Raw genomic sequence first — 119,673 nt, forward strand, 5'->3', positions numbered from 1 at the left:
TAAAAGGGCTTTAGAGAGAGAGAGAGAGAGAGAGAGAGAGAGGAGAAGGGGGAAGAGTGTTCCCAAGAAGATGACGAGCGTTTTGCGTTGATGATGTTTTCAAAGATTTTGAAATTCTAAGGGTGGGCCAACAAGAGGCCCTTCTAGTTTCACACGCTTGGGGTGTTCTCTTTGTCTTCCCCTCAACAGTCAATGATGTGTGTGTGTGTGTGTGTGTGTCTCTCTCTCTCTCTCTATATATATATAATTTATACTTCCTTGTTTGATATTTTTCACAATAAAACCAGCTGCCATGATTTAGGGTATGATATAAATCCAAAATATATTCTGGAAGAAATTATTGAATAGCCAAATGGATCATATCAATATATAATATCGTCTTTGGTATGTCTGACCCTTTTAATTTATTTGGCAAATCAACAAGTTCAATTTGGTATGCCTAACCCCTTTAATTTATATGCCAAATCAACAAGTTCAATTTCATGAATATATTTGTTTACATGTACGAGCTAGTTTATTCTAATTATTGAATGCACAACGTACGATGTCTAATATAAAATTTTTCATAGTCAAGATTTAAATCACTATATGATATTAAGCTTTCGCCAAAAATTTTAATCACCGGAAAAGACAAGAAAACATATGCATCATCAACTGCTACTAAAACTATTGATATAATTAATAAAATCGTTGACATTACTGATATAATTAATAAAATCGTTGACATTGAACAATTAGTAAAATCTTTTACCAGTGACTTTTGAAACCGCTATAGCAAATCCTATATAGCAACGGTTATAAAGACCATGGGTAAAATGGTTTCACAATTGCTGGTATATGACAAATTCTAACATTGATTGTAACGACCTATTTAACTTATCACATAATAAACGTAAACAATAATAACATCAACCCGAACCCGTGGGTAGTGGGGATAGCCTAACATAAACAGCGAAAACCTAAGTAGCAGTAAAAATAATTTACATCCACTAAGCCATTAATTATATAATACCAGAGCCTACTACGTTCCCAAAATACAGTATTTGAATACAATCTCCAAAACATCAAAATAGATTTAGAATCTTACAACAAAATCTCCTGATCCTAGATCAAAGCTTACCCTTCTAGTGGGGAAGCTAAACTCACTCAACGGCGGCCACGATCCGCCGGTCTCTTAGGGTCTCCTGAAAAATTAATTAAGTTCGGGGGTGATACACTTCTCAGTAAGGGAAAATAAACTAAACGCAGTTGTGTGACAACATGAATATATAATATAGTTATACATATACAATACATTTCATACATGTATAAACATTCGTCATAACATACTGAATCATCATATACTAATATATTTTTCTAGTAACTCATATCATTCATAAATTGTCTGTTATATCTGATAATACTGAAAACATACCCAGGATAAATAGTTAGTTGATGTCATGTATTACCCCCCATGACGGGTTGTGCAGCCCAAAGGCGGGACCCGACAATGGTTGGCCGACCACTGCGGAGTAAAAAATGTCTGTAAGTATAATGGGCCCGCCACACCCTGGTCTGGACTGCCAAGTGGACATCCACACTTTACTGAAAGCCACATCGACTATCCATCTCCCACCTCCTCGTGGGGTGGTTAGCACCAATCTGATCATAGATATCTGATCTATAAGCTACGATACCGTGCTCCTGAACTGAACTAAACTGAACTGAACTAAACTAACATTCGGGTTTTGATAACATATAATACATGATATTATAGCATTATTCATCATTTCATAAATACAACCTCGTGCCAAAATTATTCCATATATACGGCCTTGTGCCGAACATTTCATAAATACGGCATTGAGCCGAAATCATTTCATATATACATCATTCTGAAAATAAATCAATTATCATGTATTTTGAATATCATTTGTACTGTAACGTTTTATATTCCTGAAAACATGCTTCATTCGTAACAAAGTCATATCGTAATACATTTCACGTAAACTAATATTCATGCCACACATTTGTTGTATAAAGTCATGCATTGTATTCTAAAAATCATAATTTCTGGCATCTCATACATATATATACATTTCAATATAATAGTAGTATTTTCCCGAACGTGCATTTCTTTTATAATATTCAGATATAATACATGCTTTCTTGAAAATAAGCTTACTCATATATAATAATAATTTGCATGGAAAATAACTGTTTTAGTTTATTCCCTTACTTGGTAACTGAGAAAAGCCCTTATAAATTCTGAACTCACACCCGTAGGATTTCCTAATCAATACCCTAAAAATGAAAACTCCTAGTACTAAACTTTAGTATTGTCATGTGTATATCATTTTCTATAACTACCGTAAGACCAAATTTGGCTAAAAAAGCCTTACCTCTACTCAGGGATGATTTTCAACGGAGTTCCACTGACGATCTGCTTCGGTAGATATGCAGAGAACTTCTCCGGGAGCGTCGTGGTGGCTTCAGATCGTCGATTCTGCAAAAATTTGACCCGAAATCAAAGGGAGAAGAGGAGGGAGTCGAAGGGAGAGAGAGAGAGAGAGAGAGAGAGAGAGAGAGAGAGAGAGAGAGAGAGAGTGAGAGATTTCTTAATTTTGAAGTTTAAATCTGGGTTTTTGATATTTATAGGACTGGATTCATCGACAAGACACGTCACCTCATTGATGAGTCCTATAGAAATTTCGTCGACGAACCTGCACCTTCGTCCACGAATTTCAGACTTCCCCAAAACCCTCTCTGGGTATCTTCTTGTCGACGAATCTTATCTTCATCGACAAGGTCCTCTTATACCCTCGTCGACGAATCCCCTGTCTTCGTCGACGAGGCCCTCATAATTTCCCTCGATTATTCCTTCCAAGGTACAATGTCGTCCACTTCCTTCTTCTGTTACTGTTTCTATTTCTCTTCCTCTTTATTATTTAAATCTCATTATTATTCAGGTTGTCACGTTGATATAGTCGTAAGAAGATCGTTGCTCAGAGTAAAGAAATGACTTGTATATATCTATAAAACCGCTTGTACATGGTATTAAAATTGTCGGTATATATTATTAAAATCGATGGTATATGTCATCAAAATTGCTGGTATATGACATTAAAACCAATGATATAAATCATTAAAGCGCTTGCATAAATTATCAAAACGACTAATATAGATCATTTAACTTGGAATTGACTATTGTTGCAAACTTGTAAATTAAAATGACGAGTGCTATTTTTTGTTCCATTTGAATAGTACAATTAAAAATTAATTGTACCTGACACTTTTTGTACCATTCATTCACTAAAAGATTTTCAATTTCGGTGAATATATAATATAGTTAAAAAGTGTACTGGAAAATGCAAATGTAGCCTCAACATCCATATAATCAAAATCTCAAAACATGAAATGAACATTTTTAAACATAAACCTGCTGGGCTTTTGTGGAGTCTAGTTGCGTTAAATTTGGATGACGACCCGACTTTTGTTTAATGAGAAATTTCTATCCTAAGGCTTAGTCCATGGAGTGAAGGATTGGGTCGTAAGGCGTTAAATTTGTGGAGCCTAGTTGCGTTAAATTTTTTGGGCCCGTTTTGTAGCCCATTCGAAACCCTATGTACAGCATATAAAATGATTGTTTTTGGGTGATTAGGGTAAGCGGTCACACTTCGCGAGAGAGTGAGAGAGAGAGAGCATTGTACCACCGCACTCTCTGTATTTTTCTTCCTGATAATAGTGAAATCCCTGCAACTCCGTGGATGTAGGCAAAATTGTCGAACCACGTAAATATTGTTTTGTGCATGTGATTGATTTTTCTTTGGCGTGTATTCTTTCTCTATTTTGTTTCTCACAAGTTTTGGAAATTTGTTGTTAATTCCCAACAAAATCATCGAGCAGAAGTCAAATGTACCAAAAAATAAAATAAAATTGTGTGACGTGTTCTTCAAAATTTAAACATTTCTAATTAAAGAGTAAGAAAAACTGATTGAATGAATTCCAAGTAGCTCCATAAAGCCATCACCCATTGTCTTGTGCAAAAAATGCTTCAAAATGCTTCTCCAAAACTAATCAAGTGCTTCAGAATGCTTCTCCAACTCTTCTTCTCCAAAACTAATCAAGTCCTTCAAAATGCTTTTCCAACTCTCTTATCCAACTCTCCTCTTTACAAAACAAAAAACAAAACATGAGGGGTGATAATTATTATAATAGAATATTCATAGATTTGCTTAAAAAAAAAAAAACCTCAGAAAATATCAATCTCCCGAGCAATTTAAAGGTGCATCCTTTTCCATGATCACAACTTATATAAAGGAAAATAAGAGAAGACATTTGACTAGCATATAAACTAAATGAAGGAACCTTTAAAGGGTTTTTTCAATCTACGAGAGGCTTGCGGCAAGGGGATCCACTCTCTCCTTATTTATTCATCGTAATGGAGGAGGTTTTGACAAGGTTGCGTAGGAAAAACTATGAGACTGGTCGGATTGGTCAATTTAATCATCCGATTGGGGCCCTATTGGTTTTCCATTTGTTATATGTGGATAATATTCTTATTTTTTCGAATGGTGGGAAGAGGTCTATTAGAAATTTAATTTACGCTCTTGAAATATATGAGAAGTGGTCAGGTTAAAAAATTAGTAAGACAAAGTCAACGTTATTTCTTTCGAAATACATCACTCCTGCTCAGAAGTGTGGTTTATTGAGAATCATGAGTTTCATGGAAGGTAAATTCCCAGTTACATATTTGGGTACGGCTTTGGTGTCTGAAAAATTGTCTTCGGGGACAATGGAACCTCTTGTGGAGAAGATTAGAAAGAAAATTGTAAGGTGGAAATCTAAATTGCTCTCGCAAGGTGAAAGATTGATTTTATTAAGACATGTGTTGTCTAGCATGTCTATTCATTTGATGTTTGTTATTAAGGTTTCGCAGGTCACATATGATAAACATTAACTCTCTTCTTTCTAATTTTTTATGGGGAGAGGTGAAAGGTAAAAGGAAGATTTATTGGCGCTCTTGGGGAAAAATTTGTAAACCTATCTCAGAAGGGGGTCTGGGCCTGAGAGATCTTAAGGAAGTTAAAAAATATCTTCTCATGAAATTTTCTTTTAGATTGCTTACCTCTAACAATCTATAGGCAGGTTTTTTCAAGGCTAAATATTGTAGAAATGATCATTTATTAATAAGGAAGGGGAAACCAAATGACTCTCAATTTTGGAAATCAATTATGGCCACCATTCCAGAAGTTATGGATAATGTTAAAATTTTGGTGAGAGGTGGGAACTCTTTTTTTTGGTTCGACAAGTGGCTGTCATCAGACTCGTATATGTGAGCACTGAGGATATTTTGAACAAGAAACTGTGTATTAAGGATTGTTGGCTAAATAATAATTGGAACTCTGATTTAGTACTGGAATTGGTTGGTGCCGATAAAATAAGGGAAATTTTGCACCAGGTGCCGATGGGTAAAAGTGGGCAGGATATTTTTGTTTGGAAGCTTGCCCTTGACGATATTTTTTCTACAAAAACGGCTTAGGAGGCAGTGAGGAGCAGAAGTGACAATTTTTTGTGGAATGACTGGTTTTGGCATTCTTTATTGCCCAGAAGAATCTCAATGTGTTTATGGAGAGCCTGGTTTAGATGCTTAACTGTAGATGATAGAATTCAGGCCAAAGGAATATCGATGACTTCGGCTTATGATTGCTGCGTTCAGAGAAGTTAGGAAAATATTGATCATATTCTTTATATAGGTGAGGTGGCTTCAGAGGTTTGGCGTTGGGCTAGTGTGGCGTTGGAGATTCCTTTCCAAAGATTCCTTCCTTGGAAAAACAAAAAGGCAAATTGGTTCTACTATGCTCAAAAATCGTCTATTAAAGGTATTTTAATAGGGCTGATTTTGTGTTTGATTACGTGGTGTCTTTGGAATCGAAGATGTAAAGCGAGAATGGAAAGAGTTTATCAAAGTGCAGATCAAATGTGGAGAAGTGTTCGATTTTGGGTTAATTTTATTATTGAGAGCGCCAATTCTTTTCAAAAATTGAAGAAGGCAAACATTAAAATTTTGAATGAGTTTCAAATTAAGCATAAGGGAGTTTGCGACATACCTGAAAAATTATTTCGTGGGTTAAACCTCTAGTAGGGTGGATAAAACTTAATTGTGAGGAGAGTTTTAAGGACAATCCGAGTATTTTAAGAGGTGGAGGAATTATTCGGGATTGTCATGGCATGGTAAAAGAAGTTTTTTTAAGTTATTTTGGCAATGGTACGAATAATAGTGCTGAATTAAAATCAATCAGGGAAGGAATTCGTTTGTGCAAACGTTTGCATTATTTTAATGTGATTATTGAAAGTGACTCGCGAATTATACGTAGTAGATTGGCTTTGGAAAGGTAGGTGTACTTTGTGGTATCTTTGGGAATTTTGGGAGGAGCTCATGGTGGAGTTAGAAGGAGTGAACGTCATGGTGATGCATCAATATAGGAAACGTAATAGCGCGACTGATTTTCTTGCAAGAGGGAGAAATGGGAAACAATGTAATTTACAAAAAACAACACCTTCTACCACGTTATCTGAAAGGTATTTTTCGGATGGATAGGTGGGGTATCGTTTCCATTCGTCGTTAGTTCAATTCTAGAGTTTCATTTGATGTATTTTGTTTTGAGTTTGGTTGTGTTTATGTTTTGATCTTCTTTGTTAGTTATGTTTAGTTTTGTTGTCTTAATTTGGTTGGTTGCTGATGTTGGTTTTTTTGTGGGAAGGTTTTTCTGTACTCTCCCTTTTATTTTATCTTGTAACCACGGTATTCTTCCGCTAAAAGTGAAGTTATATTAATAAATAAATGGAGGTGCCGCCCTCTTTTAGCTTAAAAAAAAAAAGTACTTATTTTGTGTCATTTGTGGATGATTTTTCTTGTTTAACCTAGATCTACCTATTAAAAGAGGGAATTTTTCTAGTCATTTCCCAGTATATCAAAGTCCCAAAGCAATTGAAGAGCCAGAGAATATATTTTTGAACATTTGATATTGCATTGTTAATGAGAGCAGTTTGCCACATGCACACGTTTTCATGAAACCTTTGATTTATCCTGACCTAATTAAACAATTTTAAATGATTTATTTCAATCATTTCATATTTTCCTTCATATCCTTAAAAATTCATCATTCTCCCTTGATGAGAAGCTCTCTCAAAAATAGATAAACACATTGATAAATTTCAAGACTCATTTTATCCTATGAATTGGGCATCTGATTTGAAATGAAGATAACTACTCTCATGGGCTAAAACTAACAAACTCAGGATGTACAAATGAATACATCAATAAATTTCAACTCATTTTACCCTAAGAATTGTGCCTTCCATTTTAAATGAAGATAACTACTCTCATGAGTTAAAACTGAAAAAACTTGGATGTACAGATGGTTGGCTTTCTAATAATTCCTTATTAGGTAATATTTTTTTAAATTAATGATTTAGAATCCCTATTTAGGCAAGCCCTTTGAACCCGTTTAGGCAACATCAAATCGGAGAGATGAAAACATTACCGACCACTCATTAATGGATACTTGCCAATTCACCAACTAAATCATGAGACACATTATAAAGAGTTAAAAATATTTTTATAATCTACTTATATGTCAATTTTATATTTTTTTTGGGTATAATATATAGTCTCAATTTTATATCTATTATACTAGGTAACTTGGTTCATTTTTTCTCATTACTAATTCAATTTTTTTTTTTTAAATTCTTAGTATTATATTATTGTTCTATTAAAAATATATAAATTTAAATATATAAAAGGTAAAAGGATGCATTTATTTCCTAAATAAGAAATTAAGATAAGGATTTATCATGGAAGGAATAATAATTAAGATTTGCTCATGTGATCTATTTAGAAATCGTTACCATTTAATTGGATTAGTCTATGAATGGCGTGATAGATTGATAATTTTTTCATAACTCGGACACCACTCCCAAAGACCTTGCCCAAAAACATCACTAATCAGTAATTGCGAGACCCAATAAAAATATATCTGTTGTTTGTTAAACTTATGTTTTGACTTTTGATTAGCAGATCACCATAGAGTAGGACATTTTGGTGTTAACACAAAATATTTGCTCAAATCAGATTTACGTAGTTCATCAAATTGCAGGGATAACTCCCACAAGTGCCACTTGTATACAATGCCTCTGAGCTTGAAGGCTCAGCTAGAGAATTTAAAGGTAACATCTTCAACAAGAATAAAAAGAAATCAGAACTAAAGAGTTGAAAAGAGTATAACTATAATGCTTACTGGCATATTTTCTGTATTCCCCAATACAGTCATTAAGGATGACCAAAACCCAAGAACACCTCTTGGTCGTTGAGTCGTTGACATTGCCATTGACACTTTGGGTAAAACTTTTAAGATGTTAGGTAGGTGGTATGAGTCGAGAAATATTTAGATCAAGAAAACCCCATGTCTACACCATGAGTCTGAAGTTTCAAGACAAAATTTCAAGATAAGTTATACACACCCAATTTGAATAATTGGATCAACTAAAACAAAAGTTGTTTGAGTGTCATAAAAACCTGTTGAGGTTGGCTTGCTGGATCATCTCATGAAGGCGCCAAATGATTGGTTCATTAATGTTTATCAAAAAAGTTGAATTTTCAGGTCCCTGGTTGCAGGAAATCAGTAAAATATTGTCAACATAAATAAGATATGAGAAAGAAGCATAGCCCTTTTGCAGAAGAATTGAAAGTTTTAACATTGTTCACATGGAAACCAATGTAGGGAAAGACACAAATCTAATGGCCCTTTTGATTGTAGGGTGTATGATCAATAAAAGACAGTCCGAGCTCAGCAAGCTCAACAATAACATGAAAATTCGAAAAAAGAGAGAAGGAATGCCAGAAACCAGTAAGGACTTGCCAATGAAAATGGACGGAAAATAACTTCATAACGTGAGCTTTTCGCCCCACTTCTAACTTCTACTCGTAAATACACTTGATCCTGATTCTTTCTTCAATGAAATGCACACCAGACCTTCTGTACCTACACTAAAGGGCGTAATCCATTTGTATCCATCCAACCGCAACTGAAATAAGAGGTAAACTCCACCAGTATGTCAAAAGAAAAAAAACATTTTTTTTTCCACGTTCAAATGGGGCTACACCAACTTAACTTAACAATAGGGGAATTGATTCGCATTACCTTCAACAGTTCAGCTTTGGTAGAAGACTGCCATCCAAAAGGTTTTGGAGGATCAGTGGGATGAACCTATTCCACTGAATGGGTATCACATTGCTGCAGGCATAGACTGCGACCAACTCAATTAATAAACTAAGTGTGTGGATGAAGATGAACAACCTGCAAACAAAACAACTTAGCACTGGTTAATTAATAATAGGATCCATATTTTCTGCAAATATAATAGCTTTTAATCTTCAAATTGTTATATTATGCATCCAAATGCAAATTGTACAATTTTAGCTATTTTACACTGCAAAACCTTGGATGCTGTGATCAGAATTCCTTTTCTTCCTGGTCAATTCATTTAATTATTATCATTTAAACTATGGCAGCTGCCCAACAAATTGGGTGGATTATCTTTCACATTCTATTGGTCTTGTACTACATTGAAAAAGCAGCAATTTGTAGCCAAGTTCTTCAAAAGTTTTGATTGATTCCTCTTGGTTTTTTTTTTCCCCCCACTGCTATTTGTTTAAATACGAAAGACATGGGTCAGTGCATCAACGATTGGAAGTAGGAACATCAGGTTGGAATATGGTATTGCCGATGTTAAAGAGTAAGGGATATATATATATATGTCTGTTTAAGAAAATAATAAAAATCTTTGAGAAACATATTGAGACATTCTTATTAGACTATGTGCTCCTAGTGATAATTAGCTATAGCAACCCAGCTACAGCAGGATAAATTGTAACCAAAATATATTCTCTTCTGTTAATTGTAACAATTTTATATTCTTTGATTCCTCATGTGATGTCTATATATGGACTAGGGGTAAGCAAATGGTTGGTTCGGTCAAATTCGGGTAATTAACCGAATTAACAAAAAATTTCGGTTAAATGATGCTATTAACCGAGTCGATCGAACTACTGAATCACACTGAACCGAATCTGACCGAATTACCTTTTCGGGTAATTCAGTTAATTGAATTTAACTAAAATTTTTTGGGATTAATTACTAAAAACAAAATATAATTATAAATTTTTTTTTTTACCAAATCCAAGTTAATTAAACACCTTATCTATTAATTTTATTAATAAAAATAATATTTTACTATTGAACTGTAAGAATAAAATTTACATTCTTATAGTGTTACGTTACCCCACCGTCAGCTTAATTAAGAAACTCTTAATTCTCAAGAAAAAAAAAAATCTATAATGAAATCATCAGAAGCCCAAATCTAGCCAGTTAGGTGTCTTATCTCTGCTTAGATAAAATCTAATCAATGTGAAAATAGAACCCTGCTTAGATAAAATCTAATCAATGTAAAAATAAAATCGTCTGCATACCAAACATGAAATTCTAATCAATCTAATCCCGAAATTCTTCCTAAAACAATCTAGAAAATCTTCCTAAAAAAATATATTCACAGACCAAACATGAAATTTAAAGGTCTGAAGTGTCTACTTGACTTTGAGATCAAGAGTTCAAAGTCCCTAATATTATATTACAGACCAATTTAAATAGTTTGTGCAAAATAAAAATAAAAAACAAACATGATATATAAATTGTTTCTAAAAAATTAAAACAAAGACTGGGCTTCAATGCTTCATACATCAACCGATAGCTACAATTTCATGGCTTCTTATATTAGAAACTCCCACTCTTCAGCTTCTTACATTACAAACTACCACTGGAATGACCACACAAAATGGATCTTTTCCGGTGCTTATTTCACCTGCAACAAACCAAAATAATGATAATTGATAGCATGTAATTTATATGACTTCCACCAAAACCCAACCCATTTATTTACAGTAAGCCCTTCCTACCATTGCACAACAAGCTGTAACATATAAATACATGAAAATGACAAACCAATAAAATTCTAAAGTTTTCAACAATTTGTCAAAACAATAAATTATATATTGTCGATAATGATAATTGATAGCATGTAATTTATATGACAAAACACTTAAGCATAATCTCAATATGAAACCAACCCTTTGTCTTTCTTTATTTGGCTTATTCACCAATTGTGGACTCCAATGCAACCTTTGACAACTCTAAAAAATTGTACATAAGCACTTGTAAGTTGTAATAATTAATCATTAAATGAACAAATAAAAATTTTTGACAATATATAAGTATAATATTACTTTTTTTCTAGATTTTCAAGGTCATCTATGTCTTCTTCACCCTTAATTGGAGTATAGGAACCCCGAATCCAATCTTGTGTACAGAGAAGAGCTTGAACAATTTTATGAATCAAAGAACTCCTAAAGGCATCGATAACACACCCCCCTGTGCTAAAAGCAAACTTTGAAGCAATTGTAGAGATGGGTACTGCTAAAACATCATGAGCCATATGTGAAAGGACGGGAAACTTTTGACTATTTAACCTCCACCACTCCAAAATATCAAAGCCCTCCACGTCCTTTTCACAATCCTCCCCCAAATACCTATCCAACTCTGATTTATTATCTCCACCTCTAATTTGAGTCTTGTACTTTTGATACAAAACTTTGAACTTTCGTTATGCTGCTTCACCTTGACCAGTGGAGCAAGTGGAGCTTGAAGTTTCACTTCTGTTTGATTCTTCATTTCTAGATTGTGACAACTTCTTATACTCAGCAAACAATTCAAATGTTGTATCCTAAACCTTTTCCCCCACCAATAAACCTTTGTCACCTTCATACATCGTAGAAAGAGCATATTGCACAAATCCCAACTTACATCTATGGTCAAGAACAGATGCAACAAAAATCAACATATTCATTTTGTCAATGTTTCCCCAATTCTTGTTGTATTTATCCTTCATTTTCATGCTTATTAAACTCAACTCCAGGTCATCACTATTTTCCCACTCTTTTAGAAGACAATCAATCCCACTAATTTCATCAAAAAATGTATTACTTGTACCATACAAAGAACTTGAAACTCGTATAGTGAGTTCATAGAAGTGTTCCAAAAACATCACAAATTTTCTGACTTTTTCCCAATCAAAACTACTTGCTATGCCATCCCTAGTCTCAAGTTCAAGTCTAAATGAAGGATCTTCATCCCTAAACCAATCAAAAGCGATTTCATATCTTTGAGCTGTGTCTAGCATTAAATAAGTAGAATTCTATCGAGTGCTAACATCTAGGCATAACATCTTTTTGCATTCTACTTGTTCTACTTCTACACAACGCTTGAAATTTTTCAACCTAGCGGGTGAATGCCTAACATATCTGGCTATGTATCTAACATGAGCAACTGAATCCTTATTTCTTTCAAACCATCTTGCACAACTAGGTTGATTATATGTGCAATCCATCTCATGTGCAAGAATTTGCCCCCTAGAATGTCTTTTCTCCAATTTGAAACCTTTCTTTTTATGTAGGCAATTGCAACATCATTTGAACTTACATTATCTACAGTCATTGTAAACACATTATCAACTCTCCAGTCAAGCAAACACCTCTCAATGACCATACCTATCTCTTCACCTTTATGACTATAAATTGGACGAAAGTTAAGGATCTTTTTGTTCAATTTCCAATCATTGTCTATAAAGTGTGCAGTCAAACACATATAATTGACCTTTTACAAAGAAGTCCATGTATTAGTTGTGAAACTGACCCTTTGAGAGGAGGTTTTCAAAAACTTTTTCAACTTTAACCTCTCTTCCATGTAAAGGTCATAACAATCCCTAGAAATTGTCTATCTTGATGGAATTCGAAAACGAGGGCAAGCAACTTTCATAAGATCTTTGAATCCCATATTCTCTTCAAATTTAAAAGGCAATTCATCAACAATAAGTATGTAAGATAATGCCTTTCGAATTGCCTCTTGGTCAAATTTCCAATTTGTAAGAGTTGCCTCTAAGCCCTTTACATTTTTTGAGATTGGTTGATAATTTAATTGTGTCTGTTTTGTTTCTTCAACATGTGGATTTTGTGGACATCTAACCATATGATATCTAAGTGTGCCCGTAATCAATATGACAATAATGACACTTACCCTTAATTTCACTAGACTCCATCACAAATTTAGTGAAGTGATCCCACACTTTAGATCTTGGTCTCATTCTCTTCCTTATTTTTTGATTAGATTGAGTAGGAGGATTAGTAGCACTCTCACTTGTCATGCTAGGATTTGAAGGCTGATGTTGGGAATTAGCTTGCGTCATTATTGCATCCTCCAAATTTGGCACCTCCACCTTTATAGGCAAGTCATTGCTCATTTTTCCTTTAATATTTGAAAAAAAAGGATAAAAGTTATTAAGATATTAATTTAACATTTTCATCAATGTTTTATCACCTTATCATGCACGATTCATAAAACATGATTTTTTTAAACAAGTAAACTATAACTTCTATAATGCTAGGTAGAGATGACTTTAATTAGCATCCCTACAAATATCATTTAAGTCAAGTCAATTAAGAGTATGAAAGGAGAGTGGGGGCATGGGTTTAATACTTAGTCACAATTTTGGTAAGCATAAATTTGAATGAACTAATTTCAAATTAGCCAAATTAATCAAAATTTTAAATAGTTTTTTGTTTAGTTTAGTCTTAGTTCTCCAATTCCTCCTTCATAATAAAAAGACATATATAATAAGAAAGCTAAACAAACCTAAAATGTTTTAAATGTAAAAAAAAATACATTTTTTTTTTCATAAATCTAGGTGAAAATATTTGAATGAAAGTGTGTTTGCAAAAGATTAGAGACAAATATGGGATGAGATTTATTTTTTGAAGTTACCTATAAAAGTTTAATTTTTTGATGTGCCAAAAAACTTCGCAGCTTATGATAAGCAAGCAAAACCCTATGGTCCCTGTGGCATTTCAAAAAACATCTAATTTTTTTCCCTATGCGCACAAAAAAAAAAAAAATCATGTTCGAACAAGCCTATATGTAAAACTCTTGGATTTACTAAACTAAACTATCTACATGCATCAATGCAAAGATTTCGGTGACAAGTTTCATACAAAACAGATTCCTTTCCCTGGAGGCCATACACTTTAACACAATGCAATGGGAGCCATATAGCCTTGATTGTGAACAAGGGAAAGCATACACTAATTAAAAAGAAAAAAAAAATAGGGAAACCCTATTTGAGCAAGGCACTTACTCGTGCCTTGTTTGTCCAAATTTACTCCAAATTTTTGCGAACACACATGAAGAAAGAAAGTTTTAACTACCACTCTTCGCTTGCTTTCCTTGACCGCCCATCTCCAACAGAAAAGACAATGGAGCTTGGTGGTGTATCCATTGATGGTTTCCCAGTCCCCAGTCTACTGTCTAGTGTCTATCCCCATTTTTTCCCAATATGTTTTGGGAAATTTGTGGTTCACCAAAAATAACCAACTATGGACAGAGAAGAGAGGAAGAGGGGAAGGTCATCGAAGGTACTTGAGTGGCTGAGTCACTGAGTGAAGACTAAAGAGTCATCGCCACGCCCACGCAAGGGAAGAGCCGAGGAGGGATTCGAAAAACCAGGAGAGGCTGGAGAGCTAAAGAGGGGATTCGCCGTTCGTGAAGTGAGAAGTAGAGAATGGAGAAGGAGATGGTCGGTGGTCTGATGGAGAGCTGCAGCATAGAGCGGTAGAGGAACAGTGAAGTCAAAGACTCGAAGTGTGAACTTCACACAAACAAAACCCTAGCCTTAAGCCCTAAAGCCCTCCACTGAGTCTGAGACCCCTCTGCCCTTTTGCCCTCCAAGCTCGAGCCCCATATCCGGATGTGAGGATATCCCTAACCCATCCCTAAGGCGAACAAATAACAATTATAACATAATAATTTATATTTAAAATTTAATTAATTAATAAATTGGTTAATCGGTTAACTGAATTATTTTTTGCTGTTAACTAAACTAAAACCAATTAACTGAATTTTTTGTAAATCCCAACCAAACGGAGATTTTTACCGAACCGAACCGATCAATTTCAGTTGGTTAAATCGGTTAATTCGGTTTTCCCTGAATTATGCTCACCCCTATATGGACACAGCTTTCATAAATAAAATGCAAAGAATATACATCAAGTTTTCATTTCTATTAACATGGTATCAGAGCTTCTGTGACTAGCTTGTCTTCAGATCATGGAGTTATCCTCTCCCTCCCTTCCCTCGGTGTCTTCCATTGCTTCTTCATTCTCTCACATTGTTACTACCAAATTCACCACAGAAAACTATCTCCTCTGGAAAGTTCAAATCACAGCTTACCTAAGGGGTCAAGACCTCTTCTCCTACGTTGATGGCTCATTCCCTTCCCACCTGAATTTCTCCCTGCAACTTTTCTCTTTTTCAAGTCCAGTTGACTTAGATCTCGACTAGCCGCGCTGTCAAAAGCAGAGCCATAGTATGTAGCAAGCACGATAGGGCACAGATCAGCCACCCAAACTCGATCCTGCTTTCTTAGCCTGGAGGCGTACTGATCAACTGGTCCTCAGTGTTCTGTTCTCCTCTCTCTTGAATCGATTCTAGGTCATGTGCTCTCATCTTCCACATCCCACGATCTATGGTGTTCCCTTTCCTCCATGTTCTCCTCTCACTCACAAGAAAAAGAGTTTTAGATTAGATTTCAACTCACCAACCTCTCCTGTGTTGAACAAACCATCTCTAAATATTTTGGGAAAGTTCAACTTCTAGCCAACTCTCTTGCTGCAACTGGAAATGCTCTCTTTGATAAAGATCTTGTTTCTTATCTCTTAAATGGCCTAGGACCCTCTTATGAACCCGTCATAAACTCCATTACAATCAGAGCTGATCCTTTGACCACCTATGCATTGTATCAACTTCTTCTCTTTCAAGAGAACTGACTCTCTCATATTTCCAAATTCACACCTCCTTCTCATGATCTCTCTACAAATTTCAGCTCTACTAATGGTCCACGAGGTCGTCCTTTTCACTGAGCTGAGAGATAGGGCCGTGGTCTGTTGAATTCTGCAGGTATGGAGCTGCAGACAGCCGCAACAACCAGCCACCATCTTTGACACTGGAGATGGATGGCCACCAGCTCTGCAGGCTTTGTTGAATTTGCTAGCCACCATATTTTATTTTTACTCCCTCTCATGTATATATATATATATATATATATATATATATATATATATATATGTGCTGTGAGTTGTGAGATGTGTGAATTTCGTGAGCTGCGTGAAGAGAGGTGTGCAGTGTACTGAGATTGCAGAGAGCAGAGAGCAGAGAGGTGTGAGAGAGAGAGAGAGAGTTGAGCAGTGGCTCCTCCGTGTGTTATTTCTCCCAGATTATAGAGCAGTGGTGTGCTCCCGTGGACGTAGGTCAGTTTGGACCAAACCACGTAAATCCGGTGTTCATTGTGTGTGTTTCTATTTTTCTTCGTGTGTGATTATTACTCCAGGTCGGTTAATTCCCCAACAAGTGGTATCAGAGCTTTGGTCGGAGTAAAAATTGCCAGATCAAGAAAAATTCTGGATTTTTGAGCCCCTGTCCAGTAGCTCAAAATTTAATTTTGAGGCTACCATCGAACTCCTCTCGCCGAGACGAAGCCAACGGCAGTAACCGGAGCTCAAAAAGAGCTCAGACGAAGCCGCACGGGCCACACGCACCGCCAACGTCCAAAGGACGTTCCCACGCGCCCCCACGCGCCAGTAGCACGCCGGGAGTGGTCCTCACGCGCCCCCACGCGCCGACGAACATCCGGCGACCAGCGGAAGGTTGAAGACGCTGACGTCAGCGTCCGCGTCAGCGCCAGTCAGCTGCCACCTCAGAGACACGTGGCGCCAAGTAAGCCGCCATGTCAGCCCCCGGGGGCCACGCCACGTCAGCAGTGGGCCCCAGTGCCACATCAACAGTGGACCCCACAGTGCCACGTCAGCAGTAGGCCCCACAGTACCACGTCAGCAGCGGACCCCACAGTGCCACGTCAGCAGTTGGGCCCACAGTGCCACGTCAGCAGTGGGTCCCACAGTGCCACGTCAGTAGGGTTGACCGAGTTGACCAGATTTGACCAAAAGTTTGACCGGGTATTTTGAAGCCATTTCGGGTCCGTTTTTCGAGCGGCTTAAGCCATTGCTCGGGTTTTCGACCGTTCCGGATCCAACCGTGCTGTCCGATTGAGCAAATTCCATCTCTAGATCAATGAATCGAGATGTCAAACCCGAAATGCTCTCACATCGAGATGTTTGACGGCACGAACTTCGGTTTCTGGAAAATACAGATCGAGGATTTCTTGTTTGGTAAGGAGTTACACTTACCACTGATGGAGAAGCCAGAATCCATGAAGGAGAGCAAGTGGGAGTTGCTTGACCGAAAAGCCCTCGGAGTTGTGAGGATGACGTTGGCAAAGTCTGTTACCTTCAACATCAAGCATTTGACAACCACCAAGTCTCTTATGGATGCGCTATCGAACATGTATGAGCAGCCATCAGCCGCGAACAAGGTACATCTCATGAAAAGACTGTTTACAATGAGCATGTCTGCAGATGAGAGTTTTAGCAGGCACTTGAATAATTTCAACGAGTTGTCGGATCAACTCACCTCGGTCGGGATTACCTTTTACAGTGAGATTCGTGCCCTATTAATTCTCAGCCAGCTGCCTGAAAGTTGGAAAGGTATTGTAACTGCGATCAGTAGCTCTGCAGGAAAATTGAAGCTGAAATACGACGAGGTTATCAGCATGATTTTGACAGAGGAGATCAGAATGCAGTCGAACAATGACTCCACTTCAAGCTTAGCTTTGAATGTGGAAAGCCGGGGAAAAGGAAGCAGGCATGGACGATCTAACAATCATGGCAGATCCAGGACTAGGAGGTCCAAATCCAGAGATCCCAGAGGTTCCCAAGGCACAAAGAATGTTGAGTGCTGGAACTGTGGAAAGACCGGACACTTCAGAAACCAGTGTAGAGGTTCGAGAAAGGAATCTGAGGCGAAGACAGAAGCAAATATTGCTTCCGAGAATGATGACATGTTGATTTGCTCTTTGGAGAGCAAACAGGAGTCTTGGGTCTTAGACTCTGGAGCCTCATATCATGCCACATGCTGCAGAGATTGCCTAGAGGAGTACACACCAGGTGATTTCGGTAAGGTGTACCTTGGCAACAATCAACCTTGCGACGTAATCGGCAAGGGAGTTGTGAAGATCAAAATGAACGGGTCAGTATGGAAGCTAAAGGATGTCAGACATATTCCAGACCTGAGGAAGAATTTGATCTCAGTTGGTCAGCTGGCAGATGAGGGATTCACAACGAAATTCATCGGCGATGAATGGAAAGTCTCAAAGGGTGTACTAACGATTGCACGAGGTAAGAAAAGAGGGACACTTTTTCTAACCTCCAATGCCTCCATGTCTATTTCAGTTGCTGCAGGAAATGACGACAGCAACATCTGGCACCAACGACTTGGTCACATGAACGAGAAGGAACTCAGGGTGAAGCACTCAAAGGGAAAATTGAGTGGTCTACAGTCAGTGCAGATTGACATGTGTGAGGATTACATAGTCAGGAAATAGAGGAGAGTCAGTTTCCAGATAAACACCCGTGCCCCAAAGAAGTGTGTCAGGACACAACAGCAGAATGCCGAGAATCCTCAGGCGGAGGAACTAGTGGAGCAGATCGTCGCACCACCATCTCCTACTCCAGTACCGGAGCTTAGGAGATCTACTCGGCCTTATGTACCAGACGAGAGGTATATAGATTGCTTACTTCCTACAGATGGAGGAGAGCCTGAATGTTGTCAGGCAGAAGATGCGAGCAAGTGGGAGCTTGCAATGAAGGACGAGATGAAGTCTCTCACCTCCAACAGAACGTGGAAGTTGCCCAAAGGCCTTCACAACAAGTGGGTGTATATAATTGAAGAGGAGCATGACGGCTCCAGAAAGTACAAGCCTCAGTTGGTAGTCAAAGGCTTTAAGCAGAAGAAAGGGATTGACTACACCGACATTTTTACACCACTTGTGAAGATGCCAGCCATCAGATTAGTCGGCAGAAATCTAGCAGACAGGAAGGTGGCAACGAGAGAGAAACTGAAGTTATGCTCAACTTCAGTTGGTCTTCATGATTGAAGACATACATGAGCACAACATTTGCATATACACTGGTTGAGATGCTGTCTCCACCTCCAAGTGGGAGATTGTTGAATTCTGCAGGTATGGAGCCGCAGACAGCCGCAACAACCAGCCACCATCTTTGACACTGGAGATGGATGGCCACCTGCTCTGCAGGCTTTATTGAATTTTCTAGCCACCATATTTGATTTTTACTCCCTCTCGTGTATATATATATATATGTGCTGTGAGTTGTGAGATGTGTGAATTTCGTGAGCTGCGTGAAGAGAGGTGTGCAGTGTACTGAGATTGCAGAGAGCAGAGAGCAGAGAGGTGTGAGAGAGAGAGAGAGAGAGAGTTGAGCAGTGGCTCCTCCGTGTGTTATTTCTCCTAGATTATAGTGCAGTGGTGTGCTCCCGTGGACGTAGGTCAGTTTGGACCGAACCACGTAAATCCGGTGTTCATTGTGTGTGTTTCTATTTTTCTTCGTGTGTGATTATTACTCCAGGTCGGTTAATTCCCCAACATGGTCATGGGAGAAGTTCCTACCACAATTGTGGTGACCGTAATGGTTCTTGCCACCTATCCTAGCAGAACACATCTCCACGGCCAACATGCCAAGTTTGCAACAAAATTGGGCATGTGGCTCTCCAATGCCAAAACAAGTTCAGTCACTCTTATAAATATGATTCACCTAGAAATTTCTCTGCTAATCTCACTACTCCTAGCTCATCTTCAGCTAATGTATGGTACCTTGACTCTGCTGCTACTCATCATATCACCAATGAACTGTCCAACTTGAATCTCTCATCAGAACAATACAATGGTGATGACACTATTAGTGTTGGTGATGGCTCTGGACTCCCCATCCAAAATTTTGGTGATTCTTCTTTTTGAACCTCTTCCTTTCTTCTTAAAAATCTCCTTCATGTTCTGTCAATTACCAAAAATATAATTTATTTTCTTCATTTTTGCATTGACAATCACTGTTTCTTTTGAGTTCCACTCATCCTATTTCTTTGTCAAGGATTCGCAGAGGAAGCAAACACTCCTCACCGAGCCAACTCGTGATGGGTTATATGTGTTTCCTACCACCACTTCATCTTCTCCTTCAACCCATGTTAGTCAGAAAACTTCTCTTCCACAGTAGCATCACAAATTAAGTTATCCTTCCCTTGCTCTCGTCCATCACGTTCTGCACAATAGTTGTTTGATGTATTGCTCCTCAGAAGCCTCCTTTAAATGCCCAGTTTACTCACTTGCGAAATCACATTAGCTTCCTTTTCCTTCAAGTCGGGTCATGTGTCACAGGCCCTTGGATTTAATATGTTCGAACCTTTGGGCCCCATCTTCATATGTATCTCGTTTAGGTTATAAATACTATGTTTCTTTTGTGGATCACTATACGACATTCACTTGGTTGTTCCCTATTAAACGAAAATCTGATGTTATTCACATATTTTCTAAATTTTTACCCTTTGTTAATAAAATGTTTAACATCAAATCAATAACCTTAAAAATTGATGGAGGTGGTGAATTTAAACCCATCACCTCCATGTGTTAATAACTTGGTATTCAACATCGTCTTTCATGTCCTAACACTCATCAACAAAATGGACTTGTTGAGAGAAAGCACCATCATATTGTTGAAATCGGGCTTGCCCTCTTAGCCCAAGCATCTCTTCCTTTCTCATATTGGGCCAATGCCTTTGAAACTACTGTTTATTTAATAAATTGTCTCCCCTCTCCAACATTAAATCATAAATCTCCTTATTCAATGATTTATAATCATGAACCCGATTACAAGTTTTTGAAGGTGTATGGCTGCCTTTGATGGCCCAACATTCGACAATACCTTTCAAACAAATTTAATTTTCCGTCCACTCCTCGCTTATTCCTTGGTTATAGTGCATCCCAAAATGGATACAAATGTTTAGATCTCTCAAACAATAGACTACACATTTCACGTGATGTCACTTTTGATGAAAACTCATTTCCTCTTGCATAATCTCTCCTCAACACACCTTCTCAATGTTGGCCCACAACCTCTTCTCAGTCCGCTCCTTTTACTCAAGCGTCATTACCTCCTGCAAGCCCAATTCATTAACAATCACATTCTCTTCTTAGCCCAAGCCCCAGTCCACTACTACATATATCTTCCCCTCCACCTTCTTCTACCTCCTGATCTCCCCAAACATCAAACACGTCGCCTCCTTTGAACTCCATCCCCTCAAATGCTCCTCCAATCCTTGTCCCTCCTTGGTGACCCATAATAACATATGCCCAAACCAATTCCTCCCGGCCTAGAGTGTTCTCTGATGGTACTGTGTCCTACCTGGCCCGCCAGTGCCTTGCCACCATTGTTTCTGTTCCTGATGAGCCTTCAAGCTACACAGTGGCCTTAAAATATCTAGATTGTTCTGTGGCAATGGCCCAGGAGTTCTTTGCTTTGACTCACAACCATTCTTGGACGCTTATGCCACTTGTTCTCTCTTCAAACATTCTTGGGTGTTGTTGGGTATATCGCACCAAGACTAGCACCGATGGTTCATTTCAGCAACGAAAGGCCCAATTAGTGGCCAAAGACTTTCATCAGCAACCTGGACTTGATTGTCACGAGACATTCAGTCTTGTGCTTATACCTTCGACAATTCATCTCATCTTATCCATTGTTGTGTCTCGGTGCTGAGCATTGCACCAACTATTGAGAATGCCTTTTTGTGTGGAGCTCTTACTGATGATGTCTTTATGCAATAGCCTCAGGGCTTTATGGAACCAGCTCATCCTATTTTGTGTGCAAGCTCAATAAGGCAATTTATGGGTTGAAGCAAGCTCCAAAAGCTTTGTTTGATCAACTTAGTTCCTAGCTACTTGAGTATGGATTTCTTGTCTCCAAAGCTGATCCTTCACTTTTTATTTTCAGTAATGGTGCTGTTAGAATTTTCTTGCTTGTCTATGTTGATGACAAGGTGATAACTATGTCTAACTCCTCTATTATTGATACTTTGATTGCTGCCATGAGTATTGTCTTCCCTATTCAGGATCATGGGAGATGATGTCTTTGTGCAGCAGCCTCAAGGCTTTGTGGACCTAACGCATCCTACATTAGTGTGCAAGCTCAATAAGGAAATTTAATTTATGGGTTGAAGCAAGCTCCAAGAGCTTGGTTTGATCAACTCAGTTCCTGGCTACTTGAGTATGGATTTCTTGTTTCCAAAGCTGATCCTTCACTTTTTATTTTCAATAATGGTGCTGTTAGAATTTTCTTGCTTGTTTATGTTGATGACATGGTGATACCTACGTCTAACTCCTATATTATTGATACTTTGATTGCTACCATGAGTATTGTCTTCCATGCTCAGGATGTTGGGAATTTGTCTTTCCTTTTGGGTCTTGAAATTGATTATACCACTGTTGGTTTGTTGATCCCCCAAAGAAAATACATAAAAAATTTACTCACTAGTAGCAACATGCTTCAATGCAAACCCATGTCCTCACCAATGGTTGCATCACTTAAGCTCTCTAAATTTGATTCACCTGATTTTGATGATCCGGTTCTCTACAGAAGCTTAGTTGGAGGTCTTCAATACCTCAATTTCACCTGCCCAGATATATCATTTGCCATGACTAAACTTTGTCAATTTATGCACTCACCCAAACTTACTCATTAGAGTGCACTGAAAAGGATCATGTGATACCTCAAGGATACAATCAACCATGGTTTATTCTTTACTTCTCAATCAAGTTTTTTTCTTCAAGCTTATTCTGATGCGGGTTGGGGTGGTTGTCCGAATGATCAATGATCAACCAGTGGTATTTGCATCTATCTTAGCAACCATCTCATATCATGGAGCTCTAAGAAACAAAAAGCAGTAGCTAGATCATCCACAGAAGTTGAATACAATCCTTGGCATCTTCGGCAGCTGAATTAATATGGCTTCAAACTCTTCTTAAGGAACTTGATCTTTTTTTACCTCAAGCACCAACACTTTGGTGTGACAACCTTGGTGCAACATACCTTTGTACTAATCCTATTTTTCATTCAAAAACCAAGCACATGGATATAGACTACCATTTTTTGAAGATCGTGTCGTTGCCAACACACTCAGAATTTCCTTTTATAGCTCCAAAGATCAACTTGTAGATGTTCTTACCAAACCGTTAGTTGTAGAAAATTTTAATCATTTTAAAGCAAGTCTCAAAGAGGTTGACACCCCTTGGACTCAATGGGTCGTATTAGACTATGTGCTCCTAGTGATAATTAGTTATACTAGCCCAACTACAGTAGAATAAATTGTAACCAATATATATTCTCTTCTGTTGATTGTAAAAATTTTATATTCTTTGATTCCTCATGTAATGTCTATTTATAGACACCACTTTCGTAAATTAAATGCAGAGAATATACATCAAGTTTTCATTTCTATAAACAATTCTCACAAGCATCCAACAATAAGAAACATTGAGACATTTTCAAAAACATCTAATAGTCATGTTAACACAATCATACAAATCAATAAGAAACAAAACCCCAAAATTTTATGGATTGATATTATAGAGACATTTTCACAAACATTTAATAGTAATATTTGATGCATTGATAAGTTTCCAAGATTAAGGATAGAAAATACCTAGAAATAGAAGAAGGGATGATCTTGTAACTCCATCAAATAAGAGAGAGAGAGAGAGAGAGAGAGTACAAAAAATCAACAGCGACAAGAATCGATGGCTTCAAAATGCATATAATTGGCGATGGTGACCAAAATTGAAGGCTTCGAAATGCATGAATCAGCAATGGCAACCTGCAGAATCAATGACCAAAAATCAGGAGAAGGCGACGCGATCATTGCTATTGGATATTTGGGCCAGACCAATATCAATCCTCTTGTGCACGATGAATCTTGGAAGGCTTTGAATGAAGCTGAAAGCTCATGAGAAAGGGATCCATTGAGAATGGCGGAAGGCTAGCCATGGTGCCACGGTGCGACTATTTTCACACCCTTGTGAAGGGTCGTTCGGCGCTAGCTAAAGCACTCTTGCTTAACTAGCTAGCCTATCGTTTACCAATATTCATCCATGAAACACTTTCATTAGCATTCATTCAAATGGCAGCAAAAATAGTAATTAATTCATGAAAGTAGTGGCAAGCGAGCAGTAAACATTGAAGCAAATTTAATTCATTGACAACACCTCCGTTGACATTGTGTGTTTAGTGAGGGAGGCAAGTAGGCTAAACACATTGGAAAAAGCTAGTGAGTTTTACAATGACTGATGAACACTCACCCTCTCCTAAAGAGGTTTTTATGTAATTATCATCCTGACACTAGGAAACATCAAAGTGACCGAGGAGTCATACTGCCTTATTTGGCATACAAATAAACTACTAACAGAAAATAACCCTACACTAGTATTTACATTATGGAAACCTATCCCAAGTACACGAGACAAGCGGTCACTGGCAAGCATAATGCCCTGAACAAGCTTAGCTCGTGACATTCTCCCTTATTTATGCGGTCGACATCCTTGTAGACTTTGGCGGTAGGTACACTTCAAGTTTTTCCACGAATGGTTGAATATCTTCCACAAAAATCCAGCTGATTTCTTTGTCATCAAGGCATTTCCACTTCACTAGGAACTTCTGCCACTTCTTCTTTAAGGATATGAACTCTCTGTCTTCAAGGATCTCTTTAAATTCACGTCTGTCAGGTTGCACTATCTTTAACTCTGCTTTATTGGACTGACTTCTACTCAGGTCATTAGTGTCGGCATTGAACGTCTTAAGGCAGCTGACATTAAACTGCGGTCTTCTCCCCTGATCTGCCCACTTCTTCATCTGCTTAGAAGCTTTCTTCGTATAGGCTTGGGCAAACTCTGCATTTTGTCTCCATTCTTTAGTCAAGATGTATGCCCTGGGACTCTTTCGTCTGTACGGCTTGCCCACTGTGTGAGGTAACAGTGGCTGCTAGCCTATAACAAACTCAAAAGGGCTCTTGTTGGTTGTTGAGCTCCTTTGGGCATTGCCATAGAACGAAGGCACATCAAGTAGTTGCATGCCATTCTTCTGGTTGTCGTTGAAAAAATTGCTCAAGTTCTCTTCTAGTAGCTCTCTGAATCTCTTCATCTGTCCATATGTCTGTCGGTGATAGCTCGAAGAGATGTCAATATGTGATCTAAATATCCTAAAAAAATTATGTCAAGAAGTTGTAAGTGAACATTAAGTCTCGATCATGAATAATAACTTGGGGAACACCCCAATATCTCACAATAGTCACAAGGAACAATTGTGTCGTCTCCTCTGCCAAATAGTACTTTGGTGCGGCCATGAAAGTACCATACTTCTTCCGCTCCCCCTTGTCTTGTTGGCAAGTGAGACAAGTTTTGGTATAATCAACCACACCTTCCTGCGTGTGCGGCCAATAATACCTCCCCAGTAGTACTATCATTGGAGTCATTCTCCGCAAATACCCCTCAACGAACTTCCAGCTATACCTAGTAAGGCTAAGAAAGGAATGCAACTCCTTCACTATCATGGGGATCTTCCGTTCTTGAATCATCCTTACCTTCTCCATAATCCTCCGGATATGACCTTGTTCAACCACATGACCAAGGAATTTGTTGCTCCACTGAGCAAAAGAGCACTTCTCTTTCTTCACATACAGACTATTTCTCTCAGCCTGTAGAACACCTTCCATAGATGCTCTTCATGTTTCCTCTAAAACAACACCAATGCTCCCAACAATGTTTTGGAAGGGTGAACACATCCTGCTTCCAATTTATCAAGTTGTTTCCCCAACTATACTATCTCTGGAGGACCCATACGACATGGCCCTTTAGCAGGTGGTTTCACTCCTAATAACAACTCGATTTCATGCTCCACAGTCCGTCGTGAAAGCAAATTGTGAGGCAACTTATCCGGCAACACCTCCTTGTACTCATCCAACACCGCTTGGATGGTCGTAGGCTCTAGCTCTCAGCCTACTTCTTTGTCTACCACCACCGTGGCTAGACGTGTCTACTCACCCTGACCCAATCCCTCATTAAGTTGCATGGCTGAAATGGACTTCCCGTCATCTCCTTTCATTGCAATGACTTGCATGCATGAGTGATCTCCCACCAGACATAGAGAACCATCTGAAGGCATCAACACTACCCTTGTCCCCCTTAGGAACTCCATTCCTAAAATGACTAGAAAGTTATCCAATGACCTTCTCATTGTCCAAGCTTTACTGCCACTTGCTTGGCTACTCCTAGAGTAGGCTAGGCTACAGAAATAACTACTTTCATGCATCCTATATCCTTCTCTAAGGATAAGTTGAGTCTCCATGCTTCTAGTTGAGAAACAAAGTTATGGGTAGCCTTGGTATCCACCATAGCACTGGTACTCTTCCCATTGATTCTCAAGTCCACAAACATTAGTCCTCTGGCTTGTGTAACATTTGGGGCTTTAGCCAACTTTTCCATTGCGCTCACCTGTCGCATTGCACCCATCCTTAGGGTCTCATCTTCTTCCCTATCGTCTTCCACTGCCTATTCTACAATGGAAGTCTGTAAAGCATTACGTGTTACTTTGTGAGGGCACTCAAAAACTCTATGAGGACCTCAACACAAGTAAAACTAGAGTTTACCCTTTCCCTTGGGTGTGTTGAACCCTCGAGATGACAAAACTTCCTTTGAGGCTGATGCTTTATAGTTGGCTCCTCCACTCTTGGGTTTGCCTTTCTTGAAAGACTTTTTATTGTTTCTCTTTTCGCCAGACCCTTTGGATGAAGCGATATTCTCCCCGGCATAGGCAGTCAAGCATTCTGTAGCAACTTGTGCAGTAGACAAGTCTTGAACTCTTTGTCTATGAAGTTAAGTTCTTGCTCATGGTTTCATCCTCTGTAGAAAATAAAACAATTTGTCCTTCTCTGAAATATCCCTGATATCCAACATCAAAGCAGAAAATTGTTTCATGTATTCCTTGATTGACCAAGTATGCTTAAGGTCTTTTAGCTTTTTCCTTGCATTATACTCAACATTCTCAGGAAAGAATTGGATCTTGAGCTCTCTCTTCAAGTCTGCCCAACCATCAATTACACAGCTTCCATTTTCAATGTCATTGTACTTAGCACGCCACCACAGTTTGGCTTCACCAACTAAGTATATGATTGCAGTATCCACTTTCACTTGTTCTGAGGCCATCCTCACAGTGCGAAAATAATGTTCCATATCAAACAAGAAGTTCTCTAACTCCTTGGCATCATTGGCACCCCTATACGTCCTGGGTTCCAGTACCTTGGTCTTGCTAACTCTCAGAGTGTTGGAGTTCCCTATAGTAAGAACCATTAGATTCACCTTTGCATCTAGATCAACCATCTGAGCCTGCAAAGTTTCCACAGTGTGGTGAAAGTCCTCTAACATTTCACTTGTCAAACTTGCTTGATGTTGGTGTGATGCCATCACTTCATCAACAAGTCCCCTCAGTTGGGCCATCTTGTTGGCCATATTGTTGGTTGTTTATTCAACCTGTGCTTCTAGTGCACTGATTCTTTCAGCATTGTTTGGTGCCATGGTCACTTACCAAAGCTTTCTAAATCTCACAATGATGGTAATTGAATTCTCATAGCAATTGAGCCTTGTCTCTGATACCAAGTGTCATGACTTTGGCTCTGATACAAAGTGTCACAGTCCGACTATTTTCACACCCTTGTGAAGGGCCATGCGGCGCTAGTTAAAGCACATTTGATTAACTAGCTAGCCTATCATTAACCAACATTCATCCACGAAACACTTTCATTAGCATTCATTCAAATAGCAGCAAAAACAGTAATCAATTCATGAAAGTCTTGGCAAGCGAGTAGTAAACATTGAAGCAAACGTAATTCATTAACAACACCTCCGTTGACATCGTATGCTTAGTGAGGGAGGCAAGTAGGCTAAACACATTGACAAAAGCTAGTAAGTTGTACAATGACTGATGAACACTTACCCTCCTCTAAAGAGGTTTTTATGTAATTATCATCCTGGTACTAGGAAACATCAAAGTGACTGAGGAGTCATATTGGCTTATTTGGCATACAAATAAACTATTAGTAGAAAATAACCCTACACTAGTATTTACATGATGGAAACCCATCCCAAGTGCACGAAGCAAGCAGTCACAAGCAATCATAATGCCCTGAACAAGTTTAGCTCGTGCCACGTGGCAAGTGCAGTTCAAGAGATCCCCGCGCGACTGTTCAACTATTTTTAAGAAAATAGGAGGGGCTAAATTTTTATGAATTTTGGTTTAATAGGAAGTAAAGAAAAACGACCTCATTTTAATGGTGCAAGATGATGTCATTTAATTGTCCAATTCGTGCTAAATAATCGGCCGAATGTTTTGGTGCCAAACTAAATATTTTATCAGGGGGTTCTCAAAATGGAAATTGAATCCATTGACAAAAATGAGGTTTTACTAGTGGATTAAACTGCAGGTATGAACCGCTTGTCAAATACCCTTTATGTCAGCTGTCATTCTAAACTGTTGGTAAAAAATCACTAGTATTGAACTTAATTTTTGTAGTGAATGGAGAGTCAAAAGATATCAGCTAATAGATTAATTGTTGGGATCCTAGATTTTTGCACTACTTTTACTAGGGTTGTTTGCTATATTATAGTGGTCTGGATTTTATTATGCCACTTTCTTTGATAATCGACGAATAGGCATGGACAAAGAAAAGAATGGATATATGAATGTTTCATAATAAATATCTTATTCAAGCTCTCACTCGAAAGAGCAATTACTGATCTTCCCATCCTTGGTCAATGCATTCATGTCTTGCAACAAATCTCTCATTCAAGAGAGGAGTTATATATATATATATATATATATATATATATATATATATATATATATATATATATATAAATAAAATAAATTGCGAAATTAAAGAGACAATCAAAATAACGAGAGACTATTGTTCTACTACCCATTTACACATAATGTATCCATTGCCACCCCACTTTGAAATTGAAGTTTGCCTTGGTCAAAGGATCACCCTCTTTACCAGCGAAAATTATAAGAAGATTCACCCCACGAATAGGGGTAGTGTAGATTTGCAAAAAGGAGGAAAATCAAAGAAGAAAAGGAAATCCAAAAAAGAAAGAAAGAAAGAAAAAATGATAACAAGAATAAAGAAGGGGGAAAACAAAAGCAAAGGAAAAAAGGGCATGAATGAGAAAATGAAAGGTGATCCATGGTTGTTATTACCTAAAGCTAGCACAATAAATTTTGAGCCAAGTCCTTTATGTATTTACTCCAACACCTAAGTCTTGTTACCATCAAAAGAAAAGCCCTCTCAAATTGAGACATCCATCTAATCCTCAACAAAGTGTCTTTACCATCTGCACTACATATGGACTTGATCCCACATGAGGTACGTAGGCAACTTGCTATTGAAAGTAAGTTCAATCCCAACTTCTCAAAATAGAGTTATGAATAGGTACTAGGGGCTTAGGGTTTAATAGTAGGTTTTGAGCCTATTTTCATCATTTCTATTACCCCTAACCCAATCTACATTTCATCATATATTATTAAGTCTTGATATCACGTTTTTAGCATTGTACTTAAGGAAATTTGCTTTTGATATCTCAAAATCAAGACCAACCAAGCATATTTTACAATTTCATCAGATTCTTCATCTTTAGAAGAATGTAACTTTTTATCTTAGCATACAACCCTTAGGGAGTTTGAGGTACCAATTTTTTGCATGTATCACAAAAATCTGCAACAATGGTACGTAGTTAAAGCCAACCTTTGGAAAAAATCGAAAATGACATCAAGTGGCAAACATAGGCATGGAGGACTAAGAAAAAAATTGAAGGAAAAAAACAATACAAAGTAGAAATGATGAACTTGAAAAGCAATCGTTCGAAGAATGGAAAAACCCCATTGCAGACTAGGGTAGTTTTTATTTGAAGGACAATTGATATAAAGTGAAGATCATATTGCAAAGGATTTCTACTAGAGAGAAACTATTGGAGGGGATGGATTTTTTCCACAGTATATATATTTTATAACCATGGTGACCCAAATTGTGAAATAGGCTAAATCATTTTCCTCTTTGTCTGCAATTCCTTTAGAATATCAATGGGCAAAGCTTGTGGATTCAACAATTGAAAGTTTATTTTTATTTTTATTTTTACAGACTGGGTAGTTTTTTTCCCACTAGGCCTTCCTCTCCAACTGAACATGCATGTAATCCCCCAAGGTTTTCTTTTTCTTGAGATATTCAAGTGTGTGTGCAAGGGAGCCCTGACTTCATTTTTTTAAAGAGAAAAAGGAAGATAGGGTGTTCCCCTAATTCCCCTTTGCCAAAACACCCTTCAGAAAACAAGAAAATCCTCTCTTTGTCCTACAATAGTGATTGGAGATAATCTTACTCTAATTTTAAGGACAAATCCCTAACTAAATTAGGGATAACCCCCTATCTGACAAGACAAAGGCAATTAACCTTAAATATTATGAAATTGGATCCCATAACTTAGTCCAAAATCAAATTGCAATGGCAAGAGTCTAAGGAAGGGTAGAGAAAGCTCAACTAATTGTTTACTAACCATTTACTGTCCATTATTAATGTATAATTAAATGATGAGTTTTCATAATTTAATCACATCAATGACAACTCAAATTCATTTCCATAGTAAAATACACTAGCTAAACATAGGCTTGGTCATGTTATTTTCATAATAAAACCAATTACCCCTCTCCATTTAAATATTGTGCCCTTATCTCACTTAAGTTTCATCCTAATACTTGACCCATGTTTAAGTAGTATGCCTTTACTTTTCCAATTGAGTGGGGTCAATTTGTTCTACATTGGATACTCCTTTCTATATCCCAAACCATATGACAATAGGTTAAAAAATGAGAAATCTAACTAGCCTCCTACACAGTACTTAAAGTTACTCGAGAAAACTAATCATGGTTACCCTTGGTCACACTTCTTTAGGCATCAAAAGAATGTAATTATTTAGAGTATATACTAGCTAGTTTTATTTTGCAAGTTAGGCCTTCAATTTAGACTTGCCATGTTGCCTAAGCTACCCCATGAATTCATATTTTGCAACATCACAATGATCACATAGATTCATGTAAATATGGTTATATCACTTTTATTTTTCTTCATTGGCTAAAATTATATGATTACACGCTTAAATTGCGTAATTAAGTGTTTTAATTCATACATTGAGGCGTATATTTTTAATTAAATATCTAATTACTCTAAATAATTTAACATTGTATCCTATTTATAATATTTTGGTTTTACTTAATAATTTATGAATTTGTTGTGTATTTTTATCACTAGGTAATTATTGGAAGCTAAAAGCGACACTATTTCGTACTCTGGGTGTAACTTTCTCATCCAAGCTCTGATCGAGACGATTCAAAATTTTGAAAAAATATGAGGAAGTGCTCTACGAATTTTGTGTTTCAAGTTTTGAGAGATACAGACTCTAGGATGGTCAAACTTGGGCATGTTCTCTAGGAGACAGAAAATTAAAAAGGAAGAAACAAATGAAGAAAAGAGAAAAAAGAAAAAGAAAAAAGAGTGATTTGACCTAGCCATGCAGCCGGATCCTCTCCAAAGGTGTGCTGAGTAGGGCTCTTGCCTCCTTCTCCCTTATATATTTCTTTTCTTTTCTCTCTTCATAGGAACCGCCCCCTCTCCATTCCTCCTTCTCTTACTCTCTCAACTCTCCTCTCTCCATCTCTTTTCATCTTTACTTTCTCTCCCTTTCCCCGTCTTCTCTCTAACTCTCGTATCTTCCTCTATTGCTCTCCTCTCTTCTCTCTCCCTTTCTCTTCCTTTCTTTCTCTCTCCCTTCCTGCTGCACCCAAGATCCTTTGTTGTTCCTGTGAACACCCAGTCGAAGCCCCTTGCTGCTGTGTATCTGTTGCCCAGCAGAGAGACCCCCCTTGCTGTAGTTGTTGCTATAGCTACTCTTCTTTGTCCTGCTACTGGGCTACAATCCCAAGGACCCGAGAAGGCTTGCTGTGCTTTCTGGCTACTACTCTTCAACTCAAAGCCACCACGGCTGTTGCAACTTGCAATGGCGAGCGAACTTCTTTCTCTCTTTCTCTTTCTTTCTTCTTTTCTTTAGTTTTTGTTCTTGCTGTTAAATAATTGAATAATTTTTATATTTTTTTTAGCAGAATTTAAATTAAAGTTTTAATTTTTAATTCTTGTTTGGTTATTATTATTTTAATCAAGTTATTTTCTTTCTTGTCTTATTTTACATTATCATTGGGATTAAAGTTGCTTGGGTTATTTTTTATTGATAGAGTTCGGTTTGATTTCTTGGAAAAAAAAAGAATAAAATACAGAAATAAAAAATATCTTCTTTAGGACTTAAATTAATTGTCTTCTTTAAAACTAAATTTTATTGGGTTCTATTTAGATTAAGCTCGTTTAATTAAAGTCTGAAATTTGTTATCGTATTTAGTTATTGTTTAGTAATTAAAGTCTTAATTTTGATTCAAGTTCTTGATTGCAAAAAATTGGTTTTTCTTGGTTGAGTTTGTGTTCGATTGAGTTTTTAATTACATGCTTAAGTTTGTGCTTAAGGTTATCATTTTTAAATTTTTAAGTTCAACGCGTATTTCAATTCTTGTCTGGCTATTAAACGTAGGATTTTTGTTTCTCATTGTTAAAATTAGTTCGTGTTAGGATTTAGAATTTAAATTGCATGTTATTTTAATTCGTTAAAGAAATCTCAACAAACCAGAAAACCCAAATCTCAACTGTGTTCAGTAACCTTTTTGTTTTTTATTTTCTGATTGGAATTAAGTAAAATTTGGAATTAAACTGCATTCCCTAAGGAGACGATCTGACCCTTGGGTTAAGTATTACACGACTGAACTCCTATACTTGGGATAGCTTTCGAGCTGCTCATTTTTCGAGTGAGTCAAGTTTTTAGCGTCGTTGCCAGGGAATGTCAATTTTAGTTTCAAATTAGTGTTTTTCCTGTTATTTTAATTTTTCTCATGAAAAAGGAAAAAAAAAAAAGGAAAAAAGAAATTTTTAGTTTTGAAGAAAATATGGTTGCACCTACACCACGCACGCTTATGAAATTTTTGCAACCTACATGCACCACTGCACCATCTTACACTACTTTATCTAATGACGCACTTAATTTCATGATGCAGTGCAGGAGGACATCATTGATACCTCAGTTTTACGACACGAAATCCGAGTGTCCTTATCGGCACTTGACAGAGTTTGAGTTGACTTGCAATATTTTTTTCCCTCGTGCTAGAACTGATGAATTTACTAGACTTCGTTTATTTCTTGCCTTTTTGAAGGATAGGGTGAAGATGTGGTCTAATTTTTTGAGACCTCACTCTATCTCTAATTGGGCCGATATAGAGCGTGAATTTCGTTATAAATTTTGCCCCTCACAGAGAACTCAATTTTTGCAAGAACAGATCATTCAGTTTATACAGAAGAGTGACAAGACTTTTCAGGCTTACTAGGAGAGGTTCAAGGATTTGCTAAGTACTTGTCCACATCATGGGTTTGAATCATGGAGGTTAGTCAATTATTTCTATACAACTCTTACTCCTAATTGCAAACAATTTTTCCAAATTATGTGTAATGGAGAACTCTTCAGCAAGGAACCGAATCAAGCACTATCATTCTTTGATTACTTAGGTGAAAGTGTCCGACAATGGAATACATGATATGATCAGGCACCCATGGCAGTACAACCTATCAGCACAATCGGTGGTGGAGGTAAATATAAGCCAACATATTATCTAGACGTTCCTCCGCCTTAGTATCAGCCACAATAAATCTATTAAAGCTATGTTGTTGACTCTATGAGCCCAATCCGATTTTAATAATGAAAAATCACTTGGTATTTGATCAGTGCATTGAGTTTGTGAACAATAACCATATTAAGCACGCACAGAAGAATAATGAGTCATGGAAGCCTTAAAGTAAAACATACATATCTTGGAAAGATCCATAGAACTCAAAGAGTACGAGAATCAAGATGCAAGTGGCAAAGTTCAAGATCATCATGGGAATGGGTACTTAGATCTCATGTATGTACATTTTAATATGATTTAATTTGAGGCTCAACATAACCTAGAATGACTTTAGGACTCATGCATTTCATGAACATCATTGGGGTACTTTCATGGACTTAGAAATACTTTTAAAACCCTAGAAAATGTTTTTATAAAAGACCCAAGAAAGAGATTAAAGAAGATTTTTAAATTAGAAAAGAAAAATTCATAAAAAGGGAACTTTGGTAGCCTGAACTCAACCTCAGTCGCCTAAAGAATTTCTTCAGGAGCCTGAAAATTAAGTTCAGTAGCCTGAAGAATTAATAGGAAACACATAAAGTTAGTCGAGGCACTTCGGTCGCCTGAATCTAGAACTTCAGGCGCCTGAACTCGCCACTTCAGGAGCCTGAACCTCACTTTAGGCACCTGACCCTGTATTCCAAGTTAATTTTTCAAAACTTTAAGAGACTTTGGTCACTTGGGCTTTGACCTCAGTAGCCTGAACTTGCGGGAAAACTTAAAAATATGATTTTTATTAAAATAACTCGCGAGATATTTCTTTGATCCAATGGTTATGATCAATTCTAAGGGTAAGACACTATATATACTGAATATCTAAACCCAAGTACGTTATAAAAATGAAAAGAGAAGAGAAGAGAACTTTGTTTTGAAAGAGAATTGAGAAATCTGAGCGTAAAGATATATGATTGCTTGCACTCTAGCTTCTATTCATCAAGCTTAGGCAAATCTACTCCGGAGATCAAAGGGGATTCATTCACACAACTTTATTTCTTCTTGGTTTTGAGTTTTGGTTGATTCATTTAGCTTTTCCAAGAGATTCTCATTCAATATCTGTTATTGAATATCTTTAGAGAAGTTTGACATTGAGTGTTTCATATTCGTATAAGGATTGTTTGTGACAAGTTGAATACTTGAGAAAGTTTTTATTTGGCCATTATTTAAAGAGTAATCATTTAAGTGTGTTCAAAGTTAAAGACGTGATATTTTGGTTAATTCTAAACTAGTTGATTAGATATCTTAAGAAGTGTATAACTATATCTATACCTATTGAAGGATATTTTCTGAAAATCAAATATTAAGTTTGTTAATCTTTGGTATTCTCATCATATAGATATATAGATATATACTTTAAGTCAAATATTACCAAGATCGCTTTGAGATTGAAATCTTGAGAAAAATATTGTTTTTGACAGAGTGTGTTTAAACTCTTTGCAATCTTCAAAGCTTTTTTTATAAGTTCACATTAGTTATTCGTGATTTTTTTCATAAAGTGAACTAGAACCCTAATATTCTCCAAAGCGTTTAAATCTATCATTTTTTGGAGATTTGATAAAAAGGAATTTGTGTGTTGAAGCATATCATACATAAACGATTATATCATTTCATACATTCTAAGCTTCAAGTTATATCATATGTTAATGTATTAGGAATTTGAATTGTACTCACGAGCTTTTGCTTGGAAGCATTTTTGAGTATTTTTACACATTCTATTGTATTCACAGTTCGATGTGTGAACCGAGGTTTGAAGAGAGAGTTGTATCTCTTGTAAGCAGTGGAGTAGGAGGGAGTTGTACCTCTTGTAAGAAGCGGATTGTAAGGGAAGTTCCATCCAAATTTAAGGAGCAGGGATTTTAGTGAAATCCTTGAGTAGTTGCTCAAGGTGAGGACGTAGGCTGAGTTGGCTGAACCTCGTAAAAACTGCATTTGTCTTCTCTCTTCCCTTTACTCTTTACTTTCAGCACTACGTTTAAATTGGTCGTATTGCATGTGTAGGTTGAATAACATTGCACAAAATTAATTGGGTAATAAGAACTCATTGGCAAATTGAATTTGTTTTTGTTATAAATCCCTGAGATTGTTTTGCTAAATATACAAGTAGGGATTAAGTGGTAAATAGATTCAAAGAATTTTAAAATACCCAATTCATCCCCCCTCTTGGGATTACACCTAATTCAACAATTGGTATGAGAGCGGGTTTACATAAACTTAATAGTTCTTTTGTAAAAGATCACATGACACACATCAGTGTAACTCCATTCGGTGAGGGACACTCATCTACTAAACCACCAATTTTTTGTGGTGTAAATTACACCTATTGGAAACGTAGGATGAGCATATATCTGCTAAACATAGATTGGAAGGTTTGGAAAATAGTGACTAAGGAAAATCACATTCCCATGAAAGTAATTGATAAGACTAATGTACCTAAAACTGAAGATGAATATACAGGGGAAGACTGGAAATCAGTACAAATCAATGCTACTACCATGAACTTGCTTTTTTGTGCATTAGACGTAGAAGAATTTAATAGGGTAATGGCATGTAACTTGGCTAAAGAAATTTTGGAAAAGTTAGAAGTTGCATATGAAGGCACTAAGGAAGTCAAGGATAGTATGATAGAAATGCTCACCAGTGAATATGAAGCATTTAAAATGACTACTGATGAATCCATACAATCCATGTACACTAGATTAACACACATCATTAATTCTTTAAATGCACTTGGAAAGACTTACCCTACTTATGAGTTGATCAAGAAAATACTCAAGGGATTACCTCCAGTGTGGGAAGCGAAAGCTACGGCAATAACAGAAGGGAGATGTTGGCCTTACAAGGCTAAAATCTTGTTATCTTGTTTTGATGCAAACAAACAAGTGAAATTTAATGTATTTTTGTGAGTAATGATATTTCAGGGCTCATATATGAGAAAGCAAGGTCAAAATGCTCACATGGATCAAATGAAGCTTAAAAGAGTCAAAGTATGGATTTAAAGATAATATATTAAACCTTGAAGAATATAAGGACATGAATGAGTTGTTGAAAGCCAATGAATATTAAAGTCAAAAGAGCGAAAGAAAGGTAAAGTGAGAAATCTCAAAGAATATGAAAGCTTAAAGAAAAGATGGACTCAATCCAAGGACAAAGCATGAAGACTCAAGAACCTATAATATTATTGTCTTAGAAGTCTCATGTAAGTGTTTTAATGTTTAAAATATCATTTGAAATATTTTGAAACTCTTAGGTTAACTTCTTGGACCTAGATGCCTTTTAAAATACCTGTAAAATATTTTTATAAGGTTAAAAATTATTTTAACAAGGTTAGAATCATTTTTGGAATGAAAAGCACCAAAAAGAGTTTTTCCAAATGCTGTCAGTTTTTATATAGTTACATTGAGGTAAATTTTTCTCTATCAAAATCTCCTTATTTTAAAATGTGTTCAACATAAAAGTTGTAGGATTTTCTCTTATATTTCTGTTGACACCAAGAAAACCTAATTTGAAGTTATACATAAAAAGTTATGAGCAAAAAACTGAGGCGGGGTCACTACTATCAAACATCTTAACACTGTTCACGGGAGGGACTTCAGCTGTCTGAACAGCACACAGAACCACCTCAGACATCTAAACTCGAAACTTCAAACGTTTGAAGATTTTATGAAAAAAAAAATGAAGAGGCAGTAGCTGTTCAGACGTCTAAACCTGGCACTTCAGACATCTGAACTTGACACCTCAGACTTATGAACCCTACTTTAGACATCTGACCCTGTGTCTAGTTCATTTTTTAAGGGGTTTCAGGAACATCAGATGATTGAACTCGAATCTTTAGAAATCTGAACACTGTTCAACGGGAAAAGTTTTTAAATTCTAATATTTTAAAATATAGCCGTTTGAGCTCCAAACTTTCTAAAAATTTGGGAAACTCTCTAAGGAAACTTTTTCAACATGGAATAAGTTTGAAAGCCTATAAATACATGGTTTTGCAAATCAAAATACATTCAAGAATTGAAAAATCTATTTGTGAAGCTGAAAGTACCCTTGTTCTTACAAGTTCTCTTGCTCACTCATTGCAAAACTCTTTTGCTAAGATATTTTGAAGTGCTAATCCATCCTCCTCTGAATTCCTACAACTTAATCCTCATCTAAGAAGGATATTGGTGAATTCTACACTTGAGTTTCATTCTATTTCATATTGATATTTTACATTCAAGTATATAGTGCTGAAATTGTACTAACTTGCTCTTTAAGAGAGTATATTTGTACGCAGATCTTATCTTGTGTTTCTTATAGTTCTTTAACGTTCCAAGGATTATTTGGATCGTTGGCTAAGTGAAGGGATATTGCTTAGAGAGGTGGGCTCTAGCCTAAAGGAGTGACCGAACGAGGGGATATCGTTTGGAGAAGGCGGGCTCTAGCCTTAACAAAGGAGTATTGTAAAGGTTTGTTCCACCCGTCAACGGAACAGGTTTAGTGAATCCTTTGGTGGTTTACCAAAGGCGAGTACGTAGGCTGTGTTGAAGCCGAACCTCGTAAAAATCTCCGTCTCACTCTCTCTTTCCCTATTCTTTATTTTCAGTGCATATTTAAATTGCATGGATGGTTTAAATTTGAAAATCATATAAACTACATATATTTGGAAATCAAACAAACTTAAGGTTTAATTTTGATTTGGGTTGCAGAAACTGAAAGGGAGTACGTTGGTTACACCATATCTTGCGGAAACCATACGGGAGTACGTTACTTGATTAACATCCCAAAGATAAATTTACCAAGAGTTTATTTGAGTTCTAAAAATTTGGAAAGAGTGATTGGATTCATTTATACAGGGCTTTACATCAGCAAACATAAATTCTCATTCACTACAAGGCTTGGTTCAAATTTGGCTAATATCAACATACAACCATTTTGAGTTTTTATATTACACAAGTGTTATGTATTGGCTTGTTTGTTTGTTTTCTAATTATAGTTGATTGGTTTGGTTGAATGATTGGATGTTTGTATGGTTAAGGATTAAATAAAGAAACTAAGTTCTTGAGTGCTTAATAAATTAAACAAATAAGTCACAAATCGGTTAAAAGAAATAAAATAAGTTTAAGAATTCTAAAAAGAAATTAAAAGAATTTAAAAGCCAATTCACCCCCCCCCCCTCTTGGGAAGCTATTCCTAATTTCAAGAGAAATCTCAAGGAGATTTCGGTGGACAAACTCATTGGATCGCTCATCACCTATGAGCTGGCAATAAACAGGAAGAAGAATGAGCAAAGCAAAGCAAAGAAAGTCATAGCATTCAAGGCAACATCTCACAGCTCTAGTGAGGAAAGTGACTCAGAATCAGATGACGAGATGGCCTTGCAAACAAAGAAGTTCGTAAAGTCCTTGAAAAAGAATAAGAAGTTCAATCGAAAATTTCAGAACTCAAAATCAGAAAGAGAAGAGTCAAGCATGAAGAAAAATAAGGAAGATCTTCCAACATGCTACAACTACCTAGAGGTTAGACACATCAACCTTGAGTGCCCCAAACTAGTGAAAGCCTCAAAGAAAAAGAAGAAGGCACTGAAATTCAGTTGGGATACTCACAGCACTAGAAATTCAGAATCTGAATCCAGCAACGACGAAATTGCCAATCTGTTTCTAACAGCACATGATGACCTTGAGGTACAATCATCATTTTCATCATCTTCGTATTATTCTAGTGAGTCTAAAAATGGAAATGAATTGATCTCATATAATGAACTGAAACAAGAATACCTATACTCTATTAAATTGCTTGAGAAGAAAACAAATAAAATTTCTGAGTTAAAAAGAAAAGTCAAAGAACTTTCAAATTTGGTTGAACGCCAAAATGAATCTCATGCATCTTTCATAAAAGATAAAGATTTGAAAATTGAGGAGTTAGAAAAGGATTTGAAAGATAAATGTGAAATTATTTGTAAACTTACTAAAAGACAAAAAAATTTTGAAAAGCTCCTAGGATCTCAAAGAAATTCCCTAGAAAAGGAAGGGCTTGGCTTTAATGGGAAGGACAATCTAAAGAATAGACATCTTTACATGGATTATTTTATAAGATAGTCAAAGTCATATGTTCCATCTAAGAATTATTATAGAAATACTATATGCTTTACATGTAAAAGGTTGGGTCACATACAATTCGACTGTCCTTTCAAAAATAAAGATGTCAAAATCAAGAAAGTATGAAGAGTCAAAGGAGAACATAGCACTAACCCCCCCTGGACCCAAGAAAATCTGGGTACCAAAGCTAGTTGTTTGAGTGTGTCTTGTAGATATGCTTAAGATCAGCATTCTCAAAAGATAGATGGTATATGGACAATGGATGCTCATGTCACATGACTGGGGATAAAGCAAAGTTCACATCCATCACACCCAAGGATTAAGGGTTTGTCACTTTTGGAGATAACGCTAAGGGAAGGATCACAGGTGTAGGTAAAGTTGGTAATAATTATTCATTAATTATTGATGATGTTTTACTAGTAGAAGGTTTAAAGCACAATTTACTAAGTATAAGCCAAATGTGTGATACAGGTTACAAAGTGTCTTTAGAACATGACAAGTGCATAGTTGAACACAAAACTGATAATAAGATACTATTCACCGCTAAACATCATGAGAATGTATATGCCACAAGTTTATATAACTTAACCTCACAGAGCGTGACATGCTTCTCTGCTATGAATGAAATTAGCTGGATTTTGCATAGGAGACTAGGACACACAAACATGGATTTAATCTCTAAACTAGTTAAGAAAGAATTAGTTAAGGGACTTCCCAAGACTAAATTTGTGAAAGATAAAATCTGGGATGCATGCCAACTAGGAAAACAAGCAAGAACAAGAAGAAAGAGATCTCCACTACTAGGCCACTCCAAATGCTACACTTAGACTTATTTGGAACAAACCCAATTCAGAGTTTAGGCGGTAAATCATACGCATTTGTCATAGTTGATGATTTTTCAAGATATACATGGGGTACTATTCTTAGGTCACAAAGATGAAGCATGTGAACATTTATAAACCTGTGCAAGAAAATCCAAAATAAAAAGGGATATACAATTACTAAAATTCGAAGTGATAGGGGTAGATAATTCAAAAATTAAGGCATGGAAGACTATTGTAATTCATTAGGAATTGCCCATAATTTTTCAGCTTGTAGAACACCACAACATAATAGTGTAGTTGAAAGGAAGAATAAATCTATACAAGAAATAGCCAGAACTATGCTTAACGAACATAAACTACCTAAGTATTTTTAGGTTGAGGCAGTGAATACCGCCTACTATGTGCTAAATAGAGTTCTGATTAGACCATCACTTTACAAGACTCCTTATGAATTATGGAATGACCATAGACCAAACATATCATATTTTCATGTCTTTGGCTCTAAGTGTTTTGTGCTTAGAGACAATGAACATTTAAGAAAATTCAATGTGAAATCTGATGAAGGTATCTTCCTAGGGTATGCCTTAGATAGTAAAGCCTATAGAGTATATAACAAACGAACATTGACGTTATAGAATCTATTCATGTAGTATTCGATGAGTCAAATCCCTTCTCCAAAAGAACTAATGAAGATGAACTTGAAATCAACAAAGAATTTGAAGAACTATCCATTGAGAATGATTTAGAAAAGAAAAATGAACTTAAAGAACCATCCACTGAAACTAATAAAACTGAAAATGAGATTAATGAACAACCTAGAGAATGAAAATAAATAAAGAATCATCCCATAGATCAAATAATAGGTGAACTATTACGTGGAGTAGCCACTCGATCCTCACTTAAGAATATGATGAGTCATTTTGCATTTCTATCATAAGAAGAACCTAAGAATGTGAGTGAAGCTATAGAGGATGAATCATGGGTGTTGTCCATGCAAGAAGAGTTAAATCAATTTGAGAGAAACAAAGTATGGACATTAGTTCCCAGACCTGAGGAGAAGTCAATCATTGGAACCAAATGGATATATAAGAATAAGAAAGATGAACATGAAGTAGTTGTGAGAAATAAGGTTAGATTAGTAGCTCTGGGATATAATCAAGAAGAAGGTATAGATTTTGAAGAAACATTTGCACCTGTAGCTAGAATGGAAGTCATTCGAATGCTTTTAGCATATGCAGCTTTTAAGGATTTCAAGTTATATCAAATGGATGTCAAGAACACATTTTTAAATGGCTACATAAATGAGGAAGTGTATGTAGAACAACCCCCAGGTTTTGAAAATCATAAGAATCCAGATCATGTTTATAAACTAACAAAAGCCTTGTACGGTTTAAAGCAAGCTCCTAGAGCTTGGTATGAAGCAGTTTTCTATTAGAAAATGGGTTCATAAAAGGAAAGATTGATACAACTTTGTTCATAAAGACTAAGAAAGAAGATATTCTCCTAGTTCAAGTATATGTAGATGACATTATATTTGGCGCTACCAATAAAGAATTGTGTAGTGAATTTGCCAATACCATGCAAAATGAATTTGTGATGAGCATGATGGGTGAACTAAATTTCTTCCTAGCACTTCAGATCAAACAAGCAAAACATGGAATATTCATAAATCAATCGAAGTATATTCGAGACCTACTCAAAAAGTTTAATATGGAAGATGGAAAAACACTAGGTACACCTATGAGCACTTCATTGAAATTAGACAAAGATGAACAAGGTATACCAGTAGATGTCTAACTTTATCGTGAAATGATTGGTAGCTTATTTGTGATGACCTGCTTAATTTCCACATTTTTTTAAATATAATAAATACAATATCACAAAGCTCAGCAGATCATAGCTCACCTAGACCCGTGGGTACTAGGGATATATCAGAACATATAGCAGAAGCCTAAGCAGCTGGAAACATACAATCATATACATCTCATCATATCATACATCACAATACCAGAGTTACTAGAATCACTGTATACATATATACACAATACTCAACCCAAAAAGATATCTTAGGGCCATTTTCACAAAATACAACCGACCCTTTCAAATACTTACCCTTTTGGAAGTGCAGATCTACCATACTAGATCAGCAGAGCTTTACCTGCTCTCCTATCAGGGGCTCCTGAAATATTTATGAAATTCAGAGTGGGACACCTCTCAGTAAGGGAAATAAACTAATATTAGTGTGTGGTAACATGAGTATCCCATGTTATACATATATCGTATAGAAACATATTTAACAATTGTTATGTCGTATCTAGGATATCATATATATCATCATAACATGGCAGAACATACTGTATTTTATAATCATATTTCATCTCATAGAATATAATACAAAAACATTCATGGTAGGTTAGTTAGCTGTTGTCATGTTACCCCCACATGACTGGGTTGTGTGGCCCAAATGCGAGACCTGACAATGGTTGGCCGACCACTGTCAAGTCAAAAGTATAGTTTGTAAGTCTGATGGGTCTGCCAGACCTGGTCTGTACACCTAGGGCGCTCACACACTTCTTAAAAAACACATCGACCATCCAATCTCATACCACTCCGTAAAGCGGCGTTAACACAAATATCATGATCGCGAAGACCATGAACACATAGCAACGGTATCGTGCAAGTGCTAGCCTAAACCAAGCCAACCCGGTTCTGATACCATATAACATATAATGAAACTGTGATACATGGATATTTCATATCATTAATTTTCAAATCAATCATATCATTTTGCATATATACTTATATCATGAAAATCATCGGCCCGTACGCTAGTATTACACATTTTACCACAGCTCGACCCGTATGCCGACAAATCATAATACAGCCCTTACGCTGGCAAATCACATCCATAGCATGACCCGTACGCCAAAAAAATATATCCATAGCTTAGCCTGTACGCTGGAAAATCACATCCATAGCACGGCCCGTACGCCGGCAAAATATATCCATAGCTCAACCCGTACACTGGAAAATCATACACATAGCATGGCCCGTACGCCAGCAAAACATATAAAAATCTCGACCCGTACGCCGGTTTTCCATTATAAAAATCTATATCATTCACACATTCCCAGAAACAGTATTTCAAAGCAATTTCTACTCATGCCATACTAAATAGGTTTTTCGTATATTTAATATACCACCATTTTCACAGTATTTTCCAAATATAAATCATATATAAATATATTTATTTCCCTGAAACCAAATGCTTTAACAATATACATACATTTTTATAAAAGAACTAGCTTAGTTTATCCCCTTACCTGATTCTTGAAAAGCTCCTAAGAAAATCTGTCCCGCACCCGCAGGGTTCCCCGTTCAACACCTTGGAAATGAAAACTCCCAATACTAAACTTTAGTATTTCTATGTGTATATCACTTTCTACAACTGTCAAATAACCAAATACTGAGTAGAAATCCTTACCTTGGATTTGGGATGGTTTCCAACTTAGCCCTACCGACGATCCACTCCGGCGGACTTGCAGAGAACTTTCCCAGGAGCGTCGTGGTGGCTTTAGATCCTCGAACCAGCGGAAATCCAGCCCAAAATCGAAGAGAGATAGGGGAAGGGCCGCAGGATGAGAGAGAGAGAGAGGGTTTCTGTGCTTAATTTCCATCAAAAATTCGAGTTCTTCACTATTTATAGGGCTGGATTCATCAACGAGCCACGTCATCTCGTCGACGATTCCTTTAATAATTTCATCGATGAAACCCACTCCTCGTCGATGAAATTCAGACTGCCCAAAACCTCTCTCGGTATTTCCTTGTCGACAAGACACGTCACCTCATCAATGAGTCCTGTAGAAAGTTCATCGACGAACTCCAACCCTTGTCAACGAGCTCCTGTTATACCCTCATCGACAAGTCCCCTGTATTCATTGATGAGGTCTTGAAAATTTCTCTCGGTTTATTCCTTCCAAAATGTAATGTCGTTGCGAAGTCGACTACCTCCTTCTGTTTCCGATTTCCATTTTCCCTTTCTTTTATTATTTAAATACCATTATTCTTCGGGTCGTTACATTCTCCCCTCCTTATAAAATTTCATCCTCGAAATTTACTATTCACGTAACTTGTCATCCCTTAACAAGAAAAGGGGTCTACTTATTTTATTACCTACCCTCACTTATGGCGGAGGAATACCGTGGTTACATTCCGAGTCCTGGGAGATTACATAAACAAAAGAGAAATTCACCCAAAACTAAAATGCTACACTAATTAAACCATTACATGTACCTGCAAAAGAAATACTACCTAACTACTTACACTTTACCTATTTAGACTCCTTGGAATAGATGCGGATACTTCTGCTTCATTTGTTCCTCGGATTCCCATGAAACCTCTTCAATTGCATGATTCCTCCACAAAACTTTTACCTGAGGAATCTTCTTATTACGTAACTCTTGTACTTTCCTATCCATAATCTGTATCAGTACCTCCTCATATACCAGTGAATCACTAAGCTCTAATTCGCTATAACTGATGATATGAGAAGGATCTGGGACGTATTTCCTCAACATAGCAATATGGAATACGTCGTGTATCCTCGATAACACAGGTGGTAAAGGTAGCCTGTAAGCTACCAGCCCTACTTTATCTAGAATCTCAAATGGACCAATAAACCTGGGACTAAGTTTACCCTTCTTTCCAAATCTCATAACCCATTTCGTCGGAGCTATCTTAAAAAACACATGACTACCCACATCAAATTCAAGATTCCTGCGGCGATTATCTGCATAACTTTTTTGTCAACTCTGAGTTGCACTGATTCTGTCCCTGATAAGCCGAACCTTATCACGCGCTTGCTGTATAAGTTCCGGTCCCGCTCACCCACTTCATCCCAAAATAAAGGAGAATAGCATCTCTTACCGTATAAAGCCTCAAACAGTGTCATGCTAATGCTGGTTTGATAACTATTATTATACGCAAATTCTACTAGTGGCATGAAATGAGTTCAACTACCCCCAATATCCGATATGCATGCACGGAGCATATCCTCTAATGTTTGTATCGTCCTCTCAGTCTGCCCATCTGATTGAGGATGAAATGTCGTGCTAAATGACAATTGAGACCCTAGTGCTTCCTGCAGACTTTTCCAAAAATGTGATGTAAAACGCGGGTCTCGATCTGACACAATCGATACTGGCATCCCATGAGAACGAACTATCTCCTGAATGTAGATCTCCGATAAACGATTGAGGGAGTAGCTGATCTTGATAGGTATAAAGTGGGCGGTCTTAGTCAAACGGTCAACAATCACCCAGATGGCATTCTGGACATGTAATGTCGTCGGTAGTCCTAACACGAAGTCCATAGATATATGATCCCACTTCCACTTTAGAATAAATAACGGCTGCAATTGCCCTACCGGCCTTTGGTGCTCAGCCTTTACCTACTGGCATGTCAAACACTGGGCTACATACTCAGCGATCTCTTTCTTCATACCACACCACCAGTACGACTCTTGCAGATCCTTGCACATCTTCGTACTGCCGGGATGAACTGTATACAAAGATCTATGAGCCTCCTCTAAAATAGTCTTCTTGATCTCAGTATCGGCAGGAACGCATAATCTGGAACAGAACCATAAAGCTCCGTCATATGTAATACTGAATTCCTCAACCTGACCATTCTGCACTCTATCCATCACCTCTGCTAATTCTGGGTCTTCCTTTTGAGTGGCTTTAATTCTTTCTTGCAGAGTAGGCTATACTACTAGGCTGAAAATACACATTGGAGGATCACTCTCTACCAACTCTATGCCGAGTCTCTCTAGATCCATCATGATCGAATACTGGATCTCCATAGCCACCACCAACACTAGTTCCCTGGATTTCCTACTCAACGCATCAGCTACCACGTGTGCTTTACCTAGGTGATAACTGATGGTACAATCAAAATCCATAATCAGCTCCAACCACCTTCTCTGTCTCATATTCAGTTCCTTCTGCATGAAGAAATACTTTAAGCTCTTGTGGTTGGAGAAAATCTCACACTACTCGTCGTACAGGTAATTCCTCCAAATTTTCAGTGCGTATACCACTACCTCCAATTCAAGATCATGTGTAGGGTAGTTCTTTTCATATTCTTTCAACTGTTTGGACGCATACACCACTACCCTGCCATGCTGCATCAATACACATCCAAGTCCCTTCAAGGACGCATCACTGTAAATGACATACGCCTCACCCCCTAATAGGATAACCAATACTGGTGTTGTGACTAATCTTTGCTTCAGTTCTTGAAAACTCTGCTCACAGTTGTCGTCCCACTCAAATCTGACATTCTTCCTCATTAGTCGTATCAAAGGTCCTGACAAAGCTGAGAATCCCTCAACAAAACGACGATAATACCTAACTAGCCCCAAGAAACTCCTGATCTCCCGGACATTCCTCGGTCTAGCCCAATTCACTACTTCCTCAATCTTGCTACGATCCATAGAAATACCATCTCCAGATGCAACATGCCCCAACAACACGACCTTCTCAAGCCAGAATTCACAATTACTAAACTTGGCGTACAACTTATTTTCCCGAAGTGTCTGCAAAACCTGCCTCAAGTGCGTCTAATGCTCCTTATAGCTCCTCGAATAGACCAATACATCATCAATAAACACAACAAAAAACTAGTCTAGGTATTGGTGGAAGACTCTGTTCATCAAGTCCATAAATACCGCAGAAGCATTTGTTAAATTGAACGACATAACAAGAAACTCGTAATGCCTGTACCTGGTCCTAAAGGTTGTCTTCGAGACGTCTTTTGCTTTCACTTTTACTTGATGGTAGCCGAATTTGAGGTCAATCTTTGAATACACCTGTGTACCCTGAAGCTAGTCAAACAAATCGTCAATACGGGGTAGAGGATATGATTATCACTTTATTAATCTCCCTATAGTCTATACACATCCTCATAGTACCATATTTCTTCTTCATAAATAAAACTAGAGCTCCCTACGGAGATACACTGGGTCGTATGAAGCCTTTATCAAGAAGATCTTGCAATTGATTCTTCAATTCTGCCAATTCTGCTGGCGCCATCCAATAAGTTACTTTAGAAATCGGCGTTGTACCGGAAGGTAGATCAATAGGGAAATCTACCTCACAATTGGGTGGCAAGCCTGGTAACTCATCTAAGAAAACATCTATAAACTCCTTTACTATAGGCATGCTAGCAAGTTTCAGTTCATTCTCTGACATCTCCTTCACCATAGCCACAAACCCCTGACAACCACTCAGCAATAGTCTCCTGGCCTGAATAGCTGAAACTAGCTAAGGCGGGGATTGCACTTGCGACCCTACAAACTTGAATTTTGCTTCCCCCGGATACCTGAATATCACTTCTCGTGCTCGAAAATCTATGCTGAAAAAATTAGCCACTAGCCAATCCATGCCAAATATAACATCAAACCCGTGCATGTCCAGCACTATCAAATCAGCAAACAAAGTCTTTCCTTGAATATCAACTAGACAACCTCGAAGCACCCTACTACACCTGACTGCTGACCTAGTCAGTGTAGATACCAACAATTTGACATCTAATGATTGTGTTTCAGTCCCACATAATTTAACACACCCCGAAGACAAGAACAAGTGCATAGCTCCTTAATCAAACAATGCAATAACTTTAAAATAAAGCATAATAACCATACCTGTCACCACGTCACATGTCGTCTCAACCTCATCTAGCATTGGAGTAAACACCCTGGTTGGAGCCGTATTCCTCTACTGGCCCCCACGTGGAGCCTGATAACCTCCCTGGTATGGTCTGGGAGTTGGAACTACATCTGGTGGGGTAGGACAGTCTCGCACCATATGCCCCGATCTACCGCAGTGATAGCACACCACACCACCAGCTTGACACTCTCCCCAGTGCTTTCTACCACAAGTCTAATAGACTAGAGTACCCTGCCCTGCCTGCACATCGCGTCCTCCCGTCTCCTACCTCCACCCTCTGCCACAGTTTCCTCTCCTCCACTGACCCGGTCTATGACCTTGCTGGTAGCTAGTAAATGCAAATCTCTTCCTCTATCCCTACTCCTCTACATCAAAACGCTCACCAATCTCTGCCAAGGTTACCCCGTCGACTAACTCAACAAAGTCTTGGATCCGCAGAACCACCACCTGCTTGAATATGCTCCACCTCAAGCTTTTCTGAAACTGCCTCGCTTTCTTCACTTCATTAGGAACAATATACGAGGCGAAGTGAGAGAGCTTGATGAAACGTGCCTCATACTACTGAACGGATAGCTATCCCCGCTTTAGAATCAGGAACTCTTCTACCTTAACTTCCCTGACGGTAGCTGGAAAATACCTATCGAAGAACAACTCCTTAAACCGGTCCCAAGTCATGGCTATCGGAGTCACCCTCTACTGCTCTAATAGTCTCACCGCAGTCCACCACCTCTCGGTCTCTCCCATCAATCTATAGGTGGCAAAGAGGACCCTTTGTTCCTCAGTACACTGCATCACAGTCAAGACTTTCTCGGTCTCCTGCATCCAGTTCTTAGCGGCTGTAGGATTAACTCCACCTGAGAACGCAAGAAGATTCATCTTGTAAACTTTTCTATAGTGCACCCATGGCCTGTAGATGGACCACTCTGCTCCCTCAAGCTCCTAGCAATCTTAGCTATAACCTGTTGAGCCACGCTACATAATACCACATCAGAGTTGGTCTCAGCTACACCTGATAGTCCTGCTCCATCACTACCACTCGCATGGGCACTACTTCCTCCTAGATCCATCTTGGAAACAACAAACACAACTTAGAAATTCTATCCTTATAATTTACCCACCTATTCTCACCACTTATCTCAATATTTCTAACTCATTTCTAATCCCCAGTCCTACATTCTAGGAACACAACCCGACAATAGCTTACTATGATTTTCTTAAAATTGTCACCCCAGGAAAAACATAGAAACTACCACGGAAGTTCTGCCTTTAGATTGTAGAACCAAACCTCTAATCATTTCCTAAACTCTGGTATTGTTTATGTTGCATTCTAAAGTCTACAGAACATAGTAACCTAGGCTCTGATACCAAATTGAGACGACCTGCTTAATTTCCAAATTTTTTTAAATATAATAAATAAAAATATCACAAAGCTTGGCAGATCATAGCCCACCTGGACCCGTGGGTACAGGGATATATCAGAACATATAGTAGAAGCCTAAGTAGCAGGAAACATACAATCATATACATCTCATCATACCATACATCACAATACCAGAGTTACTACAATCACTGTATACATATATACACAACACTCAACCCAAGAAGATATCTTAGGGCCATTTTCACAAAATACAACCGACCCTTTCAAAATACTTACCCTTCTGGAAGGGCAGATCTACCGTATTAGATCAGTAGGGCTTTACCCGCTCTCCTATCAGGGGCTCCCGAAATATTTATGAAATTCGGGGTGAGACACCTCTCAGTAAGGGAAATAAACAAATACTAGTGTGTGGCAACATCAGTATCCCGTGTTATAAATATATCGTATAGAAACATATTTAACAACTGTTATGTCGTATCTAGGAAATCATATTTATCATCATAACATGGCAGAACATACTGCATTTTCATAATCATATTTCATCTTATAGAATATAATACAAAAACATTCCTAGTAGGTTAGCTGGTTGTTGTCATGTATTTCCCCCACATAACTGGGTTGTGTGGCTCGAAGGCGGGACCTGACAATGGTTGGCCGACCATTGCCAAGTCAAAAGTACAGTCTGTAAATCTGATGGATCTGCCAGACCTGGTCCGTACACCAGGGGCACTCACACACTTCTTAAAAACTACATCGACCATCCAGTCTCACACCACTCCGTACAGAGGGGTTAACACAAATATCATGATTGCGAAAACCATGGACACATAGCAATGGTACCGTGCAAGTGCTAGCCTAAACCAAGCCAACCAGGTTCTGACACCATATAACATATAATGAAACTGTGATACATGGATATTTCATATCATTAATTTTCAAATCAATCATCTCATTTTGCATATATACGTATATCATGAAAATCATAGGCCTGTACGCCGGTATTACACATTTTACCATAGCTTGGCCCGTATGCCGGCAAATCATAGCACAACCCATATGCTGGCAAATCACATCCATAGCACGGCCCGTATGCCGGTAAAATATATCCATAGCTCAGCCCATCGCTGGCAAATCACATCCATAGCACGGCACGTACACCGATTTCTCATTATAAAAATTCGTATCATTCACACATTCTCAAAAACAGTATTTCAAAGCAATTTATACTCATGCCACACTAAATAGGTTTTTCGTATATTTAATATACCACCATTTTCACAGTATTTTCCAAATATAAATCATATATAAATAAATTTATTTTCCTAAAACCAAATGCTTTAATAATATACATACATTTTTATAAAAGAACTAACTTAGTTTATCCTCTTACCTGATTCTTGAAAAGCCCCAAAGAAAATCTGTCCCGCACCCACAGGGTTCCTTGTTCAACACCCTGGAAATGAAAACTCCTAATACTAAAATTTAGTATTTCTACGCATATATCACTTTCTACAACTGTCAAATAACTAAATACTGAGTAGAAAGCCTTACCCTGGATTTGGGATGGTTTCCAACTTAGCCCCACCGACGATTCGCTCCGGCAAACTTGCAGAAAGTTTTCCAAGGAGCGTCGTGGTGGCTTCAGATCCTCGAACCGGTGGAAATCCGGCCTGAAATCAAAGAGAGAAGGGGGAAGGGCCGTAGGATGAGAGAGAGATAGGGTTTTTGTGCTTAATTTCCATAAAAAATCTAAGTTCTTCCCTATTTATTGATTACGCGCCGAAACTGCGTAATTGGGCATCTTAACCCGGGCTTTACGGTTTATATTTCTAATTAAATGTCCAAATTTGTTCAATATTTTAATAAAGTGCCAAAATCATCATTCTTGAACTTTATTGCACTATTTATGAAGTTTTGGTATTTTTTTGTCGCAGGAAAATTCTCGGGAACCAAAACCGACACCTGTTCGTATTTCATACATAACTTTTCCGTCCAAGCTCTGATCAAGACGATTCAAATTTTTGGAGAAATAGGAAAGGATTATATACAACTTTCATGTTTTGATTTTTATGAGATATGGGCTCCAAAAGAGTCAGATTTGCGATGAACAGAGAATAAAAAAAAATGAAAAAAATATAGCAATTCGGGTCAACTCCAATTGGGTCAAGTTGCCGGGTCGGGTCTCCTATCCGGGTCTAGGGCTTTCCCCCCTATCCTATTTAACCCTTCTCTTCCTCTTCTTGCATAGGCAGCCCCTATGGCTCCCCATTCTCCTCTCTTCCCTCTTCTTCTTCTTCTTCTTCTTCTTCTTCTTCTTCTTCTTTAGTTTTGTTTTTTTTTCCTGCTTTGTTCCTTCTCTGTTTCCCTTTCCTTCTTCCCCTGTTCTTCCTTAGCTCTGCCTTTCCCTATTCTCTTCCTTGCCCTTTGTCCCAGTCCTCCCTCAGCACAGCACCCACGCACAGCATAGCTGCAACACCAGCAACACAGCAGACCCTCACGGCACAGCAGCAGCTTCCCGCAACTTGCAGCAACTTCTCCAGCACAACAGCAGCTTCACGGCACAGGAGCCCCTACACAGCTCTTCTCTCTCTCTCTCTCTCTCAACTTTTCTTTATGATTATTTTATTAGTATTAATTGTTTGAGCATTGAATTAAATTGGTTTGAATTTTATTTTACACTTTGATTGTTGTTTAGACTTTTTATTAAAGTACGAATTTTCATTGGGATATTTGTTTAGGTTTTTTATTCTTCTTACAGTATTTATTTATCTATTTACTTATTTTATTTTTATTTTAATTGAGTATGTGTTAGGATCGGTAGTGCTCGATTTAGTACCTTAATTTGGTGATGTCCATTCTAGTTCTTAAATAATAATAATAATAAAAAAAGAGAAAGGTGCTATGGTGATTCGTTAAATTTAGATCTTTGTTCGTGTTTTGTTCCTTCAATTCGAGTTCTTGGCTCGTATTAAAAGTTTAGTTTTTAGTTTGCATTTAAATTGTGAGTTTGGTTCGTAATTTTTAGTTCATGTTAAAGATTTGATTTTTATTCCGCGCGTGTGTGTGTTTGATTTAGTTTCCATTCTTGCATGTTATAATTCCTTATTCAAAGTTGTCAAGCGTGTTTCAGTGTTTCCTTAAGTAGACTAGGATTTCCGTTATTGTTAGTTAATTTAGTGCGTGCTAGTTTTAGGACTTTAATTTGCGTGTGTATTTAATTTGTTAAATTAGGTCTCCACAATTTTGAAAATCCCGAATCTGAACCGAGTTCAGTACCTTTTTAATTTTGATTGGAAGAACATAAATTTTGAGATTAAAACGCATTCCCTGAGGAGATGATCTAGCCCTTAGGCTTAATATTACATGACGTAACTCCTATACTTGGGATAGCTTCTGAGCTGCTCATTTTTCGAGTGAGTCATTTATAGGGCTGGATTCGTCGATGAGCCATGTCATCTCGTCGACGAGTCCTGTAGAAAGTTCATCGACGAACTCCAACCCTTGTCGACGAGCTCCTATTATACCCTCGTCGACGAGTCCCTTGTATTCGTCAACGAGGTCCTGAAAATTTCTCTTGGTTTATTCCTTCCAAAATGCAATGTCGTCGCGAAGTCGACTGCCTTCTTCTGTTTTTCGTTACCATTTTTCCTTTCTTTTATTATTTAAATACCATTATTTTTCAGGTCGTTACATTATTGTACCTGACTGCCAGTAAACCTGATATAATATTTAGCGTATGTTTGTGCGCAAGATTTCAGTTTGCACCGAAAGAGTCACATTTGTTAGCCATTAAACGAATAGTTTGATACCTAATAGGAACCGTGGAAGTTGGATTATGGTATCCTAAGTACACATCTTTTGAGATTATTAGCTATTCAGATGCTGATTTTGTGGGTAGCAAAGTGGATAGGAAGAGCACTAGTGGTACTTGTCATTTCTTAGGAAATTTCGTAGTCTCTTGGTTTTCTAAGAAACAAATTTAGTAACTTTTTCCACAGCTGAGGTTAAATACATAGCGGCAGGTAGTTGTTGTGCTTAAATGCTATACATGAAGCAACAACTGAAGGATTTTGGATAAAGTTATGAAACAATCCCTATAAGATGCGATAATATGAGTGCAATAAACATTTCAAAGAATCTCATATTACATTCACGAACTAAGCATATAGAAATACGACATCACATTCTTCGTGATCATGTGCAAAAAGGGGATGTGACACTTGAGTTTGTATGCACGGAAGAACAATAGGCAGATATATTCACGAAACCACTTGCGGATGATAGGTTTATCCAAATTAGGAGTGAATTAAGTTTGATGCATAGTCGAGAGGTTGCTTAGAATTATATTTGATGATATAATTTATGGGGAGCAACGTCACTTAAAGATGTAATCAATAGGATCAAACCAATCAATCAACATTTGTGCACATTCGACATAACATTAGTCCACATTTGGTATCACATCAATTAATATTAGGTATCCTCACATAATCACTGAAACTTATGCATTAGCAAGGGGGTTGGTTGATGTCAAAAGGAGGAGAAGTAATTTTTTTTTTTAAATCTAATGGTTGAACATGTTTATAGCTTTCAGATTTCAAAGGGGAGAAGAACATAAGGTTATGTCCATTCATGTCTTATTATTGTACACCTTTTTGTTAATGTCAAAAGGGGGGGAAGAATGAGCAAAAATAATAGAAATCTGGAGAAATCAGGAGAAAAAGCATAAATAAGAGAAATCGAGAAAAAGGCGCAAAAATTAAAAATTGTTGTTGGGGAGAAATATTAGGAGCAAAAACTGTTGGAAAAACTAATTGTGCAAAAGGGGGAGAAGTTTAATAACAAAAATTGTTGGAACATCATGAGCATATTCATTATGAGCACTTTGTGTATGAACATGAGGATATTTCATTGATTGAATATTTGATGCATTAATTGAGGGGGAGCCTTGTTAGGCGTAACCCATTATATATTTTTGCTTGTGCATTTGTCATCATAAAAAAATGGGAGATTGTTGACTCTATGAGTCCAATCCGGTTTTGATAATGACAAATCACTTAGTATTTGATCTATGCATTGAGTTTATGAACAGGAACCATACTAAGCATGCACGGAAGAATAATGAGTCATGGAAGCCTTAAAAAAAAGCATACATATCTTGGCAAAATCTATGAAACTCAAAGAGTACGAGAATTAAGATGCAAGCGGCAAAGTTCAAAATCATCTTGGGAATGGGTACTTAGATCTCATGTATGTACATTTTCATATGATTTAATTTGAGCCTCAACATAACATAGAATGACTTTAGGACTCATGCATTTCGTGAACATCATTAGGGTACTTTCATGGACTTAGAGATACTTTTAAAACCCTAGAAAATGTTTTTTTATAAAAGACCCAAGAAAGAGATCAAAGAAGATATTTAAATTAGAAAAGAAAAATTCAGAAAAAGGGAACTTCGGTAGCCTGAACTCAACTTCAGTCGCTTGAAGAATTTCTTCAGGAGCCTGAATATTAAGTTCGGTAACCTGAAGAATTAATAGGAAACACAGAAAGTTAGCCGAGGCACTTTGGTCGCCTGAACCTAAAACTTCAGGCACCTGAACTCGCCACTTCAGGAGCCTGAACCTCACTTTAGGCATCTGACCCTGTATTCCAAGTTAATTTTTCAAAGCTTTAAGGGACTTCGGTCGCCTGGGCTTCGATCTCGGTTGCCTGGGCTTCGATCTCAGTCACCTGAACTTACGGGTTAAAAAGATTATTTTTATTAAAATAACTCGTGAGATATTTCTTTGATCCAACGGTTGAGATCAATTCTAAGGGTAAGACACTATATATACTGAATATCTAAACCCTAGTACGTCATAAAAACGAAAAGAGAAGAGAAGAGAACTTTGTTTGAAAGAGAATTGAGAAATCTGAGCATAAAGATATACGATTGCTTGCAGTCTAGCTTCTATTCATCAAGCTTAGGAAAATCTACTCCGGAAATCAAAGGGGATTCATTCACACAACTTTATTTCTTCTTGGTTTTGAGGTTTGGTTGATTCATTTAGCTTTTCCAAGAGATTCTCATATCAATTTCTGTTATTGAATAACTTTAGAGAAGTTTGACATTAAGTGTTTCATATTCATATAAGGATTGTTTGTGACAAGTTGAATACTTGAGAAAGTTTTTATTTGACCATTGTTTAAAGAGTAATCATTCAAGTGTGTTCAAAGTTAAAGATGTGAAATTTTGGTTACTTCTAAACTAGTTGACTAGATATCCTAAGAAGTGCATAACTATATCTATACATATTGAAGGATATTTTCTGAAAATTAAATATTAAGTTTGTTGATCTTTGGTATTCTCATTATATAGATATATAGATATATACTTTAATTCAAATATTACCAAGATCGCTTTGAGATTGAAATCTTGAGAAAAATATTGTTTTTGACAAAGTGTATTTAAAATCTTTGCAATCTTCAAAGCTTTTTTTATAAGTTCACATTAGTTATTCATGATTTTTTTTGTAAAGTGAACTAGAACCCTAATATTCTCCAAAGCATTTAAATATATCATTTTTTGGGTGATTTGATAAAAAGGAATTTGTGTGTTGAAGCATATCATACATAAACGATTGTATCATTTCACACATTCTTAGCTTCAAGTTATATCATATGTTAATGTATTAGAAATTTGAATTGTACTCACGAGCTTTTGCTTGGAATCATTTTTGAGTGTTTTTACAAATTTTATTGTATTCACGGTTCGGTGTGTGAACCGGGGTTTGAGGAGAGAGTTGTATCTCTTGTAAGCAGCGGAGTAGGAGGGAGTTGTACCTCTTGTAAGTAGCGGATTGTAAGGGAAGCTCCGTCCCAATTTAAGGAGCAGGGATTTTAGTGAAATCCTTGAGTGGTTGCTCAAGGTGAAGACATAGGCCAAATTGGCTGAACCTCGTAAAAACTGCGTTTGTCTTCTCTATTCCCTTTACTCCTTACTTTCATAACTGCATTTAAATTGGTCGTATTGCATGTGTAGGTTGAATAACATTTCACACAATTAATTGGGTAATAAGAACTCATTGGTAAATTGAATTTGTTTTTGTTATAAATCCCTAAGATTGTTTTGCTACATATACAAGTAGGGATTAAGTGGTAAATAGATTCAAAGAATTATAAAATACCCAATTCACCCTCCCCCCTCTTGGGATTACACCTAATTCAACAATTGGTATCAGAGCAGGTTTACATAGACTTAATAGTTCTTTTGTAAAAGATCACATGGCACACATCAATGTAACTCCATTCGGTGAAGGACACTCATCCACTAGACCACCAATTTTCTGTGGTGTAAATTACACTTATTGGAAACGTAGGATGATCATATATCTACTGAACGTAGATTGGAAGGTTTGGAAAATAGTGACTAAAGGAAATCACATTCCCATCAAAGTAATTGATAAGACTAATGTACCTAAAACTAAAGATGAATATATAGAGGAAGACTGGAAATCAATACAAATCAATGCTACTACCATGAACTTGTTTTTCTGTGCATTAGACGTAAACGAATTTAATTGGGTATCGGCATGTAACTCGGCTAAAGTAATTTGGTAAAAGTTAGAAGTTACATATGAAGGCATTAAGGAAGTCAAGGATAGTAGGATAGACATGCTCACCAATGAATACGATACATTTAAAATGACTACTGATGAATCCATACAATCCATGTACACTAGATTCACACACATCATTAATTCTTTAAATGCACTTGGAAAGACTTACCCTACTTATGATTTTATCAAGAAAATACTCAGGGGATTACCTCTAGTGTGGGAAATGAAAGCTACGTCAATAGCAGAAGGGAGAAATCTCAAGGAGATGTCGGTGGATGAACTCATTGGATCGCTCATCACCTATGAGCTGGCAATAAACAAGACGAAGAATAAACAAAGCAAAGCAAAGAAAGTCATAGCACTCAAGGCAACATCTCATAGCTCTAGTGAGGAAAGTGACTCAAAATTAGATGACGAGATGGCCTTACTAACAAAGAAGTTCGTAAAATCCTTGAAAAAGAATAAGAAGTTCAATCGGAAATTTCGGAACTCAAAATCAAAAAGAGAAGAGTCAAGCATGAAGAAAAAGAAGGAAGATCTTCCAACATGCTACAACTACCGAGAGGTTGGACACATCAACCTTGAGTGCCCTAAACTAGTGAAAGCCTTAAAGAAAAAGAAGAAGGTGCTGAAATTCGGTTGGGATACTCACAGCACTAGCTGTTCAGAATTTGAATCCAGCGACGGCGAAATTTCCAATTTGTATCTAATGGCACATGATGACCTTGAGGTACAATCATCATTTTCATCATCTTCGTATTATTCTAGTGAGTCTGAAAATTAAAATGACTTGAGCTCATATAATGAACTGAAACAAGAATACCTATACTCTATTGAGAGAGCGCCCGTGGCGACTATGACACCTTGTGAGGTACTATTGAGTCATTTATCGTTCTTTTAAGTTTTGACGTTAGATCAGAGTTCATGAAACTCAACTTTCCCTTTTTTTTTTCTGGATATTCTTTGTACACTAGTCTTGGCTTTTGACTTGCTAGCCTAGAGGTGACATCTAGTGAGGAGATAGAAACCTAGGTCTTGTAGTCTACTCAAGATGTGAAGGTTGAGCCACCCCTAGAGATAGACTTAGTTTATGGACTATTGTTCGAGCTTAATCCCCATTGGGGGTAAGAAGACAATAAAAGAAGTGTAATGATTGTCCTAATTGACAATGAAAAGACAGAAATTGAAGAATGAGAAGAAGAAAAAATAAGGAAAATAGAAATGCACTAAAGATGAAAGGTTAATATTTGCTTCATGCCACATAAATACCACACAAAGATAGGGACACGACATATGTTCTCGACATATAAAGACTTTTCAACTGCTTAATGCTTCAGATGTATTCACACTAGGTTTGTGAATAAGTTGATCTAGGGTGGTCTTGATTGGATATGGTGAGTAGGTGAGAAGATGTTAGGGTGAAGGACCTGACACATCACAAATAGGCTAAATCCTTTTCAAACTAGTCCACTTTATACATTTAGTGTTTGTTCCTTGCAATATGTGGGATGTTTGATCGCGACACTCCTCACATATGACAAGCGAACCCATTTTTTTTTAGTATTTTTGAGGGTATACCAGTTAGGCTAAGTCAAAACAACCATTCTGTAGGTGTTCACTGGTATCCTGGGTGTAACGAGTCATACACATTACACATACCTTGAGATTTTGCTTGTTTATACTCGAATTTATATGACTATATTAAATCTGAATTGTATTGCTGGTTAACTTCATGTGAGTATACTGTTCTTAATGACTATATAATGATGAGAATCACATGAATGACTTACTTCGGAGTTGCGTGCATTGTATATGACGAGTTTGTGTGAAATTTGATTATATCCTTGTATGTGATATGGTGTGGTTGAGTCGCATGTGCATTCATTTCATATTTGTTGGAGTTAGTATTTGTGGGTACCGTCCTGGAATTCATTCACGTTATTTGCTAGAGACTAGCAAAATGTTAGTTGGGGATATGATTACGCACTTAAATTGCATAATTAGGTGTTTTAATTTATGCATTGAAGTATATTTTTAATTAAATATCTAATTACTCTCAATAATTTAACATTGTGTCCAATTTATAATATTTGGCTTTTGTTTTTGAATAATTTATGAATTTTTGGTATTTTTTTTATCGCAAGGCAATTATTGGAAGCTAAAAGCGATATTATTTTGTATTCTGAGCATAACTTTCTCATCTAAGTTCCGATCGAGACGATTCAAAATTTTGGGGCAAGCTAAGAAAGTTCTCTACGACTTTCATGTTTTGAGATTTGAGAGATACATGCTCTAGGATGGTCAAACTTGGGCATGTTCGCTAGGAGACATAAAATTAAAAAGGAAGAAACAAATAAAGAAAAAAAAAGGAGTGATTTGACCCGGCCATGCAGTCAGGTCCTCTCCAAAGGTGCGCTGTGTAGGGCTCTTGCCTCCATCTCCCTTATATATTTCTTTTCTTTTCTCTCTTCATAGGAACTGCCCCCTCTCCATTCCTCCATCTCTTACTCTCTCAACTCTCCTCTCTCCATCTTTTTCCATCTTTGTTTTCTCTCCCTTTCCCCATCTTCTCTCTAACTCTCTTCTCTTCCTGTGTTGCTCTCCTCTCTTCTCTCTCCCTTTCTCTTCCTTTCTTTCTCTCTCCCTTACTTCTCTTCCCCTATGGCCTGATGCACCCAAGATCCTTTGCTGCTACTATAAACACCCAGCCGAAGCCCCTTGCTGCTGTGTATCTGGTGCCCAGCCAAGAGACCTCCTCGTTGTAGCTGCTGCTGCAGCTACTCTTCTTCATCCTACTGCCGGGCTGCAATCCAAAGGACCCAAGAAGGCTTGCTATGCTTGCTGGCTACTGCTCTTCAACCTAAAGCCACCACAACTGCTGCTACTTGCTACGGCCAGCCAGCTTCTTTCTCTTTTTCTCTTTCTTTCTCTTTTTCTTTAGCTTTTGTTCTTGCTATTAAATAATTGGATATTTTTTATATTTTTTTTAGCAGAATTTAAATTAAAGTTTTAATTTTTAATTCTTGTTTGGTTATTATTAATTAAATCAAGTTATTTTCTTTCTTGTCTTATTTTACATTATCATTGGGATTAACATTGCTTGGGTTATTTTTTATTGATAGAGTTCGGTTTAGTTTCTTGAAAAAAAAAAGAATAAAATACAAAAAGAAAAAATATCTTCTTTAGGACTTAAATTAGTTGTCTTCTTTAAAACTAAATTTTATTGGGTTCTATTTAGATTAAGCTCGTTTAATTAAAGTCCGAAATTTGTTATCGTATTTAGTTATTGTTTAGTGGTTAAAGTCTTAATTTTGATTCAAGTTCTTGATTGCAGAAATTTGGTTTTTCTTGGTTGAGTTTGTGTTTGATTGAGTTTTTAATTGCATGCTTAAGTTTGTGCTTAAAGTTATCGTTTTTAATCTTTTTCCAAAGTTCAACACGTGTTTTAATTCTTGTCTGGCTATTAAACGTAGGATTTTTGTTTCTCATTGTTAATCTAATTTGTTAAAGAAATATCAACAAACCAGAAAACCAGAATCTGAACTGTGTTTAGAGACTTTTTAGTTTCTTATTTTCTGATTGGAATTACGTAAAATTTGGAATTAAACTGTATTCCCTAAGGAAACGATCTGACCTTTGGACTAAGTATTACATGACTAAACTCCTATATTTAGGATAACTTTTGAGCTGCTCATTTTCGAGTGAGTTATTATACATTAAATCTAGGCTACAAGATGGAAGGCAGCATGTCTTGCATTTTATATCTCTTCTCACTTCTCACATAGTATTCAAACCTGCAACCTTCAATATTAAAAATGTCAATCTTTAACCATTAGAATGTTCCTAATTACATAACAATCCTATTATTATTACTATTATCATCGTCGTCATCGTCGTCGTCATCATCATCATCATTATTATTGTCTCGAAAGGTCATACATAGTCATATTATTGTAACATCATATACACTAGTGAATATTCCTTAATATTAGCACTCTACCTAGAACCTTAGTAGGTCCATTCTAACATCTATGATTGAGTCTAAGGCGACCTACTTAATCAATTTTAAAGCTTTAATCATCCTTGGCTAAATCTGGTAGCTATTGGCAAGCAAAATGTTTGAAGCAACATGAAAGTAGCATTTGTTTCTTTATTTTTAAATGGTAAAGATAAATTTATCGAAGGAAACCTAGTCCCAACATGTAAGATGTTTGAGAAACTAGAAATGATTACAAAAACAAAGAGTTAGTCGAGCAACTTGGGTACAACATAGATATAGAAGAGTAGAAAAAGCTGAAGTTGAAAATAGCAACAAGAAATTACAAACCCAAAGTATTACAAAACTCTAAAAACTCTTGCTAGCCAATTAAATTAAGATCTAAGCAAAGACAACTCCATTGGAACAATAGCATTGCTGTTGCATATATTACTTCTATTGCAAGTACAGGTATCAACATGGTTGCAAGCTAGCCAACATAAAGGAATTAACCCTAGGTTGTGAGTGGGGAACTCGAGGGAACCCTCACCCTAGATCTTATTCATTACACCTGACATGGAGGCACACATGCACGTACACATTATTTATTGAGAAGTTTACATGCATGCGTGCGTGCGCTTACGTACAAGCTCTAGCTTCCAGGCTTGGCCTGCGTCATGGTCTCTCTTGCTGAGTTTTTTCCCGTTTTATAATTAAAAATAAATAAAATATAAAATAATACTCTGAACAAGAAATTTTTTCCCAAAATAATGCTCACGTAATCTCGCAGCTTCATGCTGTGAGATTTAAACTGGTGGCCACTCTGCCATCGACGCGTAGCAAAGAAAGAAACAGGGGTAACGTGACGTGTGGCGACGGGTGAAGAAATCTCGCAGGTCCAACCTGCGAGATTTCAGAAGCGATCGAACGGAGAGGCGACGCGTGGCTGCCAGGTTACGAGTGCTCGTGACATGTGGTGAAGCCAACGTACGGGGAGGCGACGCGTGGTTGGTAGATGACGAGAGATCGTGACACGTGTCTAATCTCACAGGTCCAACCTGCGAGATTTGTTTTGCGCGCTAAATTCCTCCCTGAGCCTTCTCAGAACACATTCAGGCAGAGGAGAAGAGAAGAAAAGTTGCAGACCTTCCTTCGAGCTTGCAGACGACCGTTGCATGCTGCAGGTGACCGTTGGAGGTGCGGGTGACCGTTCGGGCTCGGGCGAAGGCGAGGCGAGGCTATTTAAGAGCCGAAGATGGGGTATGTTATTTAATATTTAGAAAAATAACGTGAATATTTTATTTAGATTTACATGAGATAATTGTTTATGTTTTGTGTTGGTTTGATATCACACGCCGCGTGTATATAATTGATTATTTTTTTCTTTCTTTTGTATATATCATTTAATAATTCGTATCTCTAAAGAATTCAATACTGTCAAATCTAGAAAATGACACACGATGGCACGTATCGTCTAAATTTGCATGTCTAGTTAAGTTAATTCCTTAAATTCAATTGTCTTTTACTACAAAATTCGTATTGCTAAAATTTGTATGTCTGCATGCATTTACGTGCGTCGTCAGATGCAAACGTGTTTCAGCACTCTAAACATTTACACGTTAACTTCCCCTCACCGCCATATAATACATGCACCAAAAATCTTAGGGAGTATTTAATATATGTTCTCTCCATTAAACTCCTAGTCAATTTGTCTTAAAGTATATGAATTAATTACGTATATTAATTTTAATAAAAAAATATAATTAATTAAGTGATATATTAATTTTTAGAGTATGTATATCCTTAATTAAAGTTTATTTCATGATTTCTCTAAACTTATACTTTAATTAACTATCCAAATTTAAAGTTCAAACAGCATGTAGTTATAACATGTAAGAATCGTTAATTTTGCATTTCAATTTAAATTTGTATAATTACAAAAACTTTAGTATGGTTTTCTCTACATTCTCTAATTAAATATGAATGGGTGACTAAGACAAAAAAGCATTCTAACAATAATCCAATTTGACCCAAATCCTACTTTCAAACACCAAAATGATGGGTTAAAATATTTGGTTTAGTATGCGAATAGTCAAACTATAATAAGAAAGAGTAAAAACAAAAAAATTAAGACGTACGAAGAGGTATTGATGCTGCTATTATCTTTCAAAATGTTTAACTTTGTCTTGCAAAGTTTAAATTTAAATAATAAATTTAAAAATTTAAATTGTTAATTCCCTTTTTTAATTGTTAATTCCCTTCTTACAAATTAAAATTTAAATTTAAATAATAAATTTAACTTTGTCTTGCAAAATGTTTAATTGTTAATTTTAAATATTACATCCAATAAACATTTTGTAGCATTATAATTATTAGGCATTTTTATAACTTATTGAAAATTTATTGCTTCTAAATTTTTTTTTTTTGTCATACTTAAAGAATTAGTTGGTACAAAGCATCAAAGCATTCAATTCGAAATTTTTTTTCAGTCTCTAATGCACGAGTTTTAAAATATCATTTTATTAAAGACGAATTTTATTATTCCACATGCAGACCGTCAGGGTCTAACAAAATATTCATTTCGTCAATAAAATTTAATTATATGAAATTTTGTAGTCTTTTTTGTAAATTCTGGGGTTAGAATCATATTTTGAAATATTTTTTTCGATTTTATCCAAATTTTTATTACAAAATACTTATTCATAATCAATAATTCCTTTTATGTAAATACTTATTCAAAGAAAGTTTCCTGTTCAGAGTATTATTTTATATTTTATTTATTTCTAATTATAAAACGGGAAAAAACTCGAAGTCGAGGGCATTTACAAACAAGGCGGCACCATTGACTGCGCTGGCAGATTATATTGCTTATCGGCAAAACTAAGGAGTTTGTACTCTTTCAAGAGGGGAAGTTGAGTTTGTCTAGGCATAGTGCTCCGGCGGATTTCGAGGCAGCGGCGGTGTAGGGGAACCTGCTAGCTCAGCTTGTTGGGAGTATGGCTTCTCAAATTTACAGCATGGAATTGAAACCTAAAGAAGGAAAGCAAAAGAAAGAGAAAAAGCCAGAGAAGACTTAGCTGACTTACCTATTATTTTCTGTTATTTATTTTTACTTGAAGAAATTGATTCTTGTTCATTACACAGACACTTAAATTCCCCCAATTTCCTTTTTCTGATTTTCAGTTTTCTTTCTCCTCTGTTCATCGAGTTCTCAACACAGCTCATTGGGGAGTTGGCGACAGAGAGTGTGCTGTTGGTAGACTCAGACGGTGCTCCGTCAGATTTCGAGGCAGTGGCGGTGTACGGGAACCTGTGATCTTTTCCACGAACCGTTCATTGTTGTGGACGGTCTTCTGGTGATTGAGGAAACCTCGCTCTTTTTGGAAGACTTTGTTGCAATAGTTGCAAAATCCATAGTAGTCCTGGTAAGCTTTCATTTCTTCTTCATCTACTACTGCCTTACCCTTGTATCCTCCTTCTCACACTTCTTGTAAGTCTCCCCCTTAGTTGCCATTGCTTTGTAATTTTTTAGTTCTTCTTCCTATAGACTCTAGCTAGCTATGTATTTATAGAGTAGGGTTTAGGAGAAGCTTTGTGATCCAACAAATTTTAAGTTGAAATTTTCAAATCAAGGTGTTCAACATCTCCATATCAACTCACCAAATATGCTTCTGCTCGTCTGTTTTCCCTTTTTCTAAATTTGGAATTTAGAAAGGCAAAAGGGCCATGTTTGATGAGTGATGAAGAGGTTCTCTTTTGGTTTTTAATTAATATAAGCAGTAGGAGTATCTGTTTTTCCAGATAAGCATGTATTTTTTTAGATAATTGAAATTTCCTAATATCTACATAAAAATATTATATATATATATATATATATGTATATAAAATTGCGAGTGATGCAGTCAATCCTTGAAAGCAAGTTTTAAGTTAAGTTTTACTGGCGTTATTTGAGCAAATTATGTTTGATAGCCTTTAGGCTTCAGCATTGTTGGTGTTGAAACACCAGAACGTTTTGTGGTTGGGTTCATTGTGTTGGAGAGCTGGTAAGTTGTTGAATGTGACTGGCGTGTTGTGGTTCTTCTTTAAGGCCAACCCAGAAAAATGACTTAAAATGAGCCTCTATTTTTATAATTTACCATGCAACGAGGACAAGTTCATCCCACAGGTTCTCCGTACGATCGGTTCTTAAATCTCGCAGGTTGGACTTGCGAGATTTATCACGTGGCACGCTCTCTGTTCGATTGCTTCTTAAATCTCACAGGTCCAACCTACGAGATTCACCACGTGTCACAATCGCTCGTAACCTCGCAGCCACGAGTCGCCTCTCCGTTCGATCGCTTCTGAAATCTCGCAACTTGGACCTGCGAGATTTCTTCACTTGTCGCGTTACCCCTATTTCTTTCTTTGCCACGCGTTGATGGCAGAGTGGCCACCAGTTTAAATCTCGCAGTATGAAGCTGCGAGATTACGTGAGCATTATTTTAGGAAAAAATTTCCTGTTCAGAGTATTATTTTATATTTTATTTATTTTTAATTATAAAACGGAAAAAAACTCCTCTCTTGCCATCTGCGGTGGCTTTTTATGGCGGCAGCACCATACACAACCATATCTGCCTAAACCACAACAACCGTATGGGCACCTCCTTACAAACTGTTTGGCATAAGCCGTCTGGTTTCTTTCCTCTGTAAGATCAACCAAAGTAAAATTATGAATTTATAATCTTAATCCCAAAAATACTAATTTTTTTAGTCCTCTCTATTTGGTTAATAATTTTGTATTTTTTATTATTATATTTTGTAATTTTTGTAATGTTTCCTAAGTCCCAAGTGGGAAAATTTTTTTTGCCTATTTAATGATAAATTTATGAAGGAGTTGAATACATTTTTATGCCTTATTGTGAAGGAAACTTAAAAGAGAAAAAAAAAAAAATTTGGTCTACACATCAAGCATTAACAATTGTTTTTTCATATTACAAAAAAAAAAAAATTGTTTTAATTTTTAATATAGTAGCTGACATATATAGAAAATATAATGAAAATTAAATTTCTTTTTTATTCTTTTTTTCCCAACAAAATACGTGATAAAATAGAACATATGATCCTATAGAATTTATAAAATATTATAGAAAGAAAAGAGAAATATGAAGGAATCAATTTTTTTTTTTTTTTTCATTTTTAGTTGTCAAGCCAAATGAAAACAAAATGCATGTATAAACTAAAATTTTTTTCTACATATTAGCCTTTAATTTCCTTAATTTTTAATTAATCGTATATATTTGAACAATTTTTTATTCTTAATATATAGGATTTAAAGAATGAAGAGCATAATAAAAAAATAATTTCCTTATTTTCTTTTCTCTTCCTTTCACTCCCAAATAAATTCCTTTGTGGGAGCCTAATGCAGATCTAGGTAGGGCTTTCTTGATCACCATTAAAGAGTATAGAAGTAGAAGATGGGAGCTAATTTAATTAAGAATAAGGAAAATCGGATATGCACCATATTCCCTGTATTGGGGCAATTCTATAACATATGGCTTATCACAATATTATATGTTCTAAAGATATTCGATACATAAGAATGCTCAGGTTTTAGAATGCTTTTATAAAATAAAATTATGGGATTAATGAGACGATATGTAAAATCAATACCTATACTTTATATGATGAGATTTTGACACAATTATTACATTTAAAAAAATTCACATAATCACATAACTAATTATATTAATATGATATTTAAACATTTGCAAATCAACCTATATCTATGCAGTTTATTAATGGTTTGTTATATGAGATATGTTTAGCTGATTTTCTGTTGGTATTAGTTTATGCTTTATATTGTTTATCTATTATTTATTTTGTTTCGTGAGCTTTGTTTTTGTGGGTCCTTATTTTGTTTTGGTTTAGTTGGACTTGTAATCCGATTTTACGGTATTCCTTCGTCAAAAGTGGGGGTTATCAATAAATAAATGGAGGTGTCGCCCTTCTTTAAAAAAAATAATAATAATAAAAAATTGACAGTTTATGCACTGCATAGGTAATAGAGGAGCCGTGCTATTAGAACTTATCAGACCTGCCGTCTGCGGAGGATTTTTGCGGCGGCAGCACTGTATGCAGCCATTTTTTCCCCACCCACAGCAGCCATATCGGCATCTCCCGACGAACTGCTTGGAACCATCCACCTGGTTTCTTCCTTCTGTAACCAACAAATCGCATAAGGTAAAATTATGAACTTTTGATCTTAATTTCAAAATACTAATTTTGAAAGAAGACTACCTGCAGATTTTCACTAATTGTTTGTTTTAGTTTCAAATTTTTTTAACCTTTTTTTAAGAAATGAACCAATGAATGCTTATAAAATTATTTATATTGTGAGAAAATGTATTTGTGGGAGTGAATTTATGTAAATTTGGACGAGACTTAATTTTTTTTATTATATTTTATTTGAATCCACGCAGATTCCAATTATGGAAGATTCGAATTGCATGCTTCAATCCTACCATGGGGTGAAAATATTTCATGTTTGTTCGCAAACTTATATTGTAGAGCTAAACAAGCTAGATAGCTAGTACTGTTGAAGAATATTGAAGCACCTTCGTGAGCGTGGGCAAATTGATGAGACCCAGCGCAGCATCGGATGCAGCCAACTCTGCCCCTAAGACAGCAACGGTATCGGCATGTTCGTCCTCCCACAGCCTCCTTTGCATCATCATCTACTACCTGGTTTCCTCCTTCTGTAGCTGCATCCACTGCATACATAGTATAACCCCTTATTTATGCATGTACTTAATATGGCGCCCACCTAACCAATGACACATAAAATATGATTCACTACCATCATCCCCAATATATATATATTTCAATTTTTTCCCAATTTAGTGTTTATTTTTTCTATTTTCCATCGTTGGTGTTACTATTATTATTGTTATTATTTTTAGGAGCATGACATTTAAGAATTTTCTTCTCAAGTATATATGCAAGAAAATAATGGATCAAACAAATAATTGAAGGATGATCACGGCATACGCAGCGTTACTTTTATTTTTAGGTAAATGGAATTGCTTTTTTTGAACTTGAATTGGTGACTCTCCCCCTCAAGTCAAGGAAATTAATGATTAACTGAAAATAAAAATTAAAAGAACAGAACAAGACATGTGATAGCTAGAGAGTAAAGCAACCAAATCAACATATTTCGTGGGACCGAATTAATTTGTGTTCTAAATCACAGCATACATTAGCGAACGATACTAACATTTTTTCTCATCTGTAGGTGCCATTGCCGCCGCATCCCAGCAGGGGGTGAACAGGGAAGCAGCAAATAACAGAAGACCCAGCAAAATGAAAAGCCTGGAGTTGATCATTTTCCTCACCAAACCAGTAAAATATATAAAAATCTGTCAAAACAACGATAGGATGAGAAGGATGGAAAGCCTTATTTGTCCTGGTCGCTATTTATAGGCATGCAGGAATAAGCAGGAAGACTCAAACGCGTGTAGCGATGACAGTCAGTGATCGTTAATTAATTAACATGAGTTGGAGTCGGCATGCATCGAGTTCAGAGTGCTTGGCTGCTGGCATGGAATTCAAAGAGTAGTTATCCAGAGTTGGCATCATACTATTTTTTCTGGGCAGTGACGATTTGGGAGAGAAACTAGCGAGAGCGTAGGTGGCGGCATATGAGAAGGCCCATGTGGGACGCTTTGGTAGCAGTCGGAGTCATTTTTTCAATGTTCAGTATGCTTATCAATCCAGGTGTAACAAGGAGTGTAAATTAAGGTCCACTCAGCTGCCTGGACGCTAAGCTCCACGGAAATTGTTGTTGGGCCGATATATATCGTATGTTATAAAATTTGTAGAAAAATAAATAGAGATGAGATACAAAATTATGTGGTTTGCTATGCCTAATCTACGGTTGGATGAAATGAAAAACTTCATTATTTTGGGAGAAATTATAAGATGATTTGGAACTGGTTTTGTAGAAAATATCTTCGGTCTTATATAAGATATCTCTCTTCTCTTTATCTCTCATTTTCTTTTCATATGTCTACTCACTTCAAACATGCAAATGTGTATACAAGCATGCAATGTGTGTGTTCAAAATAAGAGGGGGAGGGTGCTGTTTTATAGGACAATAAGGATAGCAAAGCATTTATTGGGGTTAAAAAATAAGAAGGGGTAGAAGAGATGGAAGATAAGGGATAACATTCATATTTTTCATAACACTTTCCTTCGGATGTCACTCATATATTAACTCATTCTACTAAGATCTTTAAAATGTCTCAGTCCGATGAGATGAACCAATTTATTGAATGTTGTAGTAAACAAAGTTTTGGTGAACAAATCTGATAGATTATCACTTGATCGGATCTGCTGAACATTTATATCGTCATTCTTCTGAAGTTCATGTGTAAAGAAGAATTTTGGAAAGATATACTTTGTTCTGTCACCATTTATGTATCATTCTCTTAGTTCAACTATACATGCAATGTTGTCTTCATATAAAACTGTTGGAATATCCTTAATTGATTGAAGACCACAATTTGCTTGGATATGAGAAATCATTTATCTGAGTCACACAGATTCTCTACTTGCTTGATAGATAGCTAGTATTTCAGAATGATTGGAGGATATTATTGTTATCGTCTGCTTTAGTGATTTCCAAGATATAAAAGTTTTTCCGTAAAGAAATATATATCCAGTTTAAGATTTAACATTGTAAGGATCAGATAGATATTGAGCATCTACATATCCTAGTAATTGAGACTTGACTTCAAATGAGTAGAATAGACTTAAATCATATATACCTCTCAAATAGTGTAAAATGTGCTTAATTCCATTCCATTGTTAACGAGTAAGAGTAGAGCTATATTTTTCTAATAGATTTACAACAAATGAAATGTTGGGTCTTGTACAATTGGCCAGATACATTAGAGAGCCGATAACACTTAAATATGGTACTTCAGGACCAAGTAATTCCTCCCCTCATCATGAGGTCGAAATGGATCCTTTTTAACATCAAGTGATCGTACCATCATTGGAGATTCGAAAGAATGAACTTTGTCTATATAGAATTGCCTTAATATCTTTTCGGTATATTTAGATTGATAAAAAAGAATTCCACCATTTACATGTTCAATCTATAGGCCAAAACAATATTTTTTTCTTTCCTAAATCTTTCATCTCAAATTTCACCATTAAATATTTAGCAGCTTTAATGAGCTCTTCATGAGTCCTATCTAAATTTTAAATCATCAACATACATAATAATTATAGCAAATTCAGATTTTGATCTTTTAATAAAGATGCATGGACAAATTGGATCATTTAGGAATCTTTCTTTCACAAGGTACTCACTTAACCGATTGTACCACATGCGTCCAGATTGTTTTAATCCATATAAAGAATGTTGAAGTTTAATTGAATATGAATTTCTGGGTTTTGCTTTAAGAAATTTAAATCCTTTAGGGATTTTCATATAAATTTCATTGCTCAACGATCCATATAGGTTTGTTGTTACTACATCCATAAGATGCATGCTCAGTCATTCAACGACTGCTAGCCCAATTAAGAATTTGAAAGTGATTCCATCCATTACGGGAGAATATGTTTCCTTATAATCAATTCCGAGTTTTTAGGAGAAACCTTGTGCCACAAGCCTTCTTTTATATCGAGTAATTTCATTATTTTCATTTCTCTTGCGCACAAATACCCATTTTTATCCAACGGGTCAGACATTTTTTGGTGTCTGGACTATGGGTCCAAAAACTTCTCTTTTTGATAGAGAGTTTAATTTTGATGTTATAGCCACTTTCTATTTTGTCCAATCACTTCTATATCAACATTCATTAATAGATTTAGGTTCAGGATCCTCATTACTTCTGGTAATGTCAGTAGCTACTACATATACAAATGTGTTATTGACAACAACTTTATTTCTATCTAACATTTCTCGTGTGTAATGAATTGAGATCTCATTATTATTTCAGGTACCTGTCCCTTTTCAAGGGATGTCTCTTTATGAGTTTTCTCTTTAGGAGATTCCTTTTCAGGAGTTTCCATAATAGGGATTTCATTTTCATGAGAAACGAGTTTGTGAATGTCGAATGAATTATTTACCTCTATAACCTCTCCAAGAGTGTTTTCAGATTTCAATTTTCTCCTTTTGGGAGTTTGCTCCCCCTAATGTAGGGAATACTGCTTCACTAAAATGACAATCTTGAAACCGTGCTTTAAACAAATCACTTGTTAAAGGTTTAAGATATCTAATAATAGAAGGGGAATCAAAACCAACATAGATACCAAGCTTATATTAAGGACCTATTTTATTTCTTTGAGGAGGGGCAATAAGAACATATACTGCACAACCAAAAGTTCTTAAATAAGAAATATCAAGTCGTTGCCCAAAAACTAATTGCATGGGTGCAAGATTATTGTAAGCAGTTGACCTTATACGAACTAAATATGCAACATGAAGAATAGCATGTCCTTAAACAGATAAAGGCAATTTGGTTCTCATGATCATAGGTCTAGCAATGAGTTGAAGTCTCTTAATACACTACAAGAAAAAAGGTTATTATTGATAGTTAATTTTAAACCATCACTAATAATCAAAAAATCATCACTAATTGTATTAGTCACGATTTTGTCAGTATTAGTGAAGGTTCCAGCTTTGTCACCATATTTGCGAATACTAATACTTATGAGTGACGAAATATTCAAATCATCATTAATAGTGGAGTATTAGTGATGGACAATAACTGTCACTAATAGACTACGACTGTCACTATAAATCATACATATAGTCGAATCAAATTCGTCACTAAAGTGCAAGTATTAGTGACAGATTTAATAACTATCACTAATATGACACTATTAGTGACGCTCAATAAATCGTGACTAATGTTACACTTTTTTTTTTTTTTGGAATTGGTGTGATCTCAAGAGGGGGGTGAATTGGGTTTTAAAAACTTATCGACTAAATTAAACATTTACCCGAATTCACCACATATCATGTTCCATTCATGTACACGCATGTATGTAAAATAATTTTAATAGTGAAAGTAAACATACACATGCACAATATATCTTATTTAAATCAAATGCGTGTATGCAAATAATTATGACATTAAACAAACATTCATACACATGCTGAAATTTAAGTACAGAAATTTAAATAAGATAGAGAGAGAATGACACACAGATTTATTAACGAGGTTCGGCCAATACTGCCTACATCCCCGCCTTGGGGCATACCCCTCAAGGATTCCACTAACCCTACTCACTTAAACGAGCGGAGCAGAAGCCTTTTACATCCTTTCCTTACAAGGTGAGGAAAACCCCAGTTCAATTTTCTTGCTGAACCGAACCTATCTCACTTACAGGGCTAAGACTCCCCGGTTCGATTTTTGGGCTGAACCGAATTAGTCTCACTTACAGGGTTGAGACTCCACGGTTCAATTCTGGGGTGAACCCAACCATTTCAATAAAAACATTTTTGTACATACAATAATGCTTCTAAAATACAAGCAGAAATGTACACAATATAGCTCAAAATACATGCACTCTAATATGATATGAAATATGCTCAATAGAGTAAGGGTGCTTAAATATATTTAAACCCTAATAAGAAGTTTTCTCTACAAATACATTTCAATAATAATATAGGAGAACCTAGGGTTTTGCTCTTTCAATAATTTTTGCACAAATAATATATATATATAAGTGAGAAATATGTTCTCCAACAAAGATTTTTGCATATAAAAGTGTTTTGAGAATTTAGAATTTTAAGTTCAAGAAAATGTTTGTGCAATAAATAATTTCTCTTGAAAAATATTTATTATGAAAATAATCGGGAGAAACCCAAGCTATATTCTCAAAAATGATTTTAAAAAATAACTAGTGTGTGAGAGTATAACTTGTGAATACAAAAAAAATTGCCCAAAACAAATATACTCTCTCACAAAATGATTTTGAAATGAATGGATGGAAAGAGAGATAGAGAGTTTAAAACAAGATAAGTGCTCTTTTTCAAAAATTATTTTTCAAACATAGAGAGTGAAAGAGAGTATGAGAGATTATAAACATTTTACCCAAAGAATGATTTTTGCAATGAAAAATTGGTTTGGGAGAACTTTGATAAAAATTAGCCCAAAAGATTAGAGAGAAAATCTGGCTAATCAAAGTTTCTAATCAAAGCAAATGAGGGGGTATATATAGACTTTCTAAAAATTATGACAGTTAGAAACATACTAGTCATTTTAGAAAAGGTTTAAGTGAGGTTAATAAATTTTAACTGCGTTTTAACCTCGGTAAAATTTCCCAACCCGAAAGGGTCGATCAACTAAGAGAAATTTTAACTAAAAGGATGGTCCACCGGACTTGAAGGGTTCAAGGGTGATTTTCTAAATCCGCGCGGTTCAGTCGACTGGGTCAATTTGAACTATGAGGTTCGATCGACTGAGTGGTTGGCATTTCCCACGTAGGGGTCCAGTCGACCAGGGCGTTGCCCATATAATTTTTGTCGGTCGACCAAATGGTCAACTTGTTGACCCAGGGATGTTCGGTCGACCATGGCTAACCTATATACTTCTGGTCGGTCGATCGAGAGGTCAACCTGTTGACCCAGTGGGAGTTCGATCAACCAAAGATCTCAGTACAACTGAGTTCGGTTGGCTAAACATGCCAATTTGGGCATTTTCGATCCTTTTCTTTTTATAATGTTGTCCCTAATTATATGATGTTTATTTTCAAGACTATGAGGGACATTTTTATGCAATATTCAGGATCCTAAGGTCAATCTAAGGCTTTTGAGAAATAATCCTAAAAATCTGGCATCGATCGACCTTCGGTCGACTAAAGGGTGCCCTAAGGTCATTCAGTTCCCTATGGTCAAACTACCGCCTATTTGAGCATAAAAGAAATATCATGTAGATGCATGCATTATTACAGACCAAGATATAAAAATTAAATGCATATACAAGTAAAAACAAATGTCTTCTTTATCTTTTTTGCTCTTAAATATTTATGGAAAATGTCAAGAGAGTGTGAACTTTATGTTCTTACTGGCATTCATTTTTCGGTATCTTATGTTCGTGCTGAAATGAAAACTTGTTCATACACTAAATGCACTCATAAGATACTAGTGCTTTGTCACCGTCAAAACAGGAATCTGACTCAAAAATTCAACACTTTTAGTGACAATTACTAGAACCGTCACTAAAAGTTCATCCTCCTATTATTAGTAACGGTTTTGTAAACCGTCACTAATACTTTGAAATAAATATTTTTTTTTAATTTTCTATAAAACCCTGTAATTACATTTTAGCATACATAAAATTAAACCATAATTACTAAAACATTCATAAATTATTCAAAATTCAAATAAAAATTATTCAAAATTAAAATACATATATAAAAATACAAATTCAAATTAAAAGATAAAAAATAATTCTGTTTAGAAAGTCTAGAATACAAGAAAAGTCAAAATTAAAGTTGTAGTACATTGACTCGACTATAGTGTTTGTCATCATCATAGTAGTCTGACAGCCGCAAACCCTACAAAATCATAATTATACAAGAAATTAGTATACAATATTTGAACATATATGCATATACTATAATTAATTATGATTTGATAGCAAAATGATTGAACAATCAGACATACTGGAAAAAAATGATACAATTGTAAAATAACTAAGTTTGATCAGTCGAAAGTCAGCCCACTCAGTTCGTGTCATGACCCGATTTTTCCACCATATTTTTTTTCTTTAAATAAACAACAATAATTATCATCATTTGACCTATCAAAACCTTAACATGATATATCATCAAGACCCAACCCGAAGTGGGATACCGGGTGATGAGTCCATCAAATAAGATCATACTTAATAGCAAAAGTCTATATTTACATACCATCCCGAATACAAATAACCAGATTTCTATACATCCATACACATCCCAAAAATCTATAACATACTTCAAGGGATTACACAAACACATCCTCAGCACAAAATGCTTACCCTGTCTATCAGGGTACTAACTCCCCTTTATCTCAGAGCTCTCTCTCCTGGTCTGCTATGGTTCCCTGAAATATTAAAATATTTGGGTGAGACACCTCTCAGTAAGACAAAATAAATTATTCACAGTATGAGTTTAGTTACATCATATCACATTGTTGGAATTGGTGTACTCCTAAGAGGAGGGCGAATTGGATATTTAAATTTTTACTAGGTTTAACTAAACCAACAGTAGTAATACAAAACCTAGGGACTTCCTAAGCAAATACCAATTGCACAGATAAATATAATATGCGGGAATTAAATCATGCGTAACATTCACAATCTATTGAATATAGCATACATGCGCAAAAATATAAAATGCAGGAAATTAAAAGTAAACACATGATATGTTATCAGGATTCAGCCAATACTGCCTACATCCTCGCCTCAGCTCGCAAGCCTGAGGATTCCACTAATGCTCACTTACCAGGTGGAGTGACACCATTTACAACACTAGGTCAAATTATAAGCGCTGACCTCAACCATTACAACCTCTCCTTAAGGGGCAGAGAAGACCCACCTTAGACTACGCTTGAATTACAATCAATAAATTTTTTCGTACAAATAAAAGTGCTTCTAACACAAGCATATTTGTACAATAATATGATCCAAATATATACACTCACAGATCATATGAATTTAATACTCAAGTGAGATCTAGAAAAATTAATTCAAGACAATATATTCAACATATGAATATTCAAGGTTACCTCAAAACCCTAATAAAGTATTACAAAGATATTTTATCAAATATAATCACAACAGATACTTAGGGTTTAAACTTGCAAAAGATTTATCAAATAAAGTAAGCAAGTTTTTAAGTCTTGCAATTTAAATGCAAAGACTAGGAAATTAAAACAAGTTATTCCCAATCAAATATTTATATACGAAATATTATGGGAATAAACAATCAAGAAAAACTCTTAAAAATATTTTTCAAATATGTATGAATATGTGAGAGTATTTCCAAGGAAATGATTTGAAAGATGCACGCAATAACCACAATCAAATCCCTACAAACTTGCAATTGATTTGCAAGAGAGGAACAATATGAAACTCTCTACTTCAAAAATAATATTTGCAAGTAAGTGTAAGAGAGAGTATTTAAAAAAAATTTGCTTGGAATGTAAAGTGTATAGTAAAATAAGTATACAAATTTAAGAGGAATTTTTGCTAATCACTTTTGCTAATCGCCTCGTTAATCAAGGAAAATGAAGGGTATATATAAAGTACCTTCAAAAAAATAGTCATTGGGGACACATTAGGTATTTTTTTAACCCCAATTACCTTAATTAACCATGGTAAAAATAAGGCAACCTGAGAGTTTCGATCGCCCGATTCTTAGGGTCGGACACCCGAACTGACACACAGAGAAAAGTGAACTTTTTGACTTTGGCTACCTAAAGATGAGTCTGGGTGGCTGAGCCAAGGCGATTTCCCAAATGGTCAAGGTTCGGTCGCCTGGTGAGTAGTTCAGTTTGCCGAACCTCACAATTCGCTCACCTGGGGTGATTTTGAACTAAACTTTCGGGCGCCTGGGGAAGGTAAAAAATGACAACTCTAAGGTTCGATCAATTAAATTTTAGTTAGGTCGCTCAAGTCATAGTCAACTGTTTGTTCTAGTCTAGTTCAGTCGATTGAGACATTTTTAACGCTAAGATTCGGTCACCCGAAGCCCTTTCAAGCTTCAATTTTGGTCTTGACTTTGATAAGTAGTCACCCCTATTCATATACTTATAACTCTTGAGTTATAGGGGATTTGTCACGAGGTACTTGGGGACCAAGAGTCAGTCTACGGCCTAGAATTTTAAATTAAGCTCAAAAATCCGGTGTCGGTTGACCGAAGTCTTTGTAAGCTCTGATTTTGACCTTAAACTTATTCAATCAGGTGTGAATAAGTTATAGTATTTTGTGCTAAGGTTTTAGGATCCTAGTGGTCAGTCTATGGTTTTTTGTATCTTGAGCATTAAGTCCTGTCATGTATGCATATGCATTATTATAGACCATATTATATTACAAACCCAAATAAAATTGAATGCAATTACAACAAGAAAATGTGGTCTTCATTCCTTTTGCTTCTTTAAGAGCCATATGAGGCTTGATCTTTATGGACCGTATGACTTCCTTGTGTTCCTACCAAAAATGCATGCTAAGAATGAACTTGTTCAAGAAGCTCAGTGCACAGGTAAGATACTTTGTATTTGTCATAATCAAAACGAGATAGGACTCAAACAGTCAACACACATTCCATTTTAATAAATATAACAGTTGGGAGAAAATAAATAGATATGTACTCATAATCATATATGTATCTAAAACATATTTTTTAAAAGCTCTCTTATCATTTTCATAATCATATACGTACTTTCTTATTTCTCAAAATCATATTCACATTTTATTTCATAAAATTTTCTTTCTCATTTTCATTTTCACATTCTAGCCCATGGGTATCCTCTAGCATATTTCACAGCGTGTCTGTAACTCATGGCTGTTCATTATCGTGTTTGTAATGAGTAATCACAAACCAGCTCATGAGTTTTCGCCAGTATAGAATCCACTACGTGTCTCTAACCCATGGCTGCCCTGAGGATATTCCCATCTCATCGACATGCTTCCCCCCATAACTAGGTTATGTGGCCCAAAGGCTGGACCAAACCGTAGTTGGCCTACCTAGTTAGATCAAGGGGGGAACAAGTCTGTAGTACAAATAGCCTACCCAATCCTAGTCCAGACCCCAGGAGGGCATCACAACCCTTCATAGGCCCATTGGACTATCTCACCACACTCTCCATGAGACCATGTGGTTGCACTATCACCTCACTAGCAACGGTAACGTGCTCTTTATCAACAACAGTCCATCAGGGTACTCATTTCCACATTTCTCTGTTCATGTTTCAATAGTCTCAATTTAGTATTCACATTTTAGTATTCACAATTCAGTATTCCCATTTCAATATTCACAATTCAGTATTCACATTCATCTCATTACATCAATAGTATTCTCATCATTTTATGCACACATTCCATTCTCATAATAGTGTATATCTCATCTCACGTATTTTAACATTTCTTAATAAAACATATCAATATACCACATTACATTATCTCCCAGTAAATTACACACACACACACACACACACACACACACATATATATATATATATATATATATCACATTTCTTTATTTTTCTATATAACCATTCTGTATGCCACTTTTCATCATTTCCACATAAAAATATCATACCATCACAATTATGTATATAAAACATAATTAGATTTCCCATAACTTCATTTCTGTATAAAAAATTTCAGCATATATATGTATATATTTCATAATCTCATTTTTCTCAGTGCAAATCGTATATCCTAATTTCAACTACATTCCCAGTATAAACCTGTTATATCATATTTCTTATGCCACACAATTTTCATCTAATATTTATAACATAATAACCACTGACAAAATATCAAATTTCATTTTCACATACTTAAAATCAACAATTCATTTTCCAAAATAGTTGTTATAATTTATTCCTCTTACCTGACTTACCGAGAGGCCCGTTAAAACCCAAAATCCTGAAATTCACGTTTTTCCCCAAATCAATCAACTGATCTCCTAAAATATCTTCATTTAGTATTTCCTAAACTCCATATACTCCAAATTAACAATTAAACCCTAAAATACCTTACCATGATTTTGGGATGGTGCCCAAGAACCCCAAATCAACGATCCGCTCCAATTAAGTTGTGGAAAATCTCCCCATGAACCTCGTGGTAGCTTCTAATTGTCAAAATGGGTTCAGACGGAGTGAAAATTGGAGAGAGAGAGAGAGAGAGAGAGAGAGAGGAGAGAAAAATTACGCTGAAAGAAATGAACTGCTGTATATTTAGAGGCATGGGCTTGTCAACAATTATAAGTGATTCATCGATGAGCCAATGAAGAACGCTCATCAACGAGAGAACTAGTTCATCAACGAGTCTTAAATTCTCTAAAATTCCTGACTCTCGGTATTACCTCGTTGACGAGTGCAGGGCTCTCGTCGACGAGTCCCTATTGCTTGCCCCTTCTAAATTTTCTTCCTTCTTCTTCTTTTCTTTCCCTTTCTCTTTTCCTTTATTATTTTCATAAATTAAAATTTCCGAGTCTTTACAGTTCAGACCTCATATGACAAATTATAAGCTAATTTTACTAAATAGTTTGTTTGTATTATAACTTTTCTTTTAAGTGGGGAAAAAGCTCTTGAGGAGGACTTTTTGGGGGGCGTCAGATTCGGCACGTCCATTTCAATGTGATGGATGTGTCAAGACTGACCGAACTCAGTTTGGACCTTGAATGCCTGAATTGGACACATGAGTGGTTAAATTCAACTAAGTGTATTAAGTTCGCCTCTAAGCATATAATTTTCAATTGGCATGGAGTTTTTGGGGACTGTCAGATGCGGAACACCCAGTTTGATGTGACGGATGTGTCGGGACTAACCACCCTCAGTTTGGACCTCGTATGCCTAATTTGTATCAAGACTCTTCATAGGACACCTGTTGAGTAGATAGACTGCACATGACACTGCTTCTGCTCAAAAACTTTTTAGCATATTCTTATCCTTTAACATGTTCATGGCCATGTTAAAGATCGTGCAGTTCTTCCTCTCAGCTACACCGTTCAACAGGGGAGTGTAGGTCGGTGTGAACTGTTTTTGAATCCCTTGTTGCTTAAGGAATTTTAGGAAAGTTTCATCCTTGCACTCTCCTCCTTTGTCTGATTGAAGTGACTTTATGTGATAGCCACTTTGTTTCTTCACAAGAGCTTTAAACTCTTTGAACTTGTCAAACACCTCTGACTTCCTTTTTAAAGAGTAGACCCAAGTCTTCCTACTGTGATTGTCAATGAAGGTGAGGAAGCATTGGTTCTATCCATTTGAAAATGGCCTCAATGGACCACACACATCTGTGTGTACTAGCTAGAGCGGCATGGTAAATCTCCAATTGGCTTACTTTCCAAAGCTATTTCTGTGTTGCTTGCTCAGAACACAGCTTTCACATATCACATTTGGGTGGTGGATGTTGGGTAAGCCTTTCACCATCTTCTTGCTTCCTAACTATTTTAAACTTTCAAAATCCAGATGTCTGTACCTGAGATGCCATAACCAGTCTTTGTCTTTAATGAAAGCGCTTAAATACCTTGGCGTATCATGTTGAATAGCGAGTGGAAACATTTGATTCTTTGCCATTTGTACTCGAGTAATGAGCTTACCTCGAGCGTCTGTTATCACCATCTGTTTATCTCTAAAGCTAATTCGATAGCCTTTCTCCACATGTCTGAGACTTAATATATTAGTCTTCATGGCTAGCACACAGTACACGTTGGAGATAAAAGCCTGGTCTCCATCCTTCCTCTTGATTAGGACATTTCCCCTTCGTCGAACTGGGACATTAGAGAGATCACCAAATGATATCTTTTCCTGAACTTTCTCATCAAGTTCAGTAAGCAGGTTCTTTCTTCTAGTCAGGTGATTGTTGGCTCTAGAGTCAAGGTACCAAACATTTTGGTCCTGATGGGTTGAATTGTGTGCCATCAGCATCAACGATTCTACTTCGGCTTTCTCCTTTTCTGCAAAGTTTGCATTTTCATTTACTTCGTGATTTTGGGGATTACCTCTACACTCATTATTATAGTGTCCGTACTTGTGGTAGTTGTAGCACTAAACATTTCTCTTGTCTACATTCAGATGATTATTGTATCCCCCTCTTCTTCCTTGTCCTCTGTCTCGTGGGAAATAGTTCTGTTGATTGCGTCCTTCTCTAGTGGGACCTATTCTGCCTTTGATGCCTTCTCTAGATTCAAAATTTCTTTGATGAGATTCTTAGCCTCGTCCTCTTCCTTGCTGTGATGTCCCCCCTTTGTCGTATCTTTCTATAGTGAGGGACAACTTTGTTTGGCGGGTTTGCTCCATTGCTTTATCTTCACTCCTTCTGTTGACTTTCTACTCATGGGCTTGGAGTGAGCCCACAAGTTCTTCTACAGACATGGTTTCTAGATCTTTTGTTTCTTCCATGGTCACAACTATATAATCATATTTTGGATCCAAATATCGCAAAATTTTCTGACAAATTCTCTCACCGTTGAAAGTCTCTCCATTTCTTCTCAATTGATTTTAGTCAGTAATAGATTTAGTAGATTTCATTCTTAAAGATTCGAAATCACCTTGCAATGTTTGAAGACAAATCTTCTTCACTTTGTCTATACCTTTGTGTGTTCGATGGAGAGAGTCCCAAACTTCTTTAGACGTCTTGGAGAAGGTGATGATTTCGAATGTGGCCTCATCAAGGCCTTAGTAGATTATGGATTTCACCTTACAATCCTTCTTTCGATCAGCTCACAAGATCATTTTTGAGCATTAGACATAGATGCTTCAACTTATTTTGATTGGGCTTCTTTTTACCAATCTTCAACAATGTCCATGACGTATTGAGCACCTAGAAGGGCTCTCATTTGAATAAACCAGTTGTCATAATTCTCTCGTGTCAACTTTGGAATCATGGCTTGTGTAGTACCATTCACCATCACACTTAATATATAAAAAAAACAAAGTGATAGAGATTGATTTTGGCAAATATGATGCCACCAGTGTCTTTAGAAGGTTGAAAAGCCTTACAAATCGATTTTTGGTTGCAAAGAACTAGTCAAAATAACACTAAACCTATTTTTGATTCTGCGCGTGTCGTGTGCCGGCAACTGGACGCAGGTCGGTCAGTATGGTCAGGTCGTGCTCGCGGGGCTAGTTTGCGAATCGAGTTTCCATGTATCCAAGTGGGATCTCACCAACCGAGCGAAGAATATGTGTGCGTGCGCATGAGGGGGCATGGCGTTTGCGGTCAATACCCTCGCCGACGCGGGTGGAGGATGCTATTTCATCTGTTAGCGCGTGAGAGTGCGTGTGGGGACTCCCAGACTCCGTTTAAAGCATGATTTTCACCACTGAACTCATCTCAATGCGATTTCACAATAGTATGCTCAATTTTGGATTTAGAAACTTTAAATCTAGGAAAAAAATCAAATTTCCCCTCTGTTCGCTTCTTTTTGGCAAATTCCGACAAACTTGAAGCATTGATACCAGTGATGGATGGAGGGGACTCACTCAATCACTGGTCGTGATTGAAACTCAGTGAGGAATTGCACTCAATTGTTTTCAATATGAAAATATAGATAACTTTCAATAATGAAAAATTACAGACAACTTAAAATACAATTTCTCTCACTCACTGGTTATTCACCCTCTCTATACCACACATTACATTACACACACACACACACACACACACACATCTATTTATAGCAAAGAATGAATGGTAGGTTGATATTAATTTCAACAAAATTGGTTGGCAGGTGGAGTAGGTTTGCTGCAGTTCATAAAATTCAACAATATTGGGCTAGGTTGGTGGAGCAGTTGCCAACCAAGTTTTGCTGCCACCGTCCCACCGTCAGGTTTAATCGTCAACAGTTACTCCCCCGAAAATTCCTCTCCAACTCAGCCATTTAGTTGCTATATTTTATCTTCCAAAAACACCCTGCAACAATTAATCATAAGTGCTAATAAACTTAAGGGCAAAAATGGAATAATGGTTCTAATGGTGAGAGTCACATGTGTTTTTATTTCAACTAGTTATAATTTAAATGTTTCTAAGTGCAAAATATCAACTCTTATCAATCAAGCTCAATTACTAAAATTATATGCATAATTAGTCTCTTAATCCATTTTATAATAACCTATTAACACACTTAAATACTTAATTATGCAATTTTGACACTTAGTCACACCCCCCACAACTAGCGTTTTACTAGTCTCTAGCAAAAAGAATGACTAAGAGAGAAGAACTCTTGGCTTTCATCCTTCATAACTGAAGTCAAGGATCCATGCCATAAACTAGAGATTATCGTCAAAATATATGGGTATTGAAACTAAAACATGACATATTAAAACTCTTGTAAAAAATCATGGCATATTCAACACTCAAGTAGGAGAAATGTGTAGAAGATTGCAGCTCACTAAGTGTAGCAAGTGTGTGATGAGATTATCAAGGTTAACTATAACATTCCATTGGATCTTTCTCACACTATCACATTATAAAAGACCTTTTTTTTTCACTTTGGCACAAGTCTTATTCATTTTGTTGAAAGCCTCGGCGATAGGTAACCTTTTCCAAAGCACACAAAGATTTTTCTTGATCTTTCGCGTGTCCGCTTTCTCAATTGATTTTCAATTTTTTTTAAGTCATTAAGATATGATTCATTAGAGTTCTTGTTAGCTGCATTGGGCTTGACTTAGTGAAATAAAAAGGCAATCAAGGTATTTCTCTTGTGTATACTCAAGTATAGCAGTGAACAACTTAAATATGCATTTCCTTTTCCTAAGTGACTGAGTATGATATAAACTTCTAGTGGGAGATTGGGAAGTTCAGGACAAGCAGATGCCCCCTTCTTGTCTCATATGCTTTATGAGACACCCATGAGAGTGTCGAGTTAGGGGGATTGTTTGTTATCAGTGCCATCAATCTGGGCATATGGTGAGGGACTGTCGAGCACCACCAGCTGATGCGCCTGCTCCTAGACCGTACTGAGGAGGTCATCAGGCACCCCAAGGCAAGCAGCAGGCGAATATTGCCCCAGCTCAAGTCTACGCACTGACACCGGGGGATGCTGAGGTGGCAGGAGATGTTGTGATAGGTACAGTTTCAATTCTGTCATTTACAATTACTGCTTTGTTTGATTCAGGGGTGTCACATTCCTTTATTACCTGAGAGTTTGTTAAATTTTATGGGTTAGAAACACAGCAGTTAGGTGTTAGTTTTCCAGTGGCTACCTCGACAGGGACTGTGGGGTATATGTGATAAGGTACTTAGTAACTGTCCGGTATGTATTCAGAGGAGGATTTTATTAGCTGATTTGGTAATCTTGGATATGCATGGGTTTGAGGTGATATTGAAGATGGACTGACTAACTACTCACTATGCCAGTATAGATTGTTATCAGGGAGAGACAATGTTTAGACCTTCAGAGGAACGGGAGTATAGGTTTGTGGGGTCTTGTGTGCGTGCCCCACCACAATTGTTATCCACCATTCAGACGAGATGGTTGTTGTTAGAGGGTTGTCAGAGTTATGTGGCCTGTGTAAAGGAGATGAGGTCAGAGGATATCACAATAGTGAGGATTTTTCTGATGTTTTTCTCGAGGATTTGCCGAGACTACCTCCTGATCGCGAGGTAGAGTTTTCTATTGATCTAGTACCGGGGACAATGCCGATTTCGAAAGCATCGTATAGAATGTCACCAGAAGAATTAAAAGAATTAAAGGACCAATTGTAGGAATTGTTAGATTAAAGATTTATTCGGCCTAGCGTGTCGCCCTGGGGAGCACCGATATTGTTTGTGAAAAAGAAAGATGGGTGGTCGATGAGAATGTGCATCGACTACCAAGAAATTAACGCAGTTACTATCAAGAATAAATACCTGCTTCCCCACATTGATGATTTATTTGACCAACTACAGGGGACACAGGTTTTCTTAAAGATAGATCTATGGTATAGTTATCATCAAGTAAAGGTCAAAGCAGAGGATGCATCAAAGATTGCATTTAGGACTCCGTATTGGCCACTACGAATTCTTAGTTATGCCATTTGGACTGAAAAATGCTCCTATAGTGTTTATTGATTTAATGAACATGGATTTTCACCATTATCTGAACCAGTGTTTGGTAGTGTTTCTCGACGACATACTGGTGTATTCAAAGAGCTCAAAGGACCATGAGGAACATCTGAAGATAGTGCTGTAGGCGCTAAGAGAAAGGGGATTGTGTGCGAAACTTAAGAAGTGCGAGTTTTGGCTAGTGCAAGTTACCTTCCTTGGACATGCGATATCCAGGGGTGGTATTTTAGTGGATCCGAGCAAGATTAGGGTGGTAGTAGATTGGGTGCGACCAAAGAATGTGCAGGAAATCAGAAGTTTCCTAGGATTGGATGGATACTACCGCAGGTTTGTTGATGAATTTTCTAATTTTCAGGTTCGTTGAGTAGATTGACCAGGAAAGGGGTGAAATTTGAGTGGTCTGATGAATGTGAGCAGAGCTTCCAGGAGTTGAAGCAGCGGCTTATCACTGCACTGGTGTTGACGATTCCTTCAAGTGAAGAGGGTTTTGTGATTTACAGTGATGCATCGCATAAAGGGCTCGGTTGTGTTCTAATGCAATAGGGGGGGAACGATAGCGTATGCCTCTCGACAATTAAAAGAATATGATAAGAATTACCCTACCCATGATCTGGATTTAGCAATGGTGGTGTACGCGTTGAAAATTTGGAGACATTATCTCCATGGGGGTAGGTGTGAAATTTTCACTGATCATAAGAGTTTAAAATACTTTTCACACAGAAAGAATTGAATATGAGGTAGAGAAGTGATGCAGAGCAGGTAGAGCTTATAGGAAAAGTACAGGATGGTTTGATGGGCCCTTGAGGTTTCGTACCAGGTTGTGTGTACCTGCCGATCATGAGATTAAGAAAGTGATTCTAAAGGAAGCGCACTGATCCTTGTATACGGTACATCCTGGTAGCACTAAAATGTACAGGGATATTCGGGAATCCTTTTGGTGGAGCAGAATAAAAAGAGAGATTGCTGAATTTATAGCACAGTGTTTGGCATGCCAACAGGTGAAAGCTAAGCATCAAAGACCGACAGGGTCATTGCAGTCGTTGTATATTCCTGAGTGGAAATGGGAGCATATAACGATGAATTTTGTCACTAGGTTACTGCCGACACTACATGGACAGGACGCCATTTGGGTAGTTGTAGATCGACTGACGAAGACTACTCATTTTTTGCCTATCATAATTAACTACTCCCTAAAAGAATTCGCAGAGTTGTATATACAGAAGATAGATAGAATGCATGGACCGTGACCCACAATTTACATCTCATTTATGGGGGAGTTTGCAAGAGGTCATGGGTTCTCAGTTGTCGTTCAGCACAACATTTCACCCTCAGACAGACAGACAGATGGAGTGGATGATATAGATATTGGAGGATATGCTATGTGCACGTGTGCTGGACTTTGGAGGCAGTTGGTTACGATTTATACCACTATTTAAGTTTGTGTATAATAACAGCTATCAGACCAGCATTGGGATGGCACCATTTGAGGTATTGTATGGTAGGATATGACGATCCCCATTGTACTAGGATGAGATTGGGGAGAGACGGATATTGGGGCCAGAGCTGATACAGCAGACTCAAGATAAAGTCAGACTCATCAGGGACAGGACTAGAGCAGCACAGAGTCGGCAAAAGAGTTATGCAGATACTCGCTGATGAGTGTTAAAGTTTGATGTTGGGGATCACGAATTTTTGAGGGTGTCACTATTGAAAGGAGTTATGAGGTTTGGGAGGAAGGGTAAGCTAAGCCCTTAGGTATATTAGACCATTCGAGATTCTTGAAAGAGTGGGTCTAGTTACTTAAAGATTGGTTTTACCACCAGTTTTGTCTAAAATTTATGAAGTATTTCACTTCTCTATGTTAAGAAAATACGTCCCAAACCCTTCCTATGTGATTAGATATGAGGCACAAGAGCTTAGTGATACCTTGTCTTATGAAGAAGCGTCAGTGCAAATTTTGGATTGGAAGGAACAGGAACTGCGTACGAAAAACATACCATTGGTAAAAGTTCTGTGGCCCAACCATATAGTGAAGAAAGTTTCTTCGGAATTAGAAGAACGGGTGCGCCAAAGATTCCCACAACTATTCAATGGAAACCAGGATTAAGTTATGTAGTTGAATTTGTATAGTATAGGTAGTATTTTGGTTTTAATGGTTTTGGGGAGAATTTGCTTTCAATGGTTGTAATTTCCCAGAACCCTTATCTAACCACGGTATTCCTCCTCTATAAGTGAGGGTGATTAATAAAAAATAGTAGTGTTTTTCTTTGGAAGTGGAAATGTGAGAAATGGAAAAATTCAAGCATGAAAATTTATAATGAGGGGAGAATGTAGAGACTTGGAAAATTTATTCATGGATAATAAAGGAGAGGGAAGGGGGAAGGAAATTTTAAAAAGGAGAAAACAGGGCTTCGTCGACGAACTTGGGGTCTTTGTCGACAAATGTTCAGATTTTGGCGACAAGGTCCACGTGTCTCGTCGACGAGAGATTACCAAGTGTTTTGGGAGTTTTAGGGAAATTTTAGGTTCGTTGACAAAATAGTCTCCTCGTTGACGAAGTGTCTTCATGGGTTCGTCGACAAATAACTTGAACTCGTCAACGAACGCCAACCTATATATTTACAAATCCTCATTTTTAGCGGCATTTTCTCTCTCCTTTCACTCTCTCTCTCTCTAGAAACTTGAAATTCTCACCTTCTTTCTTTGTTTTCGGTTTCGTTACATCCCAGTTTGATGATTAGGAACCACCACCAGGTTTTTGGGAAGATTCTCTACAACATAGGCGGAGTAGATTTTCATATTGGAGTTTTGGGGCATCATTCCAAAACCAAGGTAAGTAGGATACTTTAAGGGTTTTAAAGTTAACTTGGAGTATACATAGTTTAGAAATACTTGAATGATAAATGTTCTGGGACTTGGGTTGTTTAATCTGGTAAAAATGTGATTTTTAGGCTTTTGAGCCGTGAATACTGAGGAGCGTCAGATTTAGGGTGTTAGTGAACCTCTCAGTAAGTCAGGTAAGGGGAATAAATTATAGCAATCAATTTTGAGAAATACTTATTGAGTTATTATGTGAAAATGGTATTGTGATATTTTACCTAAAATTTATTTATGATATAAATATCAGATAAAATTGATGTGGCATATGATTTATATTGAGATATGTTTACAACTGGGTTAAATGATTTACCTTGAGAAATATGAGTTTATGAAATGTGTATTGATATTTGGGATTTGAAATGTCGAAAAATAATGAAAGTGAAATGTACTCGAATAAATATCTTCTGAGAAATGATGAAATGTGAAATATGGAAATGTGTTTTATTGAGAAATATTGAATTACGTGAAACGAGATATGAATATGTTTTTATAAGATGAAATGAGTATTGATCTGATGAATTACCAATGAAATGATGAAATGAATGTGATATAAGTATATTGAAAATGTGAACATTGCAATGACAATCCTGTGATGAGAATAATAATATGTGAATACTAATATGAGAATATGAAATGGAGAATATGAGAATGAGAGTATTGTAATGTGAATACTACAATATAGATATTGAAATGTGAATATGAGAAATGTGAAATATTGCAATGTTAATTCTGCAATATGAATATTGAATTATGGGAATTAAAATGTGAAATTATGAAATATGAATACGGAAATGTGAATGATGAAATGTCAATACCGCATAATGATTGCAGGTATGTGGTAATGAAACCCTGATGGATGGATATGGAAACCCTATTGATGGGTAGTGATATTAAGCATGGTACCGTTGCTAGTGGAGACAGTGCAACCACACGGACTCGCGTGGAGAGTGTGGCGTGACAGTAGAATGAGTTGTATAGTAGAGTTGTTGTGCCCCTTGAGTCCAAATCAGAGCTATAGGCCGACCAGTCGTACTACAAATACAGGATGTATGATATGATATTTGACCTAACACGGTCGGCCAACCGTGGTTAGGTCTCACCTTCGAGCCGCACAACCCTATTCATGGGGGGAAGCATGATGTAGAGAGAATATCCGCAGGGCAACCATGAGTTATGGATACGGATGTAACAGAGGACACTTATGAGCTAGAAAATGGAAATGGAAACAAAAAAATGTAAATGGAAATGAAAATTGGAATGGAAATGAGAAAGAAATGAGAAATGAAATAGCATGAGTTAATAATATAAATAATTAAATCAAAGTAAAACACACAGCCTGAGTAAAGTGAGTGCTCTAATAAGTATCAGTTGTAATTGAACCCGAGTTAATTTGGCTAGGATGCAAATGATATCCGGGCAGAGGGAAGCTACTTGTATGGCGGGTAAGCTTCCCTATTCTCAGGAACTTCACTTGTAATCATGGGTTGCGTGTGTACGGTTTTTGGAAATGAAATTAAAAGCTTATGAAAGCTTGCATTGTATATCTATATGATTATGATCATGGAAATGGTATATTTTCTCAAAAAATATTCTTACTGAAACGAATATATGTTATGTTATAATGAATCTTATACTGCCACACACTGTGGATAATTTATTCCGTCTTACTGAGATGTGTCTCACCAAATCCTTTAAATATTTTAGGAAACCGAGATAGACCTGGTGATAGAGTTCCAAGATAGAGGGGAGCAGATACTCTAGGTAGACAGGGTGAGTATTTTGAGCTAAGGAGGTTGATTCCCCTAGAGGCTTTATGATAAACTTGTATTTATGGATGGTTGATACTCTAGTATGTGTATTCGCTGTGGTATGTACACACACACACACACACACACACAATATATATAAAATGACTTCTTCTGTTAGGGTTGTGTATATGAGTATGATTGCATACCCGGTATCCACTTTCGAGTCGGGTTATGTATTATGGTATCAGTGGTTGACGTGGACGATATGTGATATATATGTTAATTATTTATTTTAAAAAAATGTTATGAAAAATCGGGGCATCACATACCGAATTTAGAGTTTATGCCAAACAGCCGCAAAAGAATCCTCTTTCATGACATAATACAGCAGGTCATCGGTTAAACATAATCTGATAGTCGCCATAGCCTTTGCTTCCAATTCCTTCCAATTTGTATCAACCATGCCTTCTAGTTGAACTCCGTATAAGGCCTTCACCATACCTTACTGCACTAACAGATCCTTTAGTACCCTTATCTGCCATAAACCGAAGTTTTCGATTCCATCAAACTTGACAATGTCAAATTTTGCAGAAGAAGTTTCAGAGGCCATTACAACAATGCTCTGATACTAATTTATTGTGAAAATTGAATGTTTAATGGAATAACACAATCTTACAATGTAGCACTCAACGGTGAATAATACAAAAACAACACAATCACGCAGATTATATGAAAGCAATAACAAAGATAGAAGGAATTATGTGGTTTGGTAATGCCTACTTCCACGGGAGCAATCGGCAACATTTTCTTACTATCTTGTGTCCAAAAACTTGAACAACATACAAGATACAATATATACAACACACATATAGAGTTTTCTCGGAGGCTTTCCCTCCAAATCCCAACTAACCTAACGTCCTAATTCAAATTTGAAAATCTGCACTGGGTTTCTGAATCAAACTGTCAACGGTTTGCAAACAAACTGTTGACAGTTTAATACCAAGAGCAAAACCTCTCTAAATTTTGGACCAAACTGTTGACGGATATAGGGCAAACTATTGACGGTTTCCTCAGCAAACTTCAGCATACTGTTTTTACCATGTTTTCACCTTGTGTATGTCTTCCACTCACAATATGAACCACATATCACAACATCTCGGCATAGATCCCGTCGGCCTAAATGTCACGGTCTAACTATTTTCACACTCTCACTGGCTATTGTCAACGTGTTTAGCCTACTTGCCTCCCTCGCTAAACACACCATGTCAACGGAGGTGTTGTTAATGAATTACGTTTGCTTCAATGTTTACTGCTTGCTTGTCACGATTTTCATGATTTGATTATTGTTTCCGCAGCTATTTGAATGAATGTTAATGAAATTGCTTCGTGGATGAATGTTGGTAAACGATAGACTGACTAGTTAAGCAAGAGTACTTTAACTAGCACCGCACGACCCTTCACAAGGGTGTGAAAATAGTTGGACCGTGACACTTGGCGACGGCAGGGGTGAACACTGGTGTAGGGGATTTTTCGTGGGATTTTTGAACTTATAATTTTCTAGCATATAGTAAAAATATTTGAATGTGGGAACCGCAGGCTGACGAATTGGGCATTTCACCAAAACAGAGCATCCATCAACCAGTGCCAAAGTGATATTCCAGTGAATAACCAATCCCATTTTAGTTATCAAATAGCTGTGAAAATCCATCCCTTTTTGTTGTCGATTGATTACTGCAATTAACCTTGAACTTCTAGAATTTCGTTTCTATTTCTTCTGCAAATTCTGCAGATCTTGTTTAATATTATTCACAATTTTATTCTGCAATAGTTTGAGTTTTGAATTTGCTCTGCTGAATTTGATAAAAATTCATGTGAATTTTGTAATATTAATTTGTGTAAATTACCCTATTCAAAATTTAAAGCTTGAATTCCACGCTTGATACTGAGAATTGGTCTTGGAGAAAGTTCTCAAGAGGGGATGATGATAGGTGTGCAACAGTGTCTGGAAATCAAGTCATCGCATTTTTTCTTTCATCTCTAATGTTCTTAATTGGTTCAAGCTTCTTTCTGTTTTAATGGCTGGCGCTGATTTTCACAGCTATTTGGTACCTATAACAGGATTATCGATTCACACACTGGCTGCGGCTTCCTCTACGGCGAGCGTCGTGGATCTCCTCGTCCATGCCGAGGGTTCCTACTGCCCTCCATCTACACAACTGAAGCATATCCAAGATGGAATTTTGGTCCATTTGGACATTTTATTCTTCAAGCAACTCAACACAGGCCTGCACTCAGTTTTTATCAAAACCAAGATCCCATTAGATAGAAGCTCCAAATAGAGAAACCACGCTTTGTACTGCAGCACACAAGAGACAGAAGGAGGGAATACCAAAACAAGAAATTGACTTACTGTAACACGTTGCCGTGTCCAATGGCGAGGGTGAAGAAGAAGCTGTTGCGTGGAAGAGAAACAGCGAAGATGGTGCGGGGAGTCACTTTTTCTTAAAAAATGTTAGACCATGCAGAAAATTTTAGAAAGTATCAAAGTGAGAAATAAAATTCCCTCCATACTTTTATTAGAATTTTTTACGTAAAATAAAACCAACGAAGAAAAAAAATCTCTTTTCTTTTCCTTAATTACTTTTTAATTTCCAAAGGTACCCTTAAATAAAAAAAAAAGGGTTCTCAAAGCACACTGACTTGCCAAAAGAATTATTTATTAAGAAAAACAACAACCATGGTGGTTGGAAAACAACAGGCTGAAGAGCACAAGGTGTTTGAGTTTGAAACAGTGACATATTAGCGCCAACATTTATAGCCCCAGCACTCACAAACTATATATATACCCCCAACTCCACCCTCCCTTCCCAAACGAAAACACACTTTTCCTCCAAGTCTCCCTAGCTAGTTCCTAGCTCGTTTGAAAACCACTTCTATTCCAACTCCGAACCATCATATCGGTAGAGATCGAAGAGCTAGCAAAGATGAGCGTGGAGCTGTTGGACGGAACCACCATTCTTTGCTTTGTGGAAGACGAAGCGGAGTTCGGGAGGTGGGTTCGCGACCGCTTTGCCTGTCTCGACAGGGACCGTGACGGCCTCCTCTCCTACGCCGAGATGTTGAAGGAGCTGCAGAGCCTGAGGGTCCTCGAAACCCACTTCGGCATCGACACCAAGATCGGCCCCGACGAGCTTGCTCGTGTCTACGGCTCCCTGTTCGTGCAGTTCGATCGCGACTCCAACGGGGCAGTGGATTTGGAGGAGTTTAAGGCAGAGACGAAGAGGATGATGGTTGGGATGGCCGATGGGTTGGGGTGCTTGCCTGTTCAAATGCTGCTGGAAGAGGACAGCTTCCTGAAGAAAGCTGTTGAGCTGGAGTCTGCCAAAGTCTCTGCTTAAAAGTTCTTTCTTCTACGCGTTGAATTTGTGTTCTACTCTTTATGTTCTTTTCAGTTAATTCTCGTGTTCTCGTTCTTGGTGATGTCAAATGATCGTTTACCATATTTGTCAAAATATTTATTTTCAAAAGTGAACGAATTGAAAGAAGCAGTTGTCCCACACAAGCTAGACTTAGGATTTACTAACGCAATGTTTTACAATAGTAAGTTAAGAACTTTGGCTTTCACCTCCCGACTATTCGTCGGGGAGATCAAGGTTAGATTCCTTCAAAAGAGAGTTACAGATCTTTGAGGGGATGTGTTGGAGAAGTGGGGGGTATAGGATGCTACAATCTTTCCCGAAAAATAATAATAATAAAAGTAGGCTAAAACCTCATTATTGTCATTCATAAGAAAATATTGGATGCAATAAGAAATAAACAATTATGTTTCGAGTGAATATGCTATTAGGAAATTTAAATATACTCACGGGTTGTTTGTGTTAAGAATTTTGGTTGAGAAAAAAAAAAAGGAAAAAAACAAATGAAAAGGAAGTTCATATTTCACTATAATTTCCCTCAATACCAAATACTACTTTAAATGAAAATTTGTTTTAATATGGTTAAAACTTAAGGAAATTCAAATGTAAATTGTGTATAAAATCATATTTTTATTGATTAATTTGGTATCTTTTTTTTTTCTTTTTTACTTTTTTTGATAACAAAACATGAAAAAATGAATTCCTTCGTATTCTTTTTCTTTCCTAGAGATTTTTCAAATTTCAAAACAACATTGGTTATATCAATAATTTTTCAAAATATACATAAAATCATATCTCTTTATTGTGTGGATCCAAGAAAGAAACACAGGTAAGATTTTTTTTTTCTTTTCATAGATTAAGAAAAGAAGAAAAGTGGTAAAAAAATATGTCAAACTCAATCCCTAAAATAAAAAAAAATAATAAAAATAAAAGGAAAGACACTTGTTTTAGAAATTGAGTGATTAGAAATATCTTCTTATTTTCTTTCATTCAAATGGACTTCTTCTCGCCCTTTTTTTCCCTCCTTTATTCCTTTACCCTTTTTCTGTTCCTTTCCGACAAACTCACCCTAGAATAAGTTCTAAATAACCACTTGTTTCGATTATACTTCTATTTTATTATAAGTGAGAATATGCCTTTCAGAAGGAGAGGAGGGGGTGGAGAATATTCTTTACGCTTTATCTGTTACTAGATTTTCAAATTGCGTTTGAAAAATTATTTTATTAAAAATAGCTTCCCAGCATGGCTCTTTTCTAAAATAATACTATTTTTGACAAACAAAAATATTGATAATTTACTCATCAGCACAAACAACCAAGGATTTTAAAAGACAAACAAGTCAAATTATCAAAGAACTAATGGCGGGTTTGGGATCCATTTTTCTCCAAACTACTCACTTTTAAAAATAAAAATTAATGTTGCATTTCAATGTATAGATTTTGGATCTTAAATTTAAATTTTTATAAATTTAAATAAGTTTTAATACAATTTTATGTTACATTTTATCCAAATCCAATATAAATCTAATCAAATGTCTCTCCAAGCATAGTAATTAGTATATTTCGCTTGATAAATACCTTTTTAAAAGTTAATTTTTCTCACAATTTATTTCCCAATTTCTCCTTTGTAAAAATAAAAGTATTAGCTTTTTAAATAGCTTACGAATTTTAAAATTTTAGAAAAAATTACATGAATTCTCTTCGTGGTTTGATTAAAAATTCCTAAGTTACCCTATGATTTTGTTGTACATAAAAAAGTGCACAATCATACCTATAGGCATGTAGTGGAGTGTAATCGAGACCCAAATCACGCATGTATGTCTTTACCTCATAAAAAGACTTTGAAAGTATTTCACCATCAAGCAATGCCGCCTTAATTAGCCTCAAATTCATGTTGTATACACTCTGATTTTGACAATAATGCATTATTCTTGAATGATGCAACTTTATTAAGAACTCTAATTTTGAGAACTTTTACAATTTGGATAAAGTGGCACCTGTGCATCCCTCACAAGATTAACAAATAACTTACTGAGTTGATTTAACTGATAAGGATCACAAGGTATAAATTCGAAAAAGGGATATCTTCCTATTTCTTTTCCTTTCTTTAATATTTTTTTAATTTTTAAACACACCCTTAAATAAATAAATAAAAGGTTCCCAAAGCACATTGACTTGCCAAAAGAATTATTTATCGAGAAAAATAACAACCATGGTGGTTGGAAAATAATAGGCTGAATAGCACAAGGTGTAACACCCCAAAGTGCCACTTAGACATAAGTTCTCTGATACCACAACCTTAATGACCAAGATACCAATGGCGTCCAAGGTACGCCTTTCCAAAACTCAATTTAAAACAAGCAACGAAAACAAAATAAACCTCAAATACCATATCAGAGTACTAAACCATCACAAACATATAGGTATCTCCAAATAACAATATCACAACACAAAAGATATAGAAACATACTTAATTCAGTATTTTATAAACACTTACTCTAACTATACTATTTAAACCCCATACTGAAGCTCGCTAAGCTTGACTTCCTGTATTTCCTGAAATGTAAAATAATTATTCGGGTGAGACACTTCTTAGTAAGAGAGAATAAATTATTATTGTGTGACTAACATGAGTTTTAATGTGAGCAAAAAACCTCCATCAATTTAACTTTAAATACAACTACATTTATAAAACTGTAACTCACACCTATATAATTAAAAATACACATTTTCCTTCAGATAATAACTCCGGTTCAATAATAGCCTCATTTACATAAATCCAAAAATATGCATATAGGAACTCCCCTTTATGGACTAACGACATGTTTAACCCCTATGACGGATTGTGCCGTCCGAAGACTGGACATAGTCTTGGCTGGCCTACCACCAAGCGAAGTCAAGTAACCGTCTACAAGTACAATTTGCCTACTACGTCTTGGTCTGAACCCAGGATGGTACACAACCCTTCTCGGGCCAAATCGACTCTTCACCACCTACACATCCACAATAGTGTGGCTACACTGGTAATCTCATTAGCTACGGTACCGAACTTTCATCACACCTGGTCCATCAGGGTTCTTAAACCATATACTGTAATTTACATAATAAAACAAATAAAATTATCTCATTTTCTCAACACATGATTCATAATAGCTTTTCCACAATTTTCCCGCAATCCCTGGGATCAGTATAAAATCGTCAAATTCACTATATGCACCTTATTCTCAACCATTCAAGAAATCAGTATATCACCATATCGTTCACAGTATATTACGACAAAAATCTCAATAGGCTTTAATTATACAATAAATGAAATACTCTCATGCCACACTATTTGAGTGTTAAATCACACTTTAATAAACTACTGAAGAAAACATGTCATAATATACTCAGTATATTTGGCTAAAAATAAGGGTATGATCACCTCTACAGTTTTAATTTCACTCTATATATATTTCCCAAAAAAAGGAGATGATCAACCCTACTCACTTTATTTCTTCCTAGATACATGTTTAATAAACCAAAATCACTAATTTCATATGCCCGATTCATTTAGAAAATCTGATATAATATTCTTGTATTCATATACACACATATAATTAAGTTTAATCGGTTCAAATTCCAAAATTGACTGACATAATCTATTCCTCTTACCTATTCCCAAAGATATGTCTGCTATGTTTCTTAAAATGAAACCTACCTTTCTTAACACTTGACGAGGAGAGAGAAATCGGCAAGGCGAGAGGTGAGAGAGACAATCGGAGAGTGAGAGGGAGAACCGCGAGAGCTTAGGAAAGAGAGAGACACAAGTGAAAGTGAGAGGGGGGAGAGAGAAATCCTAAAACCCTAAGAGAGAGAGAGAGAGAGAGAGAGAGATGAGAGTGTTTTTAAAAATATATATATAAGAAAGTGCACAATCATACCTATAGGCATGTAGCGGAGTGCAACTGAGACCCAAATCACGCATGTATGTCTTTACCTCATAAAAAGACTTTGAAAGTATTTCACCATCAAGCAATGCCGCCTTAATTAGCCTCAAATTCATGTTGTATACACTCTGATTTTGACAATAATGCATTATTCTTGAATGATGCAACTTTATTAAGAACTCTAATTTTGAGAACTTTTACAATTTGGATAAAGTGGCACCTGTGCATCCCTCACAAGATTAACAAATAACTTACTGAGTTGATTTAACTGATAAGGATCACAAGGTATAAATTCGAAAAAGGGATATCTTCCTATATCTTTTCCTTTCTTTAATATTTTTTTAATTTTTAAACGTACCCTTAAATAAATAAATAAAAGGTTCCCAAAGCACATTGACTTGCCAAAAGAATTATTTATCGAGAAAAATAACAACCATGGTGGTTGGAAAACAATAGGCTGAAGAGCACAAGGTGTAACACCCCGAACCCGGTGAGGTCCAAAGTGCCACTTAGACATAAGTTCTTTGATACCACAACCGTAATGACCAAGATACCAATGGGGTCCAAGATACGCCTTTCCAAAACTCAATTTAAAACAAGCAACGAAAACAAAATAAACCTCAAATACCATATCAAAGTACTAAACCATCACAAACATATAGGTATCTCCAAATAACAATATTACAACACAAAAGATATAGAAACATACTTAATTCAGTATTTTATAAACACTTACTCTAACTATACTATCTAAACCCTGCCCTGAAGCTCGCTAAGCTTGACTTCTTGTATTTCCTGAAATGTAAAATAATTATTCGGGTGAGACACTTCTTAGTAACATGAGTTTTAATGTGAGCAAAAAACCTCCATCAATTTAACTTTAAATACAACTGCATTTATAAAACTGTACCTCACACCTATATAATTAAAAATACACATTTTCCTTTAGATAATAACTCCGGTTCAATAATAGCCTCATTTACATAAATCCAAAAATATGCATATAGGAACTCCCCTTTATGGACTAACGACATGTTTAACCCCCATGACGGATTGTGCGGTCCGAAGACTGGACATACTCTTGGCTGGCCTACCACCAAGCGAAGTCGAGTAACCGTCTACAAGTACGATTTGCCTACTACGTCTTGGTCCGAACCCAGGATGGTACACAACCCTTCTGGGGCCAAATCGACTTTTCACCACCTACACTTCCACAATAGTGTGGCTACACTAGTAATCTCATTAGCTACGGTACCGAACTTTCATCACACCTGGTCCATCAGGGTTCTTGAACCATATATTGCAATTTACGTAATAAAACAAATAAAATTATCTCATTTTCTCGACACATGATGCATAATAGCTTTTCCACAATTTTCCCCCAATCCCTGGGATCAGTATAAAATCGTCAAATTCACCATATGCACCTTATTCTCAACCATTCAAGAAATCAGTATATCACCATATCGTTCACAGTATATTACGACAAAAATCTCAATAGGCTTTAATTATACAATAAACGAAATACTCTCACGCCACACTATTTGAGTGTTAAATCACACTTCAATAAACTACCGAAGAAAACGTGTCATAATATACTCAATATATTTTGCTAAAAATAAGGGTATGATCACCTCTACAGTTTTAATTTAACTCAATATATATATCCCAAAAAAAGGAGATGATCAACCCTACTCACTTTATTTCTTTCTAGATACATGTTTAATATAAAAAAATCACTAATTTCATATGCCCGATTCATTTAGAAAATCTGATATAATATTCTTGTATTCATATACACATATATAATTAAGTTTAATCGGTTCAAATTCCAAAATTGACTGACATAATCTATTCCCCTTACCTATTCCCAAAGATATGTCTGCTATGTTTCTTGAAATGAAACCTACCTTTCTTAACACTTGACGAGGAGAGAAAAGTCGGCAAGTCGAGAGGTAAGAGAGACAATCGGAGAGTGAGAGGGAGAACCACGAGAGCTTAGGAAAGAGAGAGACACAAGTGAAAGTGAGAGGGGGGAGAGAGAAATCCTAAAACCCTAAGAGAGAGAGAGAGAGAGATAGAGAGAGAGAGAGAGAGAGAGAGAGAGAGAGAGAGAGAGAGAGAGAGAGAGAGAGATGAGAGTGTTTTAAAAAAAAATATAAGACCTCCCCACTTAAAGACCCTTGGCCGCTTGAAACTGTCAACGGTTTGGTCTCATACTAAACCAATTTTTTTGTATTCTTACATATAGGTTCTCGGTTGTCTAAATTCGTCGACGGTTTCTCTGAGCTCCTTGAAACCGTCGACAATTTGGTCTTGTACCAAACCAAATTTTTATTTATTTATTTATTTTTTTCTGGGTCCTTACATCTTCCTCTCCACATAAAAATTTCATCCGCGAAATTTTAGGACGAAATTTTTTAATCAACATTCAACCCAACTCTGGAATTTCTTTAAATGGTAACATAGCACTACAGAAGAGTCGATAGCCACCCACATAGCGGTTTCATCCCAAGTTTATTAATAGCCCTCACTTATAGCGGGGGATTACCGTCATTACATATCCGACCTATGGAAGATTACAAATAATCAATCAAAACTCTCCCAAAACCAACTGTAACAAAAACCAAAAACCAAAAACCGACAAATTAAAACTAAACAAACCTAGTTAAACACCCTAAACTAAACAAACCTATACCCAAAGATTCAAGCAACCACATAACCCGTCAAAGTTACTTGACTTAACATGGAGCCTCATTGAATAAGTGTGGGTACCTCTGACGTATTTCTTCTTCTAATTCCCACGAGACTTCTTCAGTTGCATGATTACGTTAAAGCACTTCTACCAATGAAATCTTCTTGGTCCGTAGCTCTGGATCATTCCTGTATAGAATATGAACTGGCACTTCCTTATATGATAAGGTTTCCGTGACTTCCAATGACTCATAGCTTATCATATGCGAAGGATCTGGAATGTACCTTTTTAGCATGGATACGTGAAACACATCATTAATACTATAAAGCGCTGGGGGTAACGCTATTCTGTAAGCAACTAAACCAATCCTCTCCAATATCTCGAATGGTCCAATATACTTAAGACATAGTTTACCCTTCTTTCCAAAAGTCATAACTCATTTCATTGGAGCAATCCTCATAAATATCTTATCCCCTACATCAAACTCTAGCTCTCGTTGGCGGGTATCAGCAAAACTCTTTTGTTGATTCTGAGCTGTTTTAATTCTATCCCGAATGAGTTTGATTTTCTCATAAGTCTGCTGTATAATTTCTTGCCCCAAAATTTGCCTTTCACCAACCTCATCCCAATACAATGGATATTGGCACCTCTGACCATATAACGCTTCATACGGTGCCATCTCGATACTAGTCTGATAGCTATTGTTGAAGGAAAACTCTACTAATGGCAGATACTGAATCCAACTTCCTCCGAAATCCAACACACATGCCTGCAATATATTCTCCAATATATGAATTATTCTCTTTAATTGTCCACAGCTTGGGGGTGAAATGTTGTACTAAAGGTAGGCTGAGATCCCCCAAGGCTTTCTGCAAACTTTTTCAAAAATGGGAGGTAAACCGTGGGTCCCGATCTGATATGATGGACACTGATACATCATGTGACCTAAATATTTCCTGAACATACAAATTTATCAGTCTATTCATGGAGTAGCTAACCTTGATTAGAAAAAAATGGGCAGTTTTTTTTTAAATGGTCAACAACTACCCAAATGGCGTTTTGCATATGCAGTGTTGATGGTAACCCTATTACAAAATCCTTGGAAACGTGCTCCCACTTCCACTCAGGAATGTGGAGCGGTTGCAATGACCCTGCTAGTCTCTGATGTTTAGCTTTCACTTGCTAACATGTAAAACACTGCTCCATGAATTGGGTAATTTCTCTTTTGACGTTGTTCCACCAAAAAGATTCTCACAAATCCTAATACATTTTGGTGCTTCTTGGATGCACTGTATAAATAGAGCAATGAGCTTCTTCCATAATTGTTCTTTTAATCTCTCCATCATTGCGTACACACAATCTGGTTTAAAACCTCAAAACTCCATCATTTGAGATGTTAAAATCTGCCCTCAGTTCCATTCTGTACTTTACCTATAATCTTCACCAACTTTGTATCTTTCATTTGTGTGGCCTCAATCCTTTCCAGTAAGGTCAGTTTGATTGCTAGGTCAGCAATGAAAGCTTGACAATTTTCCCCCATCATTTCCACATCAAAGTCAATCCCTAAAATAAAGAAAATAAAAAAATAAAAAGAAAGACATTTGTTTTAGAAATTGAGTGATTAGAAATATCTTCTTATTTTCTTTCATTCAAATGGACTTCTTCTCGCCCTTTTGTCCCTCCTTTATTCCTTTACCCTTTTTCTCTTCCTTTCCGACAAACACACCCTAGAATAAGTTCTAAATAACCACTTGTTTCGACTATACTTCTATTTGATTATAAGTGAGAATATGCCTTTCAGAAGGAGAGGAGGGGGTGGAGAATATTCTTTATGTGTTATCTATTACTAGATTTTCAAATTGCGTTTGAAAAATTATTTTATTAAAAATAGCTTCCCACCATGGTCCTTTTCTAAAATAATACTATTTTTGAAAAACAAAAATGTTGAGAATTTACTCATCAGCACAAATACCAAGGATTTTAAAAACAAGTCAAATTATCAAAGGACTAAGGGCAGGTTTGGGATCCTTTTTTCTCCAAACTACTCACTTTTAAAAATAAAAATTAATGTTGCATTTGAATGTATAGATTTCGGATCTTAAATTTAAATTTTTATAAATTTAAATAAGTTTTAATACAATTTTATATTACATTTTATCCAAATCCAATATAAATCTAATCAAATGTCTCTCCAAGCATAGTAATTAGTATATTTCGCTTGATAAATACCTTTTTAAACTTTTTTAAAAAGTTAATTTTTCTCACAATTTATTTCCCAATTTCTCCTTTGTAAAAATAAAAGTATTAGCTTTTTAAATAGCTTACGAATTTTAAAATTTTAGAAAAAATTACATGAATTCTCGTCGTGGTTTGATTAAAAATTCCTAAGTTACCCTATGATTTTGTTGTACATAAAAAAGTGCACAATCATACCTATAGGCATGTAGTGGAGTGTAACCGAGACCCAAATCATGCATGTATGTCTTTACCTCATAAAAAAACTTTGAAAGTATTTCACCATCAAGCAATGCCGCCTTTATTAGCCTCAAATTCATGTTGTATACACTCTGATTTTGACAATAATGCATTGTTCTTGAATGATGCAACTTTATTAAGAACTCTAATTTTGAGAACTTTTACAATTTGGATAAAGCGGCACCTGTGCATCCCTCATAAAATTAGCAAGTAGTTTATCGAATTGATTTAACTGACAACGATCACAAGGTATAAATTCGAAAAAAGGAAATCTTCCTATTTCTTTTCCTTTCTTTAATATTTTTTTACTTTTTAAACATACCCTTAAATAAATAAATAAAAGGTTCCCAAAGCACATTGACTTGCCAAAAGAATTATTTATGGAGAAAAATAGAAAAACAACAACCATGGTGATTGGAAAGCAATAGGCTGAAGAGCACAAGGTGTAACACCCCGAACCCGGTGAGGTCCAGAATGTCACTTAGAAATAAATTCTTTGATACCACAACCGTAATGACCTAGATCCCAATGGGGTCAAAGGTACGCCTTTCCAAAACTCAATTTAAAACAAGCAGCGAAAACAAAATAAACCTCAAATACTATATCAGAGTACTAAACCATCACAAATATATAGGTATCTCCAAATAACAATATTACAACACAAGAGATATAGAAACATACTTAATTCAGTATTTTATAAACATTTACTCTAACTATACTATCTAAACCTCGCCCTGAAGCTCGCTAAGCTTGACTTCTTGTATTTCCTGAAATGTGAAATATTTATTGGGGTGAGAAACTTCTTAGTAAGAGAGAATATATTATTATCAGTGTGTGACTAACATGAGTTTTAATGTGAGTAAAAAACCTCCATCAATTTAACTTTAAATACAAATGCATTTATAAAACTATAACTCACACCAATATAATTAAAAATACACATTTTCCTCCATGCAATAACTCCGGCTCAATAATAGCCCCATTTACATAAATCCACAAATATGCATATAGGAACTCCCTTTTATGGACTAACGACATGTTTAACCCCCATGACGGATTGTTCGGTCCGAAGACTGGACATACTCTTGGCTTGCCTACTACCAAGCTAAGTCAAGTAATCGTCTGCAAGTACGATTTGCTTACTGCATCTTCGTCTGAACCCAGGATGGTACACAACCCTTCTTAGGCCAAATCGACTTTTCATCGCCTACACTTCCACAACAGTGTGGCTGCACTGGTAATCTCATTAGCTACGGTACCAAGCTTTCATCACACCTGGTCCATCAGGGTTCTTAAACCATATATTGCAATTAACATAATAAAACAGATAAAATTATCTCATTTTCTCAACACATGATTCGTAATAGCTTTCCCACAATTTTCCCGCAATACCTGGGATTAGTATAAAATCGTCAACTTCAAAATATGGACATTACTGTCAACCATTCAAGAAATCAGTATATCACCATATCGTTCACATTATATTACGACAAAAATCTCAATAGGCTTTAATTATACAATAAATGAAATACTCTCATGCCACACTATTTGAGTGTTAAATCACACTTTAATAAACTACCGAAGAAAAAATGTCATAATATACTCAATATATTTTGCTAAAAATAAGGGTATAATCACCTCTACAGTTTCAATTTAACTCAATATATATATATATATATATATATATATATATATATATATCCCAAAAAAAGGAGATGATCGACCCTACTCACTTTATTTCTTCCTAGATACATGTTTAATAAACCAAAATCACTAATTTTATATGCCTGATTCATTTAGAAAATCTGATATAATATCCTTGTATTCATATACTCACATATAATCAAGTTTAATCGGTTCAAATTCCAAAATTGACTGACATAATCTATTCCCCTTACCTATTCCCGAAGATATGCCTGCTATGTTTCCTAAAATGAAACCTACCTTTCTTAACACTAGACAAGGAGAGAGAAGTCGGCAAGCCGAGAGGGGAGAGAGATAATCAGAGAGCAAGAGGGAGAACCGCGAGAGCTTAGGAAAGAGAGAGAGACACAAGTGAGAGTGAGAGGGGGGAGAGAGAAAGCCTAAAACCCTAAGAGAGAGGGAGATATTAGAATTTTTTTTAAAAAAAAAAAATATAAGACCTCCCCTCTTAAAGACCCTTGGTCGCTTGAAACCATCAACAGTTTGGTCTCATACTAAACCCATTTTTCTGTATTCTTACATATAGGTTCTCGGTTTTCTAAATTCATCGACGGTTTCTCTAAGTTCCTTGAAACCATTGATGGTTTGGTCTTGTACCAAACCAAATTTATTTTTATTTATTTTTTTTTTTTTCTGGGTCCTTACATCCTCCTCTCCACATAAAAATTTTATCCTCGAAATTTTAGGACAAAATTTTTTAATTAACATTCAACCTAACTCTGGAATTTCTTTAAATGATAACCTAGCTCTACAGAAGAGTTGGTAGCCTCCCACATAGCGGCCCCATGCCAAGTTTATTAATAACCCTCACTTATGGCGAAGGATTACCGTGGTTACATATCCGTCCTATGGAAGATTACAAATAATCAATCAAAACTCTCCCAAAACCAACTATAACAAAAACCAAAAACCGACAAATCAAAACTAAACAAACCTAATTAAACAACCTAAACTAAAATAACCTATACCTAAAGATTCAAGCAACCACATAACCCATCAAAGTTACTTGACTTAACATGGAGCCTCATTGAATAAGTGTGGGTACCTTTGACGTATTTCTTCTTCTAATTCCCACGAGGCTTTTTCAGTTGCATGATTACATTAGAGTACTTTTACTAATGAAATCTTCGTGGTCTGTAGCTCCTAATCGTTCCTGTCTAGAATTTGAACTGACACTTCCTCATATGATAAGGTTTCCTTGACTTCCAATGACTCATAGCTTATCATATGCAAAGGATCTAGAACATACCTTTTTAGTATGGATACGTGAAACACGTCATTAATCCTATAAAGCGCTGGGGGTAATGCTATTCTGTAAGCAACTAAACCAATCCTCTCCAATATCTCAAATGGTCCAATATACTTAGGATGTAACTTACCCTTCTTTCCAAAACTCATAACTCATTTCATTGGAGTAATCCTCAGAAATATCTTATCCCCTACATCAAACTCTAGCTCTCGTCGGCGAGTATCAGCATAACTCTTCTATCGATTTTGAGTTGTTTTAATTCTATCCCGAATGAGTTTGATTTCCTCATAAGCTTTTTGTATAATTTTTTGCCCCAAAATTCATCATTCTCCAACCTCATCCTAATACAATGGAGATTGGCACCTCCGACCATATAACGCTTCATATAGTGCCATCTCGATACTAATAACTATTGTTGTAGGAAAACTCTACTAATGGTAGATACTGAATCCAACTTCCTCCGAAATCTAGCACACATGCCTACAATATATTCTCGAATATTTGAATTGTTCTCTCTAATTGTCCATCATCTTGGGGGTAAAATGTTGTACTAAAGGTAAGTTGAGATCTCAAGGCTTTCTACAAACGTTTTTAAAAATGGGAGGTGAACCGTGGGTCCCGATCTGATATGATGGACACTGATACATCATGTGGCCTAAATATTTCCTGAACATACAACTTTATCAGTCTATTCATGGAGTAGCTAACCTTGATTGGAAAAAACAATGGGCAGTTTTTGTCAAATGGTCAACAACTACCCAAATGGCGTTTTGCCCATGTAGTGTTGATGGTAACCCTATTACAAAGTCCATGGAAATGTGCTCCCACTTCCACTCAGGAATGTGGAGTGGTTGCAATAGTCCTGTTGGTCTCTGATGTTCAGCTTTCACTTGCTCCATGAATTGGGTAATTTCCCTTTCGATGTTGTTCTACCAGAAAGATTCTCGCAAATCCCGATACATTTTTGTGCTTCCTGGATGCACTGTATAAATAGAGCAATGAGATTCTTCCATAATTGTTCTTTTAATCTCTCCATCATTGCATACACACAGTCTGGTTTAAAACCTTAGAACTCCATCATCTGAGATATTAAAATCTGCCCTCAGTCCACTCTATACTTTACCCATAATCTTCTCCGACTTTGTATCTTTCATCTGTGTGTCCTTAATCCTTTCCAGTAAGGTCAGTTTGATTACTAGGTCAGCAATGAAAGCCTGAAAATTTTCCTCCATCATTTCCACATCAAATCTTTCCAGATCTAACCTGATTTGATGTTGAGTTACCACTACTGAGACTGATGCATTCACTAACTTTCGACTTAATGCATCAGTTACCACATCAGCTTTCGTCGGGTGGTAGTTTATGGTACAATCATAGTCTTTGATCAGTTTTATCCATCTCCTCATTCTCATGTTCAGTTCTTTTTGTGTGAAGATGGACTTGAGGCTTTTATGGTCTGTAAAAATCTTGCACTTTTCACCATATAAGTAGTGCCTCTATATTTTCAACACAAATACCATTGCTGCCAATTCCAAATCGTGTGTAGAATAGTTCTTCTCGTACTCCTTGAGTTGTCGAGAAGCATATGCCACGACCTTCGCCTTTTGCATTAATACGCACCCAAGCCCTTTCTGAGATGCATCACTATAAATCACAAAACTTCTCTAGAAGGAATGGTTAGGAGCTAAGCAGTGACGAGTCGTTGTTTCAATTCTTGGAAGCTTTGCTCACATTCATCTGTCCACTCATACCTCACATTCTTTCTTGCCAACCTTGTTAGAGGACCTGATAATTTAGAAAACCCTTCCACGAATCAGTGATAATACCTAGCCAGACCTAAGAAACTTCTGACCTTGTGAACATTTTTCAGTCTCGCCTAATCCACTACTACCTCTATCTTACTTGGGTCCATTGAAATACCACCCTTGGATATCACATGTCCTAGGAATGCAACTTTTTCCATCCAGAACTCACATTTCTTGAATTTAGGATAAATCTTCTTTTCTCTTAGTACCTGAAGTACCAACCTCAAATGATTCTCATGCTCCTCATGACTCTTCGAATAAACTAAACTTTCATTAATGAATACCACCACAAACTGATCCATATATTTATGGAAGAACCTATTCATAAGGTCCATAAATGCAGTAGGAGCATTAGTCAGTCCAAATGACATAACCAAGAAGTTGTAGTGACCATACCTAGTTTGGAATGCAGTCTTCAGAACATCCTCTAATTTGACTTTCACCTGATGGTACGCGGATCGGAGATTGATCTTAGAGAAGACGCATTCCTTAGAGTTGATCAAACAAATCATCTATACGGGGTAGTGGGTATTTTTTCTTAGTTGTCACCTTTTTTATCTCCCAATAATCAATATACATCCTCATCGACTCATCTTTCTTTTTAACAAATAAAATTGGTGCTCCCCAAGGTGACACACAAGGTCTGACAAATCATTTGTCCAGTAATTCCTATCACTATTCTTTTAATTCCTTCAATTCCCCTAGAGCAATTTTGTATGGAGTCTTAGAGATTGGTGTCTTTCTTGGAAGTAGGTCAATAGCGAACTCCACTTCACAATCGAGAGGCAACCCAGATAAGTCCTCTGGAAATACATCCTAGAATTCCCTACTACTGAGATATCCTCAAGCTTTAGTTCTTTCTTTGGTGTCTCCTTCACACATGCTAGATACCCCCGACATCTATCCAAGAGTAGCCTTCTTGCCTGAATAGCATATAGTATCTGTGGTAAGGAGCGTACGCACGACCCAAAAAATTTGTGCTCCTTCTCCTTAAGAGGTCTGAACACTACCTCTTTCCTATAATAGTCTATGCTAGCATAACTAGAGGCTAGCCAATCCATTCCCTGAATCACATCATATCCATGCATATCAAACACTACTAGATTAGCAGGTAGCATTCTTCCTAGAATACCAATTCAATAGTCCTTAAGTACTTTTCTACATACCACTATGGTTCTCGTCAACATAACCACAGATAAGTCAGCATCTAATAACTGAGTTCCCACCCCACACATATTTATATACTCTAGAGATATGATTGAATGCATTGCTCCTGAATCAAATAAAACAATAGGTTTATTCGTAAAAATAAAGATATTACCTGTCACCACGTCACTAGCATTTTCTGCATCTCCTGGAGTAAAAGAATAAACACGCACTTGGGTGGTGTTCCTTCAATAGTTGCCTCAAGGTGCTTGATTGCTTCCTCGGTATTGATTGGGAGTGGGTGCATTGCTCGACGACCCATGACAGTCTCGTGCAATATGGTCGGGTCTACCACACCGATAACAGATCATCGCTCCAACCCAGCATTCCCCGCAATGCCTCATATTACACCTCAAACAAGGAAGGCGTGAAGGATTACTTTGATCATCTCGATTCCCCATTTCCTGTCTCTGTAGACTTGTCTTCAATACCATTGCCTTATCCACCAACTCCGAGAAACTCTGAACTTGAAATGCCACCACCTGCTCGTAGATCCTCAGACTCAGACCTTTCTCAAATCTCTGCCCCTTCTTTGATTTATCTGGAACCATAAACAGGGTGAATCAGGACAGCTCAACAAACTTGGGTGCATACTACTGAACGGTCAATTTGCCCTGGGTTAAACTCCTTCACCTTAGCATCCCTGGTGGAAGCGGAAGCGGGAAAGTATCTGAAAGTGGAATAGTGATCCCAAAAAGGGGGGGGGTTGAATTGGGTTATTAAAATCTTTAAGTTCATTTTACAAATTTTTACTTACTTGTTTAATACACACAACAAAACTTAATTAAACCAATCAATCCACGTTTAAAACTCAAACAATCCACAAATTAACTGAGGATCCACGATGTGTTCCACGTGTCCATACTGAGGAAGTACGTCCCTGATCCTTCACAAGTGATCAGTTACTAGTCATTGGACCTCAGGAAAACTTTGGCATATGATGAAATACCAATTCAGATTCTAGACCATAAGGAACAAGAGCTACATACTAAGAAAATTCCACTTGTGAAGGTACTTTGGCGTAACCACGCAGTCGAGGAAGTTTCATAGGAATTAGAGACAGAAATACGTCAGAAGTATCCACAACTATTTAGAGAGGCTCAGCGCTAAATAGGTAGGTATAATAATAGGTTAATGGTTGGTTTTGTATATATAGGGTGTTTATAGAAAGTGTTCTTGGTTATTTGTCATTTCTGGTTTTAGTATATGGATTTTCTTTGGGAGATTTTTGTATGGCTATTGTAATCTCCTGAGACATTGTATGTAACCATAATATTCCTCCGCCATAAGTGAAGGTAATTAATAAACTTGGAACGGGGCTGCTATGTGGGTGGCCATCGGCTCTTCCTAGAGTCAGATCAACAAATCAATAACAATTCAATGAATGTGAAGGAAATCAGTTACCAAATTTCGATGAAAAATTTTTGTAAGAAGGGGAGAATGTAGTAACCCGAACCAAGAAATAAAGAAATAAATAAAAGAAAATAGAAAGAAAAGGAAAAGAGGGAAGTTTGTTTGGCACAAGACCAAACTGTCAACGGTTTTAGGAGGCTCAGAAAAACCATCGACGGTTTCAACTGCAGGGACTAGGTTAAGTACCAAACTGTCGATGGTTTTGTCAAGCTCACGAAAACTGTCGACGGTTTTCCTACGGGCCTACTTACTTAAGGGCTAAGTTATGTTTTATTTTTCATAATTCTCATTCTCTCTCTCTCTCTCTCTCTCTCTCTCTCTCTCTCTCTCTCTCTCTCTCTCTCTCTATCTCTCTATCTCTCTCTCTCTAAAAATTAGGGTTTTGACTCTCTCTCTCTCTCTCTCTAGCCCCGGGAACTCTCCGCAGGTGCTCCTCGACTCTCTCTCCCTCCTCCTAACACGTAATCCATCGATATTCGGTAGATTCGAGCAGTTAGGGTTTTCGTGGTTTCGAAGGTTTTAGGCATTTTCTTCAGGAACAGGTAAGGGGATTAGATTATGTCAGTTATTTTTAAATATGGACCGATTAAATTGCAAGTTATGTTTACAAAAACAGTATATATGATTTCCTGAACGAATCAGGTATATGAAAATGATTGTTTCGACTTTTATACGTTTTGGGAAAAACTAACATGAATGGTTTGAACATCTCCTATTTTCAATCAAACGTATAGTTTAAGTTAAATAAAACCATGTAGATGCTCATACCCCTGTTTTCAGCAACTTGTATATTTACCAGATAGTTTTTTGTATTTATGGTTTATCAAGTGAAAATTTGTGTGGCATGAGTATGGTTTAAATTGGCATAAACAAACTGACTATGTATACTACTGTGATGCGATGGCTATAAGCCGATATGAGAAATGACGGCTATAAGCTGATATGTGATATGATGACTATAAGCCGAGATTCGATATGATGGCTAGCGGCAGGGTTATGATATGCCGATTTTATACCGAGATAGAAAAATGACAGATTTTTTACAAGATTATGAACAACTTATGCTTTATACAATTTTTATTGCATAAATTGTCATATATGATTTAAGAACCCAGAGGATCAGATGTTGTATTATGAGCACGATATTATAGCTAGTTTTGGGAGGTGGTGCAATCACATTGGGATGATAGTGTGATGATGGATAGTCGATTGGAGACCTGGATATAGTACTACCCCGAGACAGTTCTAAGGACCCCATCTGATGCAGTTCCGGGTGACCCTTCCTGATGCAGCTCCGGGTTAAGGGTAGGCACAATCGTACTTACTACCTTTTCCAACTTAGCTATGGTTAGCCGGCTATATGCTAAGCCTAGCTTTCATGCCACACAACCCGTCATGGGGGGAAGCATGTCGTGGAGAAAGCGTGACAACGCTAGTTCAGCAGTACATGGTATTTACTTTTATGCATATATAGGCAAATTTACTATTAATGGGCTATACTGAGCCAACAATATTTTATAAAAAAATTATGTAATTCTAGATATACAGTTCAGTATAGTTTTAAATTTTCACTTTTGATACAATTAAATATATGAAGATATTATATTCACAGTAAAACACATGTTAGTCACACAGTGATGATAGTCTAGTCTTCCTTATTGAGAAGTGTGTCTCACCCCATTATCCATATCATTTTTGAGGTCCTACAGGGAACCGTTCCTAACTTATCTCAGGGCTAAGATTAGATTTTTGGGAGTGATAGACCGAGCTAGTGAGCCACCGGCTATTATATTTTGATGTTTTGAGTTGTATTATGTTGACAGGTAATCTTATGTATGTATTTGGGGATAGTTAGAATTCTGGTAATGTGATTGAGAAATTTTTCTTCCTCTGTATGTTTTATATTCAGTAATGACAGGTGCACCCGGCTTTCCTTATTAGGGCGAGTTGCAATATATTTATGGTATTAGAGAGTTTATATGTTTTATCCAACACTTCAGGCCCACGCGGTGAATTGGGGTGCTACATATCAAGTACGATATAACGACCTCATTATATCACTGCCAATGTTATATCGCAATTTACATGAACAACAACACGACACCATAACATATCAATTAAATACACCACAACAATTAACATATCAATTAAATACCCCGCAGCAATCACATTCAATTTATTATATATAAAAACAAATTAATCTCATGCCACATTATTTGAGTATTACTCATACTTGAATAAACTACCTATAGAAAATGTAACATAATACCCAAAACCTTTATTTTCATCCGTTTAATCCATTCAGAAAATCCTTTACAACATACACATTTATAATAATAATAATAATAATAATAATAATAATAATAATAATAATAATAATAACCCAAAACTATCACTTTCATATGCCTGAATAATTTAGAAAAATCATATATCAAATCTCTGCAATTTATTTAAATTCTAAAATATTCCCACAAAATCTAATTTAATCAAATACTGCAATTTAGTCAGTTAATTTTGAAAATAACAATTATTATAAAATCCCTAGGCTCATAAACACCAATTTAATTAACTTATAATAATAATAATAATAATCCAAAATCCAATTTTCATATGCCAGAATATTTAGAAAAATATATATATAATTCCTGCAATCTCAGATTACAATTTAATCGGTTAAATTATAAAATTCCTGACATAATTTATTCCTTTTACCTTTCCCCAAGAGAAGTGTCTAAGAAGCCTAAACCTAAAATCTGCTCCAATTAACTTGCTAAGGATCGAAGTCAGGACCCAGTAATGGTGTCCGATCGTCAATTTAGCTAAATATTGAGGATAAATTGAAGAGAAAGAGTGGGTTTATCTTACCCCAGGAGTAGTGCCTACGACACCCTAATCACAAATCCATTCCAATTAAAATGTTGGTGACCGAGAATGGAACCCAAGAGTATTTTCCATTCTTTGATCGATGCACGTTTGACCGAGAAAATCGAAAAGAGAGAGAAAGAGAGAGAGGTTGAGGAAAAAGAGAGAGAGAGAGAGAGAGAGAGAGAGAGAGAGAGAGAGAGAGAGAGAGAGAGAGAGAGAGAGAGAGGCGAGATCAGTGAGGGGGGTTTGCTGTAAGATTTCAATTGAAATCCTAAAGCTTGTTTTAGAAGCTTCAGGATACTTTATATATATAATTTATTTAATTAATAATAATAATTAATTAATTTTTTTTTGGATCACTCCACTAATCTTGTATAACTATTTTTGGGATCGTTACATTCTCCCCTCCTTATAAAATTTTATCCTAGAAATTTTCTAATCAATGACTTAACACAACTATGAGATTTTCCTTCAAAGACTTTTCCTCATTATCAACTAACCTAATCTTCGAGTTCAAATTTCAAGTTCCTGTCTCTCTATTCGAAAACATCATCATTGATGGATTTACCGTGGTTTTCTAAAACTCGCGACTAATTCAGAAAATCACAAAAGACCATCAAGGGATTTCTGCCTTCAGGTTGCGAAACAAAACTCAAAATTCCTACCAATATCCTAATCTACCCGTTCATATCCTCATCACCATTCATACCTATACTCTAGTAATAATCCTTTTAAAGTCTGCAAAATCTATTTTCTAAGCTCTAATACCACTTTGTAACGCCCCAAACCCGAAACTGGGGTCTGGAGTGTTATTTAAAAAAAAAAATCTCTAATACTAAAATAATTATACAGTGAAAGACCTCAATATTCATATACCAGAGTACTAAAAACCTTTTATTACAAGAATATCTCCAATAACAAATTTAATACAACCTTGGAAATTTTAAGATAAACCACAAATAACAAATTTAATAATTAATCTAAACTACTTTTTCTAACCCCTCCCATGCTTCCACTGCGCTACTCTGATTCATGTCATACTCTATAGGGTATCTTAAAAAATATTTGATAATGATGGGGTGAAACACTTCTCAGTAAGGATGGAATAAATTATTATCAGTGTGTAGCAGATGAGTTTTAATGTAGCCAAAATATAACAGTTTAATTATTCACCAATAATTAAACAAACACTTGCAGACAGTACTCACACATACATCATCATGCACAACACAGAAATCCGCATACACATATATCACACGTATTACCATAGTACATCCACCATCACAGATCACACCACAACATATCCACAATCACATTGTATTCAATTCACATTCACTATTATTTATAACGAGAGTTTCCCGAGGATTAGGGAGCTTACACGCCCATACATGTAATGCCCCTTTGCCCTGATACCCTATGTAACTTTGCCCATTTAGCCTGGGTGTAGCTACAACTGATACCAAGCAGGGCACTCGCCTTACTCAGCAAGCCTTCGGGTAGAGAGTTTACCTCGCTTCAATCATACATAATACCACATTTTAAAATTACATTTAATACTTTTCTATAATTAACTTTCATTTGCCAACTAGAACCCATACACATTCAATATCAACCATACCACAAAATCTGCATACATGTCTACCACGTCACATTACAATTACCACACATTCAATTCACATTCATGCAAGCACATCCATAATTGAAAATGCACATTTACTACATCACACCTTTACTTTCCGGCCTCCTCGCTTTGTACTAAGCATCCCTCCCTATCGTTCTTAGTACATGGCCCACACAGGAATTTTTATTGCATACTTCTCAGTACGTGACCCACATAGGAACTTTCACTGCGTACTTCTTAGTACGTGGTCCACACAGGGACTTTCATATCACACAACAGACATCCACAGTTACAACACACAAGACCTTGTTCATAGTAAATCGGTAAAACGAACTCCTCATTCCACTGCCAACGTTTTACCCCATTTATATAAATGACGATATAACGGTCTCCTCATATCACTGCCAACGTTCTATCACGATTTATATCAAGTACGATATAATGACCTCTTCATATCACTGCCAACGTTATATTGCAATTTACATGAACAACAACACGACACCATAACATATCAATTAAATACACCACAACAATCACATTCAATTTATTATAGATAAAAATAAATTAATCTCATGCCACACGATTTGAGTATTACTCATACTTGAATAAACTACCTGTAGAAAATAAAACATAATACCCAAAATCTTTATTTTCATCCGTTTAATCCATTCAGAAAATCCTTTACAACAGACACACACACACGCATGCTCACGCACGCACTCGCGCGCACGCGCGCACACGCACGTGCACACACACACACACACACATATATATATATATATAATAACCCAAAACTATCATTTTCATATGCCCGAATAATTCATAAAAATCATATATCAAATCCGTGCAATTTATTTAAATTTCAAAATATTCTCAAAAAATATGATTTAATCAAATACTACAATTTAGTCAGTTAATTTTGAGAACAATAATTATTATAAAATATTTAGGCTCACAAACATCAATTTAATTAACTCATAATAATAATAATAATAATAATAATAATCCAAAATCCAATTTTCATATGTTAGAATATTTAGAAAAGCGTATATATAATTCCAGTAATCTCATATTACAATTTAATCGGTTAAATTATAAAATCTCTAACATAATTTATTCCTCTTACCTTTCCTTAGGAGAAGTGTCTAGGAAGCCCAAACCTAAAATCTGCTCCGATTAACTTACTAAGGATCGAAGTTGGGACCCTGTGGTGGTGTTCGATCGTCAATTTGGCTAAATACTAGGAAAAAAATTATAGAGAAAGTAGGTTTACCTTATCTCAGGAGTGGTGCCTACGACGCACTAACCACAAATCCACTACGGTTAAAATGTTGGTGGCCAAGAATGGAATCTAGGGATATTTTGCGTTCTTCAATTGGCGCACGTTCGACCGAGAAATTCAAGGAGAGAGAAAGAGAGATTGAGGAGAGAGAGAGAGAGAGAGAGAGAGAGAGAGAGAGAGAGGCGAGATTAGTGAGGGGGGTTCGCTGCAGGATTTCAATTGAAATACTGAAGCTTCTATATATATATATATATGTATATATATATATATATATTTAATTAATAATATTAATTAATTAATTAATTTTTTTGAAATCACTCCACTAATCTTGTATAACTATTTTTGGGATCGTTACAATATATATATATATATATATATATATATATATATATATATATATATATGCACGCATATGTACACATACTAACGTACATGCAAATACCCACCCAATATTCATTTTGTATAAACTTGCTAGTATATAGGACCGACTCTTCATAATATGGGGCCTTAGACAAATGATTTAATAAAGGGCCCTTAATATTTTTGTTTAATTTTTATTTTTATTTAAAATTAATTTTTCTAACTTTTTGATATGCAAAATCACTAATTAAAGTTTTATATTCAACCTGTATTTCAGGGAAAGTCAATGTATGGGAAGAGAGCATCATAAATAATGTTAATATTATTACATTAAAAAAAAAATTTGGGGGCCCCAATTTACTTGAAAAAGAAAAAATTAAATTACATTTTCTTTACATTTTAAAATATAAATTTATTTACTTGATAGTGGGAAAGTCATTATAGGGAAGAGAACATCATAAATAATGTTAACATTATTACATTAAAAAAAAAAAATTAGGGGTCTCAAAATTTTTGGGACCCTAGGTGAATGATTTAATCAAGAACCCTTAATATTTTGTTTAATTTTTATTTTTATTTAAAATTAATTTTTCTAACGTTTTGAAATGTAAAAATAAATTTATCAAGAGCTCCCTTTTGAGATGACACTAATTATTTTTATTTTTTTTCTTTCTTTATTTTTCATATTCGGATTCATATTTTCTCATTGACATAATTAAATTTCAAAATTAACACTAACTATAAATTAACAAATTATCTAAACAAATAAAAATAAATTTAATAAATCTATAAAAATGATAGATTGAAACAATATAATCTGATTATTATTATTATTGCAAATCGATCGGCGAGCGACACTTTCAAAATATCGGATTCTTGTCGGATACAATGCTCTAACCTCAAAGCTTCCAAAATCTAAGAAAAAATAGAAAAAAAATTCAAAGTGAAAATAATAGAAAAATAATGCACAAACATTAAAATCAAAATTAAGATTGATAAAAATTACAGATAATCGGCGACTTGAAGATGATGAACACAAGAGTTGGAGCAAAAATTATAGAGAGACCGAGAGATAAGAGTGAGAGAGCGTGAGAAATGAAAAAAAAAAAATTTAGAGAAGCTAAGAGAGAGAGATGAGAGTAATAGATAGTTAGAAATATAATAAAATTGTTAGTTGGGATGTCAATCAAACTTGAAAAAAAAAAGAATTAAATTACATTTATTTGTTAGTTGAGAAGTTAATGTATGAGAAGAGAGCATAATAAATAATATTAATATTATTTAATTTAAAAAAAATTTAAGACCCCAATAATATATTATTATATTAAAAAAAATTGGGAGCCCCAAAATTTTTGGGGCTCTAGGCGAACACCTCAATCACTTAAAGGAGGAGCCGACGCTCCCTACTAGTATATACATATATTCATACATTTATATTTAAGTATACATAAACACGTATAAATATAGCTATACATAAATACATAAATACATACATACATACATATACATACATATACATACATACATACACATATATATATATATATATATATATATATAGTTTATATAAATGAATATTGGGTGGGTATTTGCATGTCCGTTTACATATATCCGTATATGCATATAAACATATATGTATGAATATATGTGCGGTGTATATATCATGTCATACATCCATACATATATCTATGCATATGCTCATGCATATATCATAATCAAGTATCATGTATATGCCCATCTATGCATATTCATCACTTATATATCCATATGCCTCATGCCATCCATGCATCCATATGCCCTTATCATGCATGCACATACATTATATATGCATCATCATGCATACATGCATATATCACTATGCCAATCATGCATCCATACACCCATGCATATACATATGCATACATGTATCCCATGCATAAATACCCACCTGCATATTCACCTCCAAGCATGTGTGCATCATCTACCCATCAACATGTATACATACACTCTCCCACATGCATATACACATCCATACATACATGATTACATGCATCTTCATATACCTACATGCATCTATGTACATGGGCATGCATATATCCTATATCCATTCATGCATGTCAACATACATACCTAGACATGCATATTCATGCATTCATCTATCCATGGATCCATCACACGCTCCTATCCAATCGCACACATACATTCATGCATACTTCTTTTTTTCTTTTCTTTCTTTAAAAACGGACGGCACCTCCATTTATTTATTGATAACCCCTTACTTTTGGCGGAGGAATACCGTGGTTACAAGATAATCAATGAGAGATAACAAAAGACAACATGTTAAAAACCTCCCAAAGAACAACACCAACATCCAGCCAATAATCAGATTACAAGTCCAAACAAAACAAAAAAAAACATGACCTACATTCATGCATACATCAATATATGAATATAGCAAAGCACCAAACATTCTTTGCTTGGAGCAACAATAAAAAATTAACAATAGCGGTCATCCGCCTTTCAATTGTCTGTTTTATCTTTTTAGACCAATATTGTATAATATGAACATGGTTGACAATGGTATTAGGCTAGTTCAAAAAATGTGTAATTGGACAATTTTCCATGAATAGTACTTACATTTCATTTTAAATTAAAATTACCATAATGATTGTCATCTAAAAGATATATATGTGTGTGTGTGTGCGCACTCGTGCATATATATAAAATCTAATTCCAATCATGTCATATGTTTATTCTCATTTAAAATATCATACATAACCATGTCTCATGCCTATATCGATCTATCCTAGATCCCAAGCAATTGGATCTATTCACTATTGCACTTCACCCAAAAAAGGAAGTTTCTCATTTAGTCCTCATTTGAGAGCACTTAGAAAAAAGTGCTTATAACATTTATCACTTCTGTAACACCCCAATCTCGAGGGGCCTCGATATTAACTTTTTATTATTGATTTACAGCGGAAGCAAAATAAACTCGATTTTTATTATACCAGAGTACTAATTATCCATATTACAATTATTTATTTCAAAAGAAGAAAAATTACACAAGCATAAATAGCTGGCATCATACTAATATTTCTAATAAATCTTTATTTTTCTATTCCCACCCGCATGCTTGTTAAGCCTGATTTCCGATATGCTCTTCAGAGTTATCTGAAATAAAAATATGATTGGAGTGAGACGACGCTCAGTAAGTAAATAAGATTATTATTAGTGTGTGGCCAAAATGAGTTTTTTTAAAAAATTTCGTAAAACAATATTTAATATTATAACTTCAAAATTTCTTTTAGAATAAATATAAATTTAAAAATTTATGTATAAAACTTTTGTCATCAATTACAACAATAAAATTTTATAATTATATATTATAACTGTTAAATTAAACTTTTAACTTTAAAACTGTAAAAATATTTAATGATAAACTTACATATACTTTTTCTTATGCGTTTTCCTTAGATCGTCATTTAATCACCAAAATGATCCTTTTCACGTAAACTTACACTTTTCCTTCAAATCATCAGTAACTTTGTACACGTAATTAAATATGTATAAACATATATTATAAAAACCACCTTTAGGCCCATTTGCCGTAAGTCATGTTTACCCCCATGACTGGGTTGTGCGGTTCGAAGACTGAGCTTAGCTGGCTGGCCAACCAAACTAAATCAACGTACGTAAACTTTA

General features: G+C 36.2%; 2 protein-coding genes across 9 annotated transcripts; one reads left to right on the top strand and one right to left on the bottom strand.

The window, feature by feature from the left end:
• Nucleotides 1-10,449: 10,449 nt before the first annotated feature.
• Nucleotides 10,450-69,283, bottom strand: LOC131149146 (CYC02 protein-like). 8 transcript variants are annotated; one of them, XM_058099298.1, is made up of 7 exons: nucleotides 68,839-69,011; nucleotides 68,180-68,335; nucleotides 67,660-67,782; nucleotides 51,558-51,676; nucleotides 51,397-51,475; nucleotides 43,008-43,074; nucleotides 10,450-10,899 (listed from the first exon to the last, which is right to left on the bottom strand). In XM_058099298.1, the coding sequence occupies exons 2-6, from the start codon at nucleotides 68,297-68,299 to the stop codon at nucleotides 43,039-43,041; spliced, it is 477 nt and encodes a 158-aa protein (XP_057955281.1). In that variant the 5' UTR covers nucleotides 68,300-68,335; nucleotides 68,839-69,011; the 3' UTR covers nucleotides 10,450-10,899; nucleotides 43,008-43,038. The 8 variants fall into 8 exon arrangements, with proteins under 8 accessions (XP_057955281.1, XP_057955285.1, XP_057955282.1 ...); XM_058099300.1 differs by lacking the exon at nucleotides 10,450-10,899 and having other exon boundaries at nucleotides 42,792-43,074; nucleotides 51,397-51,459; XM_058099297.1 differs by lacking the exon at nucleotides 10,450-10,899 and having other exon boundaries at nucleotides 42,792-43,074.
• A 23,393-nt stretch (nucleotides 69,284-92,676) lies between these two features.
• On the top strand, nucleotides 92,677-93,529 carry LOC131149148 (uncharacterized). Its single transcript, XM_058099304.1, has one exon. The coding sequence runs from the start codon at nucleotides 92,955-92,957 to the stop codon at nucleotides 93,366-93,368; it is 414 nt and encodes a 137-aa protein (XP_057955287.1). The 5' UTR covers nucleotides 92,677-92,954; the 3' UTR covers nucleotides 93,369-93,529.
• Nucleotides 93,530-119,673: the final 26,144 nt, after the last annotated feature.

Source organism: Malania oleifera, chromosome 2 (assembly GCF_029873635.1).
Source record: "Malania oleifera isolate guangnan ecotype guangnan chromosome 2, ASM2987363v1, whole genome shotgun sequence".
In the NCBI taxonomy this organism is placed as follows: Eukaryota; Viridiplantae; Streptophyta; class Magnoliopsida; order Santalales; family Ximeniaceae; genus Malania; species Malania oleifera.

What these genes read in the sequence shown, in the direction of transcription:
- LOC131149146 (XM_058099296.1), bottom strand. Translation starts at nt 68,947, where the DNA reads ATGATCAACTCCAGGCTTTTCATTTTGCTGGGTCTTCTGTTATTTGCT. An exon ending in ACCTACAGATGAGAAAAAAT is followed by an intron (nt 68,336 to 68,838) that starts GTTAGTATCGTT and finishes CTATGTATGCAG; the next exon opens with TGGATGCAGCTACAGAAGGA. An exon ending in AAATCCTCCGCAGACGGCAG is followed by an intron (nt 66,270 to 67,659) that starts GTCTGATAAGTT and finishes TTGATCTTACAG; the next exon opens with AGGAAAGAAACCAGACGGCT.
- LOC131149148 (XM_058099304.1), top strand. Translation starts at nt 92,955, where the DNA reads ATGAGCGTGGAGCTGTTGGACGGAACCACCATTCTTTGCTTTGTGGAA.